This window comes from Salvelinus alpinus, chromosome 12 (genome assembly GCF_045679555.1).
Source record: "Salvelinus alpinus chromosome 12, SLU_Salpinus.1, whole genome shotgun sequence".
NCBI lineage: Eukaryota > Metazoa > Chordata > Actinopteri > Salmoniformes > Salmonidae > Salvelinus > Salvelinus alpinus.
The window spans coordinates 29,507,118-29,627,517 of record NC_092097.1 but is presented as its reverse complement, the minus strand read 5'-3'; the positions used below and the strand labels follow the sequence as shown (position 1 = coordinate 29,627,517).

Here is a 120,400-nt window from a genome sequence, read left to right as displayed (position 1 = left end):
ACAAAAACAAGAGAAAACAGGTCAGGAACGTGACACTTCTGGTGTTGGACTACTAGACATAGAGGTTCCCTTGAATGTATACAGGTGTGGAATGCACATGATTAAGTCTATGGAGAGCAGTGGAACAGCAACATTGGTGCTTAAGCATACAATCAAGCCCTATTTCCAGCAGGCTCCTGATGCCGGAGACAATGATGTTTTATACATACAGTATATGTGATATCACCTGGCTTCCTCTTGATAGACTAGGAGTATTATATCCAAAATCAATTCATCAAAGTCAAAAGCATGTGTGTGTCTGTGTTTTGCACCAGGTTAATATTGGATTTAACAGTCACAGTGTAACACAGATCAGTGTAATAACTCATTAGATGATGCAGGAATAGCCAAGGTGGCAGGAATGTCTCAACTTGGGCCAAGTCATGAGCACTGAATACTGACAGCTAACATAGTTAAGACTAGACCTGGTTTGTGATTGGCGCCGGAGAAGAAGGCAGACCTTTTACGTGTCCCCAACCGATTGAGTTTTTTTGTTTGTTTATTTGCGTTGTTTTTAACTTATTTTGTTACTTATTTTGTACATAATATTGCCGCTACCGTCTCTTATGACCGAAAAGAACTTCTGGACATCAGGACTGCGATTACTCACCACAGACTGGCAGAATTATTTTTTTCCATTCACAACTCTGACGAGCCGACGCAAACGATATACTGCTTTCTCGGGAACAGGCCCAGATCCCCATGATTTGCGTGACAGGGAGGTGGAGAAAAAGGGGCCAGAGGGCGGGCTGCCTTCTGAGAATTCATAGGCGATCGAATAAACTCCCACTTCCTTCCATTCTGCTAGCAAACGTGCAGTCTTTGGAGAATAAAATTGATGACCTATACGGAAGATTAAACTACCAAATGGGACATTCAAAACTGTAATATCTTATGCTTCACGGAGTCATGGCTGAACGATAACACTATCAACAAACAGCTGGCTGGTTATACGCTGTACCGGCAGGATAGAACAGCGGCGTCTGGTAAGACAAGGGGCGGCGGGCTATGTATTTTTGTAAATGACAGCTGGTGCATGATATCTAAGGAAGTCTCAAGCTATTACTCGCCTGAGGTAGAGTATCTCATGATAATGTCACGACTTCCGCCAAAGTTGGCTCCCCTGCCTGTTCGGGCGGTGCTCGGCGGTCGTCGTCACCGGCCTACTAGCCGCCACCGATCCCTTTTTCCGTTTTCTGTTTGTTTTGTCTTATTAGTTGCACCTGTGTCTATTTGTGTTTGCCTGATGGGCTTCCTTATTTAAAGCTAGTTTACCCGCCCTTGTTTTGTGCGGGATTATTCTTGTGTTACGTGTTTGTGTCGTTGGGTGTGTTCGTGCTCCGGACCGGGTACCCTGTGGTTTGGGTTGGTCCATATTTTTCGCGCCCTGTGTTTTGGGCATTGCTTTTGGTGCCATATTAAAGTGCACTTCTCCCTATGGAACTCTCTGCTCTCTGCGCCTGATTCCTCCCTCACACACCTAGTATTCCGTGACAGATAAGCTGTAGACCACACTACCTACCTAGAGAGTTTTCATCTGTATTCTTCGTAGCTGTTTACATACCACCACAGTCAGAGGTTGGCACTATGATGGCATTGAATGAGCTATATTCCGCCATAGGCAAACAAGAAAACACTCACCCAGAGGCGGCGCTCCTAGTGGCCGGGGACTTTAATGCAGGGAAACTTAAATCCGTTTTACCAAATTTATATCAGCATGTTAAATGTGCAACCAGAGGGAAAAAACTCTGGACCACCTTTACTCCACACACAGAGATGCATACAAAGATATCCCTCACCCTCCATTTGGCAAATCTGACCATAATTCCATCATCCTGATTCCGGCTTACTAGCAAAAATTAAAGCAGGAAGCACTAGTGACTAGATCAATAAAAAAGTGGTCAGATGAAGCAGATGCTAAGCTACAGGACTGTTTTGCTAGCACAGACTGGAATATGTTCCGGGATTCCTCCAATCGCATTGAGGAGTACACCACATCAGTCATTGACTTCGATGGCATCGATGACATCGTCTCCACAGTGACCGTACGTACATACCCCAACCAGAAGCCATGGATTACAGGCAACATCCGCACTGAGCTAAAGGCTAGAGCTTCCGCTTTCAAGGAGCTGGTCTCTAACCCAGAAGCTTATAAGAAATCCCGCTATACCCTCCGACGACCCATCAAACAGGCAAAGCATCAATACAGGACTAAGATCGTATCATACTACACCGGCTCTGATGCTCGTCTGATGTGGCAGGGCTTGCAAATCATTACAGACTACAAAAGGAAGCATAGCCGAGAGCTGCCCAGTGGCAGAAGCCTACCAGACGAGCTAAACTACTTCTATGCTCACTTCAAGGCAAGTAACACTGAAACATGCATGAGAGCACCAGCTGTTCTGGAAGACTGTGTGATCATGCTCTCCGCAGCCGATGTGAGTAAGACCTTTAAACAGGTCAACATTCACAAGACCGCAGGGCCAGACAAATTACCAGGACGTGTACTGCGAGCATGCGCTGACTAACTGGCAAGTGTATTCACTAACATTTTCAACCTCTCCCTGCCTGAGTCTGTATTACCAACATGTTTTAAGCAGACCACCATAGTGCCTGTGCCCAAGATTCAAAGGTAACCTGTCTAAATGACTACCGACCCGTAGTACTCACGTCTGTAGCATTGAAGTGCTTTGAAAGGCTGGTCATGGCTGACATCAACACCTCTATCCGAGAAACCCTAGACCCACTCCAATTTGTATACCGCCCCAACAGATCCACAGATGATGCAATCTCTATTGCACTCCACACTGCCCTTTCCCACCTGAACAAAAGGAACACCTACGTGAGAATGCTATTCATTGAGTACAGCTCAGCGTTCAACACCGTAGTGCCCTAAAAGCTCATCAATAAGCTAAGGACCCTTGGACTAAACACCTCCCTCTGCAGCTGGATCCTGGACTTCCTGACGGGCCACCCCCAGATGGTAAGGGTAGGTAGCAACACATCCGCCACACTGATCCTCAACACAGGGGCCCCTCAGGGGTGCGTGCTCAGTCCCCACTTGTACTCCCTGTCCACTCATGACTGCACGGCCAGGTATGACTCCAACACATCATTAAGTTTGCAGATGACACAACAGTGGTAGGCCTGATCACCGACAACGACGAGACAGCCTATAGGGAGGAGGTCAGGAACCTGGCCGTGTGGTGCCAGGACAACAACATCTCCCTCAACGTGATCAAGACAAAGGAGATGATTGTGGACTACAGGATAAAGAGTACCGAGCACGCCCCCATTCTCATCGATGTGGCTGCAGTGGAGCAGATCACCAACAAACTAACATGGTCCAAGCACACCAAGACAGTCGTGAAGAGGGCACGACAAAACCTATTCCCCCTCAGGAGACTGAAAAGATTTGGCATGGGTCCTCATATCGGCAAAAGGTTCTAGAGCTGCACCATCGAGAGCATCCTGACTGGTTGCATCACTGCCTGGTATGGCAAATGCTCGGCCTCCAACCGCAAGGCACTACAGAGGGTAATGCGAACGGCCCAGTACATCCCTGGGGCCAAGCTTCCTACCATCCAGGACCTCTATACCTGGCGGTGTCAGAGAAGGCCCTAAAAATTGTCAAAGACTCCAGCCACCCTAGTCATAGACTGTTCTCTCTGCTACTGCATGGCAAGTGGTACCAGAGCGCCAAGTCTAGGTCCAAGAGGCTTCTAAACAGCTTCTACCCCCAAGCCGTAAGACTCCTGAACAGCTAATCAAATGGCTACCCAAACTCTGCATTGCCCCCCCCCCCCCCCCTTATCATCTATGCATAGTCATTTTAATAACTCTACCTACATGTACATATTACTTCAACTAACCGGTGCCCCCGCACATTGACTCTGTACCGGTACCCCCCTGTATATAGTCTCACTATTGTTATTTTACTGCTGCTCTTTAATTTCTTGTTACTTTATTTATTATTCTTATCCATATTTTTTTAAACTGCATTGTTGGTTAGGGACTCGTAAGTAAGCATTTCACTGTACTGTCTACACCTGTTGTATTCAGCGCATGTGACTAATAAAATTTGATTTGATTTGATTCGTATCTGTTTTGCATCAAACCACTCCTTGGCTTGTTTCAGTTGATGATTTAAGGGACCTTTGATTCTCTTTCTGCATAGGTTGTCCTGTTATTACTTTGATCCATATGGGTTTGAGCTGGACACGATGCTGGAAGGAGGAGATCAAGGAGGAGCTTCAGATGTCATACTGATCTACTCAGTCTAATTTTCACTGACACAGCACCACCACATAATGCTCCTCTGTGAGTAGGCTTAGGGTCTTCGACCTTGTCCAAGGGCAACAGGTGTAGTCTTTGTGTTTCAAATGAAACTACTTACTCTCTGTCCTCTAGTCCCTTTCTCTCCACAGTGGGGTGTAGCCCCTTGGGTCTGGCTCCTGTATAGGGTGTTCATGTTGCTTTACACCCTGATTTGGTGTATGTACTCTGGCCTGCCGTTTTCCAATCCCAAGTGGCTCATATTCTTCAGCCACCTGACCTACTGCCTGATGGTGGTCTACCACCTAGTGGTTTCCTGTAACCTGTCCTGTGCCACACTCCTGGTCAGGTGCCACTTCAGGTACCATAGAAAGACCTGTCCTGGAGGTAATATGGCTGCCAACGCTGCATTTGAATTCACTGGTCGAAACAATGAACTGACTGATGTTTGCTCTTCATTCTTAGGGGACCAAGCTAGAGAGCGTGGAAATGGAGCTGAGCCCTTAGGTCCTTTCCCCCTCCCCTTTCTCCTCTCCATCTCCCTGAGACTGCAGTGGTTCTTCCACAGCCTGATGTGTGCCTTCTGCCTCACTATGTCCTTCCTCTACTGGAGTCTCGACTCCCCCATGGAGCACCACCCTCTGTCCCCATTCAACCTCAACATGCACATCGGCAAGTCTGCCCCTTCTGGACCTCCTCTTATCAGCTGCGCCCGTCCACCTGGCCCACCATCTCCACCAGCTCCTCATTAGCTGCCTCTACATCCTGTTTGCTGTGGCCTACTGGCTGGCTGACTACACCAACCTCATTGGGAAGCCTTACATCTACAAGGTTCTGCACTTTGGAGGGTATCCCATAGTGGCCTCTCTGTGTGTGCTGGGCTTTGCACTGGTCTGTCTGCCCCTCTGTCCCTTCCTGGTGTGTAATGTGCACCTGCTGAGGAGGCAGCTGGCAGGCAGGGTGAGGGGAGGTAGGCTGGGTCTGTGCAGGGAGGCCTGGTGATGGAGGGTGGGGGGAGGGTGTGGGTGTGGGCAGGTGGCGGTCTCCCTCATGGACCCGTCCTCCTCAGTGTTCAGTCCCAGGAGGAGGGGAGAGGTCCTGGGCGATGAGGCCACTCAGTCCCTGCTCTCATCCACCACCAGTACTCATAGTCTGAATTTACATAGAGCACCTACTCACTGGTGACCTGGTTGTAGCCCAGTCTCCCTCTGTCCCCAACACCTACTCACTGGTGACCTGGTTGTAGCCCAGTCTCCCTCTGTCCCCAGCACCTACTCACTGGTGACCTGGTTGTAGCCCAGTCAGTCTTCCTCCTGGATTGAGTGGATTAGTGTAAATCGGTGGCAGGTCGTGACATCACAGGTTCTTTATTGTAACTCGGCTTTTCAGGGGCAGCACAAATAGTGGTTTATTTGAGGTCGGTTTAATTTATTTGTTAAAGAAGAGGAAAAAGCTCAGGCAAATCCCTACGTTTTTCATTGAATCACATCAGGTGGAGTGTGACCTGATTGGCCTATGGCCCAAGCCAGCCCCAAGTGACCGAGTGACAGCCAGGCCTCGGCAGATTAACTGACATTAAGGCACTACATTGACCGCCAGCTTTTATCTCCATGTGTAACTCTGTGTTGTACGTGTCGAACTGCTTTGCTTTATCTTGGCCAGGTCGCAGTTGCAAATGAGAACTTGTTCTCAACTAGCCTACCTGGTTAAATAAAGGTGAAATAAAATAAAATAAAATGAAAATCTCCTTGTTGATTAATGCCACAGCTACAAAATTAGATGTGTCTATTCCCTCTGCAGAAGGTAAAATGGAACACTTTGGCAGTTGTGTCATCTTGGTACAACTGAGTAGGGACTTACTGGAATTCATCATGTCAGTTTACAAGGCATTTTATATAACACAATAGCCATTGATGCAGTCATGGTTGTAGATTTGAAGTCTGGAGAAAGGGTGTGGTGCTCTCTTTAGTGACATTTTGCCTTGGTATATTTTCTCAGATCTCCAGAGCATGATCTGTGATCTCTCCAGACATTAGAGGATTTTGATCATACACATTGAGGTCTATATGGTTATGCCGCCAGACTGGAGAAACAGCATCATCCACACAACTGTCACCTCCTGTCACGGTCCAGTCACACTCCAGAAGCTCAAGCGCCAGTCATCCCAGCTGTCCCACTGAATCCCATGCTGTGTACTAGGTGAGTCGTGACTTGCATCTGGTAGTGGGCCAGGCTATGATTATGAATGGATATATCTGTCACACTGTTGTATTTCCATAACAACCACTACAAGAAGGCAGAGGGTTATTGATACAAATGTCCTATTTCCATTTTTCTAAAACCAAATGACTGATTGTGTAGCAGATTTGTACGGTAGTGGAGGCTAAGTCAAGGCAGATAGAAAGCACTGGCACTATGTCTCTCAGCAAAGCACTCCTTGACTAAGATACAGTATGTATTTATACAGTTTAGATCCCAAACACGACCCAATTCGCTTGAATACAACTCATTTTCATTCATTAAAATTTACAGTCAAAGTTCTGCATACAAATATGTATATTTATTCAGTAGGCTATTCTTAGATCTGTAATGGTAATGTGGGGATGTGAACTAGAGGAGTGAAAGCGTGAATTTGTTTTGGGCATGAGAGTCTGCATGAAAATCACACCAGTGGTGTGGTTTAAATTAAGGTTTGAACAAAGAATGTCACCTTGTGACACTAAATCAACCATCCAGACTACCCACAACTCCATTCCCACAACATGAGCATGTAAGAAAGCATATTTGACACAGTTCACCCGCAATAGACTGTCCTGTCCTATCACCTAAATAACCCTTACTAATTGCAGGGACTTTGCTTGATTTGTTGTGATGATGAGAATCTTGACAAACCAGACAGGAGTTATCCCTGTGTCCTCTGGCGACCCTGCTGTGACCCCTGAGTGTTCTGGTGTGACTCCTCTAGGTTCAATGGCCCTGGTTCCACAGGAACAACATGAGACCCAGCTCAGTGGAGGCTTTTGAGGGGAGGACGACTCATAATAATGTCCGGAACGGAGCAAATGGAATGGCATCAAACACATGGAAACCATGTGTTTGATGTATTTGATACCATTCCACCAGGTTCCGATCCAGCCATTACCACGAGCCGGTTCTCACGAATTAAGGTGCCACCAACCACCTGTGGTCCAGCTATGGAGAGGCTCTGGGTTCTCTGGCCCTGGTTCCACTGGGACAACATGAGGCCCAGCTATGGAGAGGCTCTGGGTTCTCTGGCACTGGTTCCACTGGGACAACATGAGGCCCAGCTATGGAGAGGCTCTGGGTTATCTGGCCCTGGTTCCACTGGGACAACATGAGGCCCAGCTATGGAGAGGCTCTGGGTTATCTGGCCCTGGTTCCACTGGGACAACATGAGAGCCAGCTATGGAGAGGCTCTGGGTTCTCTGGCACTGGTTCCACTGGGACAACATGAGGCCCAGCTATGGAGAGGCTCTGGGTTATCTGGCCCTGGTTCCACTGGGACAACATGAGGCCCAGCTATGGAGAGGCTCTGGGTTATCTGGCCCTGGTTCCACTGGGACAACATGAGGCCCAGCTATGGAGAGGCTCTAGGTTCTCTGGCCCTGGTTCCACTGGGACAACATGAGGCCCAGCTATGGAGAGGCTCTGGGTTCTCTGGCACTGGTTCCACTGGTTCCACTGGGACAACATGAGGCCCAGCTATGGAGAGGCTCTGGGTTCTCTGGCCCTGGTTCCACTGGGACAACATGAGGCCCAGCTATGGAGAGGCTCTGGGTTATCTGGCCCTGGTTCCACTGGGACAACATGAGAGCCAGCTATGGAGAGGCTCTGGGTTCTCTGGCACTGGTTCCACTGGGACAACATGAGGCCCAGCTATGGAGAGGCTCTGGGTTATCTGGCCCTGGTTCCACTGGGACAACATGAGAGCCAGCTATGGAGAGGCTATGGGTTCTCTGGCACTGGTATGGTTCCACTGGGACAACATGGCTGCGTTTACACAGGCAACCCAATTCTGAACTTTTTTTCACTAATCGGTCTTTTGACCAATCAGATCAGCTCTGAAAAAGAGCTGATGTGAAAAGATCTGATGTGATTGGTCAAAATACCAATTATTGGAACAATATCATAATTGAGCTGCCTGTGTAAATGCAGCCCATGAGGCTCAGCTATGAAAAGGCTCTGAGTTCTCTGACCCTGATTCCACTAGGACGATACGAGGCCCAGCTATGGAGAGGCTCTGGGTTTTGTGGTACAGGGCAGGGAGCCACTGCTGGTCAGCTGAACTTTCCTATCCACTACATAACCAAAAGTATGTGGACACCTGCTCGTCGAACATCTCATTCCAAAATCATGGGCATTAATATGGAGTTTGCTGCTATAACAGCCTTCACTCTTCTGGGAAGGCTGGTCTTCTGTGAACGCTTTACCATTTCAATATTTTTGATGTAAGGTAAGTAAAATAACAGCATGAACAGTATGGCCTTTCTCCGATTGTGGTAAAGTTCACTCTTCAATGTATACTGTAGTTCTTGCCCTCATTTTACTGGAGACATTTTGAAAACATATTTTCCTCAGTGACCTAGAGGTAAATTACAACCAAGGCAATTCTCAGAAGAAATAAATTACAACCAAAAAAACACACACTGGTAATACAAGTGCTTCATGCAGCCAGGCAAGCACCTTTTTAATAGTCTGGCCATCTGTACAAACACAAGACATCTGAAGTCAATAACTGGAGAGTAGTGAACATATGATGGCCACATCAATTTATATAGGGATTAGATATTTTATGAGTTTCAGCATTCATATTAGGCAGAGGAATGCTTTTCATTCTTCTTATTCCTCCCAACAAAAAACCATGACATATTCTTTCACCATTATATCTGAGAGATTACTTTGATGATCTCTAAGACAACTAAGACCACATTTCATTTAGATTTACAGTTGACTCCTGTGAGGGGCTCATTGGATAAGGTGCAAAGTACATTTAAAAAACAATTGACATGATAGTAGATTACTGCTGCCCACAGTGTATCACTTTATTACTGAAATACCCATACATGATTCAGGAGGTGAGCCTCTAATAGGTAGATTTGGGAGATTCTGCGAGGCATATTTTTATTACACTCTAATAATTATTATGTAATTATACCCTGTTATGTAACATCTTAAAAGCGGTCTGTTTGTGATTGAAAGAGAATGCCACGGGTTATTCTACTGCAGAATGTGAAATACTCATTGTCTTGTGTTGACTGTAACTGTCTTCATAGCCGCTATTGTTCCTTTTAACATCAGAGCACCATTTCCACTATTGTCTCTGACTGTTTACGAACAACAACCCCATTAACTGTGGATGTCCACACCCAACTAAATCAAAGACTCTCTTTGTACAGTGCCAGATCCATTTCCTAGCTGTTACAGTATGTTGACTGAATGACCAGGTTTACTGTAAAACAGCAGTTTGGTGTAGTTGGAGACTTCAGCTTGTGTGTCTATCATCCACGGCCGACCCCAGGACTGTATTGTGTCCCTTAGTTTCCCAGCAGTCCTGCTCCTGCCCCCGTCTGATGTTGTTGGCAGGGATGAGACAAGCATGCAGTCTGCAAAAATTACACTCGTACAGCCCCCTGTGCTCCAACCCCTTCATAAGGAGAATGTGAGGAACTCATCGAGAGAAGCTCCAACATAGTGGGGTCAGTGAGCCATACCATAGGGAGGTCAGTGAGTGCTGCGGTCCCTTTGTCTAGGGACAGATCCCTGCATGAACTAGTACAATATACTTCAGAAGACTTCTACTGCATCAACACACACACACACACACTTCAGATGTGTATCCTGAACAGGATATAAGGTTCTTCACATCGTAGTGAAGCCTGATCTAATAGAAATACTGTATTCTAAGGATTTGTGAGATTCTGTTATGTCTTTGAGCCTTGATCTCTGTACAATCATCCCTTTCAATTCCACCCCCACCTTCCTCTCTCTTGGGGCCTCGTCCCTCTGTGTCTGGGCTCTCCTGGAGAGGCACACAACGTCTAATTTCCTGGAATTCTTCTTGCAGCAGGAACAATGCTCAGGGGTTCTTTGTTTCCAGCAGAGTGTATGTGAACCACGGCACAGGTTCTCTGATGGCCTGAGTGAGGGGTGGCAGGTGGTCCCTGTGTGTGTTTATGTGTGTATGAGAGGGGGTGTTCTGTGAACTTGTCTTGTAAAAACCTTCTCTGTCCCTTGAAGTTTTGAGGAAATAACAAACAACATTTCAGTGGAATGACAGATGTCTCCTGTTGATGAACGCTTCAGAGACTGGCTGATTACACCGGCTGGCTGGCTGGCTGGTACAGCAGCATTATGTAACAGATACAAATTCTTCATGCTTTCTATTGGTGCCACTCCAATAGATCTGCTGGATGATTCAGTTGCCCATGTTAGATAGTTATTTTCCCCCAAATGTATAATTGACAGAAGTCATATACCCTGAGTGTACACCTGCTCTTTCCATGACATAGACTGACCAGATAAATCTGGGTGAAAGCTATGATCCCTTATTGATGTCACTTGTTAAATCTACTTCAATCAGTGTAGATTAAGGGGAGGAGGCAGGTTAAAGAAGGACTTTTAAGCCTTGAGACAACTGAGACATTGATTGTGATTTAAGTGCCTTTGAACAGAGTATGGTAGTAGGTGCCAGGCGCATCGGTTTGTGTGTGTCAAGAACCGCAACGCTGCTGTTTTTTTTAATACTCTCAACAGTTTCCCGTGTGTATCAAGAATGGTGTCACGTTCGTGATGAGAGATGGACCAAGGCGCAGCGTGATTAAAGTTCCACATCTTTTAATAAAGCGAAACGTCCAAACAAAACAATAAACAAACAACGAAGCGTGACATCAGTGGTGCTACATGCACAACACAAAACAATATCCCACAAAGCAGGTGAGAGAAAGGGCTTCCTAAATATCAGCTGCCTCTAATTTGGAACCATACAAACCAGCAACATAGAAAATAAATGACTAGAACACCCCCCCTAGTCACGCTCTGACCTAAACACCATAGAGAACCAAGGGCTCTCTATGGTCAGGGCGTGACAAATGGTCCACCACCCAAAGAACATCCAGCCAACTTGACACAACTGTGGGAAGCATTGAAAAAAGTCAACATGGACCAGCATCCCTGTGGAATGCTTTTTCGACACCTGATGAATTGAGGCTGTTCTGAGGGAAAAAGGGGGTGCAACGCAATAGTAGGAATGTGTTCCTAATGTTTTGTCCACTCAGTGTATACTGGCCATCATAAATGTACTTTGCCCCTTAAGGCCACCACACTCCCCCATGCCACCAGAATCAGAGAGATCAATAATTGGTCTCCGCGGACCAATAGGGCAACCAACTATCAATAGTGGGTCATTGGCAGTGCAGGGATTACTGAGTCTGTCAAGGCACCATCACAGAATGTCATGAAACAGAATTAACACAAAGATTTTAGTGTCATCATTTGATTTCTTAGTAGAAGCAAAGCTCTATGATTATTCCATGTAATGACCCTGGCCAACTGAGTCAGCATTAGAGGTGTTTTCACAAGGCTTTAGTGAGTCACTGAAACAACTGAGTCAGCATTAGAGGTGTTTTCACAAGGCTTTAGTGAGTCACTGCAACAACTGAGTCAGCATTAGAGGTGTTTTCACAAGGCTTTAGTGAGTCACTGAAACAACTGAGTCAGCATTAGAGGTGTTTTCACAAGGCTTTAGTGAGTCACTGCAACAACTGAGTCAGCATTAGAGGTGTTTTCACAAGGCTTTAGTGAGTCACTGCAACAACTGAGTCAGCATTAGAGGTGTTTTCACAAGGCTTTAGTGAGTCACTGCAACAACTGAGTCAGCATTAGAGGTGTTTTCACAAGGCTTTAGTGAGTCACTGCAACAACTGAGTCAGCATTAGAGGTGTTTTCACAAGGCTTTAGTGAGTCACTGCAACAACTGAGTCAGCATTAGAGGTGTTTTCACAAGGCTTTAGTGAGTCACTGCAACAACTGAGTCAGCATTAGAGGTGTTTTCACAAGGCTTTAGTGAGTCACTGCAACAACTGCTGACGTTCCGTAGCATTACACATTCTTCTTACATGACATTATTATAATATACTCCATAAATTCATTAAAGAATTAGGGCGTTTGCAGTCTCTTATTTCTTAAAAAGTCCCTCTCTTATTTATGAGACGCCAACTCAACAGGAAGAGGTGCTGATGTGTCACTCTTTAGCCGAACATCAAACATTCCTCACAATATGGTGAGTCTCTCTCATTCATATGGCAACCCTCCCCTGATGGACAAAACCAGGGGGGCCCAAAACATTGACCTTAATTGGGTTTGATCGTAACATCTCCCAACAGAACTCAGCCAATTGATTGCGTGTAGTGATCTGTGAAGGGATCCTTTTCTTTCTCTTGCCCCTCATTATGTGCATGGATAGGACTGCAGGGAGGGCCATGGGGAGGGGAACTGAAGGTAGAGGATTGCTAGACCCCATGTTCATGTCCACCTCCACAGGCCACAGACACACAGGCTGGACATGCAGACGCAGCCCTAACAGGCTGAGGGCAGTTTTGACGTTGCCGTTGCACAATACAGTCTGTCTCCTCTGAAAGTCTCCTCTTGAGGTATTTGTCCATTCAAAAATCCTAAACAATTAACCCACACTGTCATAATTATGAGCTCTTCAATAAAGTGCAAATGAATGTGCAAATGAGCTACTCCAATTAGGTAGACAGGAATATAATACCTTTTACCTGATTGGTTTTTATTTAAAATTACATTCTATCTGGGTTATTTGTTTTGTAAACTTTAGGCATGGGCCAATCTACTAACTGTGCCAGTTTAGGACATTAGATTATGTTTTGAATAATCTCATTCACCAGCTCTCTCTCTCCGCTCTCTCTCTCTGTCTATATGCAGTAGCAATTGAGCCTAGGGAAGAGGTTATGGCTTAAAAGGAGATTAATAAATTGGACATGAAAATTGTAGCCGCACAAAATGTTATACTTCAGGGAGTTTTCAAAATTATGTTTAGCCTATATTAGTGGAGGCTCATCAGAGGAGGAAAGGGTGGACTATTTCATAAAAATGTAAATTGTAAAACACTTAAACAGTTTTTTAGATAAAACTATACTAAGAATATTCACGTCACCACTTGAACGCGGAATGAGGGAGAGCTCGGTTTGTTGTTTTGGAAAGTCTTTTGAAAAAGTTTGGTTTCTAGCTAGCTACCTTTTGGTTTTTGATCCCGCGACTCGGTTGGCATCAGTTGCTGGGACCGCTACTATCTATTCAGTGATCCTGCTGACCAAGGCCGGGTCTGAGGAGCTGTTTGGCATAGGAGCTAATCTAGCTGCTAGCTAGCTGTCTATTAAGCTAGCAGGGTTTTCTTGAGGACTTGAACCGCGGATTGTCCTGGGTTTGTGGCTGTCTAGACCCTGCTTTTTGTTGTTGTTGTTTTCAATCTTTCCTGCGACCTGCCCTGTCTGTAACAGCGAGGAGTAACAGCGTAACCTACTGCTGTTACCATGACTAAGAGTACCATTGAGGATAAACATACCTGAATTTGTCCAATAGAAACTCTTGTTTGCAAATGTTGGACTAATGATTACACCATATATCAGCTAGATGCAGGTATTGATTGTGTCACTGTCTGTCACCTGTGCATCTACGCTACCGGTTAAATGTTTTAGAACACCTACTCATTCAAGGGTTTTTCTTTACTTTTACTATTTTCTATATTGAAGAATAATAGTGAAGACATCAAAACTATGAAATAACACATATGGAATCATGTAGTAACCAAAAAAGTGTTCCTTCAAATAGACACCCTTTGCCTTGATGACAGCTTTGCACACTCTTGGCATTCTCTCAACCAGCTTCATGAGGTAGTCACCTGGAATGCATTTCAATTAACAGGTGTGCCTTCTTAAAAATTAATTTGTGGATTTTCTTTCCTTCTTAATGCGTTTGAGCCAATCAGTTGTGTTGTGTCAAGGTGGGGGGGTATACAGAAGTTAGCCCTATTTGGTAAAAGACCAAGTCCATATTATGGCAAGAACAGCTCAAATAAGCAAAGAGAAATGACAGTCCATCATTACATTACGACATGAAGGTCAGTCAATGTGGAAAATTTCAAGAACTTTGAAAGTTTCTTCAAGTGCAGTCGCAAAAACCATCAAGCGCTATGATGAAACTGGCTCTCATGAGGAAAACCACAGGAATGGAAGACCCAGAGTTACCTCTGCTGCAGAGGATAAGTTCATTTGAGTTACCAGTCTCAGAAATTGCAGCCCAAATAAATGCTTCACAGAGTTCAAGTAACAGACACAACATCAACTGTTCAGAGGAGACTGTGTGAAGGGTCGAATTGCTGCAAAGAAACCACTACTAAAGGACACCAATAAGAAGAAGAGACTTTCTTGAGCCAAGAAACACGAGCAATGGACATTAGACCGGTGGAAATGTGTCACTTGGTCTTTGTGAGACACGCTGTGGGTGAACGGATGATCTCCGCATGTGTATTTCCCACTGTAAAGCATGGAGGAGGAGGTGTGATGGTGTGGAGGTGCTTTGCTGGTGACACAGCGATACGCCATCCCATCTGGTTTGGGCTTAGTGGGACTATCATTTGTTTTTCAACAGGAAAATGACCCAACATACCACCAGGCTGGAGAGTGATGGAGTGCTGCATCAGATGACCTGGCCTCCACAATCCCCCGTCCTCAATCCAATTGAGATGGTTTAGGATGAGTTGGACCGCAGAGGGAAGGAAAAGCAGCCAACAAGTGCTCAGCATATGTGGGAACTTCTTCTAGACTGTTGGAAAAGCATTACAGGTGAAGCTGGTTGAGAGAATGCCAAGCGTGTGCAAAGCTGTCATCAAGGCGAAGGGTGGCTATTTGAAGAATTTGTTTAACACTTTTTTGGTTACTACATGATTCCATATGTGTTATTTGTCTTCACTATTATTCTACAGTGGTGGCCAAAAGTTAAGAGAATGACACAAATATTAATTTTCACAAAGTTTGCTGCTTCAGTGTCTTTAGATATTTTTGTCAGATGTTACTATGGAATACTGAAGTATAATTACAAGCATTTCATAAGTGTCAAAGGCTTTTATTGATAATTACATTAAGTTGATGCAAAGAGTCAATATTTGCAGTGTTGACCCTTCTTTTTCAAGACCTCTGCAATCCGCCCTGGCATGCTGTCAATTAACTTCTGGGCCACATCCTGACTGATGGCAGCCAATTCTTGCATAATCAATGCTTGGAGTTTGTCAGAATTTGTGGGTTTTTGTTTGTCCACCCGCCTCTTGAGGATTGACCACAAGTTCTCAATGGGATTAAGGTCTGGGGAGTTTCCTGGCCATGGACCCAAAATATTGTCACGACTTCCACCGAAGTCGGTTCCTCTCCTTGTTCGGGCGGCGTTCGGCGGTCGACGTCACCGGTCTTCTAGCCATCGCCGATCCACCTTTCATTTTCCATTTGTTTTGTCTTGTTTTCCCACACACCTGGTTTACATTTCCCTCATTACTTGTCGTGTATTTAACCCTCTGTTCCCCCCCATGTCTGTGTGTGAAATTGTTTGTTGTAAGTGCTTGTGCACATTTTGACTGGTGCGCGACGGGTTTTGTACCCATATTTTGTTATTCCTGGATGCCGTTGGTTTTGATAATTAAACTGCTCCGGCTATTACACAGTTCTGCTCTCCTGCGTCTGACTTCCCTGCCAGCAGTTACGCACCCCTTACAAATATCTATGTTTTGTTCCCCGAGCCACTTAGTTATCACTTTTGCCTTATGGCAAGGTGCTCCATCATGCTGGAAAAGACATTGTTCGTCACCAAACTGTTCCTGGATGGTTGGGAGAAGTTGCTCTCTGAGGATGTGTTGGTACCATTCTTTATTCATGGCTGTGTTCTTAGGCAAAATTCTGAGTGAGCCAACTCCCTTGGCTGAGAAGCAACCCCACACATGAATGGTCTTAGGATGCTTTACTGTTGGCATGACACAGGACTGATGGTAGCGCTCACCTTGTCTTCTCCGGACAATCTTTTTTCCGGATGCCCCAAACAATCGGAAAGGAGATCCATCAGAGAAAATGACTTCACCCCAGTCCTCAGCAGTCCAATCCCTGTACCTTTTGCAGAATATCCGTCTGTCCCTGATGTTTTTCCTGGAGAGAAGTGGCTTCTTTGCTGCCCTTCTTGACACCAAGCCATCCTCCAAAAGTCTTCGCCTCACTGTGCGTGCAGATGCACTCACATCTGCCTGCTGCCATTCCTGAGCAAGGTCTGTACTGGTGGTGCACCGATCCGAAAGCTGAATCTACTTTAGGAGACGGTCCTGGCGCTTGCTGGACTTTCTTGGGCACCCCGAAGCCTTCTTCACAACAATTGAACCGCTCTCCTTGAAGTTCTTGATGATCCGATAAATGGTTGATTTAGGTGCAATCTTACTAGCAGCAATATCCTTGCCTGTGAAGCCCTTTTTGTGCAAAGCAATGATGACGGCACCTGTTTCCTTGCAGGTAACCATGTTTGACAGAGGAAGAACAATGATTCCAAGCACCACCCTCCTTTTGAAGCTTCCAGTCTGTTATTCGAACTCAATCAGCATGACAGAGTGATCTCCAGCCTTGTCCTCGTCAACACTCACACCTGTGTTAACGAGAGAATCACTGACATGATGTCAGCTGGTGTCACGATCGTCTTCTTGAGAGAGATTGGACCAAGGCGCAGCGTGTGCAAAATACATCTTCTTTTATTAAAGAAGAGAGAAAAACCAAGAAACTAACAACTATACACAAACTAACAAACTGACGACCGTGAAGCTATACATATAAATAGTGCTGACACAAACACTACACATAGACAATTACCCACAACCAGCTAAAGCCTATGGCTGCCTTAAATATGGCTCCCAATCAGAGACAACAATAACCAGCTGTCTCTAATTGAGAACCAATTCAGGCAACCATAGACTTTCCTAGACACCTACACTGAACACTAAACCATCTACTCTACTTAACCCCCTAAACCATACAACACCCTAGACAATACAAAAACACATACTACACCATGTCACACCCTGACCTAACTAAAATAATAATGAAAACAAAGATAACTAAGGCCAGGGTGTGACAGCTGGTCCTTTTGTGGCAGGACTGAAATGCAGTGGAAATGTTTTTGGGGGATTCAGTTCATTTGCATGGCAAAGAGGGACTTTGCAATTAATTGGAATTCATCTGATCACTCTTCATAACATTTTGGAGTATATGCAAATTGCCATCATACAAACTGAGGCAGCAAACTTTGTGAAAATTAATATTTGTGTCATTCTCAAAACTTTTGTCCACGACTGTACAATGTAGAAAATAGTACAAATAAAAACTTCAATGAGCAGGTGTTCTAAAACTTTTGACCGGTAGTGTACGTTGTAAACTTTCAATCATAGGCTAGGTTGTAGCAACCTCATGATGGGTATAGGGAAAATTTGAGTATCATGTAGTAGCCTAAACCTATTGCTGTTACAGTGAGCTGGGTGAATGGAATATGAATGACAGTCATCCAGAATGCTATAATAGAAATAAGACCATGCTCATGAAAATAATAATCATCCTTCCTCATCTTAAACGGCACTGACCGCCACTGGCCTATATACATCAAATATCCTAAATGTTGTACTTGTAGCCCTAATTCAGAAAGGAAACACACATAGAAATATGTTTAACCATTTATTGAAGATGGAATAATGCAAGTCTTGGCGATATAGTCTCTGCTTCTTCAGGATAGCTTACTGTGCAAGCATAGCTTCAATATATACAATTACCTACAAGCAGTGAGCATGGTAAAATATACCAATCCCCCAGCAGGAAAACAGAACCTAACTGGTGGAGGCTGGGGTGGTGGTAGTGGTGCAGCGCAGTTTCGCGAGACGCAAACGAATGCTAGCAGTAGCAGCAAGCGGCAGCAGGATGTGTGAGCAGAACCGGCCAGCTAAATAGACCGCAAAATAAGGTAGGCATGATTGTTACTAGCATCTAATTGCTGCAATCTCAGATGATGTGTCAGCTGTGGCAGGCACTTCCTTTTCTGAACTGGCTTCATTTTATTTAATGTTGAGAGTCCCTCTGTAGTAGAATCAACTTGTAAAGGAGACAGCTGTGAAGTCACACACACCTGGCTCAGCATAGCAGCAGAAACCAGGAGCGAACACACACACACACACACACACACACACACACACACACACACACACACACACACACACACACACACACACACACACACACACACACACACACACACACACACACACACACACACACACACACACACACACACACACACACACAGTTGGATGAAGAGAACCAGGTGTCCCATTCATTGTTCCTGGCTGAAAGTGAAAGGCGTAGTGTGTGTATTGTGTGCGATTATACAACTGGTGGGTCTAATCCTGAATGCTGATTGGTTAAAACCACATTCCATCCGGTGTCTATTCCACAAGTTACCACTGGCGTTAAAATGCCTATTTACTCTGTTTCATTTGACTGCGCGATCCACTGTCTCATCCGCCCATAGCCAAGCAATGTATAAACTTGATCTCCACTATTAAAAGCATCTAGAAATTACCTCACATTTCTTTTAGACTAATATTTAGTTTTCAACAGCAGAGATTTGTATAAACCTTGCTGTCTGTCTCTCTGATATTTGCAACATTGTTTCAATATTCAAATTCGATCTCCAGCTGCCAATAGTAATGAACGTGTCGGGACGAGATAGACAGGCAGGCAACGTTTCTCAGCCAGTCGAAATCATGAATCAGCTGGCATAATTAATATGGATATATACAAAGAAATGTACATTTAAAAAGGTCAAATGAAACGATGTGCAGCTAGTTTGCAGTCTTTCCAGCTTCAGTTTGAAATGATTGTGTTAGCTCTGTTGTTGGCTAGCTCCTCTGACCAACAAAGTCCTGACGAGTGAGCACATTTTCTATGCCAGGCAAAATCGAACACCTCATTTGCTCATTGTTATGGATGTATCCAAATGAATGTCACTTGAAAACAGCTTAAACAAATGCAAATGCAGCTACTTTGATGTTATTCTGGCTGCACTTTTTGACGTGACTGTAAGTTAGCTGTAGTTGGCTAGCTAGCAAATAAGGAATAAGAACTGGCAATGGAACATTTAGAAGAAATGACTGGGTCGCGTCCATAGATACAGAACAAAAAGTCTGAACGACTGGGTCGCATCTCTAGCAACCGAACCGATAGAACGACCGGCCGGCTTGGGTAGCAACCCTAGATTTGTGTCGGGACTATATCTTGTGGAAGGATAAAATAGTATGAATGAATTCATAAAAATAATGTTTTTGATGTATAAAAGTAATAATGCCCTCGAAGACGATGTTTGGAGGATATATTGACACGGTTTGCCTGCGACTTCGTCTCGGGCCTAACAACACCCGGACCAATCAAATCAAAATCAAATTAAATGTATTTATATAGCCCTTCTTACATCAGCTGATATCTCAAAGTGCTGTACAGAAACCCAGCCTAAAACCCCAAACAGCAAGCAATGCAGGTGTAGAAGCACGGTGGCTAGGAAAAATTCCCTAGAAAGGCCAAAACCTAGGAAGAAACCTAGAGAGGAACCAGGCTATGAGGGGTGGCCAGTCCTCTTCTAGCTGTGCCGGGTGGAGATTATAACAGAACATGGCCAAGATGTTCAAACGTTCATAAATGACCAGCATGGTCAAATAATAATAATCACAGTAGTTGTCTAGGGTGCAGCAAGTCAGCACCTCAGGAGTAAATGCCAGTTGGCTTTTCATAGCCGATCATTAAGAGTATCTTTATCGCTCCTGCTGTCTCTAGAGAGTTGAAAACAGCAGGTCTGGGACAGGTAGCACGTCCGGGGAACAGGTCAGGGTTCCATAGCCGCAGGCAGAACAGTTGAAACTGGAGCAGTTCCTTGCTCAGTCCAGGTGGACTGGGGACAGCAAGGAGTCATCATGCCAGGTAGTCCTGAGGCATGGTCCTAGGGCTCAGGTCCTCCGAGAGAGAGAAAGAAAGAAAGAGAGAAAGAGAAAATTAGAGAGAGCATACTTAAATTCACACAGGACACAGGCCAAACAGGAAGGATATAACCCCACCCACTTTGCCAAAGCACAGCCTCCACACAACTTACCATCCTGAGACAAGGCCGAGTATAGCCCACAAAGATCTCCGCTACGGCACAACCCAAGGGGGTGCGCCAACCCAGACAGGAAGATCACGTCAGTGACTCAACCCACTCAAGTGACGCACCCCTCCTAGGGACGGCATGAAAGAGCACCAGTAAGCCAGTGACTCAGCCCCTGTAATAGGGTTAGAGGCAGAGAATCCCAGTGGAGAGAGGGGAACCGACCAGGCAGAGACAGCAAGGGCGGTTCGTTGCTCCAGAGCCTTTCCGTTCACCTTCACACTCCTGGGCTAGACTACACTCAATCATATGACCCACTGAAGAGATGAGTCTTCAGTAAAGACTTAAAAGTTGAGACCGAGTCTGCGTCTCTCACGTGGGTAGGCAGACCATTCCATAAAAATGGAGCTCTATAGGAGAAAGCCCTGCCTCCAGCTGTTTGCTTAGAAATTCTAGGGACAATTAGGAGGCCTGCGTCTTGTGACCATAGCGTACGTGTAGGTATGTATGGCAGGACCAAATCGGAAAGATAGGTAGGAGCAAGCCCATGTAATGCTTTGTAGGTTAGCAGTAAAACCTTGAAATCAGCCCTTGCCTTAACAGGAAGCCAGTGTAGGGAGGCTAGCACTGGAGTAATATGATCACATTTTTGGGTTCTAGTCAGGATTCTAGCAGCCGTATTTAGCACTAACTGAAGTTTATTTAGTGCTTTATCCGGGTAGCCGGAAAGTAGAGCATTGCAGTAGTCTAACCTAGAAGTAACAAAAGCATGGATACATTTTTCTGCATCATTGTTGGACAGAAAGTTTCTGATTTTTGCAATGTTACGTAGATGGAAAAAAGCTGTCCTTGAAACAGTCTTGATATGTTCGTCAAAAGAGAGATCAGGGTCCAGAGTAACGCGGAGGCCATTCACAGTTTTATTTGAGACGACTTTACAACCATCAAGATTAATTGTCAGATTCAACAGAAGATCTCTTTGTTTCTTGGGACCTAGAACAAGCATCTCTGTTTTGTCCGAGTTTAAAAGTAGAAAGTTTGCAGCCATCCACTTCCTTATGTCTGAAACACAAGCTTCTAGCGAGGGCAATTTTGGGGCTTCACCATGTTTCATTGAAATGTACAGCTGTGTGTCATCCGCATAGCAGTGAAAGTTAACATAATGTTTTTGAATGACATCCCCAAGAGGTAAAATATATAGTGAAAACAGTAGTGGTCCTAAAATGGAACCTTGGGGAACACCGAAATGTACAGTTGATTTGTCAGAGGACAAACCATTCACAGAGACAAACTGATATATTTCCGACAGATAAGATCTAAACCAGGCCAGAACTTGTCCGTGTAGACCAATTTGGGTTCAATCTCTCCAAAAGAATGTGGTGATCGATGGTATCAAAGGCAGCACTAAGGTCTAGGAGCACGAGGATCACCAAAACGAGGAATATATCCTCCAAACACCGGCTTCGAGGGCATTATCACTTAAGTATACATGTAATGGCCAGTTTATTAGGTACACCCATCTAGTACTGGGTCGAACCCCCTTTGCCCCAGAACAGCCTGAATTTATTGGGGCATGGAAACGTTGCTCAAGTGGTATCAAGGGACCTAACGTGTGCCAGGAAAACATTCCCCACACCATACACCGCTGCCACCAGTCTGTACCGTTTACACCAGGCAGGATGGGGCCATGGACTCATGCTGCTCAAGCCAAATCCTGACTGCCATCAGCATGACGCAACAGGAACTGGGATTCGTAGGGTCAGGCAATGTTTTTTCACCACCTAATTGTCCAGTTTTGGTGATCCTGTGCCCACTGGAGCCACTTCTTCTTGTTTATAGCTGGTTTGAGCAGAACCTGGTGTGGTCATCTGCTGCAATCACCCATCCATGACAAGGACCCATGAGTTTTGTGTTCCGAGATGCTGTTCTGCACACCATTGTTGTACTGCACCGTTATTTGCCTGTCTGTGGCCCGACGGTTAGCTTGCATGATTCTTGCTGTTGTCCCAAGTGGCGCAGCGGTCAAAAGCACTGCATCTCAGTGTTAGAGGCGTCACTACTAGAGGTCAACCGATTAATCGGAATGGCCGATTAATTAGGGCCGATTTCAAGTTTTCATAACAATCGGAAATCGGTATTTTTGGACACCGATTTAGCCGATTATTATATATATTTTTTTTACACCTTTATTTAAATATTCCTGTTACATTGCACAACCTTCAATGTTATGTCATAATTACGTAAAATTCTGGCAAATTAGTTCGCAACGAGCCAGGCGGACCAAACTGTTGCATACACCCTGACTCTGCGTGCAATGAACGCAAGAGAAGTGACACAATTTCACCTGGTTAATATTGCCTGCTAACCTGGATTTCTTATCTAAATATGCAGGTTTAAAAATATATACTTCTGTGTATTGATTTTAAGAAAGGCAATGATGTTTATGGTTAGGTACAGTCGTGCAGCGATTGTGCTTTTTTCGCAAATGCGCTTCTGTTAAATCATCCCCCGTTTGGCAAAGTTGGCTGTCTTTGTTAGGAAGAAATAGTCTTCACACAGTTCGCAACGAGCCAGGCGGCCCAAACTGCTGCATATACCCTGACTCTGTTGCAAGAGAAGTGACACAAAGACATTCATGTTAGCAGGCAATATTAACTAAATATGCAGGTTTAAAAATATATACTTTTGTATTGATTTTAAGAAAGGCATTGATGTTTATGGTTAGGTACCTTTTTCGCGAATGCGCACCACATCGATTATATGCAACGCAGGACACGCTAGATAAACTAGTAATATCATCAACCATGTGTAGTTAACTAGTGATTATGATTGATTGATTGTTTTTTATAAGATAAGTTTAATGCTAGCTAGCAACTTACCTTGGCTTCTTACTGCATTTGCGTAACAGGCAGGCTCCTCGTGGAGTGCAATGAGAGGCAGGTGGTTAGAGCTTTGGACTAGTTAACCGTAAGGTTGCAAGATTGAATCCCCGATCTGACAAGGTAAAAATCTGTCGTTCTGCCCCTGAACAAGGCAGTTAACCCACCGTTCCGAGGCCGTCAATGAAAATAAGAATGTGTTCTTAACTGACTTGCCTAGTTAGACTTATGGATGCCACCCATTAGATAAAATACGTAACGGTTCCGTATTTCACTGAAAGAATAAATGTTTTGTTTTCGAGATGATAGTTTCTGGATTCGACCATATTAATGACCTAAGGCTCGTATTTCTGTGTGTTATTATGTTATAATTAAGTCTATGATTTGATAGAGCAGTCTGACTGAGCGATGGTAGGCACCAGCAGGCTCGTAAGCATTTTTCAAACAGCACTTTCGTGCGTTTTGCCAGCAGCTCTGCTGTTTATGACTTCAAGCCTATCAACTCCCGAGATTAGGCTGGTGTAACCGATGTGAAATGGCTAGCTAATTAGCGGGGTGCGCGCTAATAGCGTTTCAAACGTCACTCGCTCTGAGACTTGGAGTAATTGTTCCCCTTGCTCTGCATGGGTACGCTGCTTCGAGGGTGGCTGTTGTCAATGTGGTCCTGGTTCGAGCCCAGGTAGGAGTGAGGAGAGGGACGGAAGCTATAATTGTCATTATTACTGTCACGTTCTGACCTTTATTTCCTTTGTTTTGTCTTTATTTAGTATGGTCAGGGCGTGAGTTGGGGTGGGCAGTCTATGTTTGTATTTCTATGTTTTCCTATTTCTGTGTTTGGCCTGATATGGTTCTCAATCAGAGGCAGGTGTTTTGTGTTGTCTCTGATTGGGAACCATATTTAGGTAGCCTGTTTTGTGTTGGGGTTTTGGTGGGTGGTTGTTTTCAGTCTTCGTGTGTCTGCACCAGATAGAACTGTTTCGGTTTCGTTTATGTTCACCTTTATTATTTTGTATTTCTTAGTGTTCAGTCTATGTTTGATAATAAACGTGATGGACACTTACCACGCTGCGCATTGGTCCTCTGATCCTTCTAACTTCTCCTCCTCAGACGAGGAGGAGGACGAATGCCGTTACAATTACAAATAAATGTAAAAAAAACGTCCAATTAATCGGTATCGGCTTTTTTTGGTCCTCCAATAATCGGTATCGGCATCGGCGTTGAAAAATCATAATCGGTTATAATCGGTCATAATCGGTCGACCTTTAGTCACTACAGTCCCTGGTTCAAATCCAGGCTGTATCACATCCGGCCGTGATTGGGAGTCCCATAGGGAGGCACACAATTGGCACGGGGTAGGCCGTCATTGTAAATAAGAATTTGTTCTTAACTGACTTGCCTCGTTAAATTATAATTATCCTTCAACAAGCTGTTTTCACCAGTGTGGTAAGGTACTTAAAGTTGAAGTCGGAAGTTTACATACACTTAGGTTGGAGTCATTAAAACTTGTTTTTCAACCACTCTACAAATTTCTTGTTAATTAACTATAGTTTTGGCAAGTCGGTTAGGACATCTACTTTGTGCATGACACAAGTAATTTTTCAAACAATTGTTCACAGACAGATTAATTCATTTATAATTCACTGTATCACAATTCCAGTGGGTTAGAAGTTTACATACACTAAGTTGACTGTGCCTTTAAACAGCTTGTAAAATTCTAGAAAATTATGTCATGGCTTTAGAAGCTTCTGATAGGCTAATTGACGCCATTTGAGTTAATTGGAGGTGAACCTGTGGATGTATTTCAAGGTCTACCTTCAAACTCAGTGCCTCTTTGCTTGACATCATGGAAAAATCAAAAGAAATCATCCAAAAGAAATAAACCACAAGTCTGGTTCATCCTTTGGGAGCAATTTCAAAATGCTTGAATGTACCACGTTCATCTGTACAAACAATAGAATGGAAGTATAAACAACATGGGACCACGCAGCCGTCATACCACTCAGGAAGGAGATGTGTTCTTTCTCCTAGAGATGAACGTACTTTGGTGCGAAAAGTGCAAATCAATCCCAGAACAACAGCAAAGGACCTTGTGAAGATGCTGGAGGAAACGGGTACAAAAGTATCTATATCCACATTAAAACGAGTCCTATATCGACATAACCTGAAAGGCCACTCAGCAAGGAAGAGGCCACTGCTCCAAAACCGCCATAAAAAAGCCAGACTACGGTTTGCAACTGCACATGTGGACAAAGATCGTACTTTTTGGAGAAATGTCCTCTTGTCTGATGAAACAAAAATAGAACTGTTTGGCCTTAATAACCATCGTTATGATTGGAGGAAAAAGGGGGAGGCTTGCAAGCCGAAGAACACCATCACAACCGTGAAGCACGGGGAGGGGGGGGGGGGGGCAGCATCATGTTGTGGGGGTGCTTTGAGGCAGAAGGGACTAGGGGCACTTCACAAAATAGATGGCGTCATGGGGAAGGACAATTATGTGGATATATTGAAGCAACATCTCAAGACATCAGTCAGGAAGTTAAAGCTTGGTTGCAAATGGGTCTTCCAAATGGACAATGACCCCAAGCAAACTTCCAAAGTTGTGGACAAATGGCTTAAGGACAACAAAGTCAAGGTATTGGAGTTGCCATCACAAAGCCCTGACCTCAATCCTATAGAAAATATGTGGGCAGAACTGAAAAAGCGTGTGAGAGCAAGGAGGCCTACAAACCTGACTCAGTTACACCAGCTTTGTCAGAATGATCCAAAATTCACCCAACTTATTGTGGGAAGCTTGTGGAAGTCTACCTGAAGTGTTTGGCCCAAGTTAAAATATTTAAAGGAAATGCTACCAAATACTAATTGAGTGTATGTAAACTTCTGACCTACTGTGAATGACATTTCACATTCTTAAAATAAACTGGTGATCCTAACTGACCTAAGACAGGGAATTTTTACTTGGATTAAATGCCATGAATTTTGAAAAACTTTTTTTATTTCACCAGGTAGGCTAGTTGAGAACAAGTTCTCATTTACAACTGAGACCTGGCCAAGATAAAGCAAAGCAGTGCGACACAAACAACAACACAGTGTTCCACATGGAATAAACAAACATACAGTCAATAATACATTAGAAAAAGTCTATATACAGTGTGTGCAAATGAGGTAGGATAAGGGAGGTAAGGCAATAAATAGGCCATAGTGGCGAAATAATTACAATATAGCAAATGTATTTGGCTAAGGTGTATGTAAACTTCCGACTTCAAGTATGACAATTGGGTACTTTTTCCACCACGGGTTTTCACCCACAGCACTGCCGCTGACTGGATGTTTTTTGTTTGTCGCACCATTCTTGGTAAACCCTAGACACTGTCAGGCATGAAAAGCCCAGGAGGCCGGCTGTTTCTGAGATACTGGAACCGGCGCGCCTGGCACCAACGATCATATCATGCTCAAAGTCACTTAGGTCACTCATTTTGCCCAGTCTAACGTTCGATTGAACAGTAACTGAATGCCTCGATGCCTGTCTACCTGCTAAGTATAGCAAGCCACTTGACTTTCTGTCTCTAGGTGTTAACAATTTTTGTAAACAGGATGGTGTACCTAATAAACCTGCCGCGAAGTGTATTTCAAGTGTCCAAATGTATACTGTAAATAGACTGCTCTGTAATAAGAGACAGAACTGTGTCATAGTGTACATCTGCTCTGGTTCTCCAGTGACCTTTGAACTGCACATGGTGCTGCCTGTGCCTCCAGGGCCCAATAGGGCCCCCTAAGAACTGGGCCCCCTAAGAACAGCTGTTGGGCTTGTAGATTCCAGAGGGGAAATGTCCCCTGCACTACTCACTAGGCCTGCAGTGCTCTGACAACTTCAAAGGAGATGGAGTGGCTCATCCATATAGAAGACACCACATGAGGGAGAAAAATATCCCAGCTGTAATTCAGATGTAATTCAGATATATAATGAATGTATATCCTCCCTGTGATTATGTATCTATTTGAGCCTTTGTAGAACACTTTCAGCGTGTCACTATCATCATCCTATTCATAAGGCATTGGGGCCCAAAGTGCTGTTTGGAGAGAAACACTGAATCCAAGTATAATTGAGATATAGCCTCCAGTAGGCCTATGCAGGTAGGGAGCTTCCCAATGTGAACATGAGAAATAGGACACATCAAGCCCTATGGCATCGGTATGCACTCTCATGAATAGCAGACAGTCAATGACCCAGAAATTGTGTGTGTGTGTGTGTGTGTGTGTGTGTGTGTGTGTGTGTGTGTGTGTGTGTGTGTGTGTGTGTGTGTGTGTGTGTGTGTGTGTGTGTGTGTGTGTGTGTGTGTGTGTGTGTAAACAAAAGAGGGTCTTGAGACACGCTTCTGCATGGCATCTCTGTGGCAGCTGCTTCAAAGCAGGTCACTGCAAGTGGTGGCTCATCCCGCCTTGAACAGGAATGGAATGGCCAAGTATGTAGATTTGCATAAGAATAGAACTAAATCACTAAAGAAATGAGAATACATCAAAGAAAACACAGTCTATTGTGTGTGATATGCTCTCTTCCATATTATTGGGTAAATTGTCTATGATCTACGATGCAGTTTAGTAATCATGCATCTACATCTTGATTTAGCCTACATCGGTGAGAAAATATAAAAATGTATCAAAAACCAACCAAGTATTTCAAATTAACAGGCTTACTAGGCAATGCATATGGATATCATTATTTCTGCATAGTTTATTCAACGTCAAATGAAAGTGCAGAACAAAGAAAGACATGTAGGCTGCTACTGTATGTAGCAAGCACAGTGCATGCGTGTACTTTTGTTGTGCTCTGGGAACCGCTCAAGAGAACCAATTGATTGGAGGTTGCACGCAGTAGGCGGACCCTGGACTCACTCGACATCCCACTTTTAAGAGATCAGGAGAATTTTACTCGTGAACACATGACATTTACACAGCATTTGAGAAGCAGCGAACAGGGATCACGATATATATATATATATATACTTTTTTTGCCATTTAACAGGTAACAGAAAGAAGAGAAGCCACTAGATGAAGAAAAAACAGTAAAGAAGCGGAGCAAGATCCGTGTGGAGATATCTGGAGTTCACAGTGGCACTCTAGTCCTCTCTGGTAAGATTATTATTCACCGTAAATTTTCAGTGGAATGAATGTCTTTTCATATTCATATTCGTCACCCTCGTCATTCCCTGTGTGGTCTACTGAATATAGAATAAATATAGCTATCAAACAGTAACAACTATTCATATTATGAACCTGTTATAGAATAGGATTGGCACCTAGAGCCAAATGGTCGCTCCAATTAAAAATAATACTGTGAAACATTTTTTGAAATGTAAGACATATCTTCTCGAATTACTTTTGCCTAAAGAGTGCTGTTACATTCTTGTTACATTGTTACATTATTGTGGTCTTATATTACTGAAGTAACAGTTCTCAGACAGTGCGCGTGGATCTTGCTATTTCGCCAGGTGATACTGTAACATGCGCAGCCATGCTGGATGATAATGCCTTCGTCATCTACAATTTCAATTCCTAGTTCAGAAAAAGACAGCTAGTGATCGTTCATACTGTAATGAAACGGCAGGGAGCAGGTCTCGAACCCTCTACCTTCTAGCCCGAGGTCTGGCGCGCTATTGACTGTGCCGCAAAAGCATGCTCGTGCGGCAGAGTCGATTTCTGCGCTTATAAACCCAGGGTCGTTACACTACTTTATTCGCCATTAGTTTGTTATGCAAATGTCTGTATTCAGCATGTGGCATATTTGCCACATTTCTTCGACACTTCAATAGATGCTGTGGCATTTTTAATAGGCTATTCGTATCCCCCTTCTCGTTTACTTCTTAAACCTGGCATATACTATAGCTTATTATTGGCAGATATACCGCTATTATCATATAGGCTAGTCCAAGAAAGTTTTAATTTTCCCTTTGCAAATCAGGCCCCTGTAATTGACATAGCCTACAACAGAAGCCTATAGTGCATTTAGGAACACGTTTTTATATGGTGTGTTGAGTTGTATTATCCATTGTACACCCCCCACCCTGTAACTCTATGCATTAGAGTCACTATGCATTAGACAGATAACAAGCATTTCTAGAGACACCTGTGTTGCTGAGAAGACCCAGAGGGCGGAGCCCCTTCTGAGGGCTATTTGTAGGGAGGGCAGCAGGTGAGACTACTGTGTTTGCTGGAGCTGACAGGAGGGAGCAGGCGTGAGTTACTGTTCTGTCAGCTTGTCAAGACTGTACTGTTTCTATATTTGAAAAAGCTGGCTCATCAGTGAGTCATGCTCTGTCTCACTCTCTCCACCTCCACCCTCTCCCCCTCCAGCCCCCACCCCCACCCCCACTCCAGAGCACTGGCTTACTGCTGAGCAAACTGGATGCTCCAGCCAGAGCTCTGTGCTTTGAACTACAGATTCACACAAGTGTGTGTGTGTGTGTGTGTGTGTGTGTGTGTGTGTGTGTGTGTGTGTGTGTGTGTGTGTGTGTGTGTGTGTGTGTGTGTGTGTGTGTGTGTGTGTGTGTGTGTGTGTGTGTGTGTGTGTGTGTGTGTGTGTGTGTGTGTGTGTTTATGTAGCATCGTTTTTGATTGAGCACAACTTAGTAGCATATCATATTCATTTTTTTGGTGTGTAGGCTTATTGGATCAGTGGTTTGATTTTCATCCTTTGAGAGTGACATGTTTGACTGTGAACATTACTTTTTGTAATTTTGTAACAGTTTGGGCGGCAGGTAGCCTAGCGGTTAGAGCTTTGGGCCAGTAACCGAAAGGTAGCTGGTTCGAATACCTGAGCTTATAATGTGAAAAATCTGTCAGTGCCCTTGAGCAAGGCACTCAAGGCCCCCCCTACAAAACCCTAATTTGCACCCCCCTCAGAGATTGAGAGAGAGAGAGTGTCATCCTTTACCCATTTTGTGAGTCGTTATCCATGTGACATAATTAAACTCAGCTGACAAGTGTTTTTCTGTTTTTCTCTCTATTACCTTGTTTGATACACATTTGCAGTATGACTTGAATCACAGTCCAAGTATTGTAACAATTACCTAGTAGTGAGTGGCTGAGTGCCTTAGTATGATAATTGTCTCACAGATGGTTTTCCATGCTGTCTCTGAATCTCAACCTTAAGTGCATTTGGTTTGTGCTGTTCATGTAATGGAATCCCACATTATAGCTCCTTGTATCATCTTCACTATGGTGGCGTGAGAGTTAATGCCCTGCTAAGTAGGTAGAGGGGTTCACTCTATCCCTATCTTATTGTATCAAAGTCTTTTCTACCTTTGTAATGTATCCCCCTCCTGCCTGCATGTATTACTCTACCTCTGCAGGAATAACAAGTCAACATGAAATGAATTACATTTGACATTTTTGAACTCATGCAATGCAGGAAGACTGAACTACCCTACAGAGACTTGAGGCCCAGAGATGTAGACTGTGGGAAGATGTAAGCCACTGTCTTGTCAAGTGTTTTGATGCTGTGATTTGCTTTGTCTCGCTGAAGTAATGAAATGATGGGCACATCAACTTCAACAACACATTTGTTTTATACTCTCAACCCCCCTCACCGTAATATGATGGTTACCTGCAGCCAGGTCAGAAATGTGTGGTAGAAACTACATTGGAGAGCTTTACAATTGGTGTGGTTATTACATATGTTATAACATGTTAATACATTTTGTTTCTCCACATAGTTAAATCCAGCCGCTGCTTACTGTGGGCTCCTGTTCAATTCAACTCAGGGGCTTTCAAAGTGTACCAGAATGATAAGGAACATCTCAGGATTCTAACCTATTAAACCTACAAGTATGTTTGATCAGACATAGTCAAGGTGCATTAGAGAAATCCTCAGCTATGAAAACCAAACTATTTTATAAGTTCTGTTTGTACATTGAAGTACTTTGTAAATCCCTAGTCTGAGAGGGAAAACTACCTGTAATCTTTTTAATTGTCTGAGCTACCAAGACTAGGGAGGTAGTAAAATAAAATATTTTGGGCTGACCAGTTTGAAGCAGGTGGTTAGCTTTTCTCTGGAAATGTGCATGGCATCAGTCCGGGTTTGTAAGAGCATCCACTCAAAGATCTTTGGCCTTATTTGAACAGTTTTAAAAGAGTGTTTGAGACTCTTACTTTCACAGAGTCTTAGAATACCCAGAACACACACTTTTAGATTTGCTAAAGAGAAAATGATGAAAACCTCAAATGAAATGTTTTAGTGTCTAATTTGGTTGTGGGAATGCCTCCTGGTCCACCACACAATTCCACAACTTCTATTTCATAAAGCTGTTTCATAACCACAGTCTAATAGACCAGGCTAAATCTTGTCTGAGTTTTGGAAATTGACGCCACTAGATCAGTAAAGCTCATGTGTTTGTATCAATTTATGTCACTCATCTGTTCAATTCGACATCTGAGGAAGTGTGTAAGAGTGCATTGATGGAGGACATCCAGAGTTACGCTCTTTCACTTAGCAGTGATCAGGGTGTCTATTAGGCACAGGATGCAGGGCTAGAATTAGAATTTGGCCAGACTCAGAGACATGCCCTTACCCCTCTGCTATGTCAATGGCCTCATTGTGACATCAGTGAGGAGAGGTACTAATCTATTTGTTTCAGCTAAGCTAACAAAAAGTTGGCGTTAGTCCGTGCTTACTGGGGTGTAACCTACAGTGTCACCTACAATGGAGTTTTATGAATGCCCATCCATGTGGCAGTCCTACCATTTGTTAACAGGCAGTTGCAATGGCTTTTTAAATCCTGATTCCTGTGACAAATCAATTTGGCTATTTAAGCTCTAAATATCAGCTACCCAAGTTTATCAGGAGTTATCCTGAGCCTGTTTGCAATGAGAACAGCGGGAAATGCACAAGTATTATTTTCCCCCCGCTATGATCAGCTCAACAAAAATTGACTTATAGAAACTTGAAACCACTAATCATGACAATTTAGCACACGGGGTGAAACTCCTGGACAACAGTTGTGAGTAGCCTGATTGTCCATTCCATACTGTCTATTTTACTTTGACCTGTCCTGTTTTTAGGATAGGGTGTTTGTTAACGTCAGCACATTTTTTATATAATTGGGCGCCATTTAGGTTAGGCTATTTGATCTGAGAAATGTGCTTGTTGTAAAAAAGTGTCTGTCTCATTACATGTAAAGTGTCTGTAGCGTCTGTCTCATTACATGTAAAAAGTGTCTGACTCATTATCTCCAGGAAAAACCACATACTCTTTCTACCATAGGCTATATCTGCTACATAGCCTAGAGATTAAGAGCATGGGGCCAGTAACTGAAAGATTGCTGGTTTGAATCCCTGAGCTGACTATGTGAAAAATCTGTTGATGTTCCCTTGAGCAAGGCACTTAACCCTAATTGCTCCTGTAAGTCACTCTGGATAAGAGTGTCTGCTAAATGACTAAAATGTAAATTTATGTTACATGATTTTGTGATGGAACGTTGGTGGAGCACCACAGTGATGCGTCTCTCCAACAGCACCCTGGAGAGGCGTGCTGGGAATGGACAAGCAAAATATTTTGCTCCCCTGCCTTTGAAAAAGTGGCCACTTCTTATCACAGGGCGAAATCAACTCTCACCTAAAAAGCCCATATGCCACTCATTGAAATAAATTGTAATTGTTTTTGGGCAGAATTACGTGAGGTTATTACACACTGTATATACACACCATATACACATTCACTCACACACACTACATTGGCACTCCCACACAAAACCCACACACATTCACATACACTACATACGCACACAACACACACATGAATACTGACACAACACAAACACACATGCATACAGATTACACACACACACACTTATACACTCATCATTTTACTCTTAGTACTATCTATCTTGATGCCTAGTCACTTTACCCTGCTTTCATGTTCATACTGTATCTACCTCAAATACCTTGTACCTCTGCACATTGATCTGGTACTATACTCAGCAAAAAAAGAAACGTCCTCTCACTGTCAACTGCGTTTACTTTCAGCAAACTTAACATGTGTAAATATTTGTATGAACATAACAAGATTCAGCAACTGAGACATAAACTGAACAAGTTCCACAGACATGTGACTAACAGAAATGGAATAATGTGTCCCTGAACAAAGGGGGGGTCAAAATCAAAAACAACAGTCAGTATCTGGTGTGACCACCAGCTGCATTAAGTACTGCAGTGCATCTCCTACTCATGGACTGCACCAGATTTGCCAGTTCTTGCTGTGAGATGTTACCCCACTCTTCCACCAAGGCACCTGCAAGTTCCCGGACATTTCTGGGGGGAATGGCCCTAGCCATCACCCTCCGATTCAACAGGTCCCAGACGTGCTCAATGGGATCTTCGCTGGCCATGGCAGAACACTGACATTCCTGTCTTGCAGGAAATCACACACAGAACGAGCAGTATGGCTGGTGGCATGTTCATGTCAGGATGAGCCTGCAGGTAGGGTACCACATGAGGGAGGAGGATGTCTTCCCTGTAACACACAGCGTTGAGATTGCCTGCAATGACAAGAAGCTCAGTCCGATGATGCTGTGATACACCGCCCCAGACCATGACGGACCCTCCACCTCCAAATCGATCCCGCTCCAGAGTACAGGCCTCGGTGTAACGCTCATTCCTTCGACGATAAACACAAATCCGACCATCACCCCTGGTGAGACAAAACCGTGACTTGTCAGTGAAGAGCACTTTTTGCCAGTCCTGTCTGGTCCAGCGACGGTGGGTTTCTGCCCATAAGCGACGTTGTTGCCGGTGATGTCTGATGAGGACCTGCCTTACAACAGGCCTTCAAGCCCTCAGTCCAGCCTCTCTCAGCCTATTGCGAACAGTCTGAGCACTGATGGAGGGATTGTGCGTTCCTGGTGTAACTCGGGCAGTTGTTGTTGCCATCCTGTACCTGCCCCGCAGGTGTGATGTTCGAACCGATCCTGTGCAGGTGTTGTTACACGTGGTCTGCCACTGCGAGGACGATCAGCTGTCTGTCCTGTCTCCCTGTAGCACTGTCTTAGGCGTCTCACAGTACGGACATTGCAATTTATTGCCCTGGCCACATCTGTAGTCCTCATGCCTCCTTGCAGCATGCCAAAGGCACGTTCACGCAGATGAGCAGGGACCTTGAGTCAGTAGAAATGCCTCTTTAGTGTCCTAAGTTTTCATAACTGTGACCTTAATTGCCTACCGTCTGTGTGTCTTAACGACCGTTCCACAGGTGCACGTTCATTAATTGTTTATGGTTCATTGAAGAAGCATGGGAAACAGTGTTTAAACCCTTTACAATGAAGATCTGTGAAGTTATTTGGATTTTTACGAATTATCTTTGAAAGACAGGGTCCTGAAAAAGGGGCGTTTCTTTTTTTTGCTGAGTTTAGCTCCATTCTTGTGTATTTATTTTATTTCTCTTGTGTTACTTTTTTATTTTGTATTATATTTTTTAAAGCTTTTCACATGTGAGTTCCAAATATCTCTAACGGCCGCTCCAATGTGAGTTTTTTTAATGCTTGTTACGCAACAGGGCAGTTAACCCACGCTGCTGTCACGTTCCTGACCTTATTTCCTTGGTTTAGTCTTGTTTAGTTGGTCAGGACGTGAGCTGGGTGGGCATTCTATGTTATGTGTTTCTATGTTGGGTTGTCAACTAGCCTGATATGGTTCTCAATCAGGGGCAGGTGTTTTACGTTTCCTCTGATTGAGAACCATATTAAGGTAGGCTGTTCTCACTGTTTGTTTGTGGGTGATTGTTCCTGTGTCAGTGTTTGTGCCACACGGGACTGTTTCGTTCGTTCGTTCGTTCGTTCGTTCGTACGTTCGTGTGTACGTTCCTGTTCTTGTTTTATGTTCTCAAGTACAGGTCTGTTCACGTCGTTTTGTTATTTTGTATTTTGTCAAGTGTTCTTCGTGTTCGTCTTTAAATAAATCATTATGTATTCAACCCACGCTGCATATTGGTCCGATCCATGCTCATCCTCAGATGAGGAGGAGGACGAGCGTTACAGCTGCCCTCAAACCAAGACACGCTGCCTGCTAATTATCTATAGGCTATGTTTCAACTTGTACATTTCAAATTATTTTCGAACAAGTTTTATTTTCTGACAACAGTTTGAATTGAGGAGTGTTGCGCCTCCTCATTAATTCACATAAGAAGTAGTCCATTTCACTATTGCGGACAATTTATGTTTGAGATCTTTACTGAGCTGGGCAAACTTCTCTCTTCATCGAGAGCCCAAGCACTTCCCTAATGTTTCCCCACATCAAGTATGAAGACATTGCGCATCTCCAGTCAGAACAGACCTTGCACAAACTTTTGCGCCCTGGCACATTTTCTGGCTGGTGGCCTTATTGCCTTCATTGTTGTTTTCCTTACAAATAATAACTTTGGACATGTGTGCATTTCTATCAAAGTAAGTACCTTATTTTCTGTATATCGTGTTGTTGTTTCTACTGTAGCATGCCATATGTATGTATGTTATATTCACGTTTTCAAGTTCTGGTGACAAGTCATGCTGTCACGTTCTGACCTTAGTTCCTTTTTTATGTCTTTATTTTAGTTTGGTCAGGGCATGAGTTGGGGTGGGCATTCTATGTTGTTTTTTTATGTTTTGTTCTAGTCGTTATATTTCTATGTGTTTGGCCTAGTATGGTTCTCAATCAGAGGCAGGTGTCGATCGTTGTCTCTGATTGAGAATCATACTTAGGTAGCCTGTTTTCTACTATGGGTTGTGGGTAGTTATTTTCTGTTTAGTGTTTTTGTTTGCACCTTACAGAACTGTTCGTTTGTCGGTTTGTTGTTTTTGTTCAGTATTCATTCTTTATTAAATTATTATGAATACGTACCACGCTGCACTTTGGTCCTCTTCTCCTTCCACCAATGACAAGCGTTACAGAACTACCCACCAACGAAGGACCAAGCAGCGTGGTGAACAGGAGCAGAGGATTATGGACTCATGGACATGGGAGAAGATACTAGACGGTAAGGGACCCTGGGCACAGGCTGGGGAATATCGCCGCCCCAAGGAAGAACTGGAGGCAGCGAAAGCTGAGCGGCGGCGATATGAGGAGGTAGCACGGCAGCGCGACAGGCACGAGAGGCAGCCCCAATTTCTTTTTTTTTTGGGGGGGTGGCACACGGGGAGTGTGGCAGAGTCAGGTTGGAGACCTGAGCCCACTCCTTGTGCTTATCGTAAGCAGCGCGTTACTGGTCAGGCACCGTGTTATGCGGTTAAGCGCACGGTGTTGCTAGTACCCGTTCAATGCCCGGAGCCTTATAAGCCAGCCCCCCGCAAGTGCCATGCGAAAGTGGGCATCCAGCCAGGGCGTGTTGTGCCGGCTCAGCGTGTCTGGTCTCCGGTACGCCATTTCGGTCCAGGGTATCCTGCGCCGGCTCTGCGTGCTGTGTCTCCGGGGCGCTGGGAGGGTGCAGTGTGTCCTATGCCTGCGCTCCGCTCGTGCCGGGCGAATGTGTGCATTGAGCCTATGGGAGAGGTGCGAGTGTTATGCACCAGATCTCCAGTGTTCACCCACACCCCGGTTCAACCTGTGCCTGCACTCTGGAGGGTCTAGGCTAGAGTAGTCATCCAGCCTGGGGGAGTGGTGCCAAGGCTGCGCACCAGAGCTCCAGTGCTCCCCCACAGCCCGGTCCTTCTGGTGCCTCCTCCAAGCACCAAGCCTCCTGTAGGTCTCCCCAGCCTGGTGGGTCCTGTGGCAGCCCCACGCACCAGGCTGTCTCTCTGTCTCCTCCCTCCAGGTTCTCTCTCCAAGCCAGAGCTGCCCGCCAGTCCGGAGCTGCCAGAGCCGCTTGCCAGTCCGGAGCTGCCAGAGCCGCTTGCCAGTCCGGAGCTGCCAGAGCCGCCCGCCAGTCCGGAGCTGCCAGAGGCGCCCGTCAGTCCAGAGGCGCCCCTCAGTCCAGTGGTGCCCTCTACTAGGGTCTCCAATCCGGAGTCGGTGGCGAGGGTCGCTACTCCTAAGGTGCCACATAAGTGGGCCGAGACTATGGTGGGGTCCACGTTCCGCTCCAGAGCCGCCACCGCGGTAAATGCCCACCCAGACCCTCCCCTATAGGTTCAGGTTTTGCGGCCAGAGTCCGCACCTTTGGGGGGGGGGGGGGTACTGTCACGTTCTGACCTTAGTTCCTTTTTTATGTCTTTATTTTAGTTTGGTCAGGGCGTGAGTTGGGGTGGGCATTCTATGTTGTTTTTCTATGTTTTGTTCTAGTCATTATATTTCTATGTGTTTGGCCTAGTATGGTTCTCAATCAGAGGCAGGTGTCGATCGTTGTCTCTGATTGAGAATCATACTTAGGTAGCCTGTTTTCCCACTATGGGTTGTGGGTAGTTATTTTCTGTTTAGTGTTTTTGTTTGAACAGTTACAGAACTGTTCGTTTGTCGGTTTGTTGTTTTTGTTCAGTATTCATTCTTTATTAAATTATTATGAATACGTACCACGCTGAACTTTGGTCCTCTTCTCCTTCCACCAACGACAAGCGTTACACATGCGTTCTGGTTACTGCACGGATTGTAATGGACACATACGAGTGTAAAATTCTTTTTTGAAGGTTGTACTGATTATGATGAGCTAATGCTAAGCTATTTTCCAGCTATGTGTGGCGCCATGTTTGTTGACATCATACAATGCATTATGGTTGTCACGTAAGCGTCTATCAGACCAAAGATGTTACACCAAGGGATAGTTCACTCGACTGACTTATGGTGCTTTCAAGACAGCTGGGAACTTGAAAGAATACGAGGTCAAATCATGACATCAGTGATCTTCAGGTCGGAAGGTCAGAGCTCTAGAAAGAGGCCCGAGTTCCCGAGTTGGAATTCCGAGATTGATGACCATTCAAAAGACTTTCCCCAGTTGGAGCTCGTTTTTTCACAGTTCCCAGTTGTCTTGAACGCATTGAAGTTGTAGATTTCCAAGTTCCCAGTTGTTTTGAACACGGTATCAGATTGTAACTATGGTACCTTAGGGTTGCCAGCTCAGGCCCCCCTTTCCAGGGGTTTATTTTTATTCAGTGTATAAACTTGTCCTGTATTTGCCCCCCATTTATTGATAAATCTCCCATCATAGTAACATTTCCTGCATTATATCCCCCCAAGCTATCTTCCACCCATGGACAAAAAAAACCCACCACAAATGAAATGAACCCCCCCAAAATGGTTTCATCCCTGTTTAGCTTTCACGCTATGGTTAGGCTAGGCAGTAGGCTTGTATTTGGGGTGATGATCTGTGAGCTGATAACATTTTATTTGCTTTGTGATTTGTCAAAAATGGTAAACGACTTGTCAAGTCATGTGCTCCAGTTCTTGTATGCACTGTGTACAAGTACATTGAAGATTTGTAAAATGCTGAAAAGTGGCCAAACTAAATTCATGTTTTTCAGGCAATGGGCTTTGACTTTGACTTTGTTTATTTGCGTCTTGTAGGGAATGGCATTCTGGGATTAGGGAGTTTTCACTTTTCAAACATAAACAAAAATGTAGCTGCTGTTAGCTTAGCTGACATGCATCTCTTCTCTAAACAATATTACATTTCTCCGGTGTGCTCATCAGAGTTGTGGTACATTCTAAACAAGTCTAGCTCGCTAATTTATGTTTTGTTTTTTGTCAGCGCAACCTGTTGAGACTGGTTTATGGGATGAGTTTGGCTGTGGATGTGTTCCGTGTGATGTTTGGATGATGTAGTTCGCATTTGTCTTTTACAGTAAAAGGTGAAATTGAGGCATAAAGTTGTGAATACCTTTATTTCCCAGCAGTACAAAACATTGTTTAGATGCTTTTCAGACAACAATGCTGTTTAGACACGTTTGTTGCATCATATATTCTGTTGCTGCTGTTCCAATCACATATTTGTGATGGTAAACTGCAGGGACCAGTCAACTATGATCACAAATATGTGATCGTATGCGTCAAAGGGGTAAACTGTGCATCGTTGGGGGCTCGTAAGCAAGCATTTCATGGTAAAGTCTACACCAGTTGTATTCGGCGCATGTGACAAATAACATTTGGTTTTATGTGTTGTTGGAGGTGATCTTCGTCAGTTTAGCAAGAAAATGCCGCCCTCATCAATCTGTTGCCATAGTGGCTGCCTAATCCTGCCAAATGGGTGGGCCGGCCCTGGTAATTTGTGACTGAGACTTGTGTGCTTTAAACAATGTAAATTTGTTGATTGCTAGGCATACAAATAATATTATTTCTTGATACGTTTGAAACAAAGTCTAGTTGTGGCCGCAATCGGACTAGATTGTGAACAACTCTTGACGGAATGCATTGCTTGACTGACGTGAGGTAGATAATATGTTTTGGGTCTACAAAACAGTAATGAATTCATTGCATTCAGTCTTGCACTATGTGATCAATTACCAGTTCTAAACAGGTATTTTTCTTCTCTATGCTGTTGTTGCTGACTGCAGCATGATCTATTTTACATTTGGTCGGCGCACGTCTCCAGTGGCGCTGAGCCGGAGGAGTGCGTATTAATCCTGATGTAGTAATTGCGGCCGGCAGGGTCGTCACTGGTTACCACAGCCACAAAGTCATAAGCCCTGCCTATTTCTACAATTTATCTTATTAAAATCAGATTTTTTCATACATTTTTACCATAATAGCCAATTCTGACTTTGTGGCTGTGGTAACTAATGAAAACCGTCCAGAAGGTCAAACAAAAGACAAAATGAACGAGTCTAAGAAAAACAAATCATGACTCTCAAGCAGTGCTTAATTTGTAAATTGGAAGGTCCAGGAACACATAGTGAGCGTGAGAAGGAGGATTATCTGGGGGGCTCTGAGGTACCGGAACACATTGAGAAAAAAAGTGTCAAACACAACATAACAGCGCAGCAGACAGAGTAAACAGCGAAGTAGCCTACTATCTATGGTGGTGAAATGGACAGCACTCTCCAAGGTGCTGATTAATTCAAAGCATTTTAGACGTGACTTCAGTATGCCCACATACTTTAGTATAGTTAAGGGGCTTACACAAGTCAGAATTTCTTATAGCCTAATTTTCTAGACATCAAATGTAGAGCAAAATTCTTAGACGATACTGCAGAACACACGCCATATGCATACGTACATACTCAGCTGTGGGGCTTACAAGACATGTAGCAGTAGAACAAATATCACAATATCGGAATATAACTTCAAATGTAGGCTACAGCAGAACACACATATGAGAATATATAGGCCTCGTGCCTATGTGATAATATAAAGCACATATTCAGATTACAAACTTGTTCTGTACTGTGAAGGTAAAGTCCTACCTTAGTTTTCAAAACCTCCCACAATGACTCTCCCCATGTCAAATCCATTTAACTCCTGAGAGTCAATTTCTTGCTTGAAGCCATGAGCGGGCCTGTGGCTGTGACGTTTAGCCTCCTAAGGCTGTTCTGAAGACTCTAGCTGTAGTGTACTTTTTTCATTTTGAGTGTTAACTATAACCTGGGTGTCCCCTCTAGCCTTGTCTATAAGGCTTGCTGCCATCAAATCCGCCTTGGTTCGGGCATATTTCTGAGGGCTCTTTGTTTTTGGGGTGTTTTTTTTATTTATTTTTTTACGTCTGAGGCATAGGATGTTAATTTACTGTACATTCCACCCACTGTTTTTCTAGTATAATCCCTCCAGTCGTTTCTAGACACAAGTGCTCCACCTTTTTCCAACTTTGATTTCTGCATGACAAGCCAGGGGTTATACGTTTACTTGTTCTTGAACTGCAAATTGCACCTGCTCCGAGCACTTCGTTGGTGGATGCACTGCCCCTTCCCCCACCAGCTCCCTGTCTCCCGCTGAGTCTGACTCGCTAGTAAGCCTACTAGCTATCGGAGGTGCCGGTGGCATCGCCATCAGGAACAGTTTGCCCCTCACTGCTCTCCTCCGGCAATGACAGTTCTCTGGCTTTTTCCTGGTTCGTTTCACCATCTTTCTCTGGATTTTTTAACTTGAAAAATGTAATCAAACTCGATTGCTTTTTCTTATCCATTTTTTATGTGGCTTTCCCTCTATTCAAATTCAGTAGGAAGATGATACTTGACGTAATTACGTAGGGACCTCTTCACGAGCTGACCACCATTACCAAGACCTGTGTCAAGATCAGTTACTTACAACACAAGCCCTCCCCATAACCTTTATGTACAAATAAGAGAGCAGGTCTGAAATCAGTATGGCAGGATAGGATGATTATGCAGAAGGATCACTGCGTTTTTACATGATGGTCTTTCTGGGGGGCGGGAGAAATAACGAGGAGGCAACTTGATTTAAAGTTGATTGCTTTTATTAGAATGTCTACAGTGCAAACAGTGAAACAATTAATGAATCATATAGGTGCCGGAACATACTAAGTAAAATCTGAGAGGTGCCACTCAAATTAAGCATTGCTCTCAGGTCAGTAAAAAGAGTAATTCAAAAAGAACAAAACGTTCACGAACTGCACATCACTAGTGACTTTATCCATTCTGAATGCATCACTCTGTCCTCACTCAGCAGAGCCAGAGCCCTACATTTCTGTTTCTAAATCCTCGTTTCCATTGGCACTTTGAAGTCAACCCGGGTAGGGCTGTCCTTGGTGGGCTAGCTCGAATTGCATTTCCACTGCCTCCAGAAATTATTTAATGTTGCTAGAGAGCCAATATGTGACTGTGCAGCTGGCTATGCTAATGTTGCTAGGTAGCTAACAAGATGTTGAATAATTTAATTCACCCTCACTATGCTGTAACTAACATTACCCCATGTATTTAGAGCCATGTATTTAGCTTGCTAACGTTAGCTAGCTAGCTAAATGGTGAGTGTCATCGGTAGCTACCATAACAGGCTAGCTAGTTTAATTCCTACCTTGCTTGCCATGGCATTGGCTATTGGCTAGCTAGCTAATCAAGAAAACCAGACAACAAGTTTGATATGATGTAGATAGCTAGCTCAATACGACCTGGCAGGTAAAATTCCTGCTCGCTCATGTTAGCTAGCTAGCTTGTTTCAACTAATTTGAGGACTGACTGTTCTCATAAAAGTTTTTTGAGAAGTGCAAAATGTATGAAGGATCCAGCTATGGTGTAATTTCTGTCATGACTGACTACTGCAGTGCTGCTTGTCCATGTGCTAACAGCAACAAACCCAGACGAGCTAGCTAAATGTGGTGTCAGCATCCAGGAGTGATCAGCTGGTGGTTGCATAGTAACGGCATCACCAGCCCGAATTCTAATCGAGCTGGCACCAGTTGTGAAACTGGGCTGCGCCTGCCCAGGTTTCCCTCGACCCAGCTCAAATTTGAAAATTCTATTCGAAGCCAGCTCGAATTTGGTGTTAATTTGGCCCTAATTTTAAGTGCCAGTGGAAACAGGGCTTAAATAGAAAGGTCTGAGCCGAGCCAGAGCTTTGTTTGGGGTTCTAATTTAGGGCTATGGCACACATCTCAAAGTTCTTAGAATGGAGGCCTATTACTTATCTCAGCTGTTTTGTGAACTATAAATGCTTTTGAAAGAATTGAACATAAAGCCCTTGTACTCACAAGTCCCATGACAGTGGAGTTAGCTTAGCCCTAGACCCACCTGATACCATGGCATGTGATGTAGCTGGGTCCACGCCGCTGAACCATGGGGGAGGCCAATCGCTGAATTTCCAGCTGGATGGTTGCCCCTGTGATAATCTCTCTCCTCATCCACGTGCTAGAGTAGGGGTGGCAGGTAGCCTAGTGGTTAGTGTTGGACTAGTAACTGAAAGGTTGCTAGTTCTAATCCCCAAGGTACCTGACAAGGTAAAAAGGTTTTACCTGACAAGGTAAAAATCTGTCATTCTGCGCCTGAACAAGGCAGATAACCCACTGTTCCTAGGCTGCCATTGTAAATAAGAATTTGTTCTTAACTGACTTGCCCAGTTAAATAAAGGTTAAAAATAAATAAATAGAGAGGAGGGAGGGGATCAGGTGGGGGAACAAGCAGAGTTTGCTCCTTTGTTTGGGGCCACATGACTGATATAAGGATGAGCTGGCACTGAGTGGTGCAGGAGGAGCCTCAGCCATACATACAGGCTACAAGCCCATGTGCTGACTATCCTCTGCCATTTTCACAGCTGACACAAGCATACCATCTAGCCATATGGAGGTTTCCTCATGGGTCTATGCCTGCTACTGCTTTGCCGATGCTCTCATTTATGCCAAGCATCCTGCCCAGTGCCACAAACAAGCTGACTTGTGCTATGGATGGTTGGAGCCACAGTGTAAACTATACAGCCGGCTGGCCCTGTGAACATATAGGAAAGTACTTCTGACATTGGTACAGTCTTACCTGTTTGGTGAAGACTGATCAATTTCTTGAGGAAATGTGAGCTATGGTACATTTTCTGTGTCGGGAGCACTTATCGGGAAACAATTAAATGTACTTATGTACTTGTGTTTGTTTTAAAGTGGTGTTTTTTGTGTGTTTTTTTTTTTACACTTGACCTGAATCCTTCATTCCTACTCTAACATAATATACATGAGAAATTGAGCTGTTGTACTGTATGAATGAACAGACATTCCACTAAACCATTAGAACTTGAGTTAGAACACTGGTCATGTACTTCAGGCAAGTTCTTTCCTTAAATGTTCCATGTGAAGATTGTGACAGCTTGCCACAGCATCGCTTTTTTTTACTAAACATCTGACAGAATGACGTATAGCAGCTAGTAATGCTCAGCATCTTCAATCTGTCCTTCCACATAATTGTCAGAGTGATCTCGAACTTAGTGCACACTCAAGAACCAGTGGGATATTTGATCAATCATATCATTGTTCCACGTTATAGCGTCTTATCTGTTCAGCAGTCATACCATCTATTGAGAAATGATTTTAGACTCCAGGTGTCACGAACAAAACATATAGTAGATAACAATTATCAACCAGACATTTCCATGGAAACCTTTTCAGTCGTGTCTTTGTTCCTTTACAACGAAGTGAAGGAAAGGAGGCAGTCGTCTACCCTATGAAGCCACAATCCTGATATCACTATTTACAAACTCCTATATCTGACCATTACACCTGAGCCAGGTCCCTCTCACCTGTTTTACATCGTCTGTTCGGTCTGCCATTCCATGTTAAGCCATCTTCTTCTGGTCTGCTACTAGTGACCTACACTGCCATCTGCCAATATTACCTGACCTCTCAACTGTTGTCCTTTGGTCTGTGTTTACTGTCAACCAACTTAGTTTCGCTCTGATATACTGTATCCTCCCACTGGGTCTCTATCCTTCTACATGTATCATTAGTCTCGTACCTTTACTCAATGGGGCGAATCCTATCTTCCACTTAGGTTGAGTGTTGGTGTCAATGGGAGACTAAGTGAGCATTTTGACTTAAAAGTGGAAGTTAGGATTTCCCCCTATGTTTCTTACCAGTGTTCTCTACCTGTGTTCTACATGCGGACCCTCATACCTGTGTCCTCCTTTTCCTGGTTGATGTATCGATCTAGCTGTGCTGTGGTCTTGTTACCAGTGTGATGTAGCATTCTACAGTGTCACTTCCTCCCTGTGGGGTGTAAAGTGTGAGAATGTGAGCTAGCGTGAGGATGTGATGCGGGCTGCTCTATAAATAAATCACATTTCCAGTCACCCGGCTGCAGCTCCTTCTTCACGCAGCCCAGCCAGCCAGCCGTAGGACACTGGAACCACACAGCTCAGCTCTACTCCCTTCCAAACACCTCCACGCTGCATTAGAGTTCATCCACAGATACACACCCACTCAAACACACACAAACACACACCGCCGACACCCTGAGCCCACAGGCCGCGTACACACACGCACATACACAGGGGAGTCATGCATCCCAAGAAATCTGAGGGAGCACAAAGTACAGTGGGGCAAAAAAGTATTTAGTCAGCCACCAATTGTGCAAGTTCTCCCACTTAAAAATATGAGAGAGGCCTGTAATTTTCATCATAGGTACACTTCAACTATGACAGACAAAATGAGAAAAAAAAATCCAGAAAATCACATTGTAGGATTTTTTTATGAATTTATTTGCAAATTATGGTGGAAAATAAGTATTTGGTCACCTACAAACAAGCAAGATTTCTGGCTCTCACAGATCTGTAACTTCTTCTTTAAGAGGCTCCTCTGTCCTCTACTCGTTACCTGTATTAATGGCACCTGTTTGAACTTGTTATCAGAATAAAAGACACCTGTCCACAACCTCAAACAGTCACACTCCAAACTCCACTATGGCCAAGACCAAAGAGCTGTCAAAGGACACCAGAAACAAAATTGTAGACCTGCACCAGGCTGGGAAGACTGAATCTGCAATAGGTAAGCAGCTTGGTTTGAAGAAATCAACTGTGGGAGCAATTATTAGGAAATGGAAGACATACAAGACCACTGATAATCTCCCTCGATCTGGGGCTCCACGCAAGATCTCACCCCGTGGGGTCAAAATGATCACAAGAACGGTGAGCGAAAATCCCAGAACCACACGGGGGGACCTAGTGAATGACCTGCAGAGAGCTGGGACCAAAGTAACAAAGCCTACCATCAGTAACACACTACGCCGCCAGGGACTCAAATCCTGCAGTGCCAGACGTGTCCCCCTGCTTAAGCCAGTACATGTCCAGGCCCGTCTGAAGTTTGCTAGAGAGCATTTGGATGATCCAGAAGAAGATTGGGAGAATGTCATATGGTCAGATGAAACCAAAATATAACTTTTTGGTAAAAACTCAACTCGTCGTGTTTGGAGGACAAAGAATGCTGAGTTGCATCCAAAGAACACCATACCTACTGTGAAGCATGGGGGTGGAAACATCATGCTTTGGGGCTGTTTTTCTGCAAAGGGATCAGGACGACTGATCCGTGTAAAGGAAAGAATGAATGGGGCCATGTATCGTGAGATTTTGAGTGAAAACCTCCTTCCATCAGCAAGGGCATTGAAGATGAAACGTGGCTGGGTCTTTCAGCATGACAATGATCCCAAACACACCGCCCGGGCAACGAAGGAGTGGCTTCGTAAGAAGCATTTCAAGGTCCTGGAGTGGCCTAGCCAGTCTCCAGATCTCAACCCCATAGAAAATCTTTGGAGGGAGTTGAAAGTCCGTGTTGCCCAGCAACAGCCCCAAAACATCACTGCTCTAGAGGAGATCTGCATGGAGGAATGGGCCAAAATACCAGCAACAGTGTGTGAAAACCTTGTGAAGACTTACAGAAAACGTTTGACCTCTGTCATTGCCAACAAAGGGTATATAGCAAAGTATTGAGATAAACTTTTGTTATTGACCAAATACTTATTTTCCACCATAATTTGCAAATAAATTCATAAAAAATCCTACAATGTGATTTTCTGGAATTTTTTCCTCATTTCGTCTGTCATAGTTGAAGTGTACCTATGACGAAAATTACAGGCCTCTCTCATCTTTTTAAGTGGGAGAACTTGCACAATTGGTGGCTGACTAAATACTTTTTTGCCCCACTGTACGTGAGGATGGCCAGCAGATGGTCTGGATGGGGTATGCTTAGGGGGCTAGGCCTAGATGGGGGCTAGGCCTAGAAGATGGACAATTTTGCATTTTTTAAACACCTGAAACAGCTATTTCCTGTAATCTAGAGCCATAATAATAATGTTTAATTCTATGTCAAAAATATGTATATTTTTCTGCATATCTAAGCATACCTATTGAGCTGCCTGCATCTGATAAAATCTGGGTAAAAGATTGAAAGGAATTTGAGTCTTATTCAGTACATTTAGTAATTGCTTGGTTTTCTAAAGTCTACCGACCTTGCAAGCAGGTATGTCAGCTAAGCCATGCAATATACATAGATTCAATTTGGCAGTAGAATTGCCTTACTTAAGAGCTCAGTGAATTTCAACGTGGCAGCATCATAGGATGCCACTTTTCCAACAAGTCAGTTCATCAAATTTCTGCCCTGCTAGAGCTGCCCCGGTCAACTGTAAGTGCTGCTATTTTGAAGTGGAAACGTCTAGGAGCAACAACGGCTCAGCCGCGAAGTGGTATGCCACACAAGCTCACAGAACGGGACAGCTAATTGCTGAAGTGCGTAGCGTGTAAAAAACGCCTGTTTTCGGTTGCAACACTCATTACCGAGTTCCGAACTGCCTCTGGAAGCAACTTCATCACAGAACTCTTCGTCAGGAGCTCGTGAAATGGGTTTCCATGGCCAAGCAGCCGCACACAAGTCTAAGATCACCATGCACAATGCCGAGCGTCGGCTGGAGTGGTGTAAAGATCACCGCCATTGGACTCTGGAGCAGTGGAAACACGTTCCTGCCCGAATGCACAGTGCCAACTGTACATTTTGGTGGAGGAAGAATAATGGTCTGGGGCTGTTTTTCATGGTTTGGGCTAGGCCCCTTAGTTTGGGTTGGTGAAGGGAAATCTTGATGCTACAGCACACATTGAGATTCTAGACGATTCTGTGCATCCAACTTTGTGGCAAATGTTTGGGGAAGGCACTTTCCTGTTTCAGCATGGCAATGCCCCCGTGCACAAAGCGAGGTCCATACAGAAATGGTTTGTCGAGATCGGTGTGGAAGAACTTGACTGGCCTGCACAGAGCCCTGACATCAACCCCATCGAACACCTTTGGGATGAATTGGAACGCCGACTGCGAGCCAAGCGTAAGCGTCCAACATCAGTGCCCAACCTCACTAATGCTCTAGTGGCTGAATGGAAGCAAGTCCCTGCAGCAATGTTCCAACATCTAGTGGATAGCCTTCCCAGAAGAGTGGAGGCTGTTAAAACAGCAAAGGGGGGACCAACTCCATATTAATTCCCATGATTTTGGAATGAGATGTTCGACGACCTGTCCACATACTTTTGGCAATCTAGTGTAGTTAGACAAGCTGGCTACTGTAAGTAACTTCATTGATAGCCTGAAATGGCTTCTTGGTAGCTAGTTATAAGGTTGAGAGATTGGGAACCCATATGGGCTAGCTAAAGCCAACTTCATAAAATTGGTAGGTGTGTAGTAGCATTAGAGAGAAACAACAAATTTGAGGGGGCACGTGCCCCTGTGTCCCCTATGGGCATGACACCTCTGCACACACACACACACACACACACACACACACACACGCATACGCATACGCATACGCATACGCATGCATCCTGATAAAAAAGAACATGAAATCATTTTCAGGATGGAAAAACGCTTTCAGTATACATTTAAACAACTAAAACCAGAAAAGATAATGGACCTATACATTTTTTAATAATATAATATTTGATAACTAACTTCCACCAAAATAAAAGCTAGACAGTCAGGGAGAATTGAAAATTCCAAAAACCATGAAATTAGCAACATTCTCTCAGCTGCATGGCAAAATGTGTACAATTGTAGGAAATTAGCTTTAAAACGGCAACATTTTCTCTCAGCTCCATGGAGAAATGTGTAGAATTGCAAGTTCTCAACACCACCAAGAAAGGGCCTCTAAAATTCTGCCACACCAACCTGCCGACCGCACCCACTACCACGTCCACCTTAACCCTTTTTGATCCAGAAATAATCCTGGACACTGGAGCAGAATCAAACCCCCAGCCAACCATCCAATACAGGAATACAGGACACTTAAATATGTTTTAGCATACCACGTGGATGTTATGCCTTTTCCAGATTTTCTGTTTTCCAGATAAGGGCCTGATTCCAAGCTATTGCTGTGGTTGCAATACTGTGTATCTCCCACTCTCTTCATCACAATGTTTATATTCCAGCCTTCATTTCTATGAGTAATGTGTGATGTATCAGATTAAAAGAAAAAGGAGGGAGTATTCAATATATACTGAGAGAGAGAGAGAGATGAGGAGCATCTCAGACTGACAAATCTCTTGAGTTCCCAGTTAATCTCCAATTCACACAGATGGCGGATCACACTGGGAGTCAGAGGCATGTAATAGCAAGAGCAGTGGCCATGGGGCACAGGTCTGTGATGTGAAAGGGTGAGAGGATGTCTGTCACAGCATCAGAAGTGTCTTACTCTGAGGCTCTGTGTTCTGTTAGTGTCTCAGCAACCTCACCTGCCATTCAATGTATTGGTCTGTGACTGACTGACTGGGACTACACTTTGAAACAAAACAATCAGGGCACATAGACATAGGGTGGAGCTGAAGGGTCCCATGTGTACTGTAGATTGATTCAGTTGGTTAAGCACTTAATTTAGCAGTCCAGTCACAAGAGCATTGTTATACTGCTGAAAAAAGGCCAAGCAACAGGCTGAAAGGAAAGCTGATGATTACAGCTGGTGCCAGCGTATCCCCCTCGCACATACGTATTTGTGGAATTAAATGAATATAGCAATGTGGATGAGTGTGAACCACACCCTTTTGATTGCTGTGTGTGTAGAAGGAGAATAAACAGATGGCTGTTCAGCCCATCCACAATGTCTACCAGCACGTTTCATAACTAACTGTTTACCAGGCAGGGTTATTCCAGGAGTCCTCTACATCCATCCATCCACCCATCCATCCATCCATTCACACGTGCTTTTGCTGCTGCTCAACAGGCCTCTGTGTGTGACATGGAGGGGCTATTCTATTTTTAGCAGCATAATGTGTGTGACAAGCATGGGAAGTTAAATCCTGATTTCCCGTCTGAGTGAGAGTGGCTCTGGTCCAATCCAGTCATCCTAGGGACAAACATAGACAGGCTGTCAGAAGCCCCTAGACTCTCCTCTCCACGGTTTCCTCTTAAACATGGCCGGCCACACAGGTAGGACGTCTATTAGCAGCTCATAAGAGTCATTTTGTGGAAAAGTGTAATCTCTTAATCTGTTGTAAATCTCTCCACACTGAACATTCAGCCCGCTAGAGAGAGATAAGATGTTTTCTAGTCAGACACATTGTCACTCAGGGCCCAGGGGATTTCAATTTGACAGGTAGCTAGACGGAAAAATTAAATACCTCAGTGGCACAATATGAGATTTTATTTTTGGGCAAACAGTTTAGGGATGTGGCTGGAGAAAATAACTACTTTCAAATTCATAGACAGGGCTATGGATGCAAGGACTGACCGTCCATGAGATCAAAATAACACTATAGTTTTAACCATGCTTTGAAGCTATACGGTGTTATACGGCTATACGGTGTTTGTTTGCAATTACATTATTTACAAACAATTAAGTAAAACAAGCTCCTATTTTGGGTTCTGATGGGGTTAGACAGTTGAACTAAACTCATGAGGCATTTACAAGGTATACTCTTCAAGAATCAATGGGTATATGTGACCCCCACCTCTTTTCGGTCTTATGTTCAATTTTTTATATATATAAATACAGTTGAAGTCGGAAGTTTACATACACCTTAGCCAAATACATTTAAACTCAGTTTTTCACAATTCCTGACATTTAATCCTAGTAAAAAATCCCTGTCTTAGGTCAGTTAGAATCACCACTTTATTTTAAGAATGTGAAATGTCAGAATAATAGTAGAGAATTATTTGTTTCAGATTTGTTTTCTTTCATCACATTCCCAGTGGGTCAGAAGTTTACATACACTCAATTAGTATTTGGTAGCATTGCCTTTAAATTGTTTAACTTGGGTCAAATGTTTTGGGTAGTCAAATGTTTTGGGTGAATTTTGTCCTATTCCTCCTGACAGAGCTAGTGTAACTGAGTCAGGTTTGTAGGCCTCCTTGCTCGCACACACTTTTTCAGTTTAGCTCACAAATTTTCTTTAGGATTGAGGTAAGGACTTTCCAATACCTTGACTTTGTTGTTCTTAAGCCATTTTGCCACAACTTTGGAAGTTTGCTTGGGGTCATTGTCCATTTGGAAGACCCATTTGCGACCAAGCTTTAACTTCCTGACCGATGTCTTGAGATGTTGCTTCAATATATCCACATATTTGTCCTTCCTCATGATGCCATCTATTTTGTGAAGTGCACCAGTCCCTCCTGCAGCAAAGCACCCCCACAACATGATGCTGCCACCCTTGTGCTTCACATTTGAGATGGTGATCTTCGGCTTGCAAGCCTCCCCTTTTTCCTCCAAACATAATGATGGTCATTATGGCCAAACAGTTTCATCAGACCAGAGGACATTTCTCCAAAAAGTACGATATTTGTTCCCATGTGCAGTTGCAAACCGTAGTCTGGCTTTTTTATGGCAGTTTTGGAGCAGTGGCTTCTTCCTTACTGAGCGGCCTTTCAGGTTATGTCGATATAGGACTTGTTTTACTCTGGATATAGATACTTTTGTACCTGTTTCCTCCAGCATCTTCACAAGGTCCTTTGCTGTTGTTCTGGGATTGATTTGCACTTTTTGCATCAAAGTATGTTCATCTCTAGGAGACAGAACACGTCTCCTTCCTAAACGGTATGACGGCTGCATGGTCCCATGGTGTTTATACTTGCATACTATTGTTTGTACAGATGAACGTGGTACGTTCAGGCATTTGGAAATTGCTCCCAAGGATGAACCAGACTTGTCTACAATTGTTTTTCTGAGGTCTTGGCTGATTTATTTTGATTTTCCCATGATGTCAAGCAAAGGTAGGCCTTGAATTTCAAGGTAGGCCTTGAAATACATCCACTGGTACACCTCCGATTGACTCAAATGATGTCAATTAGCCTATCAGAAGCTTGCCAAAACTATAGTTTGTTATCAAGAAATTTGTGGAATGGTTAAAAAATGAGTTTTAATGACTCCAACCTAAGTGTATGTAAACTTCCGACTTCAACTGTATATTGGATAAAAGTACAGACACAGAGATTCAAAATGCTATATCATACATTATACAACGGGTGGATCTAATCCTGAATGCTGATTGGTTAAAACCGCATTCCATCCGGTGTCTATTCCACAAGTTACCACCGGCTAAATCTGTGACGTTAAAAGCCTATTTACTCTGTTCCATCTGACTGCAATAGGTTGTCTCATCAGCCCAGCCAGGCACTTTATAAACTTGATATTTACTATAAAAATCATCTAGACATTATCTCACATTTCTTTAAGACTAACATTAAGTTTTCAACAGCAGAAATTTGTATAAACACTGCTGTCTGTCTCACCTGCATTTGCAACATTGTTTCAACAGTCAAATTAGTTGTGGCATAGTAATGAACGTGTCGGGCGTTTCTCAGCCAGTCTAAATCATGAATCAGCTGGCATCATTTTTATGGATATATACAAAGAAATATAAATTGAAAAAGGTCAAATGAAACGAAGTGCAGCTAGTTTGCAGTCTCTCCAGCTTCAGTTTGAAATGATTGTGTTAGCTGTGTTGTTGGCTAGCTCCTCTGAACAATAGTGTCCTGACGAGTGAGCACAATTTCTATGCCAGGCAATATTCAAAATATGTGTTGTTATTGCTTTACACACCAAGTGTTCTCATCGATTCCTTGTAGACTCCACACCACTGCTTTTGCCACATGAGATGGCAGCAGCTTTCCACCAAAATGTTTGTGTCCTGTGTGGCGTCCTGGTAATACTATTGCATTATCCTCTGCATAGTTGTTGATGAAGTTCACAACTCGCTGCAAGTCCTCATGCTTGAGTTGTAACCTATGCTTGCTTGGGCAGGCTCTTTTTCTGATGGGAGGCATTAGACCATTCTCCCTGTATGACTGGTGGAGGAGAGTCAGGCGTGTTCTGCTAATGCTGAAGGAAACATTTCGGATACAAATATTTTATCATTATTAGATGAGGCTTACCCAGAGACACTTGGTGGGTCATGTGAAATAGAGTCCTAAAATACCCCCCTCCCGAGCTACATCTAGCTAAGTGGATGTGTCTATATTGTCTAGACCTCTTCAGATGTTCATGAAATACAATAGATCAAATCAAATCAAATTTATTTATATAGCCCTTCGTACATCAGCTGATATCTCAAAGTGCTGTACAGAAACCCAGCCTAAAACCCCAAACAGCAAGCAATGCAGGTGTAGAAGCACAGTGGCTAGGAAAAACTCCCTAGAAAGGCCAAAACCTAGGAAGAAACCTAGAGAGGAACCAGGCTATGAGGGGTGGCCAGTCCTCTTCTGGCTGTGCCGGGTGGAGATTATAACAGATCATGGCCAAGATGTTCAAATGTTCATAAATGACCAGCATGGTCAAATAATAATAATCACAGTAGTTGTCGAGGGTGCAGCACCTCAGGAGTAAATGTCAGTTGGCTTTTCATAGCCGATCATTAAGAGTATCTCTACCGCTCCTGCGGTCTCTAGAGAGTTGAAAACAGCAGGTCTGGAACAGGTAGCACGTCCGGTGAACAGGTCAGGGTTCCATAGCCGCAGGCAGAACAGTTGGCCAGGTGGACTGGGGACAGCAAGGAGTCATCATGTCAGGTCGTCCTGAGGCATGGTCCTAGGGCTCAGGTCCTCCGAGAGAGAGAAAGAAAGAGAGAAAGAGAGAATTAGAGAGATCATACTTAAATTCACACAGGACACCGGATAAGACAGGACAAGTACTCCAGATATAACAAACTGACCCTAGCCCCCCGACACATAAACTAATGCAGCATAAATACTGGAGGCTGAGACAGGAGGAGTCAGCAGACACTGGACATACTCCCGGACAGGGCCAAACAGGAAGGATATAACCCCACCCACTTTGCCAAGGCACAGCCCCCACAACACTAGAGGGATACCTTCAACCACCAACTTACCATCCTGAGACAAGGCCGAGTATAGCCCACAAAGATCTCCTCCACGGCACAACCCAAGGGGGGGTGCCAACCCAGACAGGAAGATCACGTCAGTGACTCAACCCACTCAAGTGACGCACCCCTCCTAGGGACGGCATGAAAGAGCACCAGTAAGCCAGTGACTCAGCCCCTGTAATAGGGTTAGAGGCAGAGAATCCCAGTGGAGAGAGGGGAACCGCAGAGACAGCAAGGGCGGTTCGTTGCTCCAGAGCCTTTCCGTTCACCTTCACACTCCTGGGCCAGACTACACTCAATCATAGGACCCACTGAAGAGATGAGTCTTCAATAAAGACTTAAAGGTTTAGACAGAGTCTGCGTCTCTCACATGGGTAGGCAGACCATTCCATAAAAATTGAGATCTATAGGAGAAAGCCCTGCCTCCAGCTGTTTGCTTAGAAATTCTAGGGACAATTAGGAGGCCTGCGTCTTGTGACCGTAGCGTACGTGTAGGTATGTACGGCAGGACCAACTCAGAAAGATAGGTAGGAGCAAGCCCATGTAACGCTTTGTAGGTTAACAGTAAAACCTTGAAATCAGCTCTTGCCTTAACAGGAAGCCAGTGTATGGAGGCTAGCACTGGAGTAATATGATCAAATTTTTTGGTTCTAGTCAGGATTCTAGCAGCCGTATTTAGCACTAACTGAAGTTTATTTAGTGCTTTATCCGGGTTGCCGGAAAGTAGAGCATTGCAGTAGTCTAACCTAGAAGCAACAAAAGCATGGATACATTTTTCTGCATCATTTTTGCAATGTTACGTAGATGGAAAAAGCTGTCCTTGAAAAAGTCTTGATATGTTCGTCAAAAGAGAGATCAGGGTCCAGAGTAACGCTGGGGTCCTTCACAGTTTTATTTGAGACGACTTTACAACCATCAAGATTAATTGTCAGATTTAACAGAAGATCTCTTTGTTTCTTGGGACCTAGAACAAGCATCTCTGTTTTGTCCGAGTTTAAAAGTAGAACGTTTTCAGCCATCCACTTCCTTATGTCTGAAACACAGGCTTCTAGCGAGGGCAATTTTGGGGCTTCACCATGTTTCATTGAAATGTACAGCTGTGTGTCATCCGCATAGCAGTGAAAGTTAACATTATGTTTTTGAATGACATCCCCAAGAGGTAAAATATATAGTGAAAACAATAGTGGTCCTAAAACGGAACCTTGAGGAACACCGAAATGTACCGTTGATTTGTCAGAGGACAAACCATTCACAGAGACAAACTGATATCTTTCCGACAGATAAGATCTAAACCAGGCCAGAACTTGTCCGTGTAGACTCATTTGGGTTTCCAATCTCTCCAAAAGAATGTGGTGATCGATGGTATCAAAAGCAGCACTAAGGTCTCGTAGCACGAGGACAGATGCAGAGCCTCGGTCTGACGCCATTAAAAGGTCATTTACCACCTTCACAAGTGCAGTCTCAGTGCTATGATGGTGTCTAAAACCAGACTGAAGCATTTCGTATATATTGTTTGTCTTCAGGAAGGCAGTGAGTTGCTGCACAACAGCTTTTTCTAAAATTTTTGAGAGGAATGGAAAATTCAATATAGGCCGATAGTTTTTTATATTTTCTGGGTCAAGGTTCGGCTTTTTCAAGAGAGGCTTTATTACTGCCACTTTTAGTGAGTTTGGTAGACATCCAGTGGATAGAGAGACGTTTATTATGTTCAACATAGGAGGGCCAAGCACAGGAAGCAGCTCTTTAAGTAGTTTAGTTGGAATAGGGTCCAGTATGCAGCTTGAAGGTTTAGAGGCCATGATTATTTTCATCATTGTGTCAAGAGATATAGTACTAAAACACTTAAGTGACTCTCTTGATCCTAGGTCCTGGCAGAGTTGTGCAGACTCAGGACAGCTGAGCTTTGGAGGAATACGCAGATTTAAAGAGGAGTCCGCAATTTTCTTTCTAATGATCATGATCTTTTCCTCAAAGAAGTTCATGAATTTATTACTGCTGAAGTGAAAGCCATCCTCACTTGGGGAATGCTGCTTTTTAGTTAGCTTTGCGACAGTATCAAAAATAAATTTTGGATTGTTCTTATTTTCCTCAATTAAGTTGGAAAAATAGGATGATCGAGCAGCAGTGAGGGCTCTTCGATACTGCACGGTACTGTCTTTCCAAGCTAGTCGGAAGACTTCCAGTTTGGTGTGGCGCCATTTCCGTTCCAATTTTCTGGAAGCTTGCTTCAGAGCTCGGGTATTTTCTGTATACCAGGGAGCTAGTTTCTTATGACAAATGTTTTTAGATTTTAGGGGTGCAACTGCATCTAGGGTATTGCGCACGGTTAAATTGAGTTCCTCAGTTAGGTGGTTAACTTCTTGCAACTATAGGGGGTGCTGTTCCGCATTAGCATTTTTTGGTCTCCAAATTAAACTGCCTCGTGCTCAATTCTTGATCGTACAATATGCATATTATTGTTATTATTGGATAGAAAACACTTTCTAGTTTCTATAGCCGTTGGAATTTTGTCTCTGAGTGGTACAGAACTACTTCTACAGCACTTTTCCTGACAGGGAGTCAGATTTCAGAAATTTTGACCCCTGATCTGGGGTCGGTTTTAAGGTGCCTGTAAATGCTACTGAGAAACCGACACTGCCTACGTCTTCCTCTGGGTGTCAGTACGTCATCACGCTTTGAATGGAGTCGATTGCACAATCAGAGCCACTATAAAACAAGAAAACGTGGAAGTACCGTCCTTTCCTTCGCGCGTCTTACGCAAGATGGACATCGAGCTTGCCTCTTTCCAAATGGTTGTTTAGCCAGTGATATTTCTCCGGTCATGTTTTTAGTCGTTATAGTTGTTAAAAACATCATAATGTAGTTAATTTGAACCGTTTTATAGCAATTTATATCCGTTTAGTGCGATTTTGAGGAATTTCTTTGTCGTGCACTTTGAAGCTTTGGTCACGTTTCGGGGTCTCGGTCGATGTTAGTGGACATTTCGAAGGACAGAGGACATCTATCGACCAAAAGAAGATTAGACCCAAGAAAGGATACATTGCCCAAGAATCTGATGGAAAATCACCTCATAGTAAGAAATATTTAATATGATAAATCGTTGTTCTGTCGAAATATTTTAAACGCATAATCCGCCATTTTGTTTGTTATCGCTTCACTTGGCGAACCCTGTATTGCACAGTAAGGATAATTTTAGAAATGTAAATCAGCGGTTGCATTAAGAACTAATTTGTCTTTCGATTCCTGTCAACCCTGTATTTTTTAGTCAAGTATATGATTAGCTTTCGATTAAACTAGATCACTCTGAAAGATGACGTCCGACATTTTGAGCCTTGATTTGCTAGTATTTCCATTGTATAACCACGGTTTTGTATGGCTAAATATGCACATTTTCGAACAAACTCTATATGTATGTTGTAAAATGATGTTACAGGAGTGTCATCGGAAGAATTCTGAGAAGGTTAGTGAAAAAATTAATATATTTTGGCGATGATTACGTTATAGCTCTCTTTGGCTTGAATCGATGCTCTGGTAACGTTTGCACATGTGGTATGCTAACTTATCGATTTATTGTGTTTTCGCTGTAAAACGCTTAGAAAATCTGAAATATTGTCTGGAATCACAAGATCTGGGTCTTTCCATTGCTATGCTTTGTCTATTCTTATGAAATGTTTTATGATGAGTAAATTGGTCATACACGTTGCTCTCTATAGTAATTCTAGTCGAGTTGTGATGGTCGGTGCAATTGTAAACTGTGATTTCTACCTGAAATATGCACTTTTTTCTAACAAAACCTATCCTATACCATAAATATGTTATCAGACTGTCATCTGATGAGGTTTTTTATTGGTTATTGGCTATCAATATCTTAGTTTAGCCGAATTGGTGATAGCTACTGGTGGAGAGAAAAAATGGTGGACAAAGAAATTGTGTATTTTGCTAACGTGTTTAGCTAATAGATTTACATATTGTGTCTTCCCTGTAAAACATTTTAAAAATCTGAAATGGTGGCTTTATTCACAAGATCTGTATCTTTCATCTGGTGTCTTGGACTTGTGATTTAATGATATTTAGATGCTACTATCTACTTGTGAAGCTATGCTAGCTATGCTAATCAGTGTGTGGGGGGGGGGTGGGGGGTGATCCCGGACCCGGGGTAGAGGCTCGTGAAAGGTTAACTGATTTTTGTCCTCTGACGTCCTTGGGTAGGCAGAAGGAGTCTGGATGGGCATCAAGGAATCCTTGTGTTGTCTGAGAATTTATAGCACGACTTTTGATGCTCCTTGGTTGGGGTCTGAGCAGATTATTTGTTGCGATTGCAAAAGATGGCCGTAATCAGCCCCAGAGGCACCTGGCTAAGTTGATGGGCCATGTAATCATCTGGTAAAGTGAAGTCTTTTGTTTAGACATGTAGCTAGCTAGCTAAACAATTAACCACAATCCCAACCAGTACCAATACAAACTGATTGTCATAGCTAGCCACCATGCATGAAATGATGTAGTATGAATCTGCAGGTAGCTAAAGATAACCAACTAGGTTCAATGTTAGCCAGCTAGCTAACAGTAGGCTATAAATATAAATGCAAACAGTTTTCTGAGATGTGAATAATATTACTACACAAATAATACATGTAGCTAGCTAGCTAGCTAACCGTACCCTTTAACGACTTTCTGACAAAATTAGAAACGTATAATATCTGAAAATGTAGCTAGACACTTACCTGTATACATGGATGAATGCTTCACGGCCATAGTTGCCCTTAGTTTGACGATGTAATCCAGAGACAGGTGTTTTATGCAACATCATTCTGTGTTCTCTTTTCTACTCCCTCTGCATTTGCAATCAAACGTCAGAATTTTCTCCATCTCCTTCTCAGACTCCACTTCCACCGGGCATTCCACTGATTTCAGAACTCTGTCAACTTCTTCCGTGATGTTGATCTCCGTTTCTTTCCCATCACTGTCATCAGAAGACTGTACAATGTCTGGTTCAATTAAAATGTTTTTACCTAAGTCAGGGATTTCCACATCATCTGATTCATTTTCAGAGTCAGAGAGAGTCAGCATGGCATGATCGCAGCAATGTTGTTGAGAGCAGTAGCAGCACTTTTGCAGTTCTCCAAGGCTATATCTTTCGAAAAATCCACAGCAGCAAGGATTATCTGAGCAGCTCATGTTATAGGCATGTCAGACCAATCAGAACTCATCTCTCGGCATGTCCAGCCCAACCATTATCTCAACCAATCATGGCTAGCGGAAGTTTCCCGTCTTTTTCCATGGCTAAACCAACTAGGCTCGTAATTTAACAACTGTGTTCATATTTACAGATGACATAAACGTTTGTTATTAAGGCACATGAAAGTTCACATGTTCAAGAAGGCATTTCTGGAAAAATCACTGTGTAGTAGTGACGTGCAGTAGTGACGTGAAATGGGTCATTTGCTGTATATCATTAATTTAAAAGTAAAAAATGTATGTAGCAATCACAGATTGACACTTTAAACCCTCATCTTGCTGAGGTAAGGTCTGCCACGGATAATGCCCCCAGTATCGATTTAACCCTTTGACACGTACCAACACATGTATGTTGAAAGGGGTGTTTTGTCTACCATCATTCACTAACCATCATTCACTTCCAGGAGTTTACTCGAAAGATGAGTGAACCATCCCTTCACCTCATTTTGTTATAACATCTTTGGTCTGAGAGATGTTTATGTGACACCCAGAATGCATTGTATAATGTCAACAAACATGGCGCCACACATAGCTGGCAAATAGCTTAGCATTAACTCATCATAATCAGTACAATCTTCAAAAAAGTATTTTACACACATCATATGTGTCCATTAAAAGCCATGCAGGAATCGTAATGAATGATTTGTCACGAGTACTTGAAAACGTGAATAAAACAGTAAATACATTATGCTCCATACATACCCATGGTATACTACAGTAGAAACGACCACACGATATCCAGAAAATAAGGCACATATCCAAAGTTATTATTTGTAAGGAAAACAACAAAGAAGGCAATGCGGGCGCCAGCCGGAAAATGTGCCAGGGGGAAAAGTTTCTGCAAGGCCTGTTCTGACTGGAGATGCACAAATCTCTGCTTATTTGATCTGGGGAAACACTGGGGATGTGCTTGGGCTCATTGAAGAGAGAAGTTTGTCTGGCTCAGTTAAGTGTCAAACATAAATTGTCTGCAACAATTGTCCTCACACTTCTTGTGAATTAATGAGGAGGCGGAACACACCTCAATTCAAATTGTTGTCAGAAAATAAAACTTGTTAGAAAATAATTTGAAATGTACAAGTTGAATGATAGCTTATAGATAATTAGCAGGCAGCGTGTCTTGATTTGAGGCACTGTCCTGTTGCGAAACAATCACATTTTGGAACAGTGACATCACGCGCATAAAAAAACTCACACTGGGTTAAGCAGTTATTCAAAATACGTGCACACACAAATACAATACAGTGCTATAATTGATGGGTTGTAAGGAAAAAATAAATGTAAACGTGTGTAGCCACATGGGTTAGAAAAAGTGGGGCAGTGGCACTTTTATTTTCTCCCTGCCTGCAGCTAGCTACTGTAACTTCATTGATAGCCTGAAATGGCTTCTTGGTAGCTAGTTATAAGGTTGGGAGATTGGGAACCTATCTGGGCTAGCTAAAGCCAACTTCATACAGTTAGTAGGTGTATAGTAGTGTTAGAGAGAAACAATACACAAACAAAACAAATTTGAGGGGGATGGGTGTCCCCCTATGGGCATGACACACACACACACACACACACACACACACACACACACACACACACACACACACACACACACACACACACACACACACACACACACACACACACACACACACACACACACACACACACACACACACACACACACACACTGCAGTAAAAGTAATAAGTGTTGGTAAATGTGCTATGTGGGTCAGGGACAGCTGTAAACATGTCTTTCCCTCATACACCCCCCTCCTGGGATGACGTCTCTTAGCCGTGCATTCTACGTCAGAGCAGCATAAGCCCAGCAGCACAGACGCTGGTCGGAGGGTGACAAATTGAGGAGGTTTTTGGGGATCAGGGCTCTGCAGGGCATGGATAAACAGCAAGTCTGACAGATCAGACAGGGAATGAGGACATTGATTTTCTCCCAAACTGAAGCGTAACAATGTGACATTTGCTCTTGCATAATTCTTCCCCTAGTGCCATTCCTCCACCCCTAACCCCCACCCTTACCGAACAAGCTCTTTTCCCCTGGGGACACTGCCTTCTGTCTACACAAAACAGAGACCCAACCCAACAAATACACACATAAAGCCCTGAAAGAACAGAACACAGTAGCGGTTTATAAAACCACTGCATCCACAATGTCCACTGGCTTAGGGAGTAATATAGGGATGATTGCCAAACGACTGCTTCTCTCTCTCTCTGTCAGCCTTTCCATCTGTATAATATTGCTGCATGCAGAGCCAGAGCAAATAAACCTATCTATTAATAGTTATTTATAGATGGAAAGACCTTTAAAATAACAGCATGCAGAATTTAATTAAACGCTCTCTGTGTAATTACCTGACGCCACATGTACACCTCCCTAAAGGTGGTGAGTAAGCCTGCATGACGTTCTCCCAACAATCCAATTCCTGTCAAACTGCTCGCACACACTTTTAGGAGGCTAATCTGGGAAAGTGAGGTGTTGAGATTTAAGGGATAATGGCTGGGCAGGCAGGCTTTTTTAATTGTGCATGGAGGGGATGTGAGGATGGCATCATACCATATGCTATTCAGGATGTGAATGATCTCATCGCTACTTGACTGGACCAGGATAGACCTCTTCTCATCAACACACAACCTTTTCTCTCATGTTTCATACTATATTTAATAGTGTATCTGTGCATATGTGACATGCTGGTGGGAAGTCTCCTATTCCTTCACATGGAGATATGTGTGTATCCTTGCTGCTTACATAACATGGTGACTGTCCTACATTCCCCATTGTAAGCATCCTCTTCTTCATTGCCATTCTCTTTCATCTTCAGTGGCTCACTCTCTCAGGGAGAGAACAATCAACTAAGTCTTCAAACAAACTGTATTCATGACATATTCCCTGTGTCTGTGGGTAGCTATCTTCCAGGCATTCTTACTGAATGAAAACATACTGTGTTTGTGTTTTCACACCCAGTTAGCTGAAGGAAGTTCATTCATACAATGTTTCTCGGAGATGTGATTCTGCCCAATCAGCTAAGTCGTGGAGAAGCTCCACCCTGTGAAGTCATCCCATAGATCCCGCTGTGATCCAGCCAGCCAATCACACGTCAGTTTAGCTGCAGGTCCTCCTCTGAGTGCTCTGCCCAGCCTGTCTATGAATGGTGGGCTGTTTGAGTGACAGAGAGACTCCTCACTGGTGATGGGGTCCTAGTGTGTGTGGCACCACCCCCTGCCTGTCTCCTTCCCGTCCCCTGCCACACATGTGCGTGAGCACGGTACCCTGGCAGCTGCCGAATTCAAGGTGCCGTCTTTTCAATTAGGGCGCAATGAATTACCTTTTCAGCCCATCAAGTGGCCCAGGGAGCTGCAGCCAAGAGGGCGCCGGTGGTATAATGATGCCTGGCACAATAGCGCCACTGTTCTCCGGCCCGTTCCCAGGAAACCACACAACATGCGCCATTGTGTGCCATGTTTTGCTAGCTGACCACGTTGCCCCGCATTAGCCAGAGAGACAGAGAAGCCTGGCTATGCAGTAAGCCTCACATCCCAATGTGGTTGGTGGAGGCCGGTGACACAGTAACACAGGCCATGAGGGGCTGCTGCTCGATGGAGACCCTGGGTTTATACACCTCCCTCTGTGTTTGATGTGCTAAAATAATTTTGCAAAAAGCTACTTTTGAAATGCGGGCAGGGGAGGTGAAGTGGGGGTGGCGGGAGCAGGGGTCATCTGAGGGGACCAGGGTCAGTGAAGAGGTCTGGAGCACTGAGAGAGCGAGAGCACTGCCGCTACGCTTATACCTTCCCGATTAAAGAAAGAAATGGCAAGCTATAACAAAAGAATTAGGTCCGCAACTGGTTCTAAGCTGGTCGTAACTGGTTCTCCTGCCTTTCATCTCCTCCTTCTGTAAGTTGCACTGTGTGTGTGCCACCTTGTCCCCCTACTCCATCCGCCCTTTACCCCTGTTTACGCTGCATAGGTAAAAAGGAAATTAGTTGTGGGGGCTTTCAGGGACAGCCAGGGAGCCGAGGTTGACAGGAACAGGGAGACGCATGTCACAGGAGCCTTTCAGGGGCCTTTCAGGGCCTGTACACCAGCAGCTCTTCTTATACACCACTGTAGGGGACCTAGGATACAGGGGTCCCTCACAAAGGGGCCCGAACCATCCCTCACAAAGCCTGCAATGTCACAGCTAACTGGGGCCTTTCCTCTCATAAGCAGTATAGAGGAAAATACCTGTCAGCTGACAACTAAATAATGCTGGAGATTCTCCCCGGAAACAAAGGTTGTTTATCAACTTAGTTTTCTGACTTCAATGATTACGGCTGGTGCTTTTATCTTACGCTTGACAAGCTGACAACAGAAAGCGTTTGTGTTGTCAACTCCTCTAGCGTTCTTAGAAAGTGCTTTATAACTAAATAAAATGAAATTGTATTGCCCGTTTAGACATATTTGCAGCTGTTATTGCACGTGCAGCGAAATGCTTGTGTTTCTAGCTCCTACAGTGCAGTAATACCTAGCAATACAAAACAATACACACATCATTCAAAATATCAGAACGAGCAATGTTAGAGTCCGGAATATAAATACACTACATGATACAATACACTATACCAAAGGTATGTGGACACCTGCTCGTCGAACATCTCATTCAAAAATCATGGGAATTAATATGGAGTTTGCTGCTATAATAGCCTCCACTCCTAAGGGAAGGCTTTCCACTAGATGTTGGAACATTGCTGCGGGGAATTGCTTCCATTCAGCCACAAGAGCATTAGTGAGGTCAGGCAGTGATGTTGGGTGATTAGGCCTGGCTCGCAGTCGACATTCCAATTCATCCCAAAGGTATTCGAAGGGGTTGAGGTCAGGGCTCTGTGCTCTTCCACACCGATCTCGACAAACCATTTCTGTATGTACCTCGCTTTGTGCACGGGGGCATTGTCATGCGGAAACAGGAAAGGGCCTCCCCAAACTGTTGCCACAAAGTTGGAAGCACAGAATCGCCTGGAATGTCACTATATGTTGTAGTGATAAGCTTTCCCTTCACTGGAACTAAGGGTCATAGACCGAACCATGAAAAACAGCCCCAGACCATTATTCCTCCTCCACCAAACTTTACAGTTAGCACTATGCATTCGGGCAGGTAGTGTTCTCCTGGCATCTGCCAAACTTAGATTTGTCCGTTGGACTGCCATATAGTGAAGCGTGATTCATCACTCCAGAGAATGCGTTTCCATTGCGACAGAGTCAAATGGCGGTGAGCTTTACACTACTCCAGCCGACACTTGGAATTGCGCATGGTGATCTTAGGCTTGTGTGCGGCTGCTTGGCCATGGACACCCATTTCATGAAGCTCCCGACGAACAGTTCTTGTGCTGAGAGGCAGTTTGGAACTCAGTAGTGAGTGTTGCAACCGAGGACAGACTGTTTTTACGAGCTACGCGCTTCAGCACTCGGCGGTCCCGATCTGTGAGCTTGTGTGGCCTATCACTTCACGGCTGAGCAGTTGTTTCTCCTTGACGTTTCCACTTCACAATAACAGTACTTACAGTAGACGCGGCAGCTCTAGCAGGGCAGAAATTTGACGAACTGACTTGTTGGAAAGGTGGTATCCTTTGACGGTGCCACGTTGAAAGTCACTGAGCTTTTCAGTAAGGCAATTCCTCTGCCAATGTTTGTCTATGGATATTGCATGACTGTGTGCTCGATTTTATATACTTGTCAGCAATGGGTGTGGCTGAAATAGCAGAATCTATTAATTTGAAGGGGTGTCCACATGCCTTTGTATATATAGTGTATATACTATTTACTGTATGTATAGTAGTTATATAGGATGAACCATGACTACAATACAGTATATACATATAAAGTGGGTAAAACAGTATGTAAACATTATTAAAGTGACCAGTGTTCTATGTCTATGTACATAGGGCAGCAGTCTCTAAGGTGCAGGGTAGTGTACCGGGTGGTAGCCAGCTAGTAACAGTGACTAAGGTTCAGGGCAGGGTACTGGGCCGAGGCCGGCTAGTGGTGACTGTTTAACAATCTGATGGCCTGGAGATAGAAGCTGTTCATCAGTCTCTCGGTCCCAGCTTTGATGCACATGTACTGTCTCCACCTTCTAGATGGTAGCGGGCTGAACAGGGCATGGCTCAGGTGGCTGAGCTCCTTGATGATCTTCTTTTGACCCTCTCCACTGCGGCACTGTCAATGTAGAGGGGGGCATGTTCCCTCTGCTGTGTCCTGTAATCCACGATCAGCTCCTTCGTTTTGTTGACGTTGAGTGTGAGGTTATTTTCCTGGCACCACTCCGCCAGGGCTCTCACCTCCTCCCTGTAGGCTGTCTCGTTATTGTAGGTAATCAGGCTTGCCACTGTTGTGTCGTCAGCAAACTTGATGATTGAGTTGCAGATGTGCGTTGCCACGCAGTCATGGGTGAAGAGGGAGTACAGGAGGTGGCTGAGCACACCCCCCTGTGGGGCTCCCATGTTGACGATCAGTGTGGCGGAGGGGTTATTGTCTACCTACCACTTGGGGTCGGCCCGTCAGGAAGTCCAGGACCCAATTGCACAGGGAGGGGTTCAGACCCAGGGCCCTGAGCTTAGTGATGAGCTTGCAGGGCACTCTGATGGTATAGGTATCTCATAGGTATTTCTCTTGTCTAGGTGGGATAGGGCAGTGTTCAGTGCGATGGTGATTGCATCATCCGTGGATCTGTTGAGGCGGTACACAAATTGTAGTTGGTCTAGGGCAGGGATGGGCAACTTTGATGGGGGTGGGAAACACCAAAAAATCGGAACTCACCATGGGGGGCATGATCCACACCCAAACCCACATCCACACCCTAACATGTAGTCAGAGCCTTTTGGGAGCCCTAAGTGAAATGTTGTTTCCCCCATCTGTGAGCAAAACATGTAAGCTTTAGAATTAATTTCCTGCAATTTTACACATTTTGCCATGGGCTGTAGAGAAGATATTGCAGTTTTAAAGCAAGTTTGCTGAAAATCTACATGTTCTGCCCCGGGGCGGAGAGAAAAATGTGCAGTTTTACAGCAAATTTCCTGCAATTCTACACATTTTGCCATAGAATGGAGAGAAATGTTTGCCGTTTTTAACGTGATATCTAAGTGAGAGTGACTAACAAAATCAATGGGGGCCCCATGGTCAGTAATTCAACCATGATTACGATATTATTAGATAGCTGGTTGCTAGACTAAAATACCAACTAACATACCAATCTAACATACCAATCTAACATACCAATCTAAAAAATGTTTGCTGACATTGTCACACAGCCAGGAGTGGTGAGTGCAGAGTCAAGCGCAGAGGGCAGAGGATAATGGGGAAAACCAAAACTTTATTACGGTATCCAAAAGTAACGCCAAAAACGACAGGCGAAAATAAATATGTCCAACCCAAAACTGGACACCAAACAGTCAGTGAACATAACACGCAACCAACCTAGACAAACAGAGAACAAGCCCGCACAAAAGCAGGCGGGCCTAACAGGCTTAAATAGCCCTGAAACAAAACTCAAACAAGAAACAGGTGCAACCAATAAGACATAACAAACAGAAAAGGAAAAAGAGATCGGTGGCAGCTAGTAGACCGGCGACGACGACCGCCGAGCGCCGCCCGGACAGGCAGGGGAGCCACCTTTGGTGGAAGTTGTGATAGACATGTTCAGTGACTGACATAACAAGAGAAAAACTGCTGATGCACAACCACATCTCGAAATTGCACCGTGTGTATTCTATTATTCTAACTCTTAAGAGTAAGTTGAGACCCTGATTGAGTTTTGTTTTGTCTTTGGAAATGTATCCGCAAGCCTACATAAGAGACGCAGGCCGGATCGCCAGTTGCCCATCCCTGATCTAGGGTGGAAGTGATATGGTTCTTAACTAGCCTCTCAAAGCACTTCATGATGACAGATGTGAGTACTACGGGGCGATAGTCATTTCGTTCAGTTAACTTCGCTTTCTTAGGTACAGGAACAATGATGGACATCTTGAAGCAAGTGGGGACAACAGACTGGGATATGGAGAGATTGAATATGTCCGTAAAGCATCCAGCCAGCTGGTCTGCACGTTCACCTGGGGCCTACCAGGAAGACACAGACAGTCTCATTATATCTGCCAAGAACAGGCCTCATTTATCTTTCAACATGCCTCTTAGGCCAAGTCATTGTTAACACTACCGCATTGGCACCTTGATTGTAGCAGGTTAGTGTTTTTGGTCATGAATCTTGTTTTGGAGGGAACTCTGCAGTGGTCACTAGCAGGCACAACCGCAGTCATAAAATCTGATTTTAAACATAGCTCTAAACCTTAACCCTAACCACACTGCTAACCCAAATGCCTAACCCAAACCTTAAATTAAGACCAAAAAGCACATTTTAGTTTTCATGAATTTTTACAATGTAGCCAATTTTGACTTTGCTGCTGGCATATCTATTGGAAATCTCTCAGTTCTGCCTCTAGGACAAGATTCATCCCAATAAACGTCCATCTGCTTGATTGTATCCAGTATTTAGGGGGAAACCTAGTCGTTAAGCATCGCTGAATGTATTATTGTAATAGATTTATATTCAAGTTGTATAATTTGTATCCCCAGATAGATGGCTGTGCAAGATGTGCAAGATAAGTGAGCTTATCTGCATTTAATGAACTGTTTGTAATATTCCAGTGATTATGAACATGATTTACTCATCAGTTGTAGTCTAACTGCCACGTGTCTATTCTGTCACAGACTCCTGAAGGAAAAGAGGACGACAGCCACAGCACACACACACACTTACACACACACATGCACACGCACACACACTTACACAGACACACAAACACTTACACACACACACATTTACACACAAACACAAACACTTACACACCCACACACACACACATACATTGAAGCAAAGATGAGTGAAGATAAAGCAGCTGAAAGTGTGGAACCTGCTCCTGCAGTGCCAGTATCAGCTCCAGCACCAGCAGAGATGAACTCTATTCCCAATGGGAAAGGCCATGAGACTGGGGAGGAAACCACAGCAGCAGCCAAAACACCAGCAGGAGACACCACAGAGCAGTAAGTATACACTCAGGTACAAGATAGCAGACTGCAAACATACTAAAGAATACATAGGCTTTTCATCTCTAAAAGTTCAGTAAACACTCTTTCAGATAGAAGATAACCTCATCCCCAGGCTCAATTGCTTTCGCATTTCATGTTTGACAGAGAGAGAGACGGCTGGTGGACAAGATTAGATACACAATAGCAGACAAGAGGAAACTTTTCAGCTAAAAAAGTATACACTCAGGTACTAGGTATTAGGCAACATTTTACGTTGGTCGAGAATGAAACTATTAGTGTTGAATGTGATGTACTTCCTCACTGAGCCTTATCGTGTCAGAGAGGTGAGGTGAGCTCTGCTACTGGCTGCCTAGTCCTGCGTGCGGGCTACGGCTGTGACCTACTACTCTCTGAGAGTGTCACATGTCTCCCTTCACACACCCCACAACAACAACACTACTCTTTGTTAACTACTGTGGATATGTGTGTGGAATTGTGGGTCATGCGTACCTAGTACTACCTAGCGTCAGAGCCTGCGTTCCTTTGCCCTACTAATCATGAGGTCACCTCTATCAGCATGGAACAGACCTGGCCCTTAGTCACAGGAAATTACATAAACTGTTTAACATGTACAGTGTCTCACCATGTGCCCTTAAGTAGTTGAATACATAAGTTTACCCAGACTGTGTCATTTTCTGAGGGTGTGTTTGTTGTTTTTTCTCTTTGTGCTTTCATTGGATGATGGAACGTCTTTCTCTACGGTACTTTGTAGGGAAATTGTTCCCAATAGTGCCCAAAATGTCAGGTATGTGACATTTACAAGGAAGGGATATGTTTCAGTGTACTGTTTCTCACCATTACAATCATGAGTTGTGATAAGGACAGAACAGTATCAACCAGCCCCAGACTCCTATAGCAGTTGAATGTTATCCTATGTGATTCCAATATTCTCTCAGAGAGAGCGTCCTTGAGTTGTGGTTTTACAACATTGTTCTTGCTTCATGTTCTTATGACTGTGCTTTATTCCCATGAATCCCCACAGAAGTGAGGATCCAGAGGCCAACCTCGCAGAGAGTCAGGAGTTCCTGTCTAACATGGAGGACAAAAAGACCACACGCTTCACAGATGTAAGTGGAACCTATAGGCTGCTTTCGCCCCAGTGGATGGTTCAGATGAATCTGTAACGTGTTTATTCTCTTCTTCTGTAAAGCAACTTTGATTGTTGTAAGCATTGTGCTAACAAGCGTGTTCACCTCTATGTGTTTCTCCATGGAATCAGTTTGAGGGGAAAACCTCTTTTGGAATGTCAGTGTTCAACTTGGGCAACGCCATCATGGGAAGTGGAATTCTGGGATTGTCGTATGCCATGGCAAACACAGGGGTCGTTCTATTCCTGTGAGTCAACATGGATGGATGGATTAATTAATTAATGAATTAATGGATGGATGGATGGATTAATGAATGGATGTATGAATGAATTCATGATTGTGATGAACATAGATGACCAACAGTTCTATATGATGAATGATAAGATCAATTGGTACTGTAAATGTATGTACATGGATGTAAACCCAGTCAGGCATGTGCACATTAGCCACAAATGTTCCTCTGATTTAATTGCATTCTGTTTAGTCCCTCTGAATGGAGCTCCTCCCTGGACAGAAATAGCCCTGTAATTATTTAAAGGCAATTAACCAGGCGGTAAACTCGGTATGTGACTGAACAGTCACTAGATAAAAGGCAAATACGGCATCATTACTGTGATAGCTATCATAACTACAGCAGTGACACGCTGGTGGTGCGTAAAACCTTGTGTTTCATGATACACATCTGCATTGAGATTAATAGGGATTTCGAGCCCTGTGTGGAATAATGAAATGTAATGGGGCCGCGTGGAGAAGTCTCATTAATATGCTAATAGCAGCGTTGTGCTGCTGTGTTAAACCAATGTAATTACAATGATGGATGCTGGAAATAACCTCAATGTGCTTGCATCTGCATGTCCTATCTTGTGCTGTGATTGAATGTGTGAATACTGAATGTGCATGAGTGCGTTCTCAGGGGTCTGCCATGCCAGCTAGGGAGAATAATCTGGGCTGTGGTGGCATCTGCTGTCAGGACGAGTCACAGAGAGTTTAGTTTAACAGCTGTCAGATTAGTCATGAAGGGGTTATGTAATGTGTTTGTGGGTTTAGCACCCACTCTTGTCATCCTCCTATTACCATCACACCTCCTAACCCCAGCAGCTGGGGTACAAGGTGGCAGAGGCCATGGGATCTGGAATGTTAAGTCTTGTTCCATGAAACACTGTGTGTGCTGTGTGCTGTAAGACTTTATCATGCTGCATTTATTAGAAAACTCTCCTAGCCCCAGGGATTTGTTTACGAAGTGACCTTAGATAGGATTACAATACAATAGCTTTCTACCTAGAGGTCAGTAGTGTAAAGTACTTAAGTAAAAATACTTAAGTTGTTTTTTGGGGTATCTGTACTTTACTTTTTGTTCACTACATTCTTAAAGAAAATAATGTACTTTTTACTCCATACATTTTACCTGACAACCAAAATACTCGTTACGCTTTAAATGCTGAGCAGGACAGGAAAATGTTCCACTTTACACACATATCAAGAGAACATCCCTGGTCATCCTTATTGCCTCTGATATGGCGGACTCACTAAACACAAAAGCTTTGTTTGTCAATTATGTGTGTTGTGTTGGAGTGTCCCCCTGGCTATCCGTTAATAAAAAATAAAATACAAATTGTGCCATCTAGTTGGCTTAATATAAGCAATTTGAAATGATTTATACTTTTAAAACTTAATGTAACGGCTGTCATATTCGTTCTCCTCCTCAGATGAGGAGGAGCATGGATCGGACCAACATGCAGCGAGGTATGAAGACATAATGAAGATTTATTAAAGCAAAGACGAACACGAAAAAACACTTGAAAGATTACAAAACAACAAAACGACGTAGACAGACCTGAACATGAGAACTTACAAATTAACACGAAGAACGCACGAACAGGAACAGACTAACCAAACGAACGAAAACGAAACAGTCCCGTGTGGTGCGACAGACACAGGAACAATCACCCACAAACAAACAGTGAGAACAGCCTACCTTAATATGGTTCTCAATCAGAGGAAACGTCAAACACCTGCCCCTAATTGAGAACCATATCAGGCAACACATTTAACCCAACATAGAAACACATAACATAGACTACCCACCCAGCTCACGTCCTGACCAACTAAACAAAGTTAAACAAAGGAAAATAAGGTCAGGAACGTGACACTTAAGTACTGTATATTTTTGCAATTACATTTACTTTTGATATTTAAGTATATCTAAAACCAAATACGTTTAGACTTTTACTCAAGTATTTTACTGGGTGACTTTCACCTTTACATACTTGAGTCATTTTCTATGAAGGTACATTAAATATACAAAGTATGTGGACAGCCCTTCAAATGAGTGGATTTGGCTATTTCAGCCACACCCGTTGCTGACAGGTGTATAAAATCGAGCACACAGCCATGCAATCTCCATAGACAAACATTGGCAGTAGAATGGCCTTACTGAAGAGCTCAGTGACTTTCAACGTGGCACTTTCATAGGATGCCACCTTTCCAACAAGTCAGTTCGTCAAATTTCTGCCCTGCTAGAGCTGCCCCAGTCAACTGTAAGTGCTGTTATTGTGAAATGGATATATCTAGGGGCAACAATGGCTCAGCCGTGAAGTGATAGCCCACACAAGCTCACAGATCGGAACCGCGGAGTGCTGAAGCATGTAGCCCGTAAATATCATCTGGCCTTGGTTGCAACACTCACTACCGAGTTCCAAACTGCCTCTGGACACAAGCCTAAGATCACCATGCGTAATGCCAAGCATCGGCTGGAGTGGTGTAAGGCTCACCGCCATTGGACTCTGGAGCAGTGGAAACGCATTCTCTGGATTGATGAATCACGCTTCATTCACCCTCTGGCAGTCTGACAGACTAACCAGGAGAACGCTACCTGCATAGTGCCAACTCTAAAGTTTGGTGTAGGAGGAATAATGGTCTGGAGCTGTTTTTCGTGTTTTGTGCTAGGACCATTCGTTCCGGTGAAGGAAATGTTTAACACTACAGCATACAATGACATTATAGATGCTTCCAACTTTGTGGCAATAGTTTGGGGAAGGCCCTTTCTTGTTTCAGCATGACAATGCCCCCGTGCACAAAGCGAGGTCCATACAGAAATAGTTTGCCGAGATCGGTGTGGAAGAACTTGACTGCCCTGCACAGAGCCCTGACCTCAACCCTATCGAACACCTTTGGGTTGAATTGGAACGCCGACTGCGAGCCAGGCCTAATCACCCAACATCAGTGCCTGACCTCACTAAAGCTCTAGTGACTGAATGGAAGCAAGTCTCTTCAGCAATGTTCCAACATTTAGTGGAAAGCCTTCCCTTAAGAGTGGAGGCTGTTATAGCAGCAAAAGGGGGACCAACTACATATTAATGCCCATGATTTTGGAATGACATGTTCGACGAGCAGGTGTCCACATACCTTTGGTCATGTAGAATCCTGTGTGGCTCAGTTGGTAGAGCATAGCACTTGCAATGCCAGGGTTGTGGGTTTGATTCCCATGGGGGACCAGTGTGAAAATGTATGCACTACCTACTTTAAGTCGCTCTGGATAAGACTGTCTGCTAAATTACAAAAATGTGGTGGATCTTTACTTTTACTCAAGTATGCCAATTGGGTTCTTTTTCCACCACTGCTAGAGGTAAAGTAATATTTTGGATGTGTGTAGTAATGCCAAATCCATTGACTGAATACTAGCAGTAGCACAGGTTTTAGAGTCAGTGGAATTGTAGGTAGAACACACAATCTTTTATTTCCTAACTAGAGGTAGTATGTGTTTGTCTTATTGGCAGCATGCCCACATTTCTTACCAAATGTGACTAAAATGAAGCGTTGATACTATTTAAGACAACCATGACCGACATAAATATTATCCAAAAGACTGTATCCAAGCTTTCTGGCTAGAGACATGTCTAGAGGAGTTTTTTCCACACTGAAAACAGCTATTTATTTTGAGCTGGTTGGTGTGACTGTGGTTTCTCAACCTGTGTTCTGTCTGGTCTGGACTGATTTGGACCAGCTGAACCCTGGGTTACGACACTGTCTGTTTGTCTGTCTGTGTCACCTGGCTTACAGTATATACAACCTTAACTGCTCCTGTGCAATCTAAAATTAAACATGCTTCACTCACTGTTCATGTGAAATGTACAGATGTAGGATCTTCATTTGAGCCAGTTTGCTACAGTAGGAAAATTGTCTTGCTGCAACAGGAAATCTGAATTATTATGTGGATTATAATTCATGGAGATTTCTTTAGGGTTGATAAAAAAAAATTGTTAGGGCAAATCAATTCTGACATGTCAAAGTGGAAATTACAAACTTTAGAACCTTTTTAAAACTCAAATACACTACAAGTTTGAAACAAAAGAGTGATCAAATTAAGATCCTACACCTGTAATAGAACCACAGTGACACACAGTGTAGCAATTACCAGTGTGCATTTACAGTATGAATGTATGTATCTACTACAAATGACTTTTGTATCCACATGCCTCAAATCATTATGCTCTCAAGCAGCCATGTTGACTGGTATCACAGATGTAGCGAGAGGGATAGAGAAAGAGAGGGAGAGAAACATGTACTGTAGAGCAGGGATGGGAGGCCGGCGGCCCTTCTTTTGAAGGCCCTCGGATCAATTTTAAGATCCTACATCTGTACATTTCACATGAACAGTGTGTGAAGCGTGTTTAGTTTCATGTTGCACAGGAAACTCAGTCAGGGTCTTAACTTACTGTTGCAAGTTAGAATAATAGAATACACAAGGTGCAATTTCTAAATGTGGTTTTGCATCAGCAGTTTTTCTCTTGTTATGTCAGTCACTGATAGTCACTCAATTAGCCCTTGTCAGCTATTTTTCTTTGATTCGTAAGTTAATCTAGCAGCCAGCTATCTACATTTGTAATCATGGTCGCAGACCCGCGAGCAACTGCTGCCCTTCATGATGACTTCATATTTTTTGTGGCCTCCACCCTCATTAAAGTTTCCCAATCCTGATGTAGAGGGACTCGGGAGGGGGACAGCCAGTCAAGCAACTTTTCAGTGGACCACTGTGTGCTGTGCTCCAGCCTCCAGGGTGCAACTCCCTCTCCTCTCAATTCTTTCTGCCAGCGTACGTTGTCAGTCTGAATCTTAGCTGCTCATTCCCAAGGGGGACAACAGACCTACATAGCAGCAGCGCACGCTTCTCTGAACACAGATAAACAAAGGGAAACTCAACAACACACCAAACTAACATCACATTAATACTGTGGCATCCCATTAGCCCGGGTACCAGTTGGTTTAGCTAACATCCCACTCCTTGTATTCCATGTCATATGCCAAAGATCAGCTTATCATGACAGGAGTGGCAAGGAGTGGAATGAGCTAAACAGACTGGTACCCAGACTAGCTTCCAATCCCTCCAGTACTTTATCCTACCCTTTCCTTTGACCTCACCTACTGTAACACCTACTCTGTCCATTGGAGCATTACAGCACTGACACGAATTCCAATCACCCACTATTGGTATGGCCCTGTAGTCTGCTCTAAGGCATGGTGCATCAGACTCACATCTGACACCATTCATGCCTATGTATGAGTGCAGGGCCAGGGGGGCCATGGGACCAGTAGCCTATAGCTGCTGCTGGGGCCCAGCAAATGACTGGTGGTATTGCTGTAAGGAGATTTCTGTGTTTCCTGGAAGGAAAGGGGCCGGAGCGGAGGCCGGCAGAGGGCTACTGACTGTATAACACCTCTGGGCCTGACTGTTGTGTCATGTGGACTTTAGCTGAACAAAGAGGGTTTTCAGAGGCTGTATGGAGGGAGGTAGCTGTGCACTGGCCCTTATTTGCAACCCATTCACATCCCATTCATATTTGAAACCCCATTAAACCCATGTAGCTTTTTTGCCCCGTTGTAGTGGTCTAACTTTTCAGATTATAGTGGAGACTTAAGTTGGCACACACAGAAGTTTCATCCGGGCCCTGGCCCTGGCACTGGCCCTGGCGGGAATGCAGTTTGTCTGTCTGTCTCTCTGTCTCCGTTTGCCAGTCTGCCTGTCTGTCTAACTGTCCCACTGTTCCCCTCCACTGTACCAGCTAACTTCTCCTCCACCACAAATCAGCCCTGCAGCATTCTTCCACCACGCTGCACGAGACACAGAACAATGTGAAACGGAACATAGTTGAATTTGAGGTGAAAGACGTGCTTTGCCTCTCTGACGCAAGCCCAGTTTCAGTTGCCAAGAGTAACAATTTGAAAGAAATGTGAAAGAAAAAAAGTTGAAGTTGGAGAGAGGGAGGAGTAGGAGATCAGATTGGTCTGTTCGGCCAGATGTTGGCCGCTGGGGCCTGCAGCAGTATTTTGGGAGATCTTGGACCAGAGAGTCTTTTACTTTTCCTCTTCGTTAACTCTGGGGTTTTTCCTCAGCTTAATGTCAATGTCAGCTTTGCTTTGTAAATATTTCCACCTCTAAATAACGCCCCTAATGTCCTTGTGGTTGTTTCTAGTGGTGGGGGAATGGGGGAGATATTTGTAGTTAATGCAGCCAGTGAGACTGATGCTCTGTAAGGCTGAGGCTCTGTATGAGGCTAACCCTGGGTGAACCTGAGTCAGTGGGTTGCTGTTTATGAATGCACCCCATAACCCAAGACTCAAGACCCTTTAACCCAACACCCAGCTGTACATCCAGCTGAATCAATGGTTTACATGGATGAATGTTATCTGTAGAGCCATGGATTAGGACAGCTGTTACAGTCATACTGCACCAGAATGTGCTGGGTCATCAAGTTCAATAAGGATGAGGATGATGGTGATAATGATCATTATGACAATGATGGTGTTGAGGATGAGGTTGATGATGATGATTATAATGATGATGCTTATCACACTGATGATTTTGATGATGATGCTCATTATGACAATGATGGTGTTATGGATGGCGATGAGGAGGAGGATGATGGTGGTGGTGGTGATGATGGTGTTGATGATGAGGAGGAGAATGATGATGGTGTTGATGAGGAGGATGATGGTGAATATGATAATGATGATGATAACAGGGTTTTTTCTGGATAAAAAAGGGGCTTAGGTGGGTGGCTTGGCAGGGGGGCATGGCAGGGGGCGTATTCTCCCCGTCAGCATAGCTGAATTTTAGAGAATTTTCTCAAATTTCTCCATGGAGCTGTGAGAAATTAGTGAAGTTTATAGCGAATTTCCTGCAATTCTACACATTTTGCTATGCAGCGGATTTTTTTTGTTGCAGTTTTAATGTTCATGCAATTTTACGTATTCTGCCACAGTAAGAGAACATTTTGCAGTTTTAAAGTTTTAAAGCAAATTTCCTGCAATTCTATGCATTTTGCCATGGCTAATACTGTGTTATTTTGCTAAAACGTATTAACAAAAATATATACTGCTAAATTAATTGTTTTTGGAATTTTCAATTCTCCCTGACTGTGTTGCTTTTATTTTGCAGATTGTTAGTTCTCAAAGATTATATTATAAAAAAATATATAGGTCCATTATCTTTTCTACATATTTTATATCTTGTTTTTGTCATTTAAGTTAACACTAAAAGCGTTTTTCCATCCCGAAAATGTATTTAGGCGACCTGAAAAATTGCTTAGGCGGCCCACTCAAGGATTTCAATGGCAGAAAAGTCCCTGTGATTATGACAATGATGGTGTTGATGATGATGAGGAGGATGATGATGAAGCTCTCTCCTCTCTCCTCTGCAGGGTGCTCCTGACAGTAGTGGCTGTCCTCTCATCTTACTCCATCCACTTGCTACTCAAGTCATCTGGCATTGTGGGTATGTAGTCTTCAGACCATGAGCAGGACTTTTGTTGGAGACCATACACCAGTCAACCCCTACAACCCCTGTCAGGAAGACTAACGTCATGATAACATCCCATAGCCTCACAGCCTGCCTCTTCTCTTTAGCATATGTGACCCACCATCTCTTTTTGGTCTTATTTCCCAAGTTTTAAATTGTGGTTTTTACATTGGATAAAAGTACAGACTCAGAGCTTCAAAATGTTATATCATACATTGCAGTTAAGGAAGAATGGGAAAGTAATGCTGCTTTGAAAATATGATAAACCTGTAACCCCACTTTTGAGAAAATGGTCCTTAAATGTTTTGGTACACCTACTAGAGAGCTCTTCTTTGTTTACACCCGTTTAGCATTGTTCACACTCTCTTAAGCCTTAGGCCCACCCATCTTTTTAAGGATTCACATGTGAGGCTATGTGCTAAACAGAGTGAGTAAGGTAATGTAGTAAACAACCAAAGATTTCAAGACTAAAAGTGGTAAAAGTAATAGTCCACAATAAGGAAAAACGGCAGGTAGAAATATACTTTATCTAGTCCTTGGCCTATATTCTAATCTGACCTTGGTGCAGGTGATGTTGTTCTTCACATTACTGTTTATGGTAAACGAGAGGCTATAACCACCCCCAGCCACATCTACTGTAGCTAAGTCGATGGGTCTCTATTGCTAGACCTGTTCACATGTTCAAGAAATACAATAGGCCATATCACCCGAGACACATCTGGCTACATTGATGGGTCATGTAATCATTTGGTGAAGTGGAGTCTTTTGTTTAGACATGTAGCTAGCAAGCTAGCTAAACAATAAACCATAGTCCCAACCCATACAGTATGACAATACAAATAGATTGTCATAGCTAGCTACCATGCATGAAAGGATGTAGTATGAATCTGCAGGTAGCAAAAGCTAACCAACATCTGTAGGTTCAATGACAGCTAGCTACCTAGTAGTAGGCTATAGCTAGCGATGCAAACAGATTTCTGAGATATGAATAATATTACTATGTAGATCATACACGTAGCTTGCTAGCTAGCCAGCCAGCTAATGTTATCTAGCTACCTAACATTATGCTTTAACTTCCAATGAAAACAACTTTGACAACATTTGAAATGTATCATATGTGAAAATGTAGCTAGACTCTTACCCGTATACATGGAATGCTTCACGGTAGACTGGAACCCCTTTCACTAAGTAAGAAGTTCTCTGTCATTTGCGTTTTGTTTGTACAGCTTGCTTGGGCCATTGAGTAAAGTCACTCCAGTTCACACTGACTGTGTGCAATGCCATAAGAATCATCAGATCTTTCTCTCTCTCTGTCATGGATGCCATGGTTGCCCTTAGTTTGAAGATGTAATCTGGAAGACAGGTGTTTTATACAACAGCCTTCTGTGTTCTCTTTTCAACTCCCTCCGCGTTTGCAATCAAACGTCAGCGTTTTCTTCACCTCGTTCTCATGCTCTGCTTCCACCAGGCATTCCACTGATTTCCAAACTCAGTCAACTTCTTCCGTGACAACAACACTGTTGATCTCAGTATCTTCCCAATCACTGTCATCAGAAGACAATACAATGTCTGGTTCAATGATAATGTTTTTACCTAAGTCTGGGGTTTCCTCATCGTCGGAATCAGTTTCAGGGTCAGAGAGAGTCAGCATGGCAAAATCGTCCTCCAGAAAGTAATCCATTACAACTTTTTCCCACATATCTTGGTCGATTGCACCTGCTAAATTCAGGGCAGAAATGTTGTTGAGAGCAATAGCAATACTTTTGCAATTCTCCATGGTTTTAATAATAAAATTAAAACATTTAAAAAACGGTAGCAAAGATTATCTACACATACTGAGCAGCCTGCGACATGGCAGACCAATCAGAACTCATCTCTCAGCATGTCCAGCCCATCCATTATCTCAGCCAATCATGGCTATCAGGAAGGTTTCTGGCTTTTTCCGTGGTTTAAACAACTTGGCTCGTAATTTAACAATTGTATTTGTATTTACAGATGACATACAAGTTTGTTACTAATACACGTGAAAGTGTACATGTTCAAGAAGGCATTTCTGCAAAAAATTCAACATATGCTTAGTTAGTCTGATCACTAGGAATTCACATCCCCCTCCCCAGTGCCCTACATGCTCTACGCCGCAGTACAGTTCTGTATGTGAATGTGTTTGATGACTGTGCTTCAGGTATCCGGGCTTATGAGCAGCTGGGCCAAAGGGCATTTGGAACGCCAGGCAAGATGGCTGCCGGCATCGCCATCACGCTGCAGAACATCGGAGGTGACGCCTCTGTCACACACACACACACACACACACACACACACACACACACACACACACACACACACACACACACACACACACACACACACACACACACACACACACACACACACACACACACACACACACACACAGTGTCTCTCTGGGGATGTGTCATCATCATATGACCTTGTCAGTGGGTACCCCTGAGAGCAGCCTGGCTCTATTAGTAATGCCCCTTTCTATTTCTGCATCTCTCCATTCCTGCTGTTCTTCTGTTCTCTCTCCCTGATGTGTGTATAGGGAAGGTGAGGAGATTCTGAGTCTGTGTGGGGATGCAGGAAAGACCGGGCAGTAATCTAGGCCCTCTCCTCTTATACACCAAGTCACTCGGCTCCGTCATATCCTCACATGGTCTCTTCCATCATTGCTATGCGGATGACAGTCAACTACTTTTCTCCTTCCCTCCCTTCTGACACCCAGGTGGTGACACGCATCTCTGCATGCCTGGCAGATACTCAACTTTCTAGCTCTCTCTACTTCATTGAGGAAAAATGTAGTTTCTATGCCTGTGATATCTCATAGCAATAACTTCATTTTGCATTCTTGTCACCATGTTAACCTGTGCTACACAGAGATTACCAGAGATACTGAATTCACTGTTTTAGTTATGTTATCTGTTGTTTTCTCAAGAGGATATATCAGCACAACATCAAAGTATTCAATACGAAAGGTATAAAATGGATTAGCGTGGGTGTCAGTGTGCGTTTTAAGATATATTTAGATTTGCTGGAATGTGATTGTCTTGCTTGTATTTTATGATGTTTGTTGTCCAGGATAATATGCACAGCCTGCACAAGGATTAAGTGTGTGTATACTGCGTGTGTATACTGCATGTGTATACGTGTGAGTGTGTGCATGTGTGTGATACTATTACTAATAGCTGTGTCTCTCTGTGTGTCCCTCCTACAGCCATGTCCAGTTACCTGTACATCGTGAAGTATGAGTTCCCTCTGGTCATCCAGGCCTTCCTGGGGGTTGACAAGCCATCAGGGTGAGTAACATAAAGCATGTTCTTTACAACAGTAACATAGAGGGCCACTGTTCTGAAACAGTTCTTAATGTATCAGGCAGTGAGGGGGAGGTGGCTGCCTGTGTTTTCATCCAGTTGGATGGATGGGCATTAAAGTTCAGCAGAAGGAGATATGATCCAACGGCATGTGAATTCCTCCAGTGATCCTGAGCCAGTGTTAAACCACCACAGGAGAAACCTCTCAGGTTAAGCCAATCTAATTTTAAGGTGCCAACTGGCACTGACAGGTCTGAAGCCCTTTGTCACTATGCCCCATGCAAAGCAGCTGGCCTGAGAACATCTGTGTGTGAGAACAACCCTGGGAGAAGAGGGCAGCCTGGCCACGCTGATACAGACACACATCATTACACAGCCAGGCTCCACGGCTGAAACGTGAACCAGAGGATAACACTATGTAGACTAGAGCAGGTTGCCTGATAGCACAAAGACAATGGCCTTTACCCTGAAACAGACTGGGTATACTGTAGCAGCCTCTATGCACTGTCTATACTCTGGTATATGGTGCCTGCCTGGCTTGTGTTGGTGTGTTATGTCCAGCTGTCAGTGTGTTTATGATGCTGACTGAACTGAATGATGTCCAGGAAATGTTTTACAGCTACAGAGAACGCCTCATATTCTCCGTCTGAATGACATTGTGTGTGTGTGAGCTTTCCACAGAACGAGCCATAGATCAATCAGCGCCCAAGGCTGTGTGTGTGTTTTACCAACCAGGCTGTCAGATATCTGCTCTTTGCCTGGAGTGTTGATACTGTATGTGGATTGAGAGTTTGTTTGTGTGAGTATGTTGTGGTTGATGTTTGTGTCTGGAATTGCTGTGGTGTGTGTATGCATGCGTGTTTGTGTGTTCTGTGTGGTTCAGAAGGTCAGTACCCTCTGCCCGTCTCTGTGATGATGTGTGACTGTGTCACATGGCAAGATGATTGGCTGGGGTGTAGGTGGGGCAGCTTGACACTGACAGCACAATAAATGGACCACTCTCACAGGTTACAACTCTAGAATACAGATGCTGGAATTCGCTGTCATAGAGAAAATATGAGATTAACCTCCCCCACTGTCTCAGATGTGGTGGATTTGGTTAGTATTAGTAATCCAGTGGATTCTATGTGTCATGTATTGGCCTATTTCACTTGGGTGTAGTACACCTTGGGTATAGTAGACTATGATTGGTCTGTCCCAGTATGCTAAGGGCATGGTGTGTCCCCACCCCAGTGACTGTCCAGTCCAGAACCTGCAGCCTCAGACGGGGCTGTGCTACCCACGTTCTCACCCTCCAGTCCAGTCAGTGGTCACTAGAGACCCCACGTTCTCACCCTCCAGTCCAGTCAGTGGTCACTAGAGACCCCACGTTCTCACCCTCCAGTCCAGTCAGTGGTCACTAGAGGCCCCACGTTCTCACCCTCCAGTCCAGTCAGTGGTCACTAGAGACCTCACGTTCTCACCCTCCAGTCCAGTCAGTGGTCACTAGAGACCCCACGTTCTCACCCTCCAGTCCAGTCAGTGGTCACTAGAGACCCCACGTTCTCACCCTCCAGTCCAGTCAGTGGTCACTAGAGACCCCACGTTCTCACCCTCCAGTCCAGTCAGTGGTCACTAGAGACCCCACGTTCTCACCCTCCAGTCCAGTCAGTGGTCACTAGAGACCCCACGTTCTCACCCTCCAGTCCAGTCAGTGGTCACTAGAGACCCCACGTTCTCACCCTCCAGTCCAGTCAGTGGTCACTAGAGACCCCACGTTCTCACCCTCCAGTCCAGTCAGTGGTCACTAGAGACCCCACGTTCTCACCCTCCAGTCCAGTCAATGGTCACTAGAGACCCCACGTTCTCACCCTCCAGTCCAGTCAATGGTCACTAGAGACCCCACGTTCTCACTCTCCAGTCCAGTCGGTGGTCACTAGAGACCCCACGTTCTCACCCTCCCTCCAGTCCGGTCAGTGGTCACTAGAGGCCTGGGGGAGACTGGTGAGGAAGGTGAGGAAGGATATCACTGTGGCCCACTTGGCCAAGCTCTCTTATTATGCTCTCTCTTTCTTGGTCTCAAACACACTCATGTATGCACGCAAGCGCACTCCTCACTCTCATTCTCTCTGTTTCTCTCTCTCTCTCATAAGCTCTCTTGTTTATGTAGAGCATGATAATGTGTACGTGTGACAGATTTGACAGAGCCTTCTGATGAGTGTGCTGTCTGGGTGCTTTGAAACTGATTGGATAGCTCAGTTTGCTGTGGGTCTTGTTAGAAAGCGGAGTAGCAGGCATGCTTAACTTCTCCGTGGTAGGGGGCAGCATTTTCACTTTTGGATAAATAGCATGCCCAAATTCAACTGCCTGCTACTCATCCCCAGAATATAAGATATGCATATTATTAGTAGATTTGGATAGAAAAACTCTGAAGTTTCTAAAACTGTTTGAATCATGTCTGTGAGTATAACAGAACGTATGTAGCAGGCAAAACCCCGAGACAAACCATTCAGAATTTTTTATTTTGAGGTCACTGTCTTTTCAATGAGATTTCATTGGGAAACGAGATTTCTAAGGGACTTGTTTGCAGTTCCTACCGCTTCCACTGGATGTCACCAGTCTTTAGAAATTGGTTGAGGTTTTTCCTTTTTGTAATGAAGAAGTACGGCCATCTTAAATGAGAGTCACTTGAAGTGGATTGTTTGAGAGAGGCACATTACCAGAAAAGTTGCGTCAGTTTGTTTTCTTTTTGTATTGAACACAGATCATCCCGTCTTCAATTTGATCGATTATTAACGTTTAAAAATACCTAACGTTGTATTACAAAAGTAGTTTGAAATGTTTTGGTAAAGTTTACATGTAACTTTTGATATATTTTGTAGTGACGTTGCGCAAGTTGGAAGCTGTGTTTTTCTGGATGAAACGCGCCAAATAAATGGACATTTTGGATATATATCAACGGAATTAATCGAACAAAAGGACCATTTGTGATGTTTATGGGACATATTGGAGTGCCAACAAAAGAAGTTCGTCAAAGGTAAGGCATGATTTATATTTTTATTTCTGCGTTTTGTGTCGTGCCTGCAGTGTTGAAATATGCTACTCTCTTTGTTTACTGTTGTGCTATCATCAGATAATAGCATCTTATGCTTTTGCCGAAAAGCCTTTTTGAAATCTGACATGTTGGCTGGAATCACAACGAGTGTAGCTTTAATTTGGTGTCTTACATGTGTGATTTAATGAAAGTTAGATTTTTATAGTATTTTATTTTAATTTGGCGCTCTGCATTTTCCCTGGCTATTGGCCAGGTGGGACGATTGCGTCCCACCTACCTCAGAGAAGTTAAAGCGGCAGTCAGCAGTTATAACAATAACAAAGTGTAATCCCAACCTCTCTTTCAGGTAAAAGCTGAAGGATGTGGCTGGAGAAATGTAACTAATCTCTAATTCAAAGACAGAGCTATGGATGCAAGGACTGACCATCCATGATATCAAAATTATACTCTTAACCATGTTTTGAGGCTATATAGTGTTTGTTTAGATTTACTTTGTTTACAAATATTGGAGTAAAACAAGCTAATATTTGGGGTTCTGATGGGGTACACACACACTTAATCATGAGGCTATAGTCTAAGCTATAGTCTTCAAGAATCAATGGGTAATTATCATTAATTTATGTTAAAAAAAATTGATACCAGCACCACCTGGGTTAAATGTCTAACGCAGGGTTCCCCAACTGATGGGCCACAGGCTGAATTTGGCCCACAGGTGATTTTATTTGGGCCCCAAAGGGATTTTAATTTTGGAAATCTGTTCCCAAGCATAATAGGTATATGTGATCGTATAAACAACACAATCTCACACTCAATTCATGCAAAGATGTACAAAAACTATTTCAGCAGATTTTGTGTGTTTTTGTGCATTTTTGTGTAGCTTAATTCGTGTGAAAAGACACATTTTTGTGCGACTTCATTCATAGGAAAATACATTTTTGGGGGACAAACAATCTTTTGAAAGTTATTAGAGCAATGCATGACGGGCTATGGTGTTCTATACTGACTTTTTTTGTGTACCACATTTATTTATATAAAAAAATAAACGTGTTAACAACCCAATATTGTAAATCAACCAGGTTATCACTGAAATAATTATAATATAATAGTAGTCTTACGTCGTTTTTATTTATTAATGCCAATACTGTTTTCTATGCTGTTTTTGCTTAATACTTTGGGATACTGGTGCACTTGTAGTCAGAAAGGCCCTTTTTTCGTGAAGGCAACAGTAGGCCTACACGATCTTCTACACGGTTTTGTGGAGCCTACATTGTACAATTTTTTTCATAATGCATTTGATACAAGGCTTCTCTTTCTCATGTACATTACACCATTTCTTTCATAATGCATTTTATACAAGGCTATGTCGAATTTTATGAGGTTGGCCAGATTGGAGAAAAAATACAGATTTTTTCTTTCTTTTTTTTTGTGGTATCGATGAAGGTATTTGATTGGGGAATGGGGATACATTTTTATGATGGGAAATTATAATACACACCATAATACACACACAAAAACTCTTACACGGATATGCACACACTCACTTTGTTTGTAATCATGTTATAGCCAACTCTTGACTTTTATATGAATAATTTTTTATAAAATATTTGTATCTTGTCATGTATTCATTATCTTAATTGGTTAAATGTTTGTAGTTTGCATGTTTCAGTAAAGATTAACATGGTTAAATAGTCGTAAAGCTCTGCTTGATTCAGCTTTTGGTATATTTGGCATTTTTATACATATTCTGTATTTCCACTGAAGAAAGCAATAATTAATCACCTCACTACTGTAAATATATGCACACCACCAATTATAAAACTGAAATCTCTCTCCGTAAATAAATTGTGAGAAATGCTCAGTCTGAAGCCATTTGGCAATGGGTTTCACAGCCCTATAATAATGATACAAGTTATATCAGCTTAGAAATTGTTTATTTACAACCTCTGGGGTATAAGATGTTGGGAATACTGGTATAGGAGAGTCTGAAATTAATGAAATAGCTTAACCCTAAGCTATGTTCAATGTCAGCAGAAATTTCCAGTGAGAAATGCTCAGTCTGAAGCCATTCGGCTATGGGTTTCACAGCCCTATAGTAATGATACAAGTTATATCACCTTAGAAAGGGTTTATTTACAACCTCTGGGGTATAACATGTTGGTCAAAGTGTTATAGGAGAGTCTGATATATAACCCCTAACTTGAGTTGAGTCTTCGCCAATGAGAATCAAGAGGGGCCTAGCTTCTGGGGTCTAGTGGTTAGAGTATTGGGCCAGTAACCGAAAGGTTGCTGGATCAAATCCCTGAGCAGACAAGGTAAAAATCTGTCATTCTGCCCCTGAACAAGGCAGTTAACCTACTGTTTCCCAGGTGCCGAAGACGTGGATGTTGATTAAGGCAACCCCTCGCACCTTTCTGATTCAGAGGGGTTGGGTTAAATGCAGAAGACATATTTCAGTTGAATACATTCAGTTGGACAACTGACCACTTTCCCTTCATCCTTCATGACTGGCAAAGGCCTTGATTCTAGGCTGTAGAAAATCCTACATCCATTTCATTAGATCAGAACAGGATCGATTAACAGTGGTTCATATTGCTGGTTTGCATCCTAAAAAGGATAGCTGAGTAGACATTATTTGTCTACCCATATGATGTAGATCATTTTCAGGTTATTAGATATACAGTGCATTCAGAAAGTATTCCGACCCCTTGACTTTTTCCACATTTTTGTTATTCTAAAATGTAGTAAGTAAAAATGTTTCCTCATCAGTCTACATAATGACAAAACAAAAACAGTTATATTTAATTGTTTTGCAAATTTATAAAAATAAATAAAAAATACCCTTTGCTATGATACTCGAAATTGAGCTCAGGTGCATCCTGTTTCCATTGATCATCCTTGAGATGTTTTTCCAAATTGAATGAAGTCCACCTGTGGTAAATTCAAGTGATTGGACATGATTTGGAAAGGCACACACCTGTCTATATAAGGTTCCACAGTTGACAGTGTATTTCAGAGCAAAAACCAAGCCATGAGGTCGAAGGAATTGTACGTAGAGCTCCGAGACAGGATTGTGTCGAGGCACAGATATGGGGAGGGCCGCCCGGCCAAACTGAACAATCGGGGGAGAAGGACCTTGGTCAGTGAGGTGACCAAGAACCCAATGGTCACTCTGACAGAGCTCCAGAGTTTCTCTTTGGAGATGGGAGAACCTTCCAGAAGGACAACCATTTCTGCAGCACTCCACCAATCAGGGCTTTATAGTAGAGTGGCCAGACGGAAGCCACTCCTCAGTAAAAGGCACATGACAGCCTGCTTGTAGGTTGCCAAAAGGCACCTAAAGGACTCTGACCATGAGAAACAAGATTCTCTGGTCTGATGAAACTAAGATTGAACTCTTTTGCCAAGCATCATGTCACGGTGATTTGTAGAATTAACGGACCAAAGCGCAGCATGCATAGAGTTCCACATGTTTAATTAAAGAAACTCACCAAAACAATACAGAACAAAAATGAAACGTGAAGTCAAATGCAGTGCACACTGGCAACTACACACAAACAAACAAGATCCCACAAAAACCCAGTGGAAAAAAGGCTGCCTAAATATGATCCCCAATCAGAGACAATGATAAACAGCTGCCTCTGATTGGGAACCATACCAGGCCAACATAGACAAATAATAACCTAGATAACCCACCCTAGTCACACCCCGACCTAACCATCATAGAGAATAAAAGGATCTCTATGGTCAGGGCGTGACACATCATGTCTGGAGGAAAAAATCCCCACAGCATGATGCTGCCACCACCATGCTTCCCCGTAGGGATGGTGCGTCGGAGGGCATAGCGGGTTTTCGTATAAGCTTCCGGGTTAGAGTCCCGCTCCTTGAAAGCAGCAGCACTACTTTTTAGCTCAGTGTGAATGTTGCCTGTAATCCATTACTTCTTGTTGGGGTATGTATGTACAGTCACTGTGGGGATGACGTCCTCGATGCACTTATTTATAAAGCCAATAACTGATGTGGTGTACTCCTCAATGCCATTGGAAGAACCCCGGAACATATTCCAGTCTGTGCTAGCAAAGCAGTTCTGTAGTTTAGCATCTGCTTCATCTGACCACTCTTTTATAGACCAAGTCACTGGTGCTTCCTGCTTTAATTTTTGCTTGTAAGCAGGAATCAGGAGTATGTAATTATGGTCAGATTTGCCAAATGGAGGGCGAGGGAGAGCTTTGTACGCGTCTCTGTGTGTGGAGTAAAGGTGGTCTCGATTTTTTTCCACTCTGGTTGCACATTTAACATGCTGATAGAAATTTGGTAAAACAGATTTAAGTTTCCCTGCATTAAAGTCCCCGGCCACTAGGAGCGCCGCCTCTGGATGAGCGTTTTCTTGTTTGCTTATGGCGGTATACAGCTAATTGAGCTCAGTTTTAGTGCAAGCAATGGTCTGTGGTGGTATGTAGACAGCTAAAAAAAATACAGATTAAAACTCTAGGTAGATAGTGTGGTCTACAGCTTATCATGAGATACTTTACCTCAGGCGAGCAAAACCTCGAGACTTCCTTAGATATCGTGCACCAGCTGCTGTTCACATATATGCATAGGCCCTTGCCCCGTGTCTTACCAGAGGCTGCTGTTTTGTCCTGCCGATGGAGTGTATAACCCGCCAGCTGTATGTCATCGTTCAGCCACGACTCGGTGAAACATAAGATATTACAGTTTTTAATGTCCCGCTGGTAGGATATACGTGCTTTCAGCTCGTCCCATTTATTTTTCAGCGATTGAACATTAGCTAGCAGGATGAAAGGCAAGGTCAGATTAGCCACTCGTCACCTGATCCTCACAAGGCACCCGGATCTTTTTCCACTAAATTTCAGTTTCCTTCTCCAGCGAATCACATGGATTTGGGCCTGGTCGGGTGTCTGTAGTAGTAAACAAAAATAAACGTCCTCTCACTGTCAACTGCGTTTATTTTCAGCAAATTTAACATGTGTAAATATTTGTATGAACATAACAAGATTCAACAATTGAGACATAAACTGAACATGTTCCACAGACATGTGACTAACATAAATGGAATAATGTGTCCCTGAACAAAGGGAGGGTCAAAATCAAAAGTAACAGTCAGTATCTGGTGTGGCCACCAGCTGCAGTGCATCTCCTCCTCATGGACTGCACCAGATTTACCAGTTCTGTGAGATGTTACCCCACTCTTCCACCAAGGCACCTGCAAGTTCCCGGACATTTCTGGGGGGAATGGCCCTAGCCCTCACCCTCCGATCCAACAGGTCCCAGACGTGCTCAATGGGATTGAGATCCGGGCTCTTCTCTGGCCATGGCAGAACACTGACATTCCTGTCTTGCAGGAAATCACACACAGAACAAGCAGTATGGCTGGTGGCATTGTCATGCTGGAGGGTCATGTCAGGATGAGCCTGCAAGGAAGGGTACCACATGAGGGAGGAGGATGTCTTCCCTGTAACACACAGCCCTCAGTCCAGCCTCTCTCAGCATATTGCAGACAGTTTGAGCACTGATGGAGGGATTGTGCATTCCTGGTGTAACTCAGGCAGTTGTTGTTGCCATTCTGTACCTCTCCCGCAGGTGTGATGTTCGGATGTACCGATCCTGTGTAGGTGTTGTTACACGTGGTCTGCCACTGTGAGGACGGTCCTTGCAGCATGCCTAAGGCACGTTCACGCAGATGAGCAGGGACCCTGGGCATCTTTCTTTTGGTGTTTTTCATAGACAGTAGAACGGCCTCTTTAGTGTCCTAAGTTTTCATAACTGTGACCTTAATTGCCTACCGTCTGTAAGCTGTTAGTGTCTTAGCAACCTTTCCACAGGTGCATGTTCATTAATTGTTCATGGGTCATTGAACAGGCATGGGAAACAGTGTTTAAAACCTTTACAATAAAGATCTGTGAAGTTATTTGGATTTTTACGAATTATCTTTGAAAGACAGGGTCCTGAAAAGGGACATTTCTTTTTTTTGCTGAGTTTATATCCCTCCCGTCCAGCTCATTGAAGAAAAACTATTCGTCCAGTTTGAGTTGAGCAATCGCAGTGCTGATGTCCAGAAGCTCTTTTCTGCAATAAGAGATGGTAGCAGCAACATTATGTACAAAACAAGTTACAAACAACGCAAAAAAACTAACCAAATAGCATGGTTGGTTAAGAGCCGATAAGATGGCAAATGTAAGCAAGGTTTGAAATTATTACGTTTCAGTCAAATATTATATCTGTTTAGGCTTCTTGCGATCAATTTGCAGTCTACAAATAATTTGTAATTGTGCTCCGGCCCCCGGACCATGCACTCAAGAAAAAATCGTCCCGCAGCTGAATCTAGTTGATGATCCCTGGTCTAATGGATCTGGGAAGACTTAATATATATATATATATATATATATATCATGTATTGGGGATGTGCATCATTCCCTTTCAAGATGATTCGATACGTATCTACATACATGGGCTCCGATACGATACAGAGCTATACGTTTTAGTTTGAAATGATTCGGTGGCATTAGGTTTGATTAGAGAACAAATTGAATTGATGAAATTCGGATAGATACGATTCGATACACTAACATTTGTTGCATAAATACATTCATTGTCCATTCTAAATTCAAATCTGCTGTTGATAGAGCTCAAGAGCTGGGCCTCTCTGAGCTGGATGTTTGTGTATCAATATTTATTGTTTACAAATTAGCTATGACATAGCCAATGAATAGCACAACTTTCCATTCCACCCCATCTCGAAATTGAATGGTTTTGACCGTTTGCAAATGTAATGACTTTCTTTTCCAGGCGTTTCTCCTCCCACTTTAGTCATGAGGTGTGCCTCGCAAAAGAGATTTCTCGTTATGAAATTATCAACTTTACCCTGTATTAGTGGCGTGTATTCATGGATGGCAAGGGAAGCTAGGCTTCCTCAAAAAATTGACCAAGAAAAAATAAATAAATAATTTAATGTTTATCTTTCGTCTGTGTTTCATAATTTTCCTTCAATTCGCAAGAGGCTGAATATATTTCAGAGGAGAAAGCAACAGAGAGAGCGAAACAATGTCCCTCTGTCTCTATGCCTGTAGGCCATCTATCTGATGTTGTCTGGTCCAAATGAGTATGACATTGTTGCCGCCCATAGCTTTAAAGGGAAGGGAAGCCAGCGGACATCTGGCATTCCATGGCAAAAACAGTATAAAAAATGTGCCAATTAATGTTGAGTTAAACTGAGCGAGCTCAACTATGAATGATCCTGGCGCACCAAAAAAAAGTGTAAAGGGAAGCCAGCTTGGGTTTGGCATCACTCCTATCAAATCCCAAGATATGCAATTAACAGAAACTTTGTTGTATCTTGTTGTGTTGTTGTCCTCTCCGGTGGCTAACTAGCCAGCTAACTAAACTTGTCCCTTTCCTAAATTCGCCATGGATAGAGATATGGATTTGGACTTGTTTTTTGTTGTTAATACTCCGTAGTGGCCAATGATTATAACCACAATTCTGTGGTTACAATCCAACCGTTAATTCATACATTGTTGTACCCGTGGGCTGAGAGGATGGAAGTTCAATATGTAGCTAGATGTACGTAGAAGGCTAATGTTAACTAGCTAATGTTGCCCATGAATCAAAGTTAGGCTAGCGAGCAAGCATTTTAGCCAGGTAGCCTAGGACAACAAAAAACCTGTGTACTGTATGACAGACTGTTTTGTCAATGTCACACCATGATCTGTTTTACATGTCTTGTGCTTGTCTCCACCCCCCTCCAGGTGTCACCCATTTTCCCCATTATCCCCTGTGCATTTATTCCTGTGTTTTTGTTTGTCTGTTGCCAGTTCGTCTCGTCTTGTCAAGCCTACCAGCATTTTTTCCCGTAATCCTGTTTCTCGTTAGTTCCTGTTTTCTAGTTCTCACGGTTTTTGACCGTTCTGCCTGCCCTGACCCTGAGTCTGCCTGCCATTCTGTACCTTACAGACTCTGCTCTAGATTACCAACCTCTGCCTGCCCTTGACCTGTCGTTTGCCTGCCCCCTGTTTTGTAAATAAACATTTGTTATTTTGAACTGTCTGCATCTGGGTCTTATCCTGGGATCTGATAGTTCGAAATAACAAATGTTTATTTACAAAACAGGGGGCAGGCAAACGACAGGTCAAGGGCAGGCAGGGGTCAGTAATCCAGGGCAGTGTCAAGAGGTACAGAACGGCAGGCAGACTCAGGGTCAGGGCAGGCAGAATGGTCAAAAACCGTGAGAACTAGAAAACAGGAAATAATGAGAAACGCGAGTACGGGAAAAAACGTTGGTATGCTTGACAAGACGAACGGGCAACAGACATACAGAAAACATAGGTATAAATGCACAGGGGATAATGGGGAAAATGGGTGACACCTGGAGGGGGGTGGAGACAAGCACAAGACATGTGAAACAGATCAGGGTGTGACAGTCAACATGAAAGAGAGGAGGATGGCATAGGCGTTTCTCTACAAACACGAATGCCCACGCACACAGAAATCAGAACCATGGACAGCCACACATTTAGCTTACGTTGATTGGACTAAATTGTTTTTGGTATCTTTAAGTTGTCAATGTATTAGACTAAGCAGAGGTGATTTGATGATGTTGAAATGGTGCTGGAATAGTGGAGGCAGCTCCTTTTATCTTTGCGGCTTGTGGTAACTCTCCGTGGTTCTAAATCAATAGTTGTTTAACGGTCCGAAAATGTTCGAAACATGATAACAATAACCAAGCAAATTACGGAATGCAAAATGACTTGTAGATCAATGACTATCAACACAGTTACATGCCTTTAGTTCGACACTGTTGGAGAGGACGCACCAGTTGTCACAAAATATCAGGTATTTTCAGAAAGTAGAAAGTAATATGAGAAACAAAATGTTATGGAATCAGCCATTCGTAACGATTTTATGATGGATGCATGATGCTATATTTGGATTGGGGTCAGCAGACCAATGCGGTCATATTTTAAACATTTAAATCAGGGACCGATGCATATCGTGAATTGTTACATCCCTATGATATATGCCATTTAGCAGATGGTTTATCCAAAGCGAAGTACAGTCATGCGTACATACATTTTACATATGGGTGGTCCCGGGAATTGAACCCACTACCCTGGCGTTTCAAGCACCATGCTCTACCAACTGTGTCATTGAGGGAACAGTGGGTGAGTTCCTCAGGGGGTGAGTCCATTGGGAATATTATCCTTATCCCTGATGGCTTAACTGGCAAGGAGTTTTCCTCCTGTCATTTAACATCGCAGAGACATTGAACATTTCCCTTACAAATAAGGACTAAAGATGTAATAAATTATTTTAACAGAGTTATGTATGTAACATATCTCTCTTTCTTTCTCTCTCTTCACCCCCTCTCCTCCCCCTTTCTCTTCCTCTCTCTTCCCCCTTTCTCCCTCCAGTGAGTGGTACTTGAATGGGAACTACCTGGTCATCATGGTGTCCATCAGTGTCATCCTGCCTCTGGCTTTGATGAAGCAGCTAGGTGAGAACCTAAATAATTGTTTAATTAACAATTTTATAATGATAAGTGACATTTTGTGTTATGTTTTGTAAATGAAGGTTCTCCGAATTTATTTTTTGGCTTACACATGAAAAATGACTATTATTTTCATATATATACAGTGGGGAGAACAAGTATTTGATACACTGCCGATTTTGCAGGTTTTCCTACTTACAAAGCATGTAGAGGTCTGTAATTTTTATCATAGGTACACTTCAACTATGAGAGACGGAATCTAAAACAAAAATCCAGAAAATCACATTGTATGATTTTTAAGTAATTAATTTGCATTTTATTGCATGACATAAGTATTTGATACATCAGAAAAGCAGAACTTAATATTTGGTACAGAAACCTTTGTTTGCAATTACAGAGATCATACGTTTCCTGTAGTTCTTGACTAGGTTTGCACACACTGCAGCAGGGATTTTGGCCCACTCCTCCCTACAGATCTTCTCCAGATCCTTCAGGTTTCGGGGCTGTCGCTGGGCAATACGGACGTTCAGCTCCCTCCAAAGATTTTCTATTGGGTTCAGGTCTGGAGACTGGCTAGGCCACTCCAGGACCTTGAGATGCTTCTTACGGAGCCACTCCTTAGTTGCCATGGCTGTGTGCTTCGTGTCGTTGTCATGCTGGAAGACCCAGCCACGACCCATCTTCAATGCTCTTACTGAGGGAAGGAGGTTGTTGGCCAAGATCTCGCGATACATGGCCCCATCCATCCTCCCCTCAATACGGTGCAGTCGTCCTGTCCCCTTTGCAGAAAAGCATCCCCAAAGAATGATCTTTCCACCTTCATGCTTCACGGTTGGGATGGTGTTCTTGGGGTTGTACTCATACTTCTTCTTCCTCCAAACACGGTGAGTGGAGTTAGACCAAAAAGCTCTATTTTTGTCTCATCAGACCACATGACCTTCTCCCATTCCTCCTCTGGATCATCCAGATGGTCATTGGCAAACTTCAGACAGGCCTGGACATGCACTGGCTTAAGCAGGGGGACCTTGCGTGCGCTGCAGGATTTTAATCCATGACGGCGTAGTGTGTTACTAATGGTTTTCTTTGAGACTGTGGTCCCAGCTCTCTTCAGGTCATTGACCAGGTCCTGCCGTGTAGTTCTGGGCTGATCCCTCACCTTCCTCATGATCATTGATGCCCCACGAGGTGAAATCTTGCATGGAGCCCCAGACCGAGGGTGATTGACCGTCATCTTGAACTTCTTCCATTTTCTAATAATTGCGCCAACAGTTGTTGCCTTCTCACCAAGCTGCTTGCCTATTGTCCTGTAGCCCATCCCAGCCTTGTGCAGGTCTACACTTTTATCCCTGATGTCCTTACACAGCTCTCTGGTCTTGGCCATTGTGGAGAGGTTGGAATCTGTTTGATTGAGTGTGTGGACAGGTGTCTTTTATACAGGTAACGAGTTCAAACAGGTGCAGTTAATACAGGTAATGAGTGGAGAACAGGAGGGCTTCTTAAAGAAAAACTAACAGGTCTGTGAGAGCCGGAATTCTTACTGGTTGGTAGGTGATCAAATACTTATGTCATGCAATAAAATGCAAATTAATTATTTAAAAATCATACAATGTGATTTTCTGGATTTTTGTTTTAGATTCCGTCTCTCACAGTTTAAGTGTACCTATGATAAAAATTACAGACCTCTACATGCTTTGTAAGTAGGAAAACCTGCAAAATCGGCAGTGTATCAAATACTTGTTCTCCCCACTGTATATATATTGAACAGTCATTTAATTTCTTCGTTGTGTTTCCCCATAACACTTCCAGGGATAGAATAGATTAAAACCAGTGACCGACCTCTCTTCTGTCTCATTTCTCCTCCCGCTCCTTCTCTTCCACCTTCTCTTTCCCAATCCCCCTCTCTTGCCCCCTCTCATTTTTCTCTTTATTCTTGTGTTACATGGCAAACACTCCCCCACTGTTTTAGGATGGACTGAAAGTAGATATCTGTGCTAAACTGTGTCATGTGAGATGTTACTCTCAGCAGTCTTATGAAAATGTAAAACTACCCAGCTCAGAATTCCCTGGCTTCATGTCCATTTAATGAGCTCTCTCATTTAACAAAGTGAAATGTCTACAAAGCTTTCATCAAGTGACAGAGTAAGAGTCTCTGTGTTTTTCTCCCGTACGTGTTGCTCTGTCTGTTTATGTATGCCCATGTCACTGGGATAGCAGTGGCAAAAACTGCTCATTATACAATTACACAAGAGAGAGAGAGATGGAGAGGAAGACAGAGTAGAGAAAGGGTGAGAGATGCAGAGATAGGGGTGGGCGGCTGGGAGAGAAGTCCTGACCTCTTGTTAAGCGGTTCTCTCCTTCAGAGAATTGAGCCAAGAGAGAGAGGAGAGAAAGATAGAGAACACAGAGCGAGAGAAAGAGAGAGAGCGAGCAGAGAGCAGAGAGCAGTCCTGTTTAGTTTAGTCCACTGGGCCCTCTAAGAACATACACGCTTATGATCACACACCCAAACACATTGTCATGAAACTGGGAATGTTTGTATATATTCCCTATAATTAGCATTGGGATTGAGGAAATATTGAGAGTCCTTCTAACCTCCCACATCACTTTTCTCAGAGGATATAGCAGGGTGATGTCTGATGTGAGTAGTTCTGATGTCGTCACTGTGTTGTTTCAGGGTACCTGGGCTACACCAGTGGGTTCTCTCTCACCTGCATGGTCTTCTTCCTCATCTCGGTATGTACTGTCATATTATACAGCTGTAGACCTCCACCTGTTGCAGTGCTCTTGTAATGGACCCAACCCTAACTGGAACGCTGTGTGTAACATAATTTGTATGCAAATCTCCCAGTGACATCAATGCATGAGTTACACACAAGTCCGAGTTACATGCACGGATCTCAAGTCGACACAATATGCATGTGTGTCAACCAGTGGCGATTTTAGCATGTTTTTTGCAAATCTTAGTGGGGGGGGGGAAATGTGGGATGCATGCCAGCAAAGCCACTACACAATAAAACACTAAACAACACATGAATTGCAATAAACCACATCTACACCTGGCTATCAGCGGGGCCTTGTCTGGCAGCGAAACAGTTAATTCAGCCTTTTAAAAAACATAGCTGATACGGCTGACTTGCCTAAACAAATGTGGTTTCTACTGACAATTGAGATGTACAAACTATGGCATAAGGGGACGACAAGCGGATAAAAGGCAATCCGTAATTTCGATAAGAAATTAATGAGCGAGCTAGGACGGACGTAGTCAATATTTTGTTCAGCACTTTTGAAAATGTACAGCGACAGAATTCAGAACATGAGCCGTTCTTACAGTATTCTCCTTGTACACCAAGTCAGAACCGTAGGATAAATAAAGGGGGCATATAAGCAGACAATGAAAGCTCTTACAATATTCAATGATTACATTTCTCAAAACAGGTTATAGGCTACTTGTGCAACACGAAGTCAGAACAGTAGACAAATGAGGGAAAAATAGACCAAATTATTAGGGTGAGGCACATGGGCTACTAACAGCTTACTACACAACATACACGTAGTGTTACTTTCTTAGCTACAGTATACATATCTCCCTGGCATATTACATAATTTATGCAGCAGCATACAAGATACGCTTGGACACACCTTGTTGTGCTGTGCCGATAGAGATGTCAGCTTCACTTCTAGTCCTTAGGAAACTGTGCAGTATTTTGTTTTTTTATGTATTATTTATTACATTGTTAGCCCAGAAAACCTTAAGTGTTATTAAATACAACCGGGAAGAACTATTGAATATCAGAGAGACGTCAACTTACCAGCACTACGATCAGGAATACGACTTTCCCAAAGTGGATCCTTTGTCTGCACCTCCCAGGGCAGACAAAGTGATTCCAGAGGCCGACCCAAACTGATTCCAGAGGCCGACCCAAAATGACAACACCGGAGGAGAGGGTGCCGGAGCGGTCTTCTAGTGAGGCTTTGGATGCGCACACAACACCCACCGCTCCCAAGTATATTACTCGCTAATGTCCAGTCCCTAGTTAACAAAGTTGATGAAATCTGGGCAAGAGTTGCTTTCCAAAGAGATATCTGGGATTGTAACATACTCTGTTTCACGGAAACATGGCTAGCTGGGGATATGCTGTAGGAGTCCATACAGCCAACGGGATTTTCAGTGCATCGCGCCGACAGGAATAAACATCTCTCCGGTAAGAAGAAGGGCGGGGGTGTATGTTTCATGATTAACGACTCATGGTGTAATTGTAACAACATACAGGAACTCAAGTCCTTTTGTTCACCTGATCGAGAATTCGTCACAATCAAATGCCGAACGTATTATCTCCCAAGAGAACTCTCCTCGGTTATTGTCACAGCCATGTACATCCAAGCGGATACCAAGACGGCCATCAAGGAACTTCACTGGAAACCATGTATCCTGAAACTGCATTTATTGTAGCTGGGGATTTTAATAAAGCTAATTTGAGAACAAGGCTACCTAAATTCTATCAGCATATCGATTGCTGTACATGAGCGATTAACACGCTCAACCATTAATACCCTAACTTCCGCGATGCATACAAGGCCCTCCCCCGCCCTCCTTTTTTTTGCAAATCTGACCATGACTCCATCTTGTTGCTCCCCTCCTATAGGTATAAACTAAAACAGGAAGCGCCCTTGCTTAGGTCTATCCAACGCTGGTCAGACCAATTGGATGCCACGCTTCAAGATTGCTTCGATTACGTGGACTGGAATATGTTCCGTGTAGCCTCAGATAATAACATTGACGTATACTCTGACTAGGTGAGCGAGTTTATAAGGAAGTGTATCGAAGATGTTGTACCCACTGTGACTATTAAAACCTTCCCTAACCAGAAAACGTGGATTGATGGCAGCATTCGCACAAAGCTGAAAGTGCATACCACCGCATTTAATCATGGCAAGGCGACTGGAAATATGATCAAATACAAACAGTGTAGTTATTCCCTCCATAAGGCTATCAAACGAGCAAAGTGTCAGTGTAGAGACAAAGCGGAGTCGCAATTCAACGTATCAAACACGAGACGTATGTGGCAGGGGTCTACAGACAATCACGGACTACAAAAAGAAAACCAGCCCTGTCGCGGACATCGACGTCTTGCTTCCAGACAAATTCTTTGCGCGTTTTGAGGACAATACAGTGCCACCAACGCAGCCTGCTACCAAAGACTGTGGGCTCTCCTTCTCCGTGGCCGACGTGAGTAAAACATTTAAATGTGTTAACCCTCGCAAGGCTGCTGGCCCAGACGCCATCCCCAGCTGCGTCCTCAGAGCATGCGCAGACCAGCTGGCTGGAGTGTTTACGGACATATTCAATCAATCCCTATCCCTGTCTGCTGTCACCACATACTTCAAGATGGCCACCATTGTTCCTGTTCCCAAGAAAGCTAAGGTAACTGAAGTAAATGACTATCGCCACGTAGCACTCACTTCTGTCATCATGAAGTGCTTTGAGAGACTAGTTAAGGATCATATCACCTCCACCCTACCTGTCACCCTAGACCGACTTCAATTTGCTTACCGCCCCAATAGGTCCACAGACGATGCAAACGCCATCACACTGCACACTGCCCTATCCCATCTGGACAAGAGGAATACCAATGTAAGAATGCTGTTCATTGACTATAGCTCAAAATTCAACACCACAGTACCCTCCAAACTTATTATTAAGCTTGAGACCCTGGGTCTCGACCCTGGCCTGTGCAAATGGGTCCTGAACTTCCTGACGGGCCGCCCCCAGGTGGTGAAGGTAGGAAACAACATCTACACTCCGCTGATCCTCAACACTGGGGCCCCACAAGGGTGCATTCTCCGCCCCCTCCTGTACCCCCTGTTCACCCACGACTGTGTGGCCATGCACGCCACAAACTCAATCATGAAGTTTGCAGATGACACAACAGTGGTAGGCTTGATTACCAACAACGACGAGACAGCCTATAGGGAGAAGGTGAGGGCCCTCGGAGTGTGGTGTCAGGAGATTAACCTCTCACTCAATGTCAGCAAAACAAAATATATGATCGTGGACTTCAGGAAACAGCAGAGGGAGCACCCCCCTATCCACATCGACGGGACAGCAGTGGAGAAGGTGGAAAGTTTTAAGTTCCTCGGTGTTCATATCACCGACAAATTGAAATGGTCCATGCACATAGACTATGTGGTGAAGGTCTTCAACCTCAGGAGGCTCACCAAAAACCCTCATTAACTTTTACAGGTGCACAATTGAGAGCATCCTGTCGGGCTGTATCACCGCCTGATACAGCAACTGCACCCCCCACAACCGCAAGGCTCTCCAGAGGGTGGTGCGGTTTGCACAACTCATCACCGGGGGCAAACTACCTGCCTTCCATGACACCTACAGCACCCGATGTCACAGGAAGGCCAAAAAGATCAAGGACAACAACCACCCGAGCCACTGCCTGTTCACCCCGCTTCCATCCAGAAGACGAGGTCAGTACAGGTGATCAAAGCTGGGACAGAGAGATTGAAAAACAGCTTCTATCTCAAGGCTATCAGGCTGTTAAACAGCCACCACTAGCACAGAGAGGCGGCTGCCTACCTACAGACTTGACATCATTGGCCACTTTAATAAATGGAACACTAGTCACTTTAATAATGCCACTTGAAGAATGTTTACATATCTCGCATTACTCATCTCATATGTATATAATGTATACTGAATCCTTCACTATCTATTCTTTACTATCTATTGCATCTTAGCTGCTCTGTCACTGCTCATCCATATATTTTATACATATATATTCTTATCTCATTCCTTTAGTAGATTGTGTGTATTAGGTTTTGTTGTGGAATTTGTTAGATATTACGTTTTGTTGTGGAATTGTTAGATATTACCTGTTAGATACCGCTGCACTGTCAGATCTAGAAGCATATGCATTTTGATACACTCGCAATAACATCTGCTAACCATGTGTATGTGACCAATAACATTTGATTTGACTAGCACAGGAAGGTGGCGCAGCGGTCCTTCGTGGGAAAATTTGTCATGAAAATTTGTCATCAAAGTCTGGAATTCTCTGGATTTATGGTGCTTTCAAGACAACTGGGAACTCGGGGGTAAAAAAGTTGAATCATGATGACAGTGATCTTCAGGTCGTAGCTCTAGAAGATGCCAGAGTTCCCGATTTACAATTCCGAGTTGGTTGAAAGTTCAAAACGTATTTTCCCAGTTGTAGCTCGTTTTTCCAGAGTTCACAGTTGTCTTGAACTCATTGAAGTCAGATTTTGCAGTTCCGAGTTAACAGTTGTTTTGAGCGCGGCACCAATCATGCTTCATTGACAGCATGGCCAATGTTGAATATTTATAATTTTAAACTAGGAAAAGAGACCCTTAAACCGATGAGTACTGATGCTTTTTATCTATAATTTCTCTTCATTATTTAACTTCATATGACAAGGATTAAAAAGGATTTGCCAGTAGATTGTCGACTTGATTCATGATGAAGACTGCTAGCTAAGATTTTGAAAGTATGATGTTAACATGATCAGTCCAATCGATGCTACTGTAGATATAACGTGGTTTGACATCATTTTAACTGTGACCAATGACCTTGAGCCTTCTTGGATGGAAACTTCGAATGTAACTCTATGACAACACCCAAGGGGCTAGAATTGTAGAGCTCTACCCTTAGACTTGGCGATGACGTAGTGTCCCCATGAGTGGCAGAACACTGAGCCAATCACGGCGCAACGCTCCGTATTTCCTGCTGGCTTGCGCCACCACCACAAAGTACTGAGCTAGGCTGAAACACCTGCATTTTGGAGCTGCCTTACTCAAGAAAGCAAAAAAGAGACCATGTTTGTATGCGGCTTTATTAACTCAATTATATATATATTTTTTTCTATCGTTTGCAAACTGATATGTGACACGTATTAATGCCAAAATAACATGCAAAACAGGCAAGCCCAAAAAATGCTACAAATGTGGGGCTCAAAACAGCCCTGAATGATGGGTCCCAACAGGTGTCAACTAAAATATATTTTTCATATCTGCAGTAATCGTCATGTTTTGGGATCCTTGCAGGAAAAGCTAATAAATTCACTGTGCTGGGCTTTCTGAGGTCTCGCTATCAGTCAGTGATCTTTAATAATGGAACACTAGTCACTTTAACAATGTTTACATATTTTGGATTACTCATCTCATATGTATATACTGTATTCTATCCTATTCTACTGTATCTTAGTATATGCCGTTCTGACATTGCTCACCCAAATATTTATATATTCTTAATTCTCTTCCTTTACTTTAGATTTGTGTGTATTGTTGTGAAATTGTTAGATATTACTGTTAGATATTACATCACTGTTTGCGCTAGAAACACAAGCATTTCACTACCCCCGGCAATAACATCTGCTAAACACGTGTATGTGACAAATAACATTTGATTTGATTTGATCAGAGGGTCAACCTCTTTAATATTCCGCTCTCCTCTCAGATTGTTGTGGACAAGTTGTGTAACCTGCAGTTTCAAACGGCATTAGTCTGTGTGTGTGTGTGTGTGTGTGTGTGTGTGTGTGTGTGTGTGTGTGTGTGTGTGTGTGTGTGTGTGTCTGTCTGTGTGTGTGTCCATATGTGTGAGTGTGTGTTTCTCTGACCTAGTTTTAGTTCTGTGTGCTGTGCTCTAATACATGCCCACTGCTCTCTGTCCCTGGCTGGGCCCTAACATATTTCCAGCCTTTCTGTGTAGACTAGTATTATGTATGCAGGCCCATTTCCTCCAGGCTCCTCCTCTCATCCATCCAACTCCTCTTTCCTCTCCACAGGTCATTTATAAGAAGTTCCACACCCCCTGTCCCTTTTTGGACTTTACCTTTAACAGCACAGCCAGTGTGACTGCTGTTACCAATGACACTGGTTACAACCCAGCCTGCATTCCGAAAATGGTCAACCTCAACTCACAGGTATACTCTCCTGTATAGTCAGCTCCATCAGTCAATCCATTCCAGCCCTGTTATTCAAGTAAAAATGTAGCATGTTGCTAATGACAATGGGAAAAATCTATAATTTACACTAACCTGTTTGCGCTATGAACAATCCCACTGTGTCCACTGAATTCCCACTGCATTCATCAGACCCTTGTGCTCTAGAAAGAGTAATGCAGGTCTGAATAGGATGCAATAGGATTATCCATCATGTGAAGGTTAGGGGTCAGCCTCTCAGTGCTCTCTCTTTCTCTCTCTCTCTCGCTCTCTCTCTCTCGCTCTCTCTCTTTCTCTCTCTCTCTCTCTTGCACCTGCTGTCTCGACCTCTGAATGCTCGGCTATGAAAAGCCAGCTGACATGTACTCCTGAGGTGCTGACGTGTTGCACTCCCAATAACCACTCGGATTATTATTTGACCCTGCTGGTCATCTATGAAAGTTTGAACATCTTGAAGAACGATCTGGCCTTAATGGCCATGTACTCTTATAATCTCCACTGGGCACAGCCAGAAGAGGACTGGCCACCCCTCAGAGCCTGGTTCCTCTCTAGGTTTCTTCCTGGGTTTCTGCCTTTCAAGGTTTTTTTTCTTGGCCACCGTGCTTCTGGTTTTCTGTATCAGCACTTTGTGACATCTACTGATGTCAAAATTGATTTATAAATACATTTGATTGATTTATTGTCTGTGTTACCAGACTGAAATGCCAGCTCCCGTCTGACTAGAGAGTAGAACCACTCAGGGACTCACGTCATTCTCTGGGGCTGTATCAGACCCAGTAACAGTTTTCTCTCTTTGGGCCAACTCTTGGTTAGGGTTATCAGACACATAACAGTCCACTCTCTGTGAGACAACTTTGGGTTAGGGTTATCAGACACAGTAACGGTCCTCTCTCTCTGGGTTAGGGTTATCAGACACAGTAACGGTCCTCTCTCTCTGGGTTAGGGTTATCAGACACAGTAACGGTCCTCTCTCTCTGGGTTAGGGTTATCAGACACAGTAACGGTCCTCTCTCTCTGGGTTAGGGTTATCAGACACAGTAACGGTCCTCTCTCTCTGGGTTAGGGTTATCAGACACAGTAACGGTCCTCTCTCTCTGGGTTAGGGTTATCAGACACAGTAACGGTCCTCTCTCTCTGGGTTAGGGTTATCAGACACAGTAACGGTCCTCTCTCTCTGGGTTAGGGTTATCAGACACAGTAACGGTCCTCTCTCTCTGGGTTAGGGTTATCAGACACAGTAACGGTCCTCTCTCTCTGGGTTAGGGTTATCAGACACAGTAACGGTCCTCTCTCTCTGGGTTAGGGTTATCAGACACAGTAACAGTCCTCTCTCTCTGGGTTAGGGTTATCAGACACAGTAACAGTCCTCTGTCTGTGGGCCAACTCTGGGTTAGGGTTATCAGACACATAACAGTCCACTCTCTGTGGGCCAACTTTGGGTTAGGGTTATCAGACACAGTAACAGTCCTCTGTCTGTGGGCCAACTCTGGGTTAGGGTTATCAGACACAGTAACAGTCCTCTCTCTCTGGGTTAGGGTTATCAGACACAGTAACAGTCCTCTCTCTGTGGGTTAGGGTTATCAGACACAGTAACAGTCCTCTCTCTGTGGGTTAACTCTGGGTTAGGGTTATCAGACACAGTAACAGTCCTCTCTCTGTGGGTTAGGGTTATCAGACACAGTAACAGTCCTCTCTCTGTGGGTTAACTCTGGGTTAGGGTTATCAGACACAGTAACAGTCCTCTGTCTGTGGGTTAACTCTAGGGAAATGGCCCTGAAGGGAAAGGCCTGGCATTTCTGGGACTCATGTTGTCTGACTATGGCTATGCCTAGTCTACTCTAGGGCTATTGAAGTGGTTAAATACATAAATTGCCGTTATATATGATATACTGTTCGCTGCTCTGGCACCCCAATGGTGGAACAAACTCCCTCACGACGCCAGGTCAGCGGAGTCAATCACCACCTTCCGGAGACACCTGAAACCCCACCTCTTTAAGGAATATCTAGGATAGGATAAAGTAATCCTTCTAACTCCCCCCCCCCCTTAAAAGAGTTAGATGCACTATTGTAAAGTGGTTGTTCCACTGGATATCATAAGGTGAATGCACCAATTTGTAAGTCGCTCTGGATAAGAGCGTCTGCTAAATGACTTAAATGTAAATGTAAATATACATATTATGCAGTACTAATAGTAACAGTATAGTTGTAGTCTTTTGTAGTCAGTCATACACTGAAGAATTAGCGGTAGAATATTGACTAGTATATATATATAATCCTATTGTTATACATATATAATCCTGTTATTAGCATCCCTTAAAGATGTGTGAGATTTCCTTAGTCACCCAGGCTAGTTAGACCAATCCCTCCTGCTGATCAGCTTACAGCCCAGGCATCGGTAAGCCGGCTAAAGCTGGTCAGTAGCCAGGTCCAAGTTAATCACAGGGAAACAATTAGCTCTGTGTGATGTGTGCGTGAAGGCCTTAATGGCTAGTAAAACGATGGGTTGGTGGTAAGATGGCTGGGGCTGGTGCAGCCTTATCCATGGTGACTGTGTGGGTGCCCAGTAATAAACTGGTCCTGAACATCTAAAACTAAGAGCATCGTATTTGGTACAAACCATTTCTTAAGTTCTAGACCTCAGCTGAATCTGGTAATGCATGGTGTGGCTGTTGAACAAGTTGAGGAGACTAAATTACTTGGTGTTATCTTAGATTGTAAACCGTCACGGTCAAAACATTTAGATTCAATGGTTGTAAAGATGGGGAGATGTCTAGCCGTAATAAAGAGACACTCTGTTTTTTTGACACCACACTCCAAAAAGCAAGTTCTGCAGGCTCTAGTTTTGTCTAATCTTGATTATTGTCCAGTCGTGTGGTCCAGTGCTGCAAGGAAAGACGTAGTTTAGCTGTAGCTGGCCCAGAACAGAGCGGCATGTCTTGCTCTTCATTGTAATCAGAGGGCTGATATAAATACTATGCATGCCAGTCTCTCTTGGCTAAGAGTTGAGGAGAGACTGACTGCATCACTTCTTCTTTTTATAAGAAACATTAATGTGTTGAAAATTCAAAATTGTTTGCATAGTCAAATTACACACAGCTCTGACACACACACTTATCCCACCAGACATGCCACCAGTGGTCTTTTCACAGTCCCCAAATCCAGAACAAATTCAAGAAAGTGTACAGTATTAGCAACACCTCACGGCACAACGTCTCTCCCCTAGTCGACCTAGATAGTTTGTGTGTATGCATTGATATGTAGGCTACGTGTGCATTTTCAAAAATGTATGTAGTTCTGTCCTTGAGCTGTTCTTGTCTATTAATGTTCTGTATTATGTCATTCTGTGTGGACCCCAGGAAGAGTAGCTGCTGCTTTTGCAACAGCTATTGGGGATCCTAAGAAAATGTCAAAAAATACTTCAGTGTTCTATTTTTTCCAGACGGCCTACACCATCCCAATCCTGGCATTTGCCTTTGTGTGCCACCCTGAGGTCCTGCCCATCTACACCGAGCTCAAAAAGTAGGTGCCCCACTTGCAACAGGATGCAGCGCTGTAGCTGTTTACTATTGGACCCTGAATTCAGTTCACACTGCAGATAATGATTTTCCTATGTCAGCTATGTGCTTGGCTACTCATATGCCTGTGTCATATAGCACACTGCCTTGCATTCTCAGTAATGTCATGTGTAAATATGCATGGCTAGCCTGGTCATAATCTGGATAATCATCCTGCTGCCTTGTTGAACCCACTATAACATCTGTCTCTTTAGATTCATCTGACGTGTTCAGCCACAATATTACATTCCTTATGTAACTTCTGAAGCAATCTCAGTCAAAGTACAGTATGATGACAAAAGCTAAAACTGGCCTTTTTTGTTTGTGTCTTTGTGGGTATGTTGGTGTGTGTGTGTGTGTGTGTGTGTCTGTGTTTATGGTGTGTGTAAGTGTGTGTGACATCACATCATGCAATATTCTCTGATTTCAGCCCCACCAAGCAAAGGATGCAGCATGTGTCCAACATCTCCATTGTAGTCATGTACACCATGTACTTCCTGGCTGCTCTGTTTGGATACCTGACCTTCTATGGTGAGGCACGCTCACCTCCATGTCATTACGATGCTCTTTCTCTCCCGCTCCCCTGTTCTCTCTCTTTCTCTTTTTCTCTCTCTCTCTCTCTCTCTTTTTTTCTCTCTCTCTCTCTCTCTTTTCACTGCTGCTCATCCTGCTGCTGAATCTCATGCTTTTTCTCAGGCCCATTTTACATGAGTTTCAGGCTAGTTCATTTCGCTAACAGCAAAGCCACTTCTCACGTTTGCCATTCATTTGCATGGACACAGCTCTTTTAGGTAAGATGGGTCATGTCATGTGGCTTCAGAAGTTTAGATAGTGGTAGAGAAACATAATGAAGTAACTACTCCTCCTAGTGGCCATTGTTCATGTCAGACCGGTTTGTAATATCCCAGTGACTCTACTCTATGACATTGTTATAAGCACAGTCAGAGCAGTATATTACTGTAGTATTTTTTTTTATTTTTTATTTTTTTTTTTTTTTTCTTTTTTTTAATCTTTATTTTAACAGGGAAAACAGACTGAGACCTGGATCTCTTTTACGGCTGTGCCCTGTGTAAACATGTTGACATGTACAGTTTTAGACATACAGACAAGAACATTTCAAAACATACACAATTCAACAGAAACAATCACAGACAACATCATATTGATCCTCCATAAGCATTTTAAAATGGGCAAGGGACACCAGAGTGTCTAACTTAAGTTGGATCTGCAGTTTGTTCCATGAATAAGGTGCAAAGGAACTGAAGGCAGTCCTACCCAACTCTGTGGAGACCGCAGGAGTCTCTAATGTAATCCACATCTGTGATCTGGTTTTAAAATTAGTACATCTTGTGGAAATTAATGATGATATATATGGAGGTAGTTTTAAAAGAAGTGCTTTATAAATAAACAAGAGAGCATGTTGCTCTCGCCTCACAGATAGAGAGACCCAACCCACATGTTGATATAGGATACAGTGATGAGTTCTGTAACTATCACCCGTGATAAACCTGAGTGCACAATGGTAAATAGCATCCAGTGGTTTTAATGTGTTTGCCGATGCATGCATATAGATAATATCACCATAATCTAAAACGGACATAAAAGTAGCCTGCACAATTTTCTTCCTATTTACAGAGGACAGACAAGCCCTGTTTCTGTAAAGGAATCCTATCTTGAATTTGAGCTTTTTTCCCAATTCAGTAACATGTTTTTTAAAAGAAAGCCTATCATCTAACCATACCCTTAAGTATTTATATGCAGAGACCTTATTGATTTGAGTACCATCCAAGCTAGTGATTACAAACATGTTTCTAACTGAGAGTTTAGACCTAGAAAAAAACATGACATTTGTTTTCTTAGCGTTTAAAACAAGTTTAAGCTGTAAAAGAGACCCCTGTAGTATCCTAAAATCAGACTCCAACTGCATTAAAGCTTGGTCCGCTGTTGGAGCAATAGAGTACATCACTGTGTCATCTGCATATAAATGGAATTTACAATATCTGACATCATCACCAATGTTGTTTATATAAAGTGAGAACAATAGTGGGCCAATTATTGAACCCTGAGGGACCCCTTTAAGTAACTGTAAGGGGTCAGACTTGACCCCATCGACCATGACGGCTTGAGTTCTATCTTTAAGATAGTCATAAAACCATCGGCAGGCATCAGTGCCCAGTCCTATAGATGACAGCTTACTCAAAAGGATAGCATGGTCTACAGTGTCAAAAGCTTTTGACAAATCTACAAACAACGCAGCACAGTGCTTTCTATCGTCTAAGGCATTTGCAATATCATTTACAACAAGCATAGTGGCCGATGTGGTACTGTGTTTAGATCTAAAACCAGATTGATTGGTACTAAGAATACTGTTAGCAGAAAGAAAAGATTGTAACTGTTTGTTGACTATAGATTCTAGAATCTTTACCAGACAAGGGAGCCTAGAGATGGGTCGATAGTTATCCAAATCACTACCGTCACCTCCCTTATGTAATGGCAGAACAAAAGCTGCTTTCCACACCTTAGGGATATTTCCTGTGCTTAATGTTAGATTAAAAATGTGTGTTACTGAACCAGCAAAAATAGGTGCAGCACACTTAAGTAAGTACGGGTCTAAATTGTCAGCGCCTAAGGATTTCTTAGTATCAATGGCACACAGGGCAATTAGAACCTCTGCTTCAGTTATTTTCTGGAAACTAAAAACAGGGTTACCATTTTTCAGAGTAACGGTTGAAAAGCAAGACGAAAAATCAACTAACTGGCCAGTACCACAAAGTCCACTTTTCCTTTCAAATAAAAAACCAGCAGAGATGAAATGCTTATTAAAAGCATCACAAATATCATTTTTTTCAGTTAGAATACAGAAGTCTGAGGTAATTTGCTTAGGAAGAGAAACAGCAGAATTCCCCCGTTTCAGTGAATTAACGGTTTTCCAGAATTTTGCAGGATCTCCTGCAGAATCTGTCATAGCATTAAGGAAGTAATTTGATTTTGCCTTTTTGACAGCTGCAGTACATTTATTTCTCAATTGCCTAAAAAACTGCCAATCAGCTGGAGTACCTGTTTTCCTCGCCAAGGCCCAGGCCCGATTCTTTTGCAGGAAAAGACCTGACAATTCAGGAGAGAACCAAGAACTGGTTCGGTTTCTTACTCTGTGATTCTTAAGCGGGGCATGTTTATCAGACATAGAGGTAACAATAGAAGAGAAAAAAGCAAGGGCTAAAACCGGGTCCAGAAAGCAGCAAGTGGATAAAAGCTCAGAGTGATATAAGTCAAGGATAAAAGCTTGCTGTGAGAAATGTTTATAATTTCTCTTAGAGATTATACAGGGATCAGAGTGTTTCAGCCTGGTATCTCTAATACAAGCAATAGGGCAGTGGTCACTGATATCATTTGCAAAAACCCCACTGGCTGTGTATTTATGGGGGGTATTTGTTAGAATAATGTCTAGTAGAGTGGATTTTACTGGGTTCTTAAAGTTGGGACGGGTTGGTTTAGTTATCAGCTGAGTTAGATTTAGCTCAGTACAAATGCCTTTTAATTTATCGGATACTGGTGAGAGCCAATCCAGGTTAAAATCTCCCAAAATCAGTAATTCAGAGTTTGCATAATTAGACAGTATATCAGATAATTTGCATAGAGTACAAGGAGGAGCTGAGGGGGGGCGATATACCCCTGCTAGAGTTAAATGAGCATTATTACCAAGTACCACGTTTAAAACTAGACATTCATATTGCTTTGAGACAGAGGTTGATATGGACACAGAAACATTTAAGCAGCATTTAACATAAATCGCAATACCACCACCTCTACCAACTCTATCAGTTCTATAAATATTGTATCCAATCAACTGAACATCTGAATCTGGCACAGAATCACACAGCCACGATTCAGATACAATCAGAACGTCAACATTTGATTGTGAGACCAAAATTTCAATAAAGTCCAACTTTTGGATCAGGCTTCTAGCATTCAAATGAATTATTCCAATACCATTGCTACGGGAATTCATATCAGATGGAGTATCCAAGGTAGCACCTGAAGCTGCACTGGATGAGCAATAAACCATTTTCGAGCTATTGACAGAGCTCAATTTTATGGGGACAAGATTACTACTAACAATACCTCTCTGCATGTGAGTAGTATTCGCAATACGGTGATTGGACAATAATCTAGGAATTGCAGAAAGGTTGTTAACTGTAGTTTGTTCCATATTTGCAATTGAGGAACTAATTAATGAAACTGGGAGAGGAGCATTGAACATAGTCTGATAGGGGAGCGTACAATCCCAAAAGTCAACCCCCGAGAATACACAACGTCAGGTATCAAAGGCTCTACATGAGGCAAGAGTAAGAGACATGTTGGTGGAGAGGATGCTGGAGCCATACCTGTTAAGATGTAAATTGTCCCGAAGAAATAGACCTGGTCGGTCTGTAAAAGCTGCAAAGTTATCCACAAAAGGAATTCCCATCGTGCAGCAGTATCCCTTAAGCCAGGTGTGTAATTGGCGAATACGACTAAAAACCATATCCGTGTAGCGTGGGGATGGAAATGGACCGGAAACAACACACTGCTTCCCAGATTCCAGCAGCGTATTTATCAATGTTTTAAAATCGTCTCTCAATTTCTCTGACTGCTGGAGTTTAATGTCATTTGACCCAACATGGACAATGACAGTTGAAGCGGCGGAGTGCTTGCTAATAAGTAGCGGTAGCATGGAATCTAGGTCAGAGATCCTAGCGCCAGGGTAGCAGAAGGTCTCAGCTTTCCGGATTGAAACGTTTCGGACCATGGATGAACCCACCACGAGAACGGAAGGACTACAGATGGGTTTATTGGGTAAATGACGGGGCCTCTCCTGGGTGATCTGCCTCCTAGCAGGTTGAGGGGGGCTAGCAGCTGAGACTGACGACCTAGTGGCAGGCAAGGAGCGCAGATGAGTGTGCTTGGGCACTTCCACCTGAGAGTGAGATGGCAGCAGTAGAGATGAAGCAGAGGGACCCTGTACAGTATGATTGGAATGCACTTCCAGGTCTTCCAGGACCTTGAATCTCCTCCCCAATTGTAGCACCTCCGAAACATTTGATGGATTCCGTTTCCTGGAGTGCTTTCCTCCCCGGACAGCAATCCAGGCATCCTGAGGCGGAGTAGAAGGGGTGGAACAGACCAGGCCCTTCGGTTTAGCTCCTAGTCTGGGCCATGGCTCATTTAAGGGAACCGAATGGAGTTTCTCAGTTACAGGCTCCCCAGAAGTGGAGGTGCCGAGCCAGGGGCAGGTGACGTCGTCGATTTTGGAGGTGGTTTGTATAACCATGGAGTCCAGGAGTTCTTCGTCCTCCTTGATCTGGCGCAAGACAGATACTCTCCCCTCCAGCTCAGCGACTCTCTGGCTCAGGTACTGGCAGGTGGTACATCCAGGGGTGAGCGAAGCCATGAGAGACAGGTGGGTTTGGGCCCGGAGGCTAGCAGTTAGCAGTTTGTTTTTAGCCTAAAGCCAGCTTTTTGCCGAACTTTTCCAGAGAGAAAAAACACTTTCCATCCACCGTGGAGCGAGATTCCGGGACAAGAGAGAGTGGTCCTAGCTGGTAAAAGTTAACCGCGATGCGGTTAACTGCCAAAATAATGGAAACACTTGAGTAAATGAGGGATACAAAGTATATTGACAGCAGGCGCTTCCACACAGGTGTGTTTCCTGAGTTAATTAAACAATTAACATCCTTTCATGCTTAGAGTCATGTGTAAAATTCTGGGCAGGCCATTATTTTGGCTACCATGGCTATGCTGCCATAGTATGACAATGCCCCCATCCAAAGGGCACGAGTGGTCACTGAATGGTTTGATGAGCATGAAAATTATCTCCAGATCTCAATGTTTTCCATCACCATCAACAAAACACCAAATTATGGAATTTCTGGTGGAAGAATGATGTCCCATCCCTCCAATAGAGTTCCAGACACTTGTAGAATCTATGCCAAGGTGCATTGAAGCCGTTCTGGCTCGTGGTGGTCTAGCGCCCTATTAAAACACTTTATGTTGGTGTTTCCTTTATTTTGGCAGTTACCTGTATCTCAGTATAAGGCTCTGAGCAAAATGATGAGCAGCATCTAACGTGTAAGACAGATTTTGTATGCCTTCTAATGGAAAAAACATTGTTGTGAATGATATGTTGCGTATAATTTGTACGACATTTTCTGCTCTTACTGGAGTTGGTGGTTATTGATGCTTCTCTAAGCCCTCCTGTGTGTCTGCCCCCTATAGGTGAGGTGGAGTCAGAGCTGCTGCACACCTACAGCCGTCTGGACCCGTACGACACCCTGATCCTGTGTGTCCGTCTGGCTGTGCTCACTGCTGTCACACTCACCGTCCCCATAGTGCTCTTCCCTGTGAGTAGCCTAGTTACCTCAGCACAAATGGTGTCTGGCTCAATGAAACTGTGTAAGTAAAGATGTACAGTGCATTCAGAATGTATCCAAACCCCTTGTCTTTTTCCACATTTTTTACGTCACAACCTTATTCTAAAATGGATTGAAAAAATATGTATTTCCTCATTAGTCTACACACCCTATAATGACAAAGCAAAAACAGTTTTTTAGAAATTGTTACAAATTTATAAAAAAACAAACATATATATCACATTTACATAAGTATTCAGACCCTTTACTCATTACTTTGTTGAAGCACCTTTGGCAGCGATTACAGCCTTGAGTCTTCTTGGTACAAGCTTGGTACACCTGTATTTGGGAAGTTTTTCCCATTCTTCTCTGCAGATCCTCTCAAGCTCTGTCAGGTTGGATGGGGAGCTTCACTGCACAGCTATTCTCAGATCTCTCCAGAGATGTTCGATCAGGTTCAAGTCCGGAAGCCACTCCTGCATTGTCTCGGCTGTGTGCTTAGGGTCGTTGTCCTGTTGGAAGGTTAAACTTCGCTCCAATTTGAGGTCCTGAGCTCTCTGGAGCAGGTTTTCATCAAGGATCGCTTTGTACTTTGCTCCGTTAATCTTTTTCTTGATCATGACTTGTCTCCCAGTCCCTGCCGCTGAAAAAAAATCATGTGCCTTTTACCGAGGAGTATCTTCTGTCTGGTCACTCTAAAATAAAGGCCTGATTGGTGGAGTGCTGCAGAGATGGTTGTCCTTCTGGAAGGTTCTCCCATCTTTACAGAGGACATCTGGAGCTCTGTCAGAGTGACCATCGGGTTCTTGGTCGCCTCCCTGACCAAGGCCCTTCTCCCCCGATTGCTCAGTTTGGCCAGGCGGCCAGCTCTAGGAAGAGTCTTGGTGGTTCCAAACTTCTTCAATTCAAGAATGATGGAGGCCACTGTGTTCTTGGGGACTTTCAATTCTGCAGAAATGTTTTGGTACCCTTCCCCAGATCTGTGCCTCGACACAATCCTTTCTCGGAGCTCTACGGACAATTCCGTTGACCTCATGGCTTGGTTTTTGCTCTGAAATGCACTATCAACTGTCGGACCTCATATAGACAGGTGTGTGCCTTTCCTAATCATGTCCAACCAATTGAATTTACCACAGGTGGAAGCCAATCAAGTTGTAGAAACATCTCAAGGATGATCATTGGAAACAGGATGCAACTGAGCTCAATTTCGAGTCTCGTAGGTCTGAATACTTATGTAAATAAGGTATTTCTGTTTTTATTTGTAACATATTTGCTAAAATGTCTAAAAACCTGTTTTCACTTTGTCATTATGGGATACTGTGTGTACTTTGATGGGGAAACAAATTAATTTAATCCATTTTAGAATAAGGCTGTAACTTAACAAAATGTGGAAAAAGGGAAGGGGTCTGGATACCTTCCGAATGCACTGTATATTATGTTTAAAATGTATGCACTGGCTGTCACTTTTGATAAACGCATCTGTTAAAAGGGCATTTTATTATATTAGAGCAGTGGCTTTCTGCTTCTCTTTGATGAAAGGGTGTGTCTGTGAATAAGAATAGTGTTGTGACTGTGCTTTTCTCCTCATGTTCTCGTCAGGTAAGGAGAGCCATCCAGCAGTTGTTTTTCCCCAACAAGACATTCTACTGGCCCCGCCACATTGCCATCGCTGTCACCCTGCTCACTCTCATCAACATGCTGGTCATCTTCGCGCCTAACATCCTGGGCATCTTCGGCATCATTGGTAGGAATTTTTAAAATGCACATCTCTAGGAACTATTCCTTTCGACGCAAGGCTACCTGAAATTGGACTTCATTGGATAGAAAAGGGCACAACTGCCTATGAGCGAAAGCTTAGGAATGAAGATGATTTGTAAAAAATTCAAACGTTTGGTACTTGATTTGTGATTTATCGAGGTAGGACATTGATTTATATAGTATACAGTAGAATGCCCCAGAGAGCTCAGTGCAGCAGGGTCCGGTGGGTTTAATGGAATGATCCCGGATGAGCCCCCATTATTATGCCAAAATGTAAAACAATTAGTAACTTTACTTCAGGAATATACTTTTAATTCTCACTTTTTTAGAATGAAGCAGTCTAATCTTCTGAACTGTCATCATGACTTTACTAAGAGGAAATGTAATTGTACAGACAGACAGAGATCTAGTTGCCCTCAGCTACTTTACAGTTAACCAAGTGCCCTCACAGTTTATTTACCTTAATTTAACTAGGCAAGCTAGTTATTTTCAATGACCGTGCTATGAACAGTGGGTTAACTGCCTTGTTCAGGGGCAGAACGACAGATTTTTACCTCATCAGCTTGGGGATTTGATCTTGCAACCTTTCAGTTGCTAGTCCAACACTCTAACCACTAGGCTACCTGCCACCCCACAGTTTAATGATCATAGCGTCTTTAATTTCTCGCTAGACCTTTTGATCCCCTATGCATTAAATCCTCAATGACGGATTTGGAGACATTTTAGGGGAAAGCTCTTAAATCACCTCAGGAATGCATACTATAAACCTTAATCAAAGTCTTGTGATCGTTATGCAACTGAAACGTCCAATCATTTCCTCAAGGATTATAATGCCTTAGTTTTAGCATTTTATTGTCTCCACTCTGAGGAGTTTCATTCATATTTTTGAGTGAACAGTAATAGTAGTGTGTTTAACACTATGTTTAAGACTTTCCATGCCAATAAAGCCTTTTGAATTGTATTTATTTAGTTTCTGCTGGTGTCATTCTGACAGTCAGGGAGACAAATGACACTTTTTGGGGACTTTCGTGACATCGCTAGGCTACCACTTCACTGATAAATTGCGCTCGTGTTATTCTACAGTTCTGTGAAGCTCATTGTTTGACACGATGGCTAAAGAGTGTCTTTGTCTTCTCCTCGCTCAGGTGCCACATCTGCCCCCTGCCTCATCTTCATCTTCCCTGCTGTTTTCTACATCCGCATCGTACCCGAAGAGGAGGAGCCCATGCGCTCCACCCCCAAAATCCTGGTGAGCGATGTCCCCTAGCGCCAAAGACAACTGTCATGTCTTACTGGAACTCATTACTGTTAACTATTGGTTTTTAAAGATAATGTATTTTTTTACACATATTTTATTTAACTAGGCAAGTCAGTTAAGAACAAATACTTATTTACAATGACTGCCTACCCCAGCCAAACCCTAACGATGCTGGGCCAATTGTGTGCCGCCCTATGGGACTCCCAATCACGGCCGGTTGTGATACAGCCTGGAATCGAACCAGGGTCTGTAGTGACGCCTTTAGCACTGAGATGCAGTGCCTCAGACTGCTGCGTCACTCGGGAGCCCACATGTATCTTTCCGGTTTGTTTAGTATGGGCATGTAAACAATTAAGCATAAGTGCACATAATAGAATATAACATAATAGAATATAACATAATAGAATATAACACAATAGAATATAACACAATAGAATATAACACAATAGAATATAACATAATAGAATATAACATAATAGAATATAACATAATAGAATATAACATAATAGAATTTAACATAATAGAATATAACAATAGAATATAACAATAGAATATAACATAATATAACATAATATAACATAATATAACATAATATAACATAACATAATATAACATAATAGAATATAACATAATAGAATATAACATAATAGAATATAACATAATAGAATATAACAATAGAATATAACAATAGAATATAACATAATAGAATTTAACATACTAGAATTTAACATAATATAACATAATAGAATATAACATAATAGAATATAACATAATAGAATATAACATAATAGAATATAACAATAGAATATAACATAATAGACTATAATAATATAATATAATGGAATACAACATAATATAATAGAATATAACAATATAATATAACATAATAGAATATAACATAATATAATTTAACAATAGAATATAACATAATAGAATATAACATAATATAAAATAACATGATAGAATATAACAATAGTAAATAACATAATAGAATATACCAATAGAATATAACATATTGGAATACAACATAATATAATAGAATAGAATATAACATAATATAAAATAACATGATAGAATATAACAATAGAATATAACATAATAAAATATAACAATAGAATATAACATAATATAATAGAATGTAACACAATAGATTATAACATACTAGAATATAACAATAGAATATAACATAATATAACATAATAGAATATAACATAATAGGAATTTGACTGTGAGCTTTCAATTAGATTAGAATAACTACAGAGAGTGTGCCTGGAGATTATCTGCTGAAACAATGTTTGAATTGCTAAATATAGACGATGCAAATTCATTTTATTCACTCATCCATTCACAATCCTTTCGATATATTTGCTGAGTGAGTAATGCAGTTTTAATGTCATGCCACTCTAATATCATAATTACAATTCAGAAATGTATACACAAGCCCTAGACTACAATAATAATGATTTAATAGCTTTGAGTGCATTAAGGCTGAAACTCAGTGACAGAGTCATCAACTGTGTGCATTACCTCTCTCACATCCTTCCTCACTCTCTCTCCTCTACTCTCTCTCTCCCTCTTTCTCACTCTCTCTCTCATCTACCTCTCTCTCGCAGGCTGCCTGCTTCGCTGGAATAGGCTTCCTGTTTATGATAATGAGCCTGAGCTTTATCCTCATTGATTGGACGTCGGGGAGTAGCAAAGCCAGCAGCGGTCACTAGACTGCTTCTACCGTCTTCAGTTTTTATATTGTAAATCTAGACCTGTACGGTATTTTCTCTGTGTTTTCATGGATCATATTTTGTAGAGGATGTACTATCTCTTTCTCCAGAAAGAGTGGGCCAGTCTAGAGATGGGGAGTTCAGTCTTCTGGAGGTTTCTGCTCCCCTCTGGAAGAAGATAGTGCATTCGAAACAAATGTAATGTCAAGCTGGCTCGCTGAATCTGCCACCACCTCCTATTCCAGCCCTTCCCCCAGACCAGACCAGACCCATAACCCATGACCCTATAAACTTGTACTCTGTGAATCACAGCAAGAATCTAACTGCCACACTTTAGTCTAGACAACCACGTAGCTTTCTTCAACAGTAGGGGAGAAGAAGGCACAACAGATCGTTGGGGGCTGGACAGTTATTTTATATTTGTAGCCAAAGTCTACTGTATTAAGTTATTCATGAAATTAGGTAATGGCAAGATTCTGTGTAATAGCTGAGGAAATGTGGCATTAAAAGCTATTGGACAGTGGCATCATCCAGTGACCCGTGCTGCTGTTGTCACCCTGGTGGCGAGGTGTCATCCTTCTAGACGCTCGGCTTCAGTCCTCACAGATATCAGAGGATGGAACCATACAACTGATATGCAACTGTACAGTGTATACAGTGTGTATAGAGCAGGTTGACTCTACCATTACAATACAGTATGATATATATACAGAGAGATTTATTTTTTTATCATTTTTATTTGATAAAGCGTATAATATGGACCTTTTGAGTCTCTCCTCAGCAACAGTATCATATCACATTGGTGTGTCTCTTTGATACGTGCACTCAACCATATCAGAATAGCTTTTTCATGGTTCGAGGAGCAGCTCTGATGTCTAAAATTGAAGGAATGCTTGGCTATACTCTCAGTATGAGGGTCTATTTTAGAGATGGAGGTTATCGTTAACTTGGTCCTGGATCGGTGGGGGTGTATATCTCTGCATTGTCGTGTTTTGATCATTTGAGCGCTCACTAGGACCAGTGTCCTTAGTGGCAGAGGATGCGCTCTACCTGGGTATGTTGTTGTGTTGTTTCTGAACATTTACTGAACGTAATCAGAGATAACCCAAAAATATAAAGAAAACTCACGGTGTCAATTCATTACGTGGAGAATCAAGGATGACGTGTGTAAATATGGTTATTTCCAGGACAAGCTTGTTTTTTTCCCTAACTAAAGTTCAGTCTAGTGACATGGTGCCATGATAAGCACACAATGTGGTATCAATGCCTCTCTAACATCCCTGCAAAGTAGGTGGTTAGTTATAGCACTTTCAGCTGATATGTACAACTTCTTAATCAATTGATATGCAAACAATTTATTTGCAAGATACTCATACGTTTTATAGATATGATTTTAAGGGACAACCCTTTATAATACAAAATACAATCTCTGAAAAATCTAAGTCTAAATCCTAAGTAAATTGTATAATCCTATGTATGTTACTTTACAAAACAATATGTATTTAAGGTCTAACATGGTACAAAGACGTTTCCTCCAACTACTTGAAGCTCTTTCTCTCCTGTTCTGTGTCTGCATAGTGTTTAGCAGCCCTGCAGTGATTTAAGTGTGAACATGGTGTGTACATGGTGTGTGAACATGGTGTGTACATGGTGTGTGATCATGCTATGTGTCTGTTCGTCTGCTCCAGTATGGAGCGAACACAATTATGTACAGTGGATGTACTGTAAGGATTGTTAGTGTGTCTGTTGTTGAAATGAAACATGGCTCTACTGTATTTTAATTGTGGTACTTACTTATATACTATTGTATTGTGAAACGATCAATGGATACATGAACCATAAGTGTAATGTGTTTATCCTAGGCTTATGAATCCCATTGACTCTTACCAAATTAGTCAAATAAGATTTAAAAGGCTGACTATGAACCTTTCATAATCTCAGACTACTCTGTTGTCAGGTATGAGTGGAATAGTATTTCTGGTCAGTTTCTAAACATCCCTGTAGCTGCTTTTGGGGACTGCCTGCCAACTCTTGCAGGTGTTGAGCAGGTTTGATACAGTAGTCAGGTGGAATGTCCCCTGTCTCTCTCTGTTGTTTTCCTTGTGATGAAGTTACAGATTCCACACTACAGTGAGTGCTGTAATTTTGTATATGAGTATTGTATCATTGTTATGTCAAACTTGGTTGTAAAGCGCAACAAACTCCTCTCTCAATCAATCATTAATACATGTTTCCTTAGAGAATAACCAGTCTGCATGAGCCAGTATACAGTACATCAGGATCAGCCAGCTCTGCTCTCTCTATCTATTACTCATTTATTTAATAGCTTAATGGATGAATTTGTTTCTATTTAAATAAAGATCCATGTTTAAAGTCATATTTTAACAACATGTTTGTGTTATTCTGATTTCATATACAACTGGTATATTATTATATGATAGATCAGCCCTTACACATACCATGTGTACCACCAGGGGGAGACATTCTGAAAGTGGCTGAGATGATTTCTGACTGTCTGATAACGCTCCTTATACAGTTCTCTCATTTCCTTGTGTGATTTAATGAAATTGGTATAGTTCATGAAATATCGACTTCAACCAGCATTTCTAAATAATGTATATAAATGTAAACCCTTTATATTCAATATGCATATCTAGTTTGTATAATGTAAAAAGCAAGAACTGTAGTTTTAGTCTGATAATTAAAAAGAGAAATGTAATAATTTTTAAAGTGCTTTTAAACTATTTTGCCCTTCATTTTATGTCTTTATTTTTATTGTATGTCAATATATTTTAATACATTGCTGGCATTTATTATACTGTAAACAATGTTGCAATAAAAACAATAAAATAACATTATTTTTAGATTTTTCATCATGATTTTGGAACTTCTAAATCTGTCCTAGTGCACCAAATCTGTCTGTCTCACTATGGCACTATGTACAATAAAAGGTATAATACACATATTGCTTCATACTGTGCATGCCAATCATTTCCTAGTTGTTGTTCATCAAACAGACACACACATTCTATCCCATCACCTCTATTTTAAGCAGTGCAATTTACCACTCTCAGGCTGATTGCTAACCCTAATGACTCTGGGCCAATTGTGAGCCACCCAATTGTGATTGGACTGCCAATCACGGCCGGTTGTGATACAGCCTGGAATCGAGCCAGGGTCTGTAGTGACGCCTCTAGCACTGAGATGCAGTGCCTTAGACCGCTGTGCCACTCGGGAGCCCCATTCAGATTACGTTTTCAAATTCAGTTCTCTGGTACTTTGCCAGCCAGGAAAGGTAGAGGAGAACAGATAGAATGAAAGGCTCTCTGTGGTAAAAATAAGCTTCTGGCGGTTTCTGAAGCCAATGTAACATGTTGAACGCTACATAGCGTTTGAACCGTTTTGGCTATAAGCTATTCCTGAATGTATAGACTCTCTGGAACATGGACGTGCCTTCTCTCCCCCTCAAAGGCTGCGCAGGACATGTTAAAAGGGAGTGTCACAAAAAGCGCAATTTGGCCCCCATAAGAAAATAGTTGAATAGCCCTGTCATCACTCCCTATTTAATCTTGCTCTTGTGACTGACTGGGTTCGAACCAGGTCTCCTGCATGTCACAGCACCAATATAACTACCTGGGTTC

General features: G+C 43.1%; 1 protein-coding gene across 4 annotated transcripts; it reads left to right on the top strand.

Moving 5' to 3' along the window:
- Positions 1–28,283: 28,283 nt before the first annotated feature.
- On the top strand, positions 28,284–119,722 carry LOC139535845 (sodium-coupled neutral amino acid transporter 3-like). 4 transcript variants are annotated; one of them, XM_071335684.1, is made up of 17 exons: positions 28,331–28,559; positions 68,208–68,325; positions 69,083–69,115; positions 69,353–69,437; positions 69,590–69,705; positions 77,156–77,229; positions 79,436–79,528; positions 80,483–80,564; positions 93,039–93,121; positions 95,790–95,848; positions 101,927–102,064; positions 105,522–105,601; positions 106,067–106,167; positions 111,892–112,016; positions 113,625–113,769; positions 114,929–115,032; positions 116,655–119,722. In XM_071335684.1, exons 2-17 carry the CDS (start codon positions 68,237–68,239, stop codon positions 116,757–116,759), a joined length of 1,512 nt encoding a protein of 503 aa, XP_071191785.1. In that variant the 5' UTR covers positions 28,331–28,559; positions 68,208–68,236; the 3' UTR covers positions 116,760–119,722. The 4 variants fall into 4 exon arrangements, with proteins under 4 accessions (XP_071191784.1, XP_071191785.1, XP_071191783.1 ...); XM_071335682.1 differs by having other exon boundaries at positions 67,993–68,325; XM_071335683.1 differs by lacking the exon at positions 69,083–69,115 and having other exon boundaries at positions 28,284–28,559; positions 67,993–68,325.
- The last annotated feature ends 678 nt before the right edge of the window (positions 119,723–120,400 follow it).

Bases quoted from the DNA above. Each gene is read 5' to 3' on its own strand.
- LOC139535845 (XM_071335682.1), top strand. From the start codon at position 68,162: ATGAGTGAAGATAAAGCAGCTGAAAGTGTGGAACCTGCTCCTGCAGTG. The intron at 69,116-69,352 runs GTATGTGACATT...GAATCCCCACAG, and splicing joins AATAGTGCCCAAAATGTCAG to AAGTGAGGATCCAGAGGCCA. The intron at 106,168-111,891 runs GTGAGGCACGCT...TGCCCCCTATAG, and splicing joins TGGATACCTGACCTTCTATG to GTGAGGTGGAGTCAGAGCTG.